Consider the following 123678-nt stretch of genomic DNA (forward strand, 5'->3'; position numbering starts at 1 on the left):
CTCAGACACAATCACCATTATGTGTTAGAAGCAATCTGTTTGATGTTGTATTCTCCTGTTCCAAGCAGCAAAGAGGAAGGAGAAACGCTGATGACGTGACATCTCCAGCTTTTGAAGGCAGCAGCAAAAAGAGAGGTGATGTGATCAGCGAGACGAGTGCCATGCAAGGCACTGTGCTGAGAATGCAGCTTGGGATCACAGTTCTGATTTCTCTTGCTCTGTGTTTGGCTGTGGAGGAGGCAACTGCTGATGAAGGAATCCCTTGCTCAAAGTACCAGCTAGCTTTCAACCGTTCATGCTATGAGTTTGTTAGACTCCAGCGTACCTTCGCAAGTGCCCAGACCTGGTGTGAGAGGAGAGGAGGGCACTTGGTCTTTATTGAAAATGAGGAAACCCAAGAGTTCTTGCAAAAACATATTGCCGAGGATCAGGAATGGTGGATAGGACTGACCTCAGACTCCTTGCTGAATGAAACTTCTGACGGTGGGTGGTTTGGAAATCATGTCTGCTTTAAAAACGTATGAGTGCTTGCTTCGCATGATGACAAATGCAATGGTAACAAATGCAAAACATTAGTCCCTCCGTAGGCACCTGCTGAAAAGCCACTGTCTCTTGTTTTTGTAACTTCAGATTTATATTAAGATGTTTTTAATTGCCTGCTTCACTTCCCAGTTGCATGTTGTCACCCTTTCCATTGGGTCTTGTGGTTGTATGAACACATGATGAATTAGATCAGTTTGCTGACTTAGTGAAAAAAATGTGCTGTGTTAGGTCTCTAGGGGAAGAACAAGCTGAGCCAATTTATCACATTAGGAAGTGCTGCAAGATCTGATGCAAGGGGAACGGTGAAATCTTGAGGCTGGGAGCACAGGGAGAAGTGGTGGTGGCTCCGGTAATGATTATGTCCGATTAACATCTAGTTGAAGATAACTACATATACTAAACTGCCTCTGTTTCAGCAGGAGCAGGGCTACAGACTCTGTAATTGTATTAAATGCGGAAATTGAACATTCAGGACATGCTTACTTTGTTCACAGGGTCAATGATTTGGCTGGACACTTCAGTTATAAGCTACAGTAATTGGTACAAGGATCAGCCATCTCCCTTCTCATCCACATGTGGGTACATCCTGAAGAATGCCAAGTATCAGTGGGGTGTGACTGAAAATTGCAGCCAGGAATTCGACTTCATTTGCGAGTTTGGTAAGATACACAGCAGCTGGATCTGAGAAGTGAACATGCCATGTTCCCAGCTATGCATAAATTGCCTTGTTGCTTTGAAAGTGGCTGCTCAATAACTAAAATCAAGCTTATCAAAAGTGAACAAGCACAAAGCCATGCAACCGCAGCAGGTGCTCTTTTTCCAGTGTGCTGATGTCAGATCTGATACAAAGCAAAGAACGGGGAGATGTAGGTGCTTGACAGCTAACCATTAAGGCCCAGGTTTCCAACAGAGGCTAGTAGAATAGAAACTGATTTGAGAGTGAATCTGAATGTGTACCAGTCTGTGTCTGCAGTGGACATAAGCTACCTAGTTTAAAGTCAGTCCGAGAGCAAGCTTTTCTTGTTTTTTCTCGGAGCCTTCCACCAGGTGAAGTCTAAGGGCTTTCGCAGGATAAGGAAGCGGGGAGGAACCGGTACTTCCTGGTGGCATTTTAGTGCTCAGGCAGAAAATCTGCAGACCTGGAACAAGCAGTCCTGGAAAGGAATGCCAGCAGTATCATCCCATTCAACATGTAGATACAAGGAAAATCAGTGCTCCTCACACTTTGCTCATAAGCCAAGCATTTTAAACTGTGACTAGAACTAAAGTCATAAGCACTGGAAGGACAATCTGGCTGTAGGTTCCCTCATATAAAAAGCCTTCAAATCTCATATGCAAATATAGGTTTCCACAAGCCCTAGAATTGCTACTGCTCTTGTCCAGTACTGTACTGCTTCCGACGCAATTAGCAAGTCTTTCCACAATCAGCAAAGTTAATAATGTTTGGTTTCCTGTCCTGACTTTCTGTTCTACATCCTCTCCCTCCCCTCCTCCTTCAGCACGTCCAGGTTATTCCCATATTCCCGGCATGTCCTGCCTCTACAAACACTTCTCACTCCCTCAGTTCCCTCCACACCAGTTCTGTGATTGCTCCAGAGCTCCAGCTATGTGTGCTGGCAGTTGAATCCCACGTTGTGGATTCAATAGACAATGGGCTATAATCTATTAGAAGCACTGATGTGACTCTTTCTGTTCTACCTAGCTGTCGATTTTTATGGAATTTTAGGGTGTTTTGAGGTTTATATCTGTAAGTCAAACTTGGCTGAAGATGACTAACATTAAAAATAATGGGGGAGAAGAAACTGGCAGACAGCACAATTCCTGAAGCTTATTTTCCTTGCAAAAACAGACTAGAATTGTTTTTCCATTACATCCATGGTAGACAACTATCTGTTTGTAAGGAAACTGTCATCTGTTACCATAGGATCTGACTTCAAGCCCATAAAATTCAAAGAGCGTTTGCGTTATTGAGCAACCATGTCCTACACTACATCCATCATTCCATTACCCAGGAAACCGAGAACAGAGTGAGGCAATTATAGCCTTGTTTTCAGTATCTACAGCACATGGCCATTCATACACCTACAGAATTTAATAACAGGGTAGACTCCTCTTTCACCAGCTCTGCATGCAGGGAATTAGATCAAATATCCCAAAGAAATGGGGACAATATTTCTGTTAGTTTCCCTAGGTGCTGAATGTATGGAAGTTCTGCAGACAGACAGTGATTCTTAACACCTTCACTCACAGCTACTGTGAAGCTTGGTTCACATTAACATTGAAACATCAAATGAAATGTATAGGTAGCTCCAAGTGGTACCACTGTTCGAATTCGATTTCTCTGGTTCCTGATAACTTATTGACTTGATCATCTGAGCTAGGTATGCGTGCAACCAACCAACCAGACAGCGTTGTCTTCACCTTTTCTTTGATCATATATCCTAGGACTATTTGTGCTACTCAATGCAAATAAAAACTTTTGTTATTATTATTTCTCACTATTTATTTTCTTCCATTTGGTGCTGTGTGGGTTAGCAATTTGTTGTAATAAAAATATACATATTGAACTAGGGTTTGTACTTAGGAACAGACTAAGTTCTATGCATTTTTCCATATAAAAGCTGTTAAGACAGCAAATACTATGAGAACACTACACAAAGCAAAGAACAAAAAAATGCTTGAGATGACAGCCTGTATGAGAATTGAACAGAAAATCACTTTTCAAGCTTATTTAGAAAGCTCTAATCTGTAAAATGATCATGTTGCTATAGTTACAGCCAGGCTTAGATTTAGCTTTTAAATAACAATAGCACACAATTACTGCAGTGTGCACACATCAGCACTGGTAATCAAGGTTCTTAAGAGGAATGATCACAACAGCAACTGCAGGACAATGTTTAAACCTGAGACAGCTGAAACAAAAACATTCTTTTGCAACGCTCTCATAGGAGAACAGCCTTTCCCATCCTCCTCTACAGGGTAGTAAGTATCCTGATTACTACAGGAAACTAAGAATTCTGAAAGACAATTAACTGTCCCAGATTAATCAAAGAATGAGGTGTATGCAATTAGAAATATGACCTTACTCTTTCGAGCAGGTGTGCTGAATGAAGTCAGTCAAATATCACACAGGAACAAAGATGTCTCTGTAGCAGAAATGGGATCATGTCCCACACTTAACATGCAAACTGTTCTCCAGAGCAATTCCCAGAATTGCCACAAGACTCTTTTGGAAGTAAAGAATAACTAAACCTTCCTTACTGCAGGTACCACAAGTCAAAAAAATGATAAATGTTTTCCACAAAACTATTATATTTTTTGGTTAAATATTTTTGTTTATTAAAAATGTTCTCTTTTTCGTTAAAAGCAGTAAAAAGCATAGATCTATTATGCTGGATTAAAAAAAAAAAATCTTATTCTTTGTTCTTTTCTTTTTATGATTTTCTTAATTGTTTAGCTTAAAGGGAGAAAAGGGAAAACAGGGAAACAAACAAAAAAAAATAGCATTTGCAGGAGAATTGTAGCAGGATTTTTCAGAAATTCAAAAGGTTAAATCTGATTTTTTTTTTCTCTTACTAGAATCTGGCCAGAGCATTGCTTGTGATAATTACAATGCCACTGTACAGTGTGGGTCAGGAGAAGTTATTCAAATTAGAGAGAGCTTCTATGGACGGAAGACCCCCCACTACTGTGTATCGGAGACTCCTCTCCAGTATGATACAGATGAAGACTGTAGTTGGATCAGTGTCAAAGATGAAGTAGCAGGTAGTATGTTATGGTATTGCTTGCCAGAAGCATAGCGTGAGTGCCAAAGTTCCTGGTCCATATAATACTTTATCTTGTAGTTCAGTAGAGTTAGTGAATGGGAAAGTAGATTATTCCTAAAATGAAGGGAATCACAGAGAACTTCTGAGATAGAGAAGGTTCTCACAGGAGGCTGGATAGAAAGGAGGGACTTTATGAGGAGCAAAGATACAGGGAAGGAGAAGGGGAGCAAATGGAGAACAAGGGTGGACGTGGTTCCTCTTACTGTGTGAAGAAAATATGTGGTCACACCAATTCACCGATGAACTCAGTGGGAGACCCTAGGTTTGGCAGAGATGGAAGAGAATATATTATAGAATCATACAATAGTTAGGGTTGGAAAGGACCTTAAGATCATTCAGTTCCAACCCCCCTGCCACAGGCAGGGACACCCCACACTAAACCATCCCACCCAAGGCTTCATCCAACCTGGCCTTGAACTCTGCCAGGGATGGAGCACTCACAACCCCCCTGGGCAACCCATTCCAGTGCCTCACCACTCTAACAGGAAAGAATTTCCTCCTTATATCCAATCTAAACTTCCCTTGTTTAAGTTTTAACCCGTTACCCCTTGTCCTGTCACTACAGTCCCCAATGAAGAGTCCCTCCCCAGCACCCCTATAGGCCCCCTTCAGTTACTGGAAGGCTGCTATGAGGTCCCCACGCAGCCTTCTCTTCTCCAGGCTGAACAGCCCCAACGTTCTCATCCTATCTTCATACGGGAGGTGCTCCAGTCCCTGATCATCCTCGTGGCCTCCTCTGGACTTGTTCCAGCAGTTCCATGTCCTTTTTATGTTGAGGACACCAGAACTGCACACAATGCTCCAGGTGAGGTCTCACGAGAGCAGAGCAGAGGGGCAGGATCACCTCCTTTTGATGCAGCCCAGGATACGGTTGGCTTTCTGGGCTGCGAGCGCACACTGAAGCCGGCTCATGTTCATTTTCTCATCGACCAGCACCCCCTGGTCCTTCTCTGCTCCAAACCAGGAGGGGTGAAAATGCTGGCACCCACAGAGACAAGAGGGCAGGAGGGATCTGATGCTGGGTACCCATGTGTTGGGTACATATGTGTTGGGTACTTTCAGCCAAAATTAAACAAAACATGTAACTTCTTTTACCCTCTCCAAAACCAGTAAAGTGGGATGGTGCTGAGAAATACCAGGCAATAAGGAACACACGAAACTCAAAGTGATACTGGGAGCTTGTCTAGAAACCAGTGCCATGGCATTGCTCCCCTGCCCCTTTTTGTTTCTGTAATCATCTGTCACCTGAGTTGTTTTGACAAAGACAAAACCCACTAGTTCATATAAAATGGTCCTTCTTTCCAGGCCAGTGTCACGGTCTTCAGGCCTGCCAGGTGGCAGCAGATGGCGCATTCTTTGGAGATCCTTGTCCAGCTTCCAGAAGCTATTTGTCCATTCAATACGACTGCAAGGAAGGTAAGTGGGAGGGAGCATTCAACCCCAAAAGCCTGTTCTGCTCTTTGCTGTAACAGTGTGACCAATGATACTTAAAAATGACTGCTCCATCCTCAAGGAAGAACCTGGAGAAGCAGTGACCACTAAAAATAGGCACAAAAATGTAGCTTCCCCATCCTAACTGAGGGGTTGTGATAGGATGCAAAGACAGGAAATTCAGTCACATAAAACACATTTAAAAGAAATTATGTTCAGAAAGAAGAATCTTGATCAGTAGGTATGGAAAAGAATGGGTTCCTTGTCACACCACTAATACAGTCAAATCAGCAGCAGCATCAACTCTGTTTTGAAGATGGCCTGCTCTCAAAAAATGAAAATGGATTAATTCTGTAAGAAATGTAGACAAACAATGGCATCGAATTTTTGCATTATGTATTGCAGGTCTGCAACTGGTTGTAACAGATACGTGCTTTGTCTTTGAAAATATCACAGTCAGTATGACCTGGCTGCTCTCTCCATACTCTGGCAACATTTCCTGCATCATTAGCACTGGAGATGGACACACCATTGATCCTTACTACCCTCTAACGTAAGATATATCCTTCCTGTATCATCAAACAACCAGTAAATTTTGCTGCTTGCATTTTATTGAACATTCCAAGTCTCTTACATAAGATGTCAAAAATTAAGTAGATTGATAATAGACCATACATCCAAGACATTTGGATTCTACAGAAACTTGTTTTGAAATTAACACAGAATTATATGTCAAGCTGCCAACCACAATCTTTCTTCTGCTTTTATTTTGACAAGTGATTCGTGTTTCTTACTAAGAGAATTTATTCCAGATCCTAAGACAAAAAACAACTGAAAACATGTGAGTAATTGCCAAAGAAACAAGAAATCATTGATTTCTTAAATTAAAAGAGTATTTTTTTCATAATATTTAAAATAATACAATGGCATTCTGGAGGGTGGTTTGTTTTTGACTGGTGGTTTTGGTTTTTTTTTTTTGTTCTAATTGCATAAAAATTGTGTCTTTAAAAGATCGAACATTTTTCTGCTGGATTTAAAAGTCAGATTTTGTCCTGGTACTATGAATAACAGAGAATGTCTCTAGAAATTAATTTATCTACTAATGAAATCCTAGTTGAGTCAACTAGAAAGGTAAGAGTAGAATGAAAACCAAAAGGTAGCAACATACTAGAAACAGGTAAAATAAACGTTCTGCCAAGCTACAGACAAGGGCTTGTAGCTGTAAAGAACTTGAAAAAAATCTTTGATAGTGAGCCTTTACATAAAATGCATTTACTAGCTGTAAGCAGAGGCTTGTTTTTTTTTATGGGAAGATATTTTACCTCACCTACTAGGTCACTCACAGTCATGCTTATCTGTTTCCTGTGTCCAGTCCGAAACTCGCTCTTAAAGTGTCTTTTCTGGTCTGATCTTGTCATTGGCATGCTCTAAAATGAAACTTTTGTCTTCATTCAAACAGCTAATGAAAAATACGCATTATCATCAATGATTATATGCCCTGATTTTTTTTTTTTTTTTTTTTGCATTTGCTAGTTGGTACCATGATAAGATGATAAAGAGTTCAGAGAAAATAGTGTCAGGTATAATATTTATTTGCCTTCCATGGTGTATGTCATTCGAGAAGGACATCCTTAGGTCCACTGCACTATCTCCCTAAGAGTTAGTAATAATAGCAGAGTTAGTAATAATAGCAGCTACCACAGACTTCATACCCATTCATCTCCTATTGCTATCATGACTTGAGCTGCACCAGACCCAGGAGTGAAGAGACATTTTTGCTGCCTCTTCATAGGCAAGTGTAGAAGTAGCTGCACATAAAAGAAATAAAAACCCAAGGGAGTGCTCTGACAACGTGCTGAGCAGCTTCCACTGATTTATCTAAGGGACAGCAAATAGCAAGTAAAACAAAGAATAGACAATTAAGAGCACTGTTACATGTCCTGATGTGCATAGTCACATGTCTGTGCTCAGAGCCAAAATCACAACCCAGATCTAATGGTGTGTGTCACTGAACTGTAATCTACCTACTTTACAGCACAGTCTACCTACCCTTATAGATATGCTTTGGGAATGACCACCCCAGTACACAACTTTAATGACTCTGTAGCTGGAACAAAGCAACATTCTTCAACCCTAAAAATTCTACATAAATAGATGAGGGATTACAGAGAGAATGCTGAGTCAGAAACCTGGGATCTGTGACTGCTGTTACCACTTAAGGCTAAGGGCCTCCCAGGACCGTATTTCACAACAAGCAGCTGTTCTCTTTCTATTCTAGACTGGTCAGCAATGTCACATACAGATACTCATCTCCTGGGGAGTTTACTGTCTTTGCAGAATGCACCACCAGCGAATGGCACGTGGTGGCACAGAAGCGGGTGACTGTTCAAGATAAGATGGATCGACTGAGCATTACTGGGTGCTATAGCCAGTATGAAACTGGGAACAGCTCTCACTGCCGTACGCTGTATGGGGAGTTGTTGTGGATTCAAGTTGAACTCGATGGAGGTGAGAGTAATTATCTGCATGATGTAAATGCCAGGATAAACATTACACCACCCATGGGATAGAAGCAGGATTTTCATTATGCAGAACAATGCTTCCTTTTAGTGAATGCTTTCCCTCTAATTGTTATATTCCTGCAACTGCATGCTCTCAGCTCCATTGGAGGGGTTCTTTCTCAGGGCTATTACACCACCTCAACCATAAGCATAAGACCTTTTTTCCCTCTACACAGAGCTGACAAAGCATGAGCATAACTTTAGTCACACACATGAAGCAAGTAAAGAGTATTTTCACGTTTCAAGATAGGAATCCATAGAATTGCTTCTCTCGGGGTATGAGGATTCCACACTGAGCTGATCACATTTGCTGGTGTACATTTAATTCCTGGAATCCACATATATATGCTTAAAAAATAAAATTCAGCAGTGTGTGCTTGAAGTCTTTTGACTGCCCTAACACTCCCAGCAGAAAACATGACGGAATTCAACAGGGAGTCTAAAGGGGCACAAAAGCACTTGAAGTGACTTTATTAAAAGTGGCTGCATTGCTGCAGTGCTCTTTGGACTCCTTTACAATACCTGAACGCTGCACAATCCAACAGCCTATTATGCAAACTGTGAGAAATCTGAACTGTCTTTTTGCAGGCAATGGAGTGACCTACACCGTACTGGCAGATAACATGACACTCACTGAATCCAGTGCAAAGGAAGGAATTGTCCCTCACAATCTGACACTTGACAGCACCTCTCAAGAGCTGCTAGGCCCCGGGAAACATCAGCTGGAAATCCGAGCATCCAGCAACACAACCGCATCAGAGATCTCTGAGAGCATTGCTATTCACCTGATTGAGCCAGTATCTGGTCTCCACGCTGCGTTAGTTTCTCACACTCTGCAGCTGGGGGAGGATTTGGAGGTGAATGTCTCTGTGTCTCATGGTGCCCCAGATAAGCTGAAGTTTGAGGTGATTGGATCTAATGAAACTCACGCTCACAAAGAAGATGGCCCTCACGGGGAACCTCGGATGTACATCATTCCCATGCCCTCTGAAGGTATGGCATGCTGACATCTGTATTTCCAAGACACTCACAGCTGAGCAGAGGAGTTCTCATAAACATCATCCTGGGGTAGGGAATTACAGTACAGCTGAATTCGGTAGCTTTTCTAACAGCTCAGACTTGGTCTGCAGAACAGTGTGAACAGCACAGTCTTACCCACTTGTGAGCAAATAAACTAAACTGGCAAATGGGTCTCCACACAGAGACCGAAATCAAGGCTTCACCTGCTTTTTGCACTAAAAATGCATGGTGCACCAGGGTTTCTTTTTTCATGACATGAGCTGATTTAAGTACAAATGATGACATTTTCCTCAATCACAAAGTGTTTTCCTCCTGTTTGTTCATATGTGTAACTTTTTGAGTCTACACAGCTCTACATTTTACACCGCAGTAAACAATAATCTGGGAGGTGTGAGTAAAGAAAAGGGGAGCTTTTCTCTGGGTCAGTCTCCAACACTTAGTTTCTGTTGGACTTATGAAAAAGCTTTCAGTAATTTTTTCTTTCCATTATTAAGAAATCAGTCTTTAAAATGTGAGATTAAGGAGATTGTCTGTAAGAGTTAATTCAGTGGCACACGATAAAAAAGTTTCCTCCTCTAATGAACTATTAAAAGTCCCATGCCAAAGCTGGAACACTAAAGCTAATCATCGTTTCATTTTATGTTTTAAAATTATTCAATATTGAAAGTGTTACTGGGTCTCCTTATACTCATCTGAACACCCCTTCTCTTCAGGCAGAAATTTTCAAACGAGACAGCTGCTCTCTCAAGATGCCTAAGCTCATTTGGACTGCAGTATTTGCACATCATTAGTCTCCTGTGTGGTAATATCATAGCCAGCTGACAAAGAATAGCATTGCAAGTCCTAGGACAAAAGCAGCTGAGGTATTAAAAAGCTGAGATAAAGAGGAATAACATTCCTTGAAAAGCCTTTCAGCAGAGGAAACTCATCACAGAACTCTCAAAGCTACTAACGGAAAATAATAGGATTTTATCCATGAATTGGATTTTATATCCTGAACATGATGGACTGGTCCCACTGCTATTCTTAACTGGCCGTTTGTCTTCTCTAGGTACTTTCCTAGTGAAAGCGGTGGCCATGAATGCCTTCTCAAACATGAGCGTGGATCTTGGGTTCATCACTGTGCTGGCAAACAGTTCTCATAAAAAAGGTAATTGCATTCATCTGGCAGTGCTGCTTTTGACCACATACGTGTCTTTTCGCAATCAGAACACTTCATGGAGTGTTTATGGTTTGCATCTAGTAATTGCTTTCCTTCCAGTAACAGTGCTGAAAACATATGTGGAGGCTTCTTTCTGATGAAGGCAGATTCTCTGGCTTTGAAGTAGTCATAAATTACCAACAGTCTGAAGATGTTACACATTGCACATTTGCTGGTTGTCCTAGAAATAATTAGTGAAGTTTACAGCTTGGGACATAGCTCTGAAACCAGGAAATATTTGCATCACAGCAGTCTCGTAAATTGCTGTCAGTAAATGCTTCTAGATGGCTCATCCTTACATTTGCAAAAGTGGATTATACCAGTAATATGGTGACTTTAGTACTAACCTCACTGATACTTTTCCTGTGTTTTCCCTCATTTTTTCTTTGTACATACATGAAACTCCATCATGTGAATTTATTTTGATTTGCACCATTACATTTGAAGAATCAGGATCATATTTTTTATAGTATGTGACTAGCTTGTTGTAATTGTATTGTACAATTGTACAATACAATTGTATTGTAACTAGGCTGCTTATCACAGTTCTAGAGTCTGATTCTTATAGCACATCTTTCAAACTGCAGGTCATCAAATCCTGTGTATTTAAGTCATATTCACTGAAGATGTCTGAAAGCTTTATGGGTACCACTAAAATATTTGGCTCTTTTTTGTATCAAACAGATTCTGTTAAGAAAGAAAGCATCTCTGAAACAAATACCCAAAGGACAACGGTAAGCATTATTTACAGATCTTTCTTGCAGATTGGAATGCTTAGAAATATCAGTAGAACTCTGCATAAGATAATGAAAAGAAGTATCTATAGTATACTCAATTATGAAATAGATTTTCTGTGCCCCATATGGTTTAACATAAAATCTACAATAAAAGCCTCTGAGACAAATGTGTTTACAGGCATTCAATCTACAATTCATAGGAGACTGCAAGTAACAATTACAAGATTAGAGAAAATGAACTCTTCACAATGATTCAGTTTCAGAAGTTGCGATGTGCTTAGATGAATTTCTTTAATTATCTACTCGACTAAAGCAAAGCTGTCTTAGAGGGGCTATACTTCAAGCAGAGTTTAATATATTAATATATTGTTTCTAAGTATTTTCTGCTTCTGTGTTGGAATGTTTAAGTCACTTTGCAAAGAAGAAACTTCCAGTTTATGGCAAACTGAGTAACTAATGATACACCAATTGCTAGCAGCTGCAAAACTTTAATAAAATTACTAAATAGAATATTTTTTTTCTCATAAAGGTCTAGCTTTTAAGTATAACACTAGCAGACAGATGTCAGCTACAGAAGACATGCTGCTTCACAAGATGGCATGATGCTTTACAGATTGCCTGTAATAATATATTGCATCAGGGAGATATAAATCTAACTCAGAACTAAGTTTATCACAGTTTGTTGCACAGAAAGACAAATTCAGCCACCTCATTCTTCTCTTTATAGCTGCAGTGTACCCAATTCAGGTAAAAAAGGAATGTACTAGAAGACGTACTAGAAGGCAAGTGATTGGCCAGGGGTTAAAAGTCTTGGTCCAGAAGTGGAAAATTGAGAGGAATTCGTTTCCCAAGTACCTGCATTAGTTTTGAAAATGGAGCTGGGCTCCTGAGCCACTTTGCATTTGGGAGTATTTTTCCACAGAAATTCTCTGTATCATCTGCTTTTATTCCCATAGCTTTTACGCCCGTTCTACATACAGGGAGATATCATTTAAACTGCAGATCTGCAGACAGTGATTTGGAGTTTAAACTTTAAGACCTTTTTCATTATAAAGAAGTAAGATATGTGTTTAGACATGCTCCTGTTCTAACTGATATTTACATATTATTTAGGATCACAAAAGAAAAAACAAAATATATATTAAACCAAGTCGTCATGTGGATCCTTTCACCACTGTTACACTTGGCTGGCCAGGCAACAATAGTTCCAGTTTCCTTTGGTCCTGCGGTATGTGCTTTTCCTAAACTTTACACATTGTCTTCTATTTGATGAGTAACAAGCTCACTATCATGTCAGATCATGTGGAAATCTGACTAAAGGATGGTTTATTCTCTGACTTTAATGTTTGCCACTCACTGTAAATGAATGTCCTTCTACTTTACCCTGGTTTTAACACTGAACTAATTATTCTATATAATATGGATTGATACTCATTGTCTTTTCCCAAAGGTTTCATTTTTCAAGAGCTAAGCCTTCACCCTCATAGCCAAGAACTAATCCCAAATGACTTACATAGTTAGGCGTTTGCAAGGTACATGTGTCTCAATAAACCAGCAAAAATTAGCATTAAACATGATGCAAAAACTTTTCTGGCTGAAAACTGATTGAGATTCGGGACATCTGTGTTCTGTCCCCGTATTTACCCCTTACCTCATGTATTACTTTGAAGAAGTCAGTCTGTGCTCTGAAATCTGATTACCCACTCTTTAAACTGCGTCTTGGAAACTTGTTTGCTCCGTAAATCTTTTTGAAACCTATGGCAGGGAAGTCCTTTATAAGGGACCTGGGATGTTATGCCTATTCTAATTACAAAGGAAATGTTTGTGCAGGAGCTTGCTGGCCTGCGTGGAATGAATGTGTGCAGCAACAGATAATCCTAACCAACCAAAGTGAGGTGCAAATCCCACCTTCCTGCCTCCCTCCTCCAAAATCAGCAGTGACTGTCACGGTTACAGTCCAAAACCACGGCAATGAAGAGGGGCAGGATGAGCAATGTCTCTATGTGACTGCAAAACGAGGACTGCAACTGGAAATCAGGTCTGTTTTAAAACTGAAGCATTCACTGCTTAATATTATTACTGCACAAAAATAGTGCAAGGTCACAGTTACCAATAATTGCAATAATAATAAAGTGATAATGTACTCATCATCATAGATGCATTTTAGGAATTATCATCATAGGAATTATAGATAAAATGGGTCTTGCTGCATCTTTCAGTTCATATCTCTGAACAAAATCTTTTTATAAACTGAATAACATTCTTCCCAAAACCATTTAGGGTTTTTGACCCCACTATATCCTTTCAATGTTGGATATTTCCATATGCAAACCCCAATGAAATAATGGGAATAAATGCCATAAGATATGTCAGATGTTTGTACTAGACACCCAGACACACATTACTGCCTTAAAAATATCTGTTCTTCAAGCCTGTTTCTCAAGAGTCTAGTGCCTTATTAAAGAACAGTGGCAGTTCAGTGATCTACTCATACAATCATGTAAGGAGCTTAAATAGAAGCAGGTTTCATTTGAGAGCCTGAATCAGTTTTGTGACATAGTTTGCGGGTTCTGGGCCACAGTCATGTTGAAAATGGAGATGAAGGTTCCTAAAACTTGCTTTAAAATCAAGTATTTTACCATTTTCTAGCCATGTTTCATTTGCCCTGTATGGCAGGGCTTTTGCAGAGTAAAACCAATCAGCATTGAAGCCTATGACATCTCACACAGTTAACCCCTGTAATACCATCTTACTTCCTTACAGGTGTGAGGCAAACTGCAAGCCAGTGAATGCTAGTGAGGACGTTGTTTTGAGTGTCTCTGGACAGAAGGACTCCCAGGCCATATATTATAACTGGTATTTAGATAACACATTCCAAACCAAGGTGAGAGCACCACATTCACCAGAAATACTGCACACATTAAAACAAACATCTATCCTGAGGGAAAGCCATAAGAGTGATATGTTGTCAGATGGATTCTCTGCAAATAACAGTGAAGACTGAGACAAGATGGTTTCTGGTTTGGGAGGGGTTATAACGATGGGCACCTACCACCCTGCTCCTGATACAGCACAACAGAAATCAGAGCAAAGTGTCTCTAGTGTCATGTTTTCTTTCCTCTCTGATTTTCCAGCCTATGACCCTCCCTCCAGCCTGTGGCCTGACTGGTTTCTGGCAGAACTCTTTGAATTTGCTTCAAAGCAACACATCCTTGTTGAGAATAAACGGCTCCTTCTTGCAGACACAGGGAGAAGCTTTTCAGATTAAAGTAACAGGTAAGGGCAAGCAGGGTTTTTCAGACTATCCTTGAGATAGTCTCTGCTGTTGTGACATCACACTGATGTTACACACACAGAGCCTTGCTGATAATATGAAGTTAAATTAGTCCACAAGTTGAAAGGTGTTACTTTATATGTGGGTTCTTTAAAATAATTAAGAGCTAAGTTTGTTCAGGGCTATTGCACAGCAGGACAAATTCCGTTTTCTTACTCCAAGCTGTTAACAACTTTGTAGAGGCCCATGTGGTAATGAAGCTATGCTGAATGCTTGAACAAATAATACAGCTTTGCTTCATAATGCAAACAAAACTATGTTTATAAGCAGGAAGTTCTTTACTGTGAGGGTCGTGAGGCACTGGCAGAGGTTGCCCAAATAAGTGGTAAATGCTCCATCGCTGGCAGCGCTCAAGGCCAGGCTGGACAGAGCCTTGGGTGACATGGTCTAGGGAGATATCCCTGCACATGGTAGGGGGTTGGAATTTGATGATCTTAAAGTCCTTTCCAACCCAAACCATCCTGTGATTCTATGCTGTTAATAGCTCTTTTCCTCTTATGGCTTATTCAGTAGCAGGATTTCATTTCTGATTAGGCCCACCCCGACGTTCCTGGTGCCTGCACAGACAGCATCGCTGCTAAGCAGGCTAGATTAATGTCTGAAGATCGGTGCTGCCGAGGCACGATCAATTGCTGACGCTCTGCTCCTTCCACTCCCAGCAATGACTCAGCGTGGCTACGGGGAGGAAACATACCTTGTCAGCACCGTGCCTCCGCCCCAGATCCCCACTTGTACTGTGTCTCCCAAGCAGGGATCAGTGCTCACCACGTTCACAGTCTCCTGCAGTGCTCCTTGCTTGGCAGGTTCATGCCAATCCAGTCACAACAGGCAGCTCACATACTGCTTCTACCTGAAACCAAGTAAGTCCTGAGGTGAACTGTTTGACTAACTGCTTCTCCCTGTTCCTAGCAAGCTGTTAACTGATGCAAACAAGAGCTCTGCTCCCAAGGAGACTAACAATGATTCAGTTGGGCCTGTATAGAGCATGTCCGGAGTCCCATGTTTAAAGACACATTTGGTTTTAAACAGGAGGCTGTTTAAAAGTATACCAACACGTGGTATCTGGTAGGTGACTCCTTCTTTCCTGTTTCAGATTCTCTCCTAGACTGTGGTCCGGATCCTGAACTCTTCCCAGTTTATCTTCCACTTGGAGAAGAGGAAAATGATTTCATTTTACATCTGACGATTACTGTTAGCAATGTCTTTGGAGATACAGTTCAAACTAATGCTTCAGTGAAGGTACACAGTAGAATTACTTTATTTCAAGACCTCTCAAGTAGATAGCTAACCCACAAATAAGCTTTTGGAGCTTATTCCTATTTTATACGTATCACTTCCTCCTTAATGTGCCACAATGACCATTTTCCTACCTAACAGAGACTATTCCCTGTGGACTCAAGGTAGTCAAAAGAACCTCCCACTGTCCTTTTTCTAGAATAAAATTTAAAAGATGATCTCTTTGGACATTGGGTAACATAAGCTGTATTTAGTGAGACTGGAGCTATCCTATGTAGACCCCAGAAAACTGGTTCTTCCCCAGTGCTCAAGTAAGGAGATCCTCATCAGACCACTGAAACTAAACCATTAAAAACTGGGGAACACAAATTTTCTGTCCCACTCCAGCTGTCAGTAAGACGATCATGAAAGGAGTTCAAAGATAATTATAACAGTGTTGGCAATGTTAAGAGCATATCTTATTTCTTCACAGGTTGGACATGCAGATATGATTGACGGGAACCTGACCCTGCAGGCTATTGTATCTGAGAAGGCAAACACCATCCTGAAAGACAGCAACAACAGCATGAGTCTTTTGCAGCTGTATAAGTCAGTGACCTCTGTCCTTAACCAGGAGAGCCAAGAGGAAAGCTTTAACATATCTTTACAGACAAACACACGAAAAGAGGTCAGCCAGACACTTGTTTTCTTGCAGTACAGTGCAATATAATGGACTCTTCATATCTTTTGAGAGCTCTTAAGTAATAAAAAGCTCATATATCGCCACCTGAAATCAATGGAGGTTTCAAGTTTCCAGCATCTGTCTCAGTGTTTGGCACAGGTTTCAGCTATTTTTCACTATTTGCCCACATAAATAATTTGGCTTATCATCCATCAGTAAAATAATTTATTCCCAATTCTTATTTCATTAATGTAAACTAATTTGGATGGTGTTTGAAAACTTAAAACCAACTTGATTTTCTACAAACAATTTAAATATTAATAAAGTGGCTTCTTCTGTGGGATAAATATCTAATTTTCCCCAAAAGTACTAGATGGCAGGTAGTTTTAGTTTATTCATTTAAGCTACCAGCTTATGCTTCAGTTACAAGCTTATTATTTGTATAGTGCTTTGAGTCCTTCAGATTAAAAGATCTAGAGAAATGCAATGTATCCTTCAGTTATGATTCATTACTGGAGTAACATCAGTCATGGCTCTGGTTTCTCTGGAAGTGGCATTTATAAAGTAATTCACATACATTAGTACAAATTCTCCCAAGTAAATCTCCTTGCTATTAATGGATGTTAAATATATAAATTCTCTGTACTGGAAAGTAACATAAATCTCATGATTACACAGTTACTAAGGCAAGTGGCATCTTGTCAGTAGACCTAATATCAGTTCAAATGATCCTTGTTGTGGAGTCTTACTCTACCACATAATTTACAGCAAGCCTAGCTGTCAATGTACAGCACTATTTGCACAGTCCTAATTAGCATCTTATTCCTTTGCCTAATTATGCCTTTTCATCCAAAGCTCCGAGGGCTGATGCTGACAACTCTCTCTGCTGTTAATGTTACATCAGTGCAGACTGCTCTTAAGATGTCAGAAGTATTGAAAGAAATCACTTACAGGAGTGAAGAGCTGTCTGTCTCAGCACAAGTAAGAAGCAATCTGTATTATATCTTCTCACACTAATACTATAAACTCTACTGCACCCCGCTGACCTTGGAAGAGTTTCAGTGCCTTACAATTATCTGTTCTTACCCATTTCTTCAAGTGCACCAGCATGGGTATTTTGACCACAAGGAAATATATTTTTGCAGTACAGAGCAAGTGAATTTATTCAGATATTTACTCAGATACTTATTCTACAATTCAGGGTATAAGCATCTTACATTTTAGGATACACTTTTAAGATATAAATCTTCGCTTTAGTCAGAGGCTTCTTAGAATGTATGTTTTATCTTGAAGAAAAACTGTCCAGCAGTGTTTATCTACAGTTTTCCAGATCCATTTGTCCCTGATCCATGCGCTGTCACAAAATGAATGTAGCAAGCTGTCAGTGAAGCAGGGACTTGTCAGCACTCAGGGGAACTGGGCACAAATGCTCAGATTAGCCTCATGAAAGTATTTCTTGAATGTCATGGCAACATGGCACTATCAGTAGATTATGCTGTTTATGCATAAGGAATGAGTGAGCACATGGGAGGACAGAACAAACTGTTACTAGGGAAGTTTCACAAATAGCTGGCAATAAAAGGAGCTGTCCTGATTTCTGATGTATTATACAGTTGCAGCCAGACAATGGCTTGGGAGCATTTCAGCAGTATGTGGTTAACTTTGGCAAGACAAGAGCATAGCTCAGATTCAGCACCCACCCTACAGTAAGGCTGCTAAGCACTTGCAGACTGTGGGAATGGCTATGTTCAAGCTAGCAATGAATTTTCTTGGCTCCCTCACCATCCTGGGCTGAAAGCTGGCCAGTGCTTTCACAATCACAAAGCAATCACTGGCTGCATTCAGGCACCAAATACAAACTGTAAAACTTATTCTCCCTTGGCACTCAGCACAGCATAAGGCCAAAGGTATTACTTGCTGTTAATCCAGTAGCGTTTGTGAAAACTGAGATTGAAACACACAGTCACTTGACATTATAGTGGTATTTTTTGGACATACCACTCAAGAATATAATCTAATTTACAACATTACTGTATATCTAAACTGTATCCTTGCCCAGTGTTTGACATACAAGCTTCATTCAGATGTTATTAATCCTGATTATGGAATAAACCTGTAGAAGCAGGCTGCATTTTTCACGTCTGTGTTATGTTTTAGTATACCATCTAGTATATCATCTTTATTGGTGTTTGAATATTACCCCAGCACAAGTAATTACAGTAAAAACAGCATTAGCCACAAATATAATGTGATTACCTATGTTGCAATGTTCAGTAAATGACACAAGTGTCACTTTTGTCATTTACAGCACCAACATATGTAAACTTTTCCCCTTGTTTCCCATGCAGGTGGAGGCGAGCAACATCCTAAAAGGTGTCAGTGCTTCCTTGCTCACTGTAAACACAGAGGACAGTAGAGATGATCAGAAGCTAAAATATACAGCTGATTACCTATTTAATGCAGTGAGCAATGTTCTTAAAGCTTCTGTAGGAGCCAGAGCTGTCAACACTTCAGTGCCAGAGGCAGAACAGGTAATTTTGCTTTGATTCATGTTGTAGTGCATTGTTTGTGTGAACCTTTGCTTGCTCTGGAGGGTTTGTAAGAGGTCTGCTGGCTCTCATACTTTTAAATTGGCACTGGGTAGGGTTCATGGTGTCACCATGATGGACTTGAACATCAGCCAAAACTCCGCAGTTAATTAGACCTGTTAGACTGAGGTCTGCTAACAAAGATGATAGAAGCCTCTTAAGATTTGTTACATTTGAGGCTGAACAAGACAGAGTACCAGGGAACACAGCAGCAGTGTAGGACCTCTAATGGATGACACACAGACGTTTTTCAGATCTTATTCTATACCCTCCTTTCCCCCCATAATTCAGGGAAGCCACAGGTATTCAATATTCCTGAGTGGCCCCACTGCTTCAAAGCTAGAATCAGCTCTAGTTGCTGCTTACACTTTTCCAGAAAGCCCACTCTGTTTTTCTACTCAGAATTATGCAACATGTTTGTTTTGTCCTATCCTTTCCTATCGAAACATGAATTGTCAGTTTCCTTTGTGTTACTGGACATACTTTAGGGTATGTCCAGTTTATTAATTTTCAGTTTATTAATTCTCATCACTGCAAGGGAGTAGGGCATGAAATAAATCTAACCTGAGAGAAAAGGTTATGAACTGTTCAGACTCCCCTGCAATAACACCCTAATAACACACAACGCATTCTTGCTTCTGCAAGTAACTAAACCCTAGAGTTTGCTGCTGAAGGGCACTAGTGTTCAGAAGAATATATTGAATTAAATTGATGTCATGTTTGTAGTGCTTCAAATTTCATTGTGTAGAGGTATAAATAATAGAACACAAAAGTAAAAGCTGTAAAATATTTATTTCCTGACTGCAATGTTTTAATAAGAATCACAGAAATTGAATTGCTGATTGATTGGAATAACTTTCTCTGAGTTTAAGTAGCACATCACCAAATTTGCCAGCTTTGTAAGACACTGAACATCAGTATTTACTCCTTAGAGGATGTAAAGGATGTAATGTGTCTTTTGATGATTCTGAAGAGCTCTGTTGCAAGTTTTACCCTCTAATCCTGTTCCAGAGTTCAGTGTCCCACCAGCTCCTGAATACGGTTGAAAATCTACAGAGTGGCCTTCTGTTTGGTAAAGAACCAGATGATGAACCAACAATCCTTACTACTCCCTCTGCCACAATGTATACACACAGGTAACAGTAACAGTGTCTCCCAACCAGGCTCCTCCCAGTTAATCAAATTTGCCCAAATATTCATTATCTTGCCCTTAAATGGAACCACCCAACTAAATATGTAGCATAATGACAACAGCATGTTTTTGTAGTTTATTTGACAAAAGTGCAAAGAGGCTGTCATTACTGATACTAATAACAGCTTGGACTCTGATTAGCTCCAATAAAATCACCCTAGAAATTCTCATGCTGTGTCTTGTTTGATCAGTAGAGAATTTACTACTACTTCCTGGATGAGGCAGTAGTCACTTACCTTTGAAATTATGCATAAAATTCATGTCATGTCAGTTAAGCTTTCTTTCTTTCTTTCCAAGTTTCCAATAATAACATGCTATACACAATTGTAACCAGCTTGGCAGAAGCAAATAAAAATCATAATAATAATAAAAAAAAAAAAAAGCATCTGACAAGCATTCTCCATTCCCTATAATCATCCCCAAATTGTTGCCCGAGAGCCTGGGTTTCATCCATCCACATTTAACTGTACATTTAAGTCAAGAGCATGTTCACAGAGAAACCAGGTACATCTTTCACAAAAGTACACATAGTTGGGTACAAGCTCCTCTCCAGATACACCAATTCCATCTTTTTTTCTTTTTTTTTACACTTCTGTGGTAGCACTGTGTGGAATACAGATCAATGTACAAAGCATTTACTGGCAGAGTTAGAAACAGTTCTGCAACTAAGTTATACTCATGGAGTTAGAAAGATTTTTCTCTAGATATGAAGTCCATGCTATTGACGTTCTTTTCTGTTGTTTGTTCCTTCCCTCTGCCTCCTCTTTCTTTTACTCTGTTTTGCTTGCCTCCAACCCCAACTGTACAGATTACTAACAGAAAACATGGATCGTACATCCATTAGTATCTCCAACTCCAGCTCTGCTAGCTTTACTCTCCCATCTGCTTCCTCTCTCAGTGTTTCGGGAGTTGATGATGAAACAGTGGATATAAGGGCAAGTAAACAGTTTTTCTCTGAATCAATATGATACACAACTTACATTTGTAATCCAGCAGTTTTAGAATCTTTTCCCCTTTTACAGTAAATACACAAACATACAAGTCATCCCTCCTGTCATGCCAAGAAAGTAATTTGAAATATTTTTGGCCAAGGAAGACTTCATTTAGTTTAATTGCATGAGGTTGGTTCAGCAAGCTAAGGAGAAAAGCTGAAGTTCCCCATTCCAGCAGCCCCTCGCATGCACCCATGATTCATACTTGCATGGCTAGACGAGGCAATTGAATGAATCAACACCTATAAACCTATTTGCTGTTTGTTTACATCTCATGCTCTGTGGAGGATACAACAGCTCAGAATCCATGTCACCATTAACACTAACCTATAGCAATCCTGTCTAGAAATAGGTGAGTTTAAGGGACTCAGATCCTACACAAGGCAAAAGTTCTGCAAGTATCCTGGTAATAACACATCTCCCATCTGACTTAGGAGATGGTGTTTTCCCTGTCAGAACAATAGACTTTATATTATTGTCGTATTTTTATAATACATTTTTAAAGACCTCTCTGGTCGACCTGACACTCTCAGGAAATGCCTGCAAAAAATTTTTTTTTACTGCAAGTTTTTTGGCTGTGCTAGCAAATGCCCAGAGCCCACTGAAACCAATGGAGCAACACATCCATTGACTTACCTGAGCACTAGAAGAGGCTCCTGAATTGTGGGATCAATGTTAACATACTCTCCTGTGTATTGCTATTACAGCAGATGCAGACTTCTGTTCCTAATTCCAAGAGGGGTGCCACAGCCTAGCTTTGGTGCAGTTAGTTCGAAAAAGGCTTATGCAATTGTGTTTTGATATCTGGTGTCTAAAAGGCAAAAGGGTGACAACGAATGGACAACAATAAACATTGTTGTACACATAGCACATTTCACAACCAAAATCACTTTCAAGGTTTGTGTTTAATCTACCTTAGAGATAAGGCAACTTCTTATTTAAATCCAGATGCAGGCCTCTTTTAGGTTAAGTCCTGTTTGGGTCTGAGCTCAAGCTTTCACTATTCTGCAATTAAAATTGTGAATATAAGAAATATGGACAACAGCTCAACTGATTGTTAATGTCTTCCTAACAGATGGTGAGCTTTGCCATGAATCCCTTTTTCTCCAGTGACACCAGTTTTGACACTAGTGGAACAGTGGCAGGTCTAAGTCTAACTAGTCTGGATGGCTTAATGATACCAGTCAGCAATCTCAAAGAGAACATTGAGGTAAATGCATTATTTCATATTCCTCTCCCTCTATTTTCATTTTTTCTTTTTTCTGTTAACGAACAGCCATTTGTGTTATCATCTTCTGTCAGATGACTGCAAATGGTGGTAGTGTTCATTACATCACATAACAGGATGTTGGTCTCTGCATTTGTGATAAGAGGATTTGTGTGATGTGACAAATGAAATAATAGGTATATATGTCTTTTCTTAAAGAGGAGGTATCTTATTCTTCATTTAAATGGATGTGAGAATGCTAATAGATGCAGAAAAAGAGTCCAGATTACAGTCATTCCAAAACGCAATGTAATGCCTTATTTCATCATCCAACAACTATGTGTTTATATTACTACTGTTTGGGTGTCTTAGCTGATGTATAAGCTGACATCCCAATCATTTGTACATGCACTTCATGTAGCCAGTGTTTCAGTCATAATCTCAGCTTTTAGCTGAGAAATGCACCACGGGTCATAGTTTTTGGGATGAGTCTACACAGGTTTCTAATGAACTTTTCAGAGGTTAGCTGAGAGTATTGAGAAAATTACTTTGAAGCTAGTATTTTTGCTGGCCATGCTGTCCCTATATTATGAAAAAAGATAATCTAGCATGCGGCTATATTGTGCTCACAGATAATAGAAGCAAGATGCTTTGCTGTATTTAAAGCTATGTCTTTCTGTTTTAAAACAGATAATGTTACCAAGGCTTTCAGCAACTCAGGAAGATAAGATTCTGTTAAATCTGGGCAATTTTAGCACTTTCCAAGTCAATGTTACCTCAGAAAACACCTCTATAGTCATCCACCTGGAATCTGAACGTGACATTCCACTAATACTCTACTTAGGGTATGCTTATCATCCAAATGAAACTAACTACGTTTTGAAAAATCATCTGTTCTGTAAGAAAACTGCTGGAGGTAAGATAACTTGTTAGTGACCCATGGACACTGTGCATTCTCGGCTCATATAAACAAAAGGCATTCACTACCAATAACAAGCCAGGTACAGACAGTATGGGGAGTGCTCATCCACAGCTTAACAGCACATGCATATATTTGCAGAACGAACCTTGACCATGAGTTCAGGCATCCGGCTGGAAAGAAACCTCTCAAAGGAGTTTCAACCTGTCATGCTTCAGGGTTCTAGTCTTTAGTATTATATTCTATTAGTGTTCACTAACAGAAGCAAAGGGTCGGATGCTTTGAACAATGAGTTGCTAAGAATTATTTCATCCCTGTTTCTTCAGTTTGTTTATTTGATTATATGCAATACAGCTGCATACTACTTCTTAGCATTTCTATACATATATCGAAACTAAAATATTTATGTTCAAGGTGAGACAAACACCTGGGTTCTTAGCCCAGAAGAACTCATTTTTGGAGAGGGAACCTACTATTTCATGGTTTTACAAGATATGGGAATGGATTCCACAGCCTATGACAGGCTAACTATAGCTGTCACTTGTTTTGCATCCCGCTGTGTGTTTTGGGATGAGGACCAGTGGAACTGGAACAGCTACGGATGTCATGTAAGTAGAGCCATATAAAACAATGTTTGTATTATACTCTTCAAAGCCAGCTATTATAAACACCATCTTGTAGTAAAATGATAGCACTGAACTCACACCATAAAAAAAGGTCATTCTGAGAAGTTTAAATAAACTGAAGAAGTTTCGTCATACTGGGCTAAACTCTAAATGACATTTCTATTTCAGTTTCTTGGGATGGGCTCTCATATAAGAAGAAATAGGACCATTCTGACAAGGCTGTATTATGATGCCTGCTTCTGGCTGACATTAGAACTAATATTCCTTATTGGAACTCAAGCAATTCTTTTCTGTATAGTAGTTCTTCACAGTAACTTACCAATCTCAGCACTGTCTTTTCATTTGCTTGGTAAGTTATCTAATACTTTGAAGTCAAATATTTTATCAGGATTTTTTTTCCTGTTTTTTAGGTAGGACCAAAAACAAATCCTAGAAGCACACAGTGCCTGTGTAACCATCTGACCTTCTTTGGGAGTTCCTTCTTTGTCATACCCAATGCTATAGATGTTAGCAAAACTGCAGAGCTTTTTGGTACATTTGTGGACAACCCTGTGGTGGTGACAACTGTGGGATGCATCTTTCTGATATACGTGCTTGTGGTTATTTGGGCTAGAAGGAAAGACATCCAGGATGATGCCAAAGTAAGTCTTCAGCTAATAAAGACTGAATGTATTTAGGCCAATTCCCACTTTGCCTAGCCTGTTTTAATAGGAAGTCTTCAACCAGTCCTACTCCCTTCCCTATAATTCTGTTTGCTACTAAGTATACGTATTGTTCACAAGATGACAAACTCCTATCCACAGCTTTAAGGAATTCATACTTACAGAACAGCTAACACACCACTTGTATTGTGTCACTCTGCAGGTGAAAATCACAGTACTGGAAGACAACGACCCCTTTGCTCAGTATCGTTATCTTGTGACAGTTTTTACAGGACACCGCCGTGGGGCAGCCACAACCTCTAAGGTATCAATGGCATTGGGCGGTAAGACAGTTTAGGCACTCATTTAGAGAACTGGATGAATAATGGAGCACCTGATGCTGTTAAATGGGGCAGCTCAAATGGAAGGTCTAATCCACAAAATCCTTAGATTTGATGAAAACAGGAAGAGCATGACAGAGGAATAAGCATACATAGAATCCAGATGTGCAAGTCCTCACTTTGCCATCTTATTCTCCAGGTGACTCTCACCCTCTATGGACTGGAAGGAGAGAGTGAGCCACACCATCTAACTGATCCTGATACACCAGTCTTTGAACGTGGAGGAGTGGATGTTTTCCTACTCCGTACCTTCTTCCCTCTTGGGGAACTACAGAGTATTAGACTGTGGCATGATAATTCAGGGGACAGTCCATCCTGGTAAGTGTTGATCTGGAGATCCTGGGAAGTAAAGATCTACAAGTATTTTTTATAATGATAACAGTTTTCCTTTTCTAGCACTTGATAATTATCCTTTCTACAGTTCTAGAAAGGAAAGAACTGTTAGTTTCTCCTTTTTCCAGGTCAAATCATAACCTAAACTGCAGGACCAGGAGTGCTTTCTGTATCCTGTGTCCAGACAGGATGGGATGTGTTCTGTGCCTTACAGTTTAGACACAGCCTTAGAAGACAAAGGCCAGAATTTGTCCTCCACAGTCCTGTTGAGTTCTGAATTTCACACAACTCAGTAACAGATAAGTGTGCCCTGTATGTTTTTTCCAACAGGTATGTGAATCGAGTATTGGTCCATGATCTGGCATGGGATCAGAAATGGTACTTCCTCTGTAACTCGTGGCTAGCTGTTGATATTGGTGAATGTGTCCTAGATAAAGTGTTCCCTGTAGCTACAGAACAGGACATGAAGCAGTTCAGGTACCTTCTATTTTATGTACATTTTTTTTACTCTTCATAGCAATCAGTCTAGAAAAGCAAGTATGGAAAAAAGATCACACTCTAGACAAAAATGAAAACAAGGGAGGTCTTTCCATTGCCCTCAAATTGCTCTGGACATGGAAAAGAGGAAGTATGGTTAAGTAAGTCTAATAGTAACCCTAACAGTAATACCACACTGGAAATGTTGGTGTTAAAGGATAGTCTGACAAGACCTATAAAAACCTAAACATCTTCTCTTATGTGTAATTTCCCTAACAATTTATATAGAAACTGCTCACAATTAGCTCACCCTCCATGGTGAGGCCAGAAGGAAAGGACATAAGTAGCTATGATCATTCAACACAAATTCAGTCATGATATTTGGTAATTTCTCATAGTTATTATTTCTTCTAATAATGTCTAGAAGCATGAACAGGTCAGGACTCTGAACTACTGCATTATTCTTCCCCCTCTTTTCTAAGTATCCATTTGATTTCCCTCTCCTCCTTCCCAGCAATCTGTTTTTCATGAAGACCTCCAAGGGTTTCCAAGATGGGCACATCTGGTACTCCATTTTCAGCCGCTCCCCACGCAGCTCCTTCACAAGAGCCCAACGCGTGTCATGTTGCTTCTCACTGCTTCTCTGCACCATGCTGACCAGCATCATGTTCTGGGGAGTGCCAAAGGATCCAGCTGAGCAGAAAATGGATTTGGGTAACACCCCTCACCATTGCTTGCCAGGGAAATAGAGGCAGCAGAATTTAAAGACAGAACAGTTGAATAAATTGGTCCTGAGGTTATTTTTACTCATCCCCTCCATTTGATCTTGGCAGGAAAGATCGAGTTCACATGGCAGGAAGTGATGATTGGCTTTGAGAGCTCCCTCCTCATGTTCCCCATCAACCTGCTCATTGTGCAGATCTTCAGGAACGTACGATCCCGGCCAGCCACACCAGGGAGAGAGAAGAAGACGGGAAAGAATGGACGAGTGTCCCCAAGCCTACCTCCCACCCCACAGGTCGCCCAGGCTGTCTCACTCACTCCAGAGGCTGTGATGAAGGCAAGTCACTGTAGCTGCTCCCTACTGAGTCCTGCACTGCCCTCTGCTGCCATGGACTACCCGATATCCCCAGTTTTACAGCAGAAATCTTCCATTAGATGCCTTCAGTTTGCCTGAAGCGAAAAGCCAATTATGCACTGGTGGTGCAAAGCACTCATTCACCCATCTACATGGAATCCCCAGCTTTGTTAAGATCTGCCTATTTACATTCCAGCCCTGACACAATTATTATATGCAACCAACACCATTGTATTCAGGAGTTAAAGCAAACATTAAGCAAGACAGGGGAGATAAAAGGTATCAGAGACTTCATTTTTCTCATCTTAGGTCCTCAGGCAGGTAAACTGTACTTCTGAATGCTGTCCTGAGGAACTCGTTGAAATCTGCCTGTCACATCCAGCTCTGTAGGATGTGCTATCGCTATCTGTTCTGGAGATTTGAGCAATTAGTGCAACTCCCAGGCAATGGTGCCTTCAGATCACACTAGCTTAAGTCACTGCAGCCAGAGTTACTGCTGTGTTGCTGTTGTCTTTTCTAGGACATAAGAAGAATTGCCAACTCACTCTGTAAAGCCCTGAAGACTCCATCTCTCACTTCAGTATCAGATCTTGGAAAATCAACTAACATCAACACACTTCTGGCATTGCTTGAGGACATCATCTGCCAGCAGAACAGAGCTGGGCAAGAGCTTTATGATGAGAGCAAGAAGGATGATCCTGTAATTGTCACATTAGGTGCTATGGATATACAAGGTAATCAACAAAATGCGACATGCTTACTGAAGCTTTTGTAGTGAAAACTGTCATCATAGAATCATAGAGTAGTTAGGGTTGGAAAGGACCTTAAGATCATCCAGTTCCAACCCCCCTGCCATGGGCATGGACACCTCACACTAAACCATCCCACCCAAGGCTCTGTCCAACCTGGCCTTGAACACCGCCACAGATGGAGCATTCACAGCTTCCCTGGGCAACCCATTCCAGTGCCTCACCACCCTCACAGTAAAGAACTTCTTCCTTATATCCAGTCTAAACTTCCCCTGTTCAAGTTTTAACCTGTCACCCCTTGTCCTACCACTGGATGTCGTGACCCAAGTTCTTCTTACATTCTGACTCAAAGACAAATATGGAATCACAGAGTAGTTGAGGTTGGAAGGATCTCTGGAGATCGTCTAGTCCATAATCCTGCTCAGAGCAGGGTCAGCTGGAGTAGGCTACCCAGTCAGATGTTCAATATCTCCACGGATGAAGACTTCACCAATTCTCTGAGCAACCTACTCCACTGTCCAACAGCCCTAACAATACGGAAGTTTTTCCTTATGCTTAGACAGAATTTCCTGTGTCTTAAGTTGTGCCCATTGCTTCTTGTCCTTTCACTGCACCAAAGTGCTCAACTGAGTAGACACTGTAATCTCCGTTCCTATGCTAAAGAATTAAATGTTAGGCATCATTCAGTTTGGGGAGCAGGATCAGTACCAAATAGCAAAAAAGACTCACAAGTATCAGTTGCTTCACAGCCCTTTTGTTCTATCCTTTATTTTCTATTTGGCCTTCTGCTGTTGTTCCTTTCAGTCTGACTCTTAACTTAGGCATTCATGTATTTTCAACTAAACAACAATATATGAGTAAACAATCCCACTGATTTCATTAAGACTCACATTTGGCTTTTCCAATGAGTGTAACAAGCTACTAATTGAACAGGTAAACTATGAACAAATTAACATTGATCTTATCTGACTTCTCTGTTAAGGTTTAGGATCTCTAACTAAATTGCCTTCTGGCAATGCTTCTGGCTCATTCCAGCAGAAAAGAATTAAGCTCTACTACTAAAGCTGCTTTTACATATCGCTTCAAATGTTACTCTTCACTTTGTCACATTCATAATCTTGAGCTCCAGTTCTGCTACTCTTTGTACTGAACAGTTATTTTAATCTAGGAATAGCTATGCTCATTTTCTTTTAATATAAAGAAATAATTTTTGGCCTGCAGAAAAAACAAGAAGCCCGACTCCAGAGAAGGGAATGTGTGAGCGACTGAAATCTAGTGATTACAATCGCTGCTTGTACATGCAACTCCAGCATGTACAGCTGGAGCTGGAATTAGTGGGGCCCCATAAATTTCAGATGCCTCAGAGTTACACACAAGCTGTTTGTCAGGTTCAGCACATGAAGAACCTCCTGGAGGACCAGATCTACTCATCAGCGTCCATCAGTGAGAGGTAACCTAGTTCTCGTTTCATTCTCAGAATAAGTGAATTCAGGTCGTAAATTCAAAAGTGGTCAGGATGACAGAGCCCAGACAATTACTGCTTAACAAGTGCTAGAAAACCATTTTTATAGTGGTAGAAACATATTTCACTATTGTACTATTGTAGGAGCAACAAAGAAATGTCAATGCACAGTGTACTGCACGCAAAAGCAATAATGACACATCATCACTCTTTGTCATATTTGCCACCAAAATGGAATGCTATGCTAAAATGCCACATGCTACTATAGGGCTGGGATAATCACTGAGCTCCAAAGTCTCAGTAGTCTCTTAAAAGGTCTGGATAAAGACAAATTAATAAGTAGACTGAAGTATTTCAGTGAAATACAATAATTAAGCTGGAAGTATTGAAAACAATAGCACTAATTATCTCTCTCTGGCCTTTATATGGTGATTACAAGAGATCTTGGCTTCTGTTCCACTGCAAACTGACTTTTTCCTCTTCTCGTTGACTCTCAAGGCTGTCCCTTACTCCAAGCTCCTCCAGTGATGGCAAGAAAAGTTCTTCTTCCAAAGGGCTGCCCTGGTGGTTTGTGTTCATTGCTTGGTTCCTTGTTGCAGCCACCAGTGGTGTATCTGGGTTCTTTACCATGCTCTATGGGCTGCATTACGGCAAGGAGAACTCCATCAAATGGTTGATCTCCATGGCCATCTCCTTCTTGGAAAGTCTTTTCATCACACAACCCTTAAAGGTGAGTTCCTCAGAAATACAACCATTGGCCATTCTATCTATCATTTCAGGAAGACAAGTGTTCTAAAGAACCACAGGATTTAACATGTAAAATGAGAAGTCTTTGCCCTTAAAACAAGAGCTAGCAGGAGGTTTAGAGGGGTCTGTTGTCTTTTGCTGATATTCACTCCATTAGTTTCATCTCCCTTGTTTTGTCAGAGTTTAAAAGGTGATGATGTTTCTGATCAGGGATGATGTATAATACGGCAAAGTCAGTTTAGCTGGATATGCACTGTGCACTTGTTCTCTGGTTTATCGGCTTCAACTGCATGAGTTCAACAAAGGCAAAGCACACTTGTCCTCCTGCAGTGCCTGGATCCAAAGAGATCCAGGTCAAAAACTGAGCTTCTTCATATGAAACGGGCATATGGTGAGTCTATAGCTAATTCTTTCCAGGTGCTGGGATTTGCTGCTTTCTTTGCTCTGGTTCTGAAGAAGGTGGAACATGAAGATGAAGAAAACACAGCTGTTGATGGGCCTTTAGCTGCACCAGGTAACTGCCTATAAAGTGAGAAATTATTAAAGGGAGTGTTCTGCAAGCTTTTGGGGTACCTTATGCACAAATACGTGACTCAGTTCAACTGAGAACTTTACCATTTGTCTTTATATACCTGAATCTTAGCTAGTAAGGTTAGCAGAAATCACTAAATCCACAAGAGCTGTGATTTCTATGTGCCTACCTATTAGCGTTCCCAAGTTCAACATGGAAGTGGAAACAAACTTACATAACTAGTTTTATGCCAGTTGAAGAACATACAAAGAACATACCCCTACCATTGTACGCTGAATAAATCTTGCAGAACGCTCCATGGAAGAGACCAAAAGGTGAAAAAGATTAACTAAAAGAAGTCCTGGATCAAAAGAATAATATCTCCTTGTTTATACTTTTACTGCTGCAAATGCATATAGACATGCACAATCTCCCCTAGCCCTGTTGTGAGATTTTCCCTGTTACTAGAGGACACGCTTGCTGATAGGATACCCAGCTCCTTCCTTCCCTACATCCCTGGCTTCCTTGTCAGGAAAAGAATATTCTCCTATATTAATTCAAACTAGATCAAGAATTGTACAAGAGCTGTAAATCACTTTTCAGAACTTACAAGAATTGTAAATTCTTGTACAAGAATCACTTGCAAGAATTGTAAATCACTTTTTGTGACAGATTGATCTGTCAATGTTCAAGTAACACCTAAAAAAGAAAATAATAAAATGTGACAAACTGACTGAAGCCACTATAATAAAATGAAGGAATCAGTGCTATTAGTATGTAGTAACCATGCTTAAGTATTTTACTCTTACATCAGATGTAAGAAAAAACATATGCAAGGAGGCTTGGTTTAGTTCTGTACAGACATCTCAGCATTCATGTCTGTAACTATTCCACAACCTAGTGAAAACAGACGTGATGCTGCACGTAATACACTCTTCAACTAGACTGGTAGATCTTTATCTGGCAAGCATATCTAGAACTTCCTCTCAGGGAAATTTCCCACCTCCTTTAAGTCTTTCATGAAAGTTCTCAGTTCACATACTTTTCCACAACCACAATTATCTGTATTACTCCATTTAATCAGTGGATTCTGCAATCACAATCATGTCTAAAAAAAGCTGACACCAGCAGACAGGAGTCCTAGGGCACAGCAAAGAATCCTGATATATAGCTTCCACCCTGATCAGCCTCAGGCTCTGGATACATCATCTTCTGAGATGCTCAGCCTAGAGACAGACTGGACTACACCTGCTCCTAAACCTAACACACTGTGTTTGTGAGCTCCTTTCCTCTTGATTGCCTTACTATACTAAGTGTTTAAATCACATTCCCTGCCTTCATAAGGGAAAGCATTAACGAGAAATGTTAACTTACAATGTTCTTTTAAGAAACAAAAAGCAGGACATAGACAGTGTTGAGTAATTCCAGGGTTACTGCTCTGACCCACAGGGGATTCACACCCTCTCTTTGGAGCCCGACGGGACAGTAGAAGTAATATCTACCTGCCGCCTCCTGTGGCTGATGTGGAGAAAATGAAAATCAGCTGCATGAAGGAGCAGAAAGCATTTGCCCTCATCAGAGAAATCCTAGGTATTATCCATTTTAGATTATCTTGATGTATTCAGTAGTATTCATTGGTACTTTTATCAGTGAAAATATTGTTCTCTTGGGTGAAAAAGTTTTGGCATACCTTTAGCTTTCATCCAGCCATTACAGTGTAGAGACAGCTTTTCAGTGGTAGCTGGAGCTGAAGGGAGGTGGGAATATTAGCTGGGTAGCTGGAGATAAAAATGTAGCTAAGACTTGATTTTATGATAAAGAAACCGATTACATGTGAGCTTACAGAAGAGTTAGAAAGAGGAGAATGAGGTCAACATGATAAGAAGTTGAAATAAAAAAAATAAACAGAGGCCATCTTTCTAAAAGCAGAGAGTATCTACAGATAATTATTTAAATCCCAGTTTTACTTCCTCTAAAAACAATGGAAAAAGATTACTTCAACTTTACTTGGAACAAAGACTACTCATTTTATTTACAGTTGTCATTCCAAATGTGATATGCTTGTAGCTTGTGTAAATTCATTAGTACTGATCAGTCAGAGCCTAGCAAAGCATCTCCTTAACCTAGTAAGTTATGATAATAAGCAGTAACCATCCATGCAATCTCTTCTGAACAGCAGTATTAATCTGAGCTCACATGCATTGTCTCTTCTTGTTTTTTTCCAGCCTATCTGGGTTTTTTATGGATGCTGCTACTTGTTGCCTATGGGCAGAGAGATCCCAATTCTTACTACCTAAACAAACACATTGAGAACAGCTTTACAGATGGATTCCACAATGTCTACAGTTATCAGGATTTTTTCACATGGGCAAACACAACCTTGGTCAAAAATCTTTATGGATCATATAAAGGTGCAGAGTCACATTGTTTCACTTCAGCTTGCCAGATTCTGAAACATTATCTTCTGTACATATCCCTTACTTGCACATGCATGTTTGACTGGAGAAGGATTGTATAAGGCTAGTATGTGATTGTATAAGGCTAGTATGGATTCTTGTAATATGAATATTCGTGAATTACAAAAACCCTACAGCTTGATGCCAAGTTTAATGTGCTCTGATATTTTTTTATATTTAATATAAACTGAAAGTTCTGCACTATAACTTTTTACACACTTTTTTCAGATATTCATATATATGCCTCAATTTTACATTAGTTTCTTCCCGTAATTCAAAAAAAGAATGGCAGACAGGTGGCCCTATAAGGCTTTTCCTCAGGAGAGCTCTGTTTGCATCATGGCTTCACTGTGAAGGCTAATTATGCAATATCCCTGTGTTTCCTTAGGCATACCCAGTAATAAATATGGCCCATTTTCCTGCTCACATTTAAGAGTAAATACTGAAATACATTAGCAGAGCTGTTAATTGGACATGACAGGCACTGAGCAGCTGTGGCCAAATGAACACTGCATACAGCTACCCTGCTGTGTGATTCGAAGCAAGTCCCTTTTCCTCTCCAGGCCTCACTTTCCTTCTGTATAAAACACAGGTAGTGATACTGACCTCTGTTACATATGGTTGTAATCTAAGAACTCAGTTCAAATCAACACAAGGGATTAATTTTCATAACTATTTTGCTTACAGTGTTTCTCAGTAAAGAATCTATAGCAAAATATTAATGTGTCAGTGAATTATGAATGAAATTAAGAAATATTAGTAATTCTGTCATATTGCCAGTGCTGCTCTTTTCCATCTCCTGTTTAGGATTCATTACAGATGGCAATTCCAAGCTGGTGGGTAGTGCTCGAATTCGACAAGTAAGAGTGAAAGGAGATACCTGCCCTATTTCTCCCAGACTCCAGCATGTAATTCAGGAATGCCATGCTCCATATTCCACAAAAACAGAAGATACAGCAGTTTATGGGGAGCGCTGGAACACTTCAGTTGTTGATAATTCCTCTGACTTGAGCTCAGCATGGCAGTATCAGAGTCAGTCCAAACTGAGAGGGCAGCCCACCTGGGGCAAACTTGCCATCTACAGAGGAGGGGGATATGTGATTCACCTGGGAACTGATCCTAAGAATGCCTCTAGGTACCACTTGTATTCTTGTAAATTATTGGTGTATCTGCTGTGGTGTCAGTGATGCTCTTTACCCTAGTTAAGATTCATTTCAGATTGCATCCTGAGTTTTTCTGCTATGCATTGTGCTGAATATTGTAGATATTACTGTGATGCCATCATTGCAGTTTATGATCCTGTCATCTTGCTCCATGGTAGATAACAACCAGAATCCCAAATCAGAACCTTTTCCACCTAACCAATATGAGGTAAATGGTTGGATACCTGAGGCATCTCAGGTTTAGCACTGGCCAATATCCGGTACCTGTTTCTCCAGAAGAGCCAAAAAGAAACCTACACTAATAGTAAAAATATCCCCTATACCCAGACTTGACAGACCAGATGTCCTCTTGAAAATCTTACCTCTGTTTTTCTCTGTGAGTATATCCAAAAACCCCTATCCTCCACGTGATACTATGTATTTTAATGCAGAATTCTCCAGTACCTTTTCAACAACGTCTGGCTAGACACCTTCACAAGAGCAGTGTTTGTTGAATTCACAGTCTACAATGCCAATGTGAACCTGTTCTGCATTGTATCCCTGATGTTTGAAACCAATGCTTTAGGTGAGAACCTTCTGTAAGTTACACATTTCTGAACACAACAAGCAATGCACCTACAGAGGGTAGATTCACATGTTCTCACTGTTTACCTACTTTATTCAGTAAACAGAAGTGTTTTAATAAGTCTACTAGTAACAGAATCAATACAAAATTTACAAGCCACTTAGGAAAATGTAGTATCACATTAATACAGACCATAATGGAATATCTTATGTTTGCTTATGCTTGCTTATGCCTTGGGTGGGATGGTTTAGTGTGAGGTGTCCCTGCCCATGGCAGGGGGATTGGAACTGGATGCTCTTGAGGTCCTTTCCAACCCTGACTATTCTATGACTCTATGACTCTATGCTGTGGTCATCTGCTGAGAAGGAAAACATATTGAAACTTAATTTCCAGAATTTACACAACAGGAACAAGAAAAATTATGTTTACCAATATTTCAGCTAATCAATACAAAATTAAGACAAAAAAGTACAAATAACAGTCTGTCTTTTTTGTTCCAGAAGACTTCTAATATATAGCTGTGTAATCATATAATACATAACCTGGATACAACAAAGGCAATAGTGAAACTAGATTCTGGTTTGAAGGCATAGTAAAGCATTTAATCTGAGCAGTAGCCCCTTCCACTACTGCAAAATGCCCAAACCAGGCCTCAAAACTGAGCACAGTTTCTTTTGAGAATGAGATTCAGATTTACATCTCCACGTCTCCTCACTTCTGCATTTGTAGTCCAATTCAAATTCAGCCCTGCTGAGATTGCTGTCATACAAGAAAGACTAGCACTCTAAAAGCCATTGACTGAAATTCTTATTCAAGGAGAATTTCAAAGAACACTTACAAGGCTACTCACATAATCAAGTATAAATCTAAGTTTAGTAATTGGATTCAGTCTCACACTGATGTGAATGTGAGTATAGAAGTCTTACGGATGAACTGAGTTGTTTGAATGAAAACAGAAAGATGTAATTAACAGAGCACCAAGGTGAATGTTGCTTGTTTTTTAGGGGCCTTCTTCACAAGCGCAGAGCTGCAAAGTGTCCAGCTTTACCCATACACCAGCAGTCTCCACATCTTTGTGGTTGCAGCAGAAGTAATTTATTTCCTCTTTATTGTGTACTACATGGTCATACAGGTGAGACCCAATAGAAAGGTCAGTTGACAGCAACATCTCATGTCTGGTTTTGATTTCACTTACAAAAACTTTAAGACTTGATTTAAGAATTGATTGCAGGAGTGCTGCTCTTGTTTCAGTGGAGGTGAAGTCTTGACTTCAGTGGAAGACTGAATCAGATACTATATCTGTATTAAATAATAGGAAGGCAACTTTATTTGGATGGAATGCTTCTTTTGAGAAAGATAATGAAAAGATGGTGTAAAATGTAGCTTTATTGATGTGCAGCAGTCTGCTTTATTGCAGAGGGGACAGACCCACAAAGATGTCTTGTATGATATGATATATATACAGACACAAGACTGAAATAGCACAGCTGTTCTTTTCACAGGGAAAACTGATGAAGTCTCAGAGATGGAGATACTGCCAGAGCAAGTGGAATCTCCTGGAGATGACCATCATACTGATTAGCTGGAGTGCTCTGTCAGTGTTTGTGAAGCGGACAATCCTTGGGACCAGAGACATCAGCTACTACCAGGAACACAAAGAGGAGTAAGTACTAATGCTATTCAGTGCAATATTTGTTAGTGCTACTTATGAAGAAACAGTTCAATTTTTCATCTTCCCAGACAGCAGCTTGTCTGAGCTAGGTAATACTACCCCATATGGCTATGTTCATGAAGCATGTAAGTATTTCTGGGCTTAGACGAGTGTCAGCAACAGGATTTTCTTCTGATACTGTTCAAATAAAATCCAGCAGACTTGAGCACCAAGTCCCTATCTTAGCTGCTAGTTTCCCATCTATCTATCTGCATCGCACTCTTCTCAATCAGCAATTGCTTAGAAGACAGTAATGGACTATTAAATACAGACTGGAAAATGGTAACATCTGTTAAAAAATGTTCAACACAGGAAATAGATGACAGAATCACAGGATAATTTAGGAAGGAAAAGACCTCTGGGAGTCACTGCTCCAACCCCCTCCTGTGGAATTAGATCAGGTTGCTCAGGGCATTTTTGAATTTTGAGTATCTCCAAGGACAGAGGTTCCACAGCCTCCCTGGACCCCTATTCCAGTGCTGAACTATTCTCACTATGGGAAATAACAAAACATGTTTTTTGTTCATGTCCAGATGGAACTCCTCTTGCTGTAGTTTGTGGCTGTTGTCTCTCATCCATTCATTGTGCCTCCTCTCTATAAACACTGACTAGGTATTTACAGACTGTAGCTAGAGGCCTTACTTAGCTTTCTTTTCTCCACGCTGATCAGACCCAGCTCTGACATCCTTCTCTTGTCCTATACCCTGACTCCCAACCATGCCAGTGGCACTTTAATGGACTCTATGTCCTCCTTGCACTGGGGAGCCCAAAACTGGACTCAATATTCCATATGCCGCCTCACAAGTGCTGAATGAAAGAACAAACACTTCCCTTAACCTGACAGCTGCATTCTTGCCAGTGCAGCATGCATAGATCATCTAGGTATAGGTCATGTCCTGTATTAGCATACAACAGTTATAAAATCTGTGGTCACCTCTGTTGTAAACAAAATTGTAAGCACAATGTGCTACCTTTATAAAGGGTAAGTAAGTATTACCAAGTTTTTTTCCAGCTAACACAAATTCAGTCACAGATCACAGTTCTGACCTTCAGTCTTTTACTTCTTACCTTACAGTAGCTTCTCACACAACTGGTTGGAAATTGGCTACTCCTGTCACACCTAGTGCATCCTGCTAGCTGCACAGCACCATCCTCTCGACTACACACACACAGAAGAACCTATCTTTCTAAAAGTCAGAATTTTGATAGTAAGTTTGCATTAGCTGCCTTTAAGCTGTGACTTGCTAAAACTGAGCAGTACTTGGGCTACAGCCTAAACCCTTTCTCAGCTCTAGCTAACACTGACAAAAAGCTCTGCCATGTGTAACTGAAATTTTTGTGTGCACGCAGCAGGAGGTACAGATGGGAACACTGAAGCAGGAACTCAAGTTAGCTCGCCACTGGAAACAAGGACAGAGTGATTGGATTTTCCAGCATACTCATTCATGCACTTAATGACTTCTGTATGCAGGGTCTACTACGTCTTTTCTTTTTTCTTACCAGCTGTGTCAGCTTTAATGAAACAGCAAGAGCGGATGCAGTTCTTGGCTACCTGATTGCATTCCTAGTGCTTCTCTCCACAGTGAAACTGTGGCACCTCCTGAGGCTCAATCCTAAAATAAACATGATCACTTCAACCCTAAGGAGGGCGTGGGGTGATATCTCTGGATTCATCACTGTTATTGCAATCATGTTCCTCGCTTATTCCATTGCTGTGAGTATCACTGTGGTTTCTGTTGTCTGCAGTCTGTATCCACGTACTGTCAAGTTAAATTTATTATTTCTGAATGGTGAAAGCAACATAGCTTTGAAATTTAAAACTGAATAAAGCTGCCTATCTACATCTTAGGTTAGCAGCTTGGAGCCCAATTCTTTAGTACAAAAACCAAACATGGAGATGAAAAAATGGATTCTCTCAGTGTAATAAGTGTGACAAAAAAAGAAACTATAGAAAATTTTTCTGGATAAAGCCTAAATTCGGGAGAGTGCAGCAAGCGTCATTTTCTATTTGGCTAGTTTTTAAGTGGGAAATAATTATTTTTCTGCCTGTTTCAGGAATACTTATGCAAGTAAAATGGTATTTTAATTCTATCAAGATTAAAGAATTATTGGACTGCAACTGTTTATGTATATTTACTGGTTTAGCTGAAATGTTTTATGTAAATGTTCTGGCAGAGTGATGGAGGACATTCAGCACGTCTCAATAGCAAAATCTCTGGAAGTGTGGAAATCATTTGAGCTAAATCCAAATTGTCCTATAAAGGGCAGTCCTGTGACAAATGGGACCCGCTGCACTCTCACACTGCCTGACTTCACATTCCTCATGCCTTCCTCCACCATTGACACTTTAGCAACTGAGTAGCTTTAGGCACTGGTGTACCCACAGGCAAAGTAAGTGATCAGATCAGCTCCACAGCAAAGCCTGTTGTCACATCATGCAAATGATGAAGCTGTAAAAGAAAGCTGCAGAGGGATGGAGAAAAGGTGAGAATGCAGCAGCCCCCATTTAAAATCAGACACAGTAGGCCCACAAAGTAAGAAAACAGCATCTTGGTTACTGAGGGCAAACAAGAAGGTTGCCTATTTGGAATGATCTGTGCAAAGGTACGTGTTTGTGACTATGATTAATTTGGTTAATTATGCAGGGATAAATCTGCTTCATGAAGGTAGGCTAAAATACGACGTTTTGTCATGTATCTGCATATTTTTTACATATATAGTGGGTGAGCAGATATAAGACATTCTCATAGCCACAATAAAAGGTCATACAGCTAAACACAGTTCAGGAAGTGTAAACCCAGTTCTTAGTTCTAAGTTAGTCTTCTGTGACCTTATCTGGTGTTTACCCTCTTTGTAAACAAACAAAAAAACCCCGAACTGCAGAAAAAGCTTCATGGCTCTGATAACAAGGTGGGAGGGCTTCCTCTGCATACAGCAGTCATTAGCTGATTTTGCAGCAAGGACTTGGATTGTGACACAAGATATGTCTTCCTCCTTCTGCAGACAAACCTGATATTCGGCTGGAAGCTCTCCTCTTACAAAACTCTCTTTAATTCAGCAGAGACTATGGTCAGCCTTCAGCTGGGAATCTTCAACTATGAGGAGGTATCACCTCTAATTTTCAACGTTTATCACTGTATAACTGGCATCTCAGCTATCCAATGTGCTTTGACCCAGCAAATAGAAAGACTTTCAGTTAGTGCTAGAAATTAATCTAATTTTGGAAGCTCCGCAGCTTCCTAAAGCTTTTCTCATCAAGAAAAAGACCCCAGGCAAGATGTATCTCACATCCCATTTTGAGCATCAGTCTCAGATGCAGAATGAACCTTGCATTGACAGAAGTGCTCACATTTTAGCTAGATATGTTACTTATTGATTACAGAAACTTCTCAGTAATTTCCTTAGAAAGCTAGAGACAGAAATGAACACACACTCATCAGCTTCCCAAGAAAGGCAAGGCCTTCCACAAGGGAACTTTACATTTGTTTTTATTATTCTTGAACTTTCCATTAAGTTTTCAAATATTACAATGTCTTTCGAACAGCTCTTTGTGGATTAAGCCAGTTCACAGACATCTCTGACTCTGAAGTCCTCCTTGGCAGATGCTTTTATACCACAGAAAAACCAGGGTATGGGTAGCTTTGAAGATCAGTAACTGCACACAAATTTTTTCACGTTCGTCCCACTGATGTTGTTAATAATCAAATCATATTCCTAGGATATAGCTTACATGCAAATTATAGGGTTTTATTTTTACACTACGCTTAGTTTATGTCTGTGACAATCTGACTGGGCTTCTCTGTAAAGCATGTAAGAAAATAAGAGCATGTAGAGATTTCATCTATACTTTGAAAGCTGAAAAATGATGGAGCTGTTCTGTGCATAAACATGCCTCCAGGCTTGTCAACCCTTCACATGAAGCTTTCGTACTAACACAATCAAATGCAAATACTTAAAAAACCCCAAAGATTACCCATATTCATATATCATAGATACAAAATATTCTATCAGCATAGGAAAGTGACTAGAGAAGAAAATGCATATACATAACACATATAATTTATTAGCCACAAGGATTTTCAAAGAGACAAACTCCTTACTGTGTCTTAACTGTTTGTATGTATGCTTTTTTGTTTCTTTTTACAATCAATATACAAAGTTTTACATTATTAATACTACAGGTCTTGGACTACAATCCAATTTTAGGCTCCTTCTTGATTGGATCCTGCATAATTTTCATGACATTTGTGGTACTGAATCTGTTCATTTCAGTGATTCTGGTTGCTTTCAGTGATGAGCAGAAGCACCACCAGGTATGCTCATCTATGCTCTCCCTTTGTATTTAACATTTATTGCTCAGTGCTTACTCATGATTTAGGTATTCCACCATTGGATGAAACCCTTGTAAACTCAGTCCAACTCTTAAGAAGTTACTCCTTTACTTATAAATCACACGTCAGATTTTCCAGATTTACACTGTCCATTCCTGTTCAGACAAATCCCTGCTCAGATTCAGCACAAGATCTGATTTGTAGCCTTCTGTTCACTTATTAAATCCAGCAAAAGTCTTAAGACTTGTGCCTGGCTCCACTGAAATCAGTGCCAAAACAGACATCAAAGTCCATGAGGACTTTACCGCTCCTTTTAAAAGTGTCACTCTGTCTGACCCATTTACGCTATTGACAGCACGGAGCAAAATCCAGGTTAGTACTCCAGCACTGTCCAAAATTCCATGTTCTAAATAAAGTCAAGCGAGATGAAAACAAAGTACATGGTCAATAGAAAACAAGACTTTTTTTACTTTTTCTCATTTACTTCATCTAGAAACGCTGGGTGGCTCACACCACTAGCTGTATGGTAGCCACCAAGGGAACTCCAGGCTCTTATAACCAGATTTCCATGGGATTTGGCAGAGCCCAAACTTCCTCACCCAGGTTCATAGAATCCCACAACAGGAGGTTGGAAAGGACCTCAAGGCTCACCTGGTCCATCTGGGACTTTTGTCTTGATAAAAATACTGGCGATGTTCTGCTTTGGCAGTTACTCATAGTCGTGGTTTAACTCTTGCTTTGCTGGAGTGAAAGCTTCTCTCACCTCAAATAGTGATCTCTTATGGCATTTTCCTGCTTCAGCAGAGGCTGTATCCACTTCTGGTCTGTGCATCCAAGTAATTTCTCACTGTTATTTCAGGCTTCAGAAGAAGAGGAGATTGTCGACCTAATGCTATTGAAACTTTTCAGTTTCTTCGGGATTAAATGCAAGAAGGAAGAGACACCCGTCACCAACGACCACCTGGAACAACCTGCCAACGCCTAAATAATAATCACACCGAAAAGTCACTTTTGGGGTGGAAGATTTACTTTTTAACTACCAGCTGAAGTTGCTTGGCTTAGGTTACCATAGCTTCTGACTGAAACGTGGCGGTATCCAACCAATAAACCATAGCGGACATGTTATTTAGGAGCATTAGCTAAGAAGCAGCGCTAACCCTAAGACGAAGCGTCGTGCGTGCGCGTCCTGTAGACCTGTATTTAATAAACACTGACCGTTTACCGCACGGTTTGCGTTAAAAACACTCTTTCCACCGAGCAAGCGCGAACGGAGAACGCCGACCCCCGGCCCCGCTGCCCTGAGGGGAGCCGGAACGGCCGCCCCCGGCGCGCCCCCGCGAGGCGGGCGCTGTGCGCGGCCCCGCCCGTCGCCGCTGTGAAGATGGCGTTGCGAGCGCTGCGGCGGGTCGGGCCGCGCCTGGCGCCGCGCTGCCCGCGCCTCTCGCCGCCGCCGCGGGTGCCCGCCCCGAGGAGGCTGGCTACCAGCGCGCTGCTGCTGTCCGGTGAGCTGCATGGGGAGCCGGCGGTCCCGGAACGGGAGGGTGGGCTGCGGCCGCGGCCGCGCCGGCCTTGTGGGGGGAGCGGGGCCACAGCCGGCCGGGGCTGAGGCGAGCCCCCCGCTCGGTGCGCGGAGCAGCCGCGGAGGTCGCTCTCCGCCTGCGCGGCCCCGGCAGCACGGGTGCTCCGTGTGCGGCGTGCGCGGAGCCTGCGAGGAGCGGGGCGCGGCATCTCCCCCGGGCTGCGGCCGCACATCTGCGCCCCGGGTGCCCGTGTGGGGACCGGGAGGGCCCCGCAAGATGGCTGAAGGCCGGCGAGGGCTTGTAGCCGCAGGGGGCAATGAGAGCGCGGTTTCACCTGCCCCTGGTGCGGACACCCGCCCGGGGCCTCCTCCCCGGAGGAGCCGGTTCGCCTCCGTTAGTCGGCAGGAAACTTTTAACCTCCTCCCCGTGCTGCAGCATCAAGCCAAGTGTCCCTGTCCCTTTCCAGCTACAGCCGGGGTGCAGAGCGGGGCGAACATGGAGAGCGTGAACTTGACAAAGGAAGTGGTAGCTTGTCAAGCGGGATCCTTGTCTGCGGAGCATCAGTAGCAGGACCGGAAAGGGGCATAGCCGGGAGGAGGGAAGCCGGCAGCAGTTAGTTTAGGCGGGGTGACAAGGAACCTAAACCAGGGCTCTGGGGCTGTTTGAGCTGAAGTTTGGCTCTGCCTCAGCAGCTCCTGTGCAGCACAGCTACAGAAGCGGTAAGGCAGGAGATGGGGTTGCACGCTGGTGCTTGGTGTGATTTTCCACGTAAAGTAGTTAATTCTGAAGGGATCTGCTGCTGTCAAAGCTCCCTTTGAATGGAAGTCTGAAAAATAGTGATACCCCAGCAAACAAATTTTGAAAAGGTAAAGAGGACAATATGCTATAAAAGAAATGATTGCCACTAAGAAAAGGTCATAAATTTCCTTCCAGATAGCTTGGAAGACTATCTTTTTAACTGTCTTCTGCACCAAGTGAGAGAAAATTTGTCATTAGTTGCAATTTGAGTAAAAATCTAAGCTTTTTTTTTTGCTATTCTTATTGTTTAATGTACCCATTGTTTTTCTATAGCTGTAAGTTGAAGCAAAACCATAAACTATACTTTTGTTTTAGGCAGAGAGGAAAAATGTTGTATGCCTCTTTGTGGAGGTGTGAGTTTTCCTTCACTCTTCAGATACATATATATGAAATACATAATAGGGGCAGGCTAAGTTAAATGAGGGTCTGAATTCAGAATGTGCTGGTTAAACTGATACCAAGGTCCTGCTGAAATGAATGGAGCTAGAGTAAATTTTGCTGCTTTCCTGGAAAAGAGTGCTCACAGAAGAGACATGGTGTGCTTTGACAGTTCGTATTTGTTTAATTTGATTTATTTAGTGAGCTGATTACATAAGATCAAAGGTCAGATTTTGAGATTACTTATTAACTCTTTAATTTGACCTTTATTTACAGTGGTTTTGTTGTGTGCTTAGAATTGTTCAAGTCTAACTTTTTAATTTGTCCTTCAACAAACTTCAGCGCTCTTCCAACTGTTAAGAAAGTTTTACTGCTCTGTTCTGAACTGATCGTGGAAGTCTTCTGGGTTTCTTTTTATTATTTTTTTATAACCTTGACTTATAAACTAATCATATGCTATATTGTTATCCAGCATTAAAAAAAGACAGTGGTCGGCTTCTTTGTGACATGCAGTGTCACAGATGTTCAGCTTGGGTTTGAGATTGTGTCATTCTCCATTCTTATGGTTCGTTACTCATTTCCAAAGAAATTCCTGTGGGTTTAATGTCTTGACCTAAAATGATTTAAGACTTTTGTTTTCTTCTGTTTATTAGAACGTGTCCTGGGGGATTTTTGTAGGTAGAAATAGTGCTACCTGAAATTCTCCAGGGTTTTGGAGTGAGGATTCATTGGAAAATACTCAATATTTGCATTTTACTCTAATTTTTTGTGTAGTATACTTGCAAAAACATTTATTGCTCTACTGAGGTCTGTAAAACTTGGATCATCTTCAAAGATAAACCATTTTACTTGAGACTTACTTCCCTTAAACATGTTCAGACATAAAGGAGATCACTACAACTGAAACAGCTCAAAATATGACTGACTTAGGAAAGATTGTAGCAGGTCTACAGTGAGAACTTATGTTTTCCTTCATGTTTAGACAATGCAGAAGGATTTGCACAAGTGTAGTTTCTCCAGCCAGCATAAGGAGTCCAGCCTAGAGGAGGAGCCTGAGGGGAGAATTTGGAACTCAAGAGGACCAGCTGTGCTATTCTGGTGCTCATCACACAGGGATCTCTGTTTAAGAAGTTGAATTCTCCAGCTTCTAGCACATCCCTTGCCTGGTTGGATAGGTGCTACGAGTGAAAATTAAAAATAAGTTAATAAAAATACGGGGAAGTTCCATGTGAAAACCATGGAACTGAGAAAGCAGATGAACCAGGCTGAAAATGCTGAGTAAGAAAAGTTCCAGGTAAAATGTCAGTGAGAAAAATGTCACCTATTTCAATTAATTCTTTTGAAGTTTCTCCGTATGACTTTATAGGAAGAAATTCTAATAATAAAAGCTGGTACAAGCTGCCCCAAATGTTATAGATCTAAAATATACGTAGAGTTGCCAGATTGCTGTGAGAAGACTGAACAGGGTCTTAATTATACTGATTTTAAAACTATACAAATTAACCGTGGTGTTCTCACGGTAACAGTGGTAACAGCAAGCGCATTTTCTTAAGTAAGTTGTCTGGATGAGTGGCTTTGTTAATCTGGTCTGTATCAATTTGCCTTAATTTTACATAGATCTGTGACAACATTAAACTGGGAGAAATAGACTCTATAGGAAATGTCAGGGGAGGGAAGGGAATCAGCCCCTTTTGCTAGGCTGCAAAGCTAGGCTGCTACTTTTTTACTTCATGGTTCTGTAAGTACTTTGAATTAGATGCTGTAGTGCTGACAGTTTCTAATGCGTCATTAACACTGGCCTTCCCTGGAATAATAAAGTGGTTGTCAGAAACAAGCAGTAAATGTCATGATGCCATCATAGGAATGAGTACGCATATGCTTCAGACTTAGACTTTTGTTTGAAGTAGAACTCCTTTCGCTCCTGTGTTTTATCAGTCTCTAGATGATTGCGTGTCATAGAATACTCTCAGCAGAACGCCTAGTGAGCTTCTACTGCATCACTAAGAATGTCACGAGCAGAACAAAATGCTTCTGTAACTTTTGTATCATGTTTTCCAAGAAAAACTAACAAAACTGACCTCACTAAAAAAACAAGCACAGTTTGATAGTGTAAATATGTTACTGTATCTAAGTGAGCAATGTCACTTATTTCTGAAATACCAAGTTTGTTTCATTTTAGCCCGCAAATTCACAGACAAGCATGAATGGATATCTGTTGAAAATGGCATTGGAACAGTAGGAATCAGCAATTTTGCACAGGTATCGATCCCTCCCCCTTTACCCAAGTCTGCAATATTTATTTATGCATACCTGCTCTTGTCCTTGCTCCTTGGGCAGTTTTTTTACTGTTTTTTTACTGTTCTAACTGCATATGCTCTCTGCTAGGCATGATTTTTGGACTTGGATCTGTCACGTTTTTGTGAAGTGAATGTTGCTTCAGCATCCTGATAAATTCTTAAATCATTTCAGATTGAGCCTATGGAGAGCTGGACTTGATGAGAAACTCAGTGGTTCAGCAGAATTCAAAACCTCTGTTATTACCTGAGTTCTTCCAGGTCTGAGGAGTTTGTAGCTACATAGAGGATATTGTGCACTTTTTACGTCATATTTCCCTTGAACAGGAATATGGTGCAGTCCCTCTGATTAAAGAACAATAGTGAATATTAGTACAACATGGCATGTATTTATTACTCTAGGTTAGGAATTCCTCTGGGTTGTTTTGTACTGGTGCAAGTACTTGATTTGGAATGGTCACAGGCAAATTCAGGTTAAGATTCACTGTATGTGAAACTTCAGGAAATGTTATGTGAGAAGCTATCAGTGAAGTGGAATTAATGCTTTGTAGGACAAGCAGCATTTCCCATGATCTCTGTTTTTTCTAAGTAACACTAATAAGCTGTAAGATCTCTAGTCTTTTGTGAGATAGGGTACATTTGTCAGTGAACAGGCAGGCGCCTGTTCTGGTTGAGCTGATTATTGTGGTGATAAGGCTCCTCATTAAGTCTGTCAGGACAAACTGTCCAGCTGGCCATGTCTCTGGAGAGAAAACACTGCATTTTCTTTCAAACTGCACTGGAAGTAACAAAAAGGGTATTCCCTCCAATCACTGGGAATGTTGTCCTTTAAAACAGTTGTTACTCTAACTGATGTGAAGATGAGCTGATGTATATATGCCTTGTATCTCAGCCTGTGGGTTATTAACACTGTAATAGATGAATAATAATTGGGCATTTCGGTCATGGTAACAAAACATTATTTTCCAAGTTAAATGTTTAAAAAGAAAAAGTGGAAAAATATGTATTCCTAAAAGAATGAGAACTAAATTTAGAGCCAGAGATTACTTACATACACATTCCAGAGTTACTGTATCAGGTCTCTCCTACGTATAGTTTCTTTAATGAACGCTTTGATGCTTTTGTTTTTCTTTTAAGGAGGCATTAGGAGATGTTGTTTACTGTAGTCTTCCAGAAATTGGGACAAAATTGAGTAAACACGGTAAGTTTTGGCTCTAATTTCTAATAAAGTATTCTAGTCATCCCACTCAGTCTTTGCAGAGATTAATATTATAAAGTAATCTTTATGTTCATTAATACCATTACAAATCATCTGGATGCAAAACAAATCCATGTTACTTCTACAAGAGAGCTTTATTTCAAATTCTCGCTGTTGGACCATGTGTGGTAGCAGAAAATACCTGCTTATGAAACTGTGAAGAAATTATTTTAAAAATACTTGAGGTTTTTTGGTAATGATTTTACCTATGTTCTGGCTTTAAAATATTTATGCTTTAATTTGGACTTGCTAATGTGCAGGCTGGCTTATTTGTGATTCTGCATTTGGGCACTTCATGAGTTGTACAATGTGAAGCATCTAACTGATATCAAGCTCTAATTTTTCTATTAACATACTCAGTAATTTTGGGGTATCAGCTGTAATCATAGGTTTTTGCTGATTAGTGATGTACAAATTGTTACATTTTTAATCATTCAGTTGTGTAGTTTTCTACATTAAAAGAGGGTGGGTAGTACCACTAACTAGTACTACTAACAGGTAGAAAATAAAAGCCTATTCCTGTATTTACAGAGAGCTCTTTCACTAGTATATGAAGAAAAGGTGGTAATTAGCTTTAGAGGTTGCAGAAAAAAGAAAATAGAGTTACTGTGGTAAAGTATCAGGCCTCTCTTTTGCCATCCTACTTGTGGAATAGGTTCATATGGAACTGTTTTGGCCAAAGCTAGTACATCACGTTGAATGGTGAAACCCTAAACAAAAGGTCTTTTTGTTTAGGGCTTTAATTAACCAACTTGTAGTTTTATCTGAAGGAATTTCATTTCCATTTAGTTCTTTTCTACTTACTCTGGCTTTAGTCTAATTCCAAGCTTTCTCAGAACATGTTGTTCTCTGATTCCTCTTGCTCATTCCTATCTACTCTTGTGACAGTTCTGTGTTCCTCCAGCCTCTGTCTTGTTTGCTTGTGGCTTGGAGTTACTCAGGACTAACACTGATCCAGGCATTGTTTCTGTAACTGACTACAAAACGAAAAAAAAAAGGGGGGGAACAGCAGCTGGGTGATTCCATCATGGTGCTTGTGAATGCTAATGTGTGCTTTCTGAGTGCAAACGTAGCACTCGATAGTGTTTCTGAAACAAAACTGGCATTTCTCAAATAGTGGCTGTGTCTATCTTGTAACCGAATTATATATAAAAAGGTTTGAACTGTAGTTAGAGGTCTCTTGCCCCAAAGGCTGGAGGTGGTTCCTTCTAACCTGATATCAAACCATACGCTGCAGGGCTTTAGCCAAAGGATCAGACTACGTGTAAGAAATTTCCATCCCTTCTGTAGTAGCCAGCTAGTTACTAGCGTGAATATCAAATTTAATAACTGCTAATTTTTGTCAGAAAGTTGGTGACTTCAGTCTCTGGGAGTTTTCCTTGCTCAAGATCCAGACATTGTTCAATGGCTAGGTCATCACCAGAACGTCTGACTAAAAAAAACTAAAGTGCTTTGAATTTTCCTTTAAAAAATGTTCCACCATATTCTGTGTTTCAGATGAGTTTGGAGCTTTGGAAAGTGTGAAAGCTGCTAGTGAACTCTACTCTCCTCTCTCGGGAGAAGTGACTGCCATTAATGATGCCCTTGCAGATAATCCAGGGCTCGTCAATAAATCCTGTTATCAAGATGGTAAGATGTCATTTTTATCTCTGGATAATGAATACCACCTGGGTTCTTGCTAGCAAAAATGGCTCTTCAGTTCCTAGTTCTTTCCATTTAACGGTGTGGAGATTTAAATGGAATATATTGAATACAGTTCAAATGCAATAGAATTTAACATGAAAGCATTAGTGTAGTCTGGTCTTTGCTGGCACCTGTTTTTTACACCATGTTCTTTTCAGACACAGACTGTGGTTGCATTTAAATCTGTTTCCCTTCATCACATTTCTTGTCTGCTCTTGTAGCAGCTCATGATTCCAAGAGGTCAGGCTCTCTTTTTGTCTCCTTGATGCCACTATCAGCAGTACTAAACTAGACAGCTGGTCTGGCTCAGAGGCCATTTCTTATGACAGGTTGGTTGTTCATTTTATGAAAGTATTAAAACATTGTTTTGTGTGCACAAGAAATCCTGTTGACTGTACCAGTATTGGAGGGCTTGTAGCCTACTGGAGGCACTTTTCTAACGCAGAGACATGAGTGAATCTTGTAGGGTATTACCAACTGTTTTTCATTTCCTAACTTCAGGTTGGCTTATCAAGATGACTGTGGAAAACCCTGCTGAACTTGATGAACTGATGAATGAAGATGCCTATGAGAAGTACATAAAATCCATTGAGGACTGAGCTGGAATAATGAAATAAATCCGTGTAAAATATTTCAGTGTAGTTTGTCATCAATCAGTGAAGTACAGAATATCCAGTTTTGGCAACCTGAAAAATCCCACTTATGGTCCCACACGTATACAGTGCCATAAATAATTACAGTGGTAAAAATGTTTATTCTGTCTGAGTTATGTAACTTCAGGATATTCTCTATAATATATTGGGAAACAAAATTTTTGCTAAAATACATACTTTCCAAGAATGATTTGACAATCAAGTTTATTAACAACAGCCTTAATATGGTAATAAGTGGACACATGACTGTTCGCATAACCTGGACTAGAGCTTTCATTGAAATATTTTTCTAATGCTTCCAAGATACTGAAAAGGGGTGTCTGCCTAACCTCCTAATATTTTTCCTAATTATAGTTGCAGAGATAATACCAAAAAAGAAGCCATATCAGCTACCTCTTTGCATGACTATTACTTCTTTAGAGAATTTATTAATCCTTTGTTTTCCTTTTTCACTGTACTATATAGTCAAATAGTTCTGCCTTAGAGGCAGAAGGTGTCGTCCTTGTCTTCTGATTTATATGCTTCCTTAGTACACAAAACTCATGTGATGATAGTTTGTCAGTGTTCTAAAGTGGATTGTTCAGGCTGTATCTTTTTTGTCTAGTGAATGGTAAACACTACCTGTGTCACAAGTAATTAAGGAATTCTACATTATTTTTTTCCTAGCAACTGGTGATTTCAGAAGGGTAGATATTTGTGAAAATTGTGTGATCAGTCATAGTTTGGCAAGTAACGGCAGACACATGTAATGTGTCTGTCTGATCCAGTCGTCACACTGCTGTAAGGACATTACGGGCACACAACTAAAACTTTCACTTGGCAAACCATTAAACTGAAGCAGCTGACCCCATTAGATGTAATAGTTAATGAATCCACAAATGTGCATTCAAAGTTGTTGTGACACCTAAGGCTAAGGTTGAGTTGTACAGACCTGCACTCCAGGGAAACATAATAGTACAGCACAGTTTTGGTCTAAAATTTTTGTTCACAATTTTAAAGTAATGATTAGAAGCAAAGCACAAAATGGGGATGAAAGCCAAATTATCTGTAAGTTGATCTAAGAGGAAGGAAGGGAATGTTTAATCCATATAAGATAACAAAGGCAAAATTCACATTCCTTTGGAAGTTCTGTTCAAAAGCACAGCTCTTCTAAAGGGCAGAAATACACTGCAGGTTATACAGAAACCTTTCTAATATGTAAAAATGTAGGGCTTTATTATGATCTGAGGGGATGTCAAAGTGATTGGTGGTTTTTTGACATCTGAGGAGCTGACTTTTCCTACTGAAGTCACAGATAAAAGCCCTGCCAAGAGATGCTCCACTGCGTATTTAAGATCAAGCTATTTTCTCCATAGGAGTTAAACTGCAAAGTACCTTAAAGGAGAGAGTGGGTTCCGCTGTGCCACAGGAGTCCTGGCTTGGCAGTGTTGGATAAACAAAAGGCCCCAGTAAACCTGGTGTAAATGCTTTAAAAACTGCCAGTACTTATCCATTATTCACAGCATCATGCACTATTTATTCTAACAGGCTGAGAGAGCTGGGAGCTTGATCCCGGCCTCTTTACAGGCTCCCTGTGTAAGCTTGGATCTTCGACCTCTCTGTGCACTTTCCGAAGGGAAAGGGAAAGTTTGTTTCTAATTAGGCTGAGTGCAGACAGATGGAGGTGGGAATGCATGAAAATGTTTCTGTTTGATACTGTTTCTTCTACCTTACTGTTTCCAACTTCACTAAAGAAATAGGCCCTTCAATCATTGCCATGTAATGTATGAGACTTGTGGATCTCCCTTTAAAGGTTAGTCCAGAGCATTCTAATACATCTTAATACATCTTTTTTTCCTTTAAAGTGTTTTTATTTCCTTTTGATGAATTAAATGTGGAATAATAATTTCTGTACTCCCCTAAAGAACCTGGGAAATAGTAAAAACTTGCAAATCTGATCTCTTCCTCAGGCTTCGTCCTCATCTGTATATTAGCAGTGTTTATGAGAATCGTGATCAGTCATAGTCTGACATGTAATGTACCCATGTGTCTGTCAGATCCAGCAGGCACACTGCTCTAAGGACATCACAGGAATGAAACTGAAACTTTCACTTGGCAAACCATTAAACAGAAGCAGCTGATCCCATTAGACTTAATGGTTAATGAATCCACAAATGTGCACCCAAAGTTGATGTCACATCTGAGGGTCAGGTTGACCTACACACCAGTGTGGCTAAATGACAACTTCCCAGAGAAACCACCTGAAACAGAATTAATTCAGCCTTTCCTTCCTGGTGCACAGTTGGAGAATGGACATTGATTTGCTTAAAGAGAAGGACCAGGAGGGTCTCTATCCCTACTACTTTTAGGGTTCTTATATGACCTTAAAGTGATTTATTAAATTTCCCAATTCCTCTTAAAATGGGAACAATAATACACAGGTGCTTTTCTTGTGTGGTTTATGCCGAGAGTTCGGGTGTTCTGCAGTTATTTAGGCTGAAGAATGTCTGTTGGAGCAAATATTTGTATCTCTTTCTACAATTCACTCAAACTGAGTTACGCTGCCAAAAGAATGTGTCTGTTCTTGTTTGATGTATGCTACTCAAGCAGAACGCCTAGCTGCCAAACAATCCCATAGCCTCACCACACTCTGCAGCAGCAGGAAGCCTCAGGTAGGCTACCATCCGCTGCATGGAGCCAGACTCTGCAAGGGCATGAATGCAAACTTGCCAGCGTGAATCTGTAGTGAATGCCTTTCCTCGAAGTGAAAAGACAGAGTGAATGTGCATTAGCTTTGGTCTGTGACACAGTTTGAAATGCTTTTCTATAGATCATAGGGGAGAAAATCAAAGTTGTTCACCAGTATGCACTCCTACAGACAATGAATGAAGGAGATGAGTTTTACAAAATTGCCTTTTATCTGTGACCTCTTAAGTCTTCATCCTGAATTTAAGAACTTAACAGTCACAACTACTGGATGCTAAACGTTGCAGACTCAGTAGATTGGTTTTATGGGAAATTATGTTTTACTTACTTCTCCTACAGCCAATAATTATGTCTCTGTATCCCCTAGGGGTTAATTATATCATCACCTTTCTTTGTGCCAGCACTTCCTTTCTGTACCACAATTACCAACCCCTTCATCTCTCAATGTATCTAGCTGAATAATATAAACTAAACTTGTTTGTGTTTTTTTTTTTTTGTATATTTATTCTATTTTCTATTTTATCTATATTTAGTTTTCTAAGACTTTATCAACATCGGTTCTGGAAAAGATTGCATACCTAAGATTTGGTCTGGTTCTCAGTCAGTGGAGTGCTGCCTCTCCTTGTGAATCTTGACCTATCATGTGTATAAATACATATCATGTAATTGTTACTGCTCACCAGAGGGGAAAGAATCAATGGTATAAAACTAGAGCAGCAGAAGTACATAAATAATAACACTTGGTGGTGTTTTAATGAGCATAAAATAAGTGCAATGACAACTTCACTTATGAAATTAGCAGTAAGACAATTACCGCAGCAGCTCTGGTGATTGGTTTAGAAGTGCAGCAGATCTCAGTTTCTACTGCTCCCCTTCAGATGTCTCCAGTTGATGTCCTATGGATGAGGATCCTCTTTTTCTTCACACTGATAGACTGGGAATTCACAATGTTACTGTAGTAATGGCTCCCATCACAGTGTTCTAATACACCAAACAGACACATAAGGGACATGACATCTATCTTTGCATCAGCTTAGTCGTGAATAAACAAGAGTGCCTGTAATCAATAATGATCCTCAGCTCCTCAATGGAACGCGTGAGGCCTTTCTGTTGTGATGCTGGGAGACATCACCCAGAGAGAGGTAAAGAAGATGTGCCACCTGCACTGCGTGTGTTGGAGAAGGAAACGAAACGCTAAGAACAGCACGATTCCTTAACAACACGCGTTCAGCAGTGGGTGGAAGCTCCCGATTGTCAAACAAACAGTGACGTGCCGATTTATTGTGTTAAAAAGACGTTATTGCACAATTTCTCCACACGGTGGCACTCAGAACGTTGAAGACGGGAACGGGAGGGAAGGGCGGGTATCGGTGCCTGGTTCACTGCTCGGTCGCTGATAAAGGGCAGTTCAGCTCCAGCGGCAGATAGCTCCGTGCGTCAGCTTCAAGATCAGAACCAGTACTAACCACATCCTGCTTCACGGAGGATGCTTAAGACCCTCTCCTCAGAGCGCCACATGTAACAAAGGAATTAGCTCGAACCTCATTTTATTGCCTATCACGTTAGCATCACTCTCCTCCCTTAGGCTGCCCTTACTCCTTCTTGCAGCACATCTAAAACCTGGCCCGGTGCAGAAGGGGTGTCCATAGCAGGCTAAAATGTTACCAAGTTCCAAACATGATGCCAGCCATTAAATCAGTAGGAGCCTTTCAATAACAGAGCAGAGATTGACTGAGAGCTTAGGGGAAAACCAGTTTTCCACCAAAGTCAAAAGGGAAACTGCTTTAACATCGATGAAGCTGCATCAAGCATAGGGAGACTACAAAAACCATCTGGATGACACAGTGCCATTTCTGCAGGCAAATGTATTTTAGTGTGGTGAAATGGGACTGGACTAATTGAACACTGAACACCTCTGGGTAAGCCATTTCCAGGGAATATGACCTCATGGCTTTAAAACAGTGTTGGGAGACTCCTGAGCAATGTCCATCAGCGTGAATTATCAGCATGGTATGCAGCAGATGGCCCAGACAGGCTTTGAGAGTATCCGCAATGTAACCTTCTCCACTTTCCCCACACTGCCTGGGACACAGTCTTAGAGGAACAGTCCTTGGCAGGAGAATTTAACCTGCGGTATCTGGACTGGCTAGAGTGTGCCCCACGATATTGATATCCCTCTCTTCCTGACAAAGCGTAATTGAGCCACTTGATCTATTTTAATGCAGTACAAGCATCCTACATCCTCTGCTATTAGGATGTTTTATTTGTCGTTTGTTTATAACGTTAAATTATTTATGCTATTGAATGCATTTTTCTGAAGAGATGTATTTTAATGGAGGTACTTGTACCTTTCTCTAACCATTAAAATCAATCCACAGGATAGGATGAGTCTGCACTTCTCAGGATTCAAGAGCACTTCTGGTTTTCAGCCATCACGCGTCTCTCCTCTTCACTGCTTAAGTGTTCTTGGCCACTCCTGTCTGTTCTGACAACCCCACTTGTGCCACAGCTGGCAAGGCAATGCCAGTGATAAAGCTGTGCAGGACCACCATTGCACAGCTCTTTTCTTTCGGCAATGTATCATCCTCATTTACAACTGAAGCATGTTTTTGTCTATTTCCCATACCTTCCATAGGTGTAACAAGTAACTGAAGGACACTGTGGTCCTTTAATGCATGCCTCTGCTTCTGTGATCTAAAGCAGTATTTGTAAAGGGCTGCTCTTTAGAGGAAGCACAGAACCCCCCCATTTCTCCTTTCAACCAGTCCCTGTATACATGGAGGGGTGCAAGGAAGAAGAGACTGCCATCCTCAGGCCAAAGAAAAAGGTTGGGGACCATGGCAACAACTAGGTCCTGCAATGAGGCTGCATGAGAACCTGAGCTGCCCATGGCAGGGGGTTGGAACTGGATGATGAGTTCCTTCCCAACCCAAACCGTTCTTTGATTCTACGATCTCACAGTGCCTGCTGTGGAAAGACCAGGCTCTCGCTCTCTCCCCTCCCCTTTGCCCTCTCCCTTCTCTCTGTACCTGACCCTCCTCACTCCTGCTGCCTCTGCCTATCGCAGGGCTCCCCATCATGAGATGGCCATGGCATTCAGTCATGGCCTAGTCCCTCAGCCAATTCAACTCATCAGTCAGACCAAAAGGTGTTGGTAGAAAGCACCCAGAGAGGGGCACTAAGAAACAGGGGCTATTATTAGCATTGTAAGTGGCACTACTATATGAATAGTTCGTACATTTTAACACTTGTTATTAGTAAGGTTCTTTCATCTACTCTAATTCTGATTAGTAGTTAGATGAACTACTGCAGCAATATTTAGCCCCGTGTGTGAGTAAAAAAGTAGAGAAAAATTAATCCAAGATGAAAGAACAATTTAAAACTATTCTTGGGGTTTTTTTTTATATTAGAGCACCATGACTTCATTATGATCTTCACACAGAACTGTAATCTCTTTATCTCAGGATCACTCAAGCATAACAGCAGTTCTAAATTCAAACCATATGCCTCACCAAAAAGAAAAGTGAAATTAGATTGTATTATACTAATCATCAGTATAATATTTATATAATGGCACCTTCAGAAAACAGTTCTGGATTCTGTAATTTATGTGAGTTAAGAGCTCATTTTTACTTGAATAAAAAGATTAGATGTTAAATCAGGAAATATTCCCTCGGGGGGGGGGGGGGGGTGGAATTTAAATCTCAGGCTACATTTTAATTACTCTGTCCTTCTAAAGAAACACATGAAAATATTATTACTATTAATAGTAATAATGAGAAAGCTAAGCAGATGTTTCTGAAAAAGTATAGAAAAACAAAGTTGTACTAATTGCATAAGAACAAATATGGAACATTCCTTCTCCTTATGGCTATATGGCTTTTATCTGTGTTTCAAAAAAGGCTTTAAAAGTGTTGTTCAAGAAAAGCTTGAAACTGTTCTGGCCATTGTAAGGTAAGATGCTGTCTACAGTGAAAGACTACGAAAACTAGCACATTATAACAATGCAAGAAGCAAATAACGTCGAACCCAGCAATTAGCAGAGAAAGAATATTTGGAAGAGTATTTACAGTTCACTCAGCCAACACCTAGATAGCCCCTATTCTGCCTCACCACTGGAGGAAGACAAGCTCATTAAAGACACTGCTGCATATACATGGGGCTTAGAAACCTTTCTCATAGTCCTTCAGCACCAAAAAGGACTGGATTTGGAGAAGGCTGAGGTTCTGAATGACTTCTTTGCCTCAGTCTTCACTGGCAAAGGCTCTGACCGCACCACCCAAGTCTTGGAAGGCAAATGCAGGGGCTGTGAGAATGAAGACCTTGGGCCCACTGTAGGAGAGGATCTGGTTCGAGACCGTCTTAAAAATCTGAACGTGCACAAGTCCATGGGACCTGATGGAATCCATCCGCGGGTCCTGAAGGAGCTGGCGAATGAAGTTGCTGAGCCACTGGCCATCATATTTGAAAAATCATGGCAGTCAGGTGAAGTTCCTGACAACTGGAAAAAGGGAAATATAACCCCCATTTTCAAGAAGGGGAAAATGGAAGACCCGGGGAATTACAGAGCAGTCAGTCTCACCTCTGTGCCTGGCAAAATCTTGGAGCACATTCTCCTGGAAGGCATGCTAAGGCACATGAATAACAACAAGGTGCTTGGTGACAGCCAGCACGGCTTCACTAAGGGGAAATCCTTCCTGACCAATGTGGTGGCCTTCTATGATGGGGCTACAGAATTGATGGACAGGGGCAGAGCAGCTGATGTTATCTACCTGGACTTGTGCAAAGCGTTTGACACTGTCCCACACAATATCCTTGTCTCTCAATTGGAGAGACATCAATTTGATGGATGGACCACTCGGTGGATAAAGAACTGGCTGGATGGCCAGGACACGGAACTGTTGGAACAACTCCAGAGGAGGCCACGAGGATGATCAGGGGACTGGAGCACCTCCCATATGAAGACAGGCTGAGGAAGTTGGGGCTGTTCAGCCTGGAGAAGAGAAGGCTGCGTGGAGACCTCATAGCAGCCTTCCAGTACCTGAAGGGGGCCTATAGGGATGCTGGGGATGGACTCTTCATTAGCGACTGTAGTGATAGGACAAGGGGTAATGGGTTAAAACTTAAACAGGGGAAGTTCAGATTGGATATAAGGAAGAAGTTCTTTACTGTGAGGGTGGTGAGGCACTGGAATGGGTTGCCCAGGGAAGCTGTGAATGCTCCATCCCTGGCGGTGTTCAAGGCCAGGCGGGACAGAGCCTTGGATGACATGGTCTAGTGTGAGGTGCCCCTGCCCATGGCAGAGGGGTTGGAACTTGATGATCTTAAGGTCCTTTCCAACCCTAACTGTTCCATGATTCTATGATTCTATGAAAAACTGTTATTTTTTAAAATATACAGATCACAGTCATTTTCACATATCCCACGTCTTCCCTCACACTTATCCCTCCCTCCTCTGATGTTTCTGTACATTCTAGCACCTAGCACAGGCTTTTGGCAGCTAGATGTTAAACTGCACTTGAGAACGTTTCAACTGTTACTAGTGACCATCAGGACACAAAGCTGCGAAGGAGTAAAGCCACAACCAGCTGAAGTACAGTCAACCCTTCCTGAACTAGACTGTTAAACCATGCCTGAAAAGGTGTTAAGGATACACGACTATAAAGACAATTCCATGCATCTACACTCACCAATAATCTCATTCCATCTCCTTGAAAGATGGTTACCATTCAAAGACCAGACTACCACCATAGCTCATCATACTGCACCTTCCACAGAGAACACTCTTCAATGGAGAAGGCCTGAAATCAGTTGGCTGGAAAATCAGGCCCAAATATTGGATATTTTTCCACAGAAATACGGATACATTACATGTAATCAAATATGCACTACGGATGAATAGAACACAATTGTTCCAGATCCTCAAAACATAGGTCTTGTGGTTTGTCAGTTAAAAAAAAGGTTTATATTCACCACATGCTCACAATTTTTATCATTAATCTTTAATGACAGCTCGAATCTACAGGCTTATAAATATATATTTTCATAATTGTGACAACCAGTGACTAGATGTGGTTTTGGTGGAAAATCATCTGAAATACTGTAAGGCTAGGTAAATTACAAGGCATTATTATAAAACACTGATGTTGAATTTTTGGTGATATTACATTACTTTTACAAACATTAGAAACAAACATTACTCAGTGAAATACAAACATTGCAGAAGAAACTACAACCAAAAGTAATTTACCAGTTAAATACACAGTTAGAAACAACTTTCATTTTTAAACAAAGTCAAGGTAAATCAAAGAAACAGTAATAAAAACTGTCTTCAACAGACAGCATCTCCCTTACAGAGAGAAATAGTTTGTGTAACACTGTAAGGGAGGAGATGGGTTTCTTTAAATCCTTCCAAGAACAGTAATTTTCTGTCACAGCAGTCATTTTTCCCCATTACAACATGGATTCATGTCCAGATGTAGGCAGGTTTAGCACCCAGGTAGAGATCATTTTGTATCAGCCTTAAAATGCATGAAGTTCACATCAGGGTGCACCTCCATGAAACCAGTTGCAAGAATGTACATGTATGTTTGTTATACCAGAGCTTAGAAACTGGATTTTGAGTAACCCCAACTGACTTTAGTTTTAATATTTTTCATCAGCTTCAAAGACAAATCTTAGCTTTTTGAGTTTAAAAGTATAATACAATTTGGCTTATTTTAAAGACACAAATACAAAAAAAATTATAACTCACAACAGTAACACAACTTTTTGTCCTAAAAGTGATAAAGAGTGAAGTATAATGTGTGAGACTTCATTACCCAATTTTATGAAATATTATCTTCTTACTGTCATTCAAAGGACTATGATTATGATCCAGTGAAGTCAGATTGGACAAGAAAGAGCCTAACAATATAACACTATTTGAGACATACAGTTTCCTTAACGACACTTTAAACAGACTATTTTACAGACAACACACCAATACATCAACTATACCAGTCAAGTTAGTTAATTTCTAAAAAACCAGGTGCACCATAATATTGCATAGAAAGAAATCCCCAGCATTAATACACTTGCACTGAAGACTAGGAGTTTCTCCCTGCCCTACTAAATCAAAGCACATACGTCTTATTAAAGCACATCTCACATTTGCCATTTTTCTTAGCTATATTCTTTGGAATCGCTAGTGTATATTATTTCAAGCACATTTTTATTCTGCATGCTGTTGTTTAATATTAAAAAACTAAAATTGAAAGGAAAATGGTCTTCTTGTCTTATCCCCTTAAAAATGTAATGTAAAATAATCTTCCTATGTCACATAAAAATAAAATCAGACCTTTCTCAATTACAGAAAGCTCAAACAAAACCCAGGATAGCTGAATGAGGTGGATATTCATACACAATATGTATGAAATCCAGGGTCAAAAATCCTCTCTGTAGAACAATTTAAAAGACGTATTTATAAATTGGCTAAACCAATAGCCCGTGGTTTTATAGCTCAGTACTCATTTTGATTATGGAAGACATACATTCAAGTCCATACACTGATTTAGGAAGTACTCTGACCACTTAACTATTTTAGGGCAATTCTCTCATATAAGCTGAACCTGAGAAAACCTTCCTATTGACACAGGTATGTTTCCCTGAACATGTTTCATTTTAGATATGTCACCATCTTCCATTTTAGAAAAACACTGATCAGCTCTGCATAAGGCTAGGGTTCTGTATTTTACAGCACAAACTTCTATCTTTACACCCTACCTTAAACTACCGGTTTGAAAAACCTTACTATCAGTGCTCAAAAATGTTTTCATTTCAGTAAGCAATCCTTTCATGTATTCAGAATAGGTACACGTGAAGTGCATACAGGAAACAGAATTAGTTTATGAAGATTTGCCAAAAAAGCCATGCAGTATAACTGGAAGGTAAAAGCCATTTTCTTCAGATATCCCTTACAGCGAGCACTTTTATCTCATGTTATAAACTGTGCAGGCAGATTAAATCCATCCAAAAGTTTTTATGGTACGCACTATGCAGCATCAGATAAATAGCAGTAAAAGCTGAACAGTCCATGTCTCCACAAATAGAGTTCATAAAAAACTAGAACTTCTGATTTCAGATAGAATATATATTCATAATATCTGTGCAAGAGGTTAATATATACAATAAATATATTTTGTTATATTAACTATAGTCACAGTTTTGGGGTATTTTACTTAACTACATAACTGTAGAGGTGTACCAGGAAGACAGATTTCTGACTGTAATTTCTTTCACTGTAAGACAGGAAAATATTAGCAAATCCTTCTGGCTGTTACAGATACAGGATTTCTGGCACAGCTGAAAATGCATCATGAATTAGAATTGATTATTATATTTTTAGTACAAATTTCATTTTAATGACAAAAGCATTATTGGACTTTTGGAGAGAGAACTAGGGAACCCATGAGATTTCTTCCTAGGAAATGTTGAAAGGCACATAAAAATTTCAATATGTATTTGATATTATGTTAAAAAGCAGGTTCTAAGTATTTCTGTAGGTTACATTAAAATATAGGATTAGAAGATGTTTGCGTGTTGACACTATGGAAAAGCATTTCATGTCTCTGTAAAGAGATCATGTGTACGCATGAACAGACATTTGTTCATTCAAGTGATACATTTTCCCTTCACATATGCTGAAACAACAAAAAGTGTGCACTGATTTTCTTGTTTACTGAGGCACACATATCCGCATCAAAAAGTTACCTGCTAATGGTAAAATGAGAAAAATATATTTTACCTGAAAGTATGTGCATTTATTGAAAATGGGTGTAACAGTTTCAATAACTGATTTTATGCTAATAAATAATAATATGCTTAGCTAGCTGAAATTCTATTTACAGTCACTTAATTGTTCTGATTCCTTTTAGGATTTCTAACAATACAGGTAAAAGTCAAAAATACTGCCATGAAAGGCATAGAATCCCATGCAAAATATCTACCAGTTTTGGAGTGAAGCAGCAAACATCAATGTGTATCAGACATACAGTACAATTTGACCCACTGTATAAAATATCTTCATAGTGCACATAAAACACCGTGGCACATCTCGTAGAGCTACAACTTTGCACAATTAATGACAGACACATTTTTACATCCGCAGAGACATAAGCAATGAATAACTCACTTAAAAGTGAAGTACACGACCTAAGGATTATTTCCTTGCCTAAACAATTCTAGTATCACTTGGAAAGGAAGGTGGCACAGACTCTATTCATGCATGTAAAAATACAAAGAGCTGACATATCCTCCAGAAAAAGGTTGGCTTGAAAATTTTCACATATTTTGCTTTGCCTGTGACAGTGCATTTTGTGGAACTATATCCTTTAGAAATGTGATATTAAAAAGTTGGTTTGCTCCAGCTCCTATTAAAATGATTGTTGTCCCACCAACTTGAAAACTATCCTCTCCAGGCTTTTCTCCTCAGAGTCATCATTTATGTAAATATTATATAATTATTCTTTTGAATTCTTATTTCATCTCCACTGATCACAATGCTTCTAGCAAGCCACACATGGATAACGTTAGGTTGAAGTCTAAAGGACTGGAAACTGCACGTGCATGCTGCCAGCAGAAAAAACAATCATGGTCATTGCAACTGAACACTGAATAAGTGTTTGGAAATCTGAATAAATCTCACATGGAAATAGATTACTATGATAGAAGTGAAAAATACATAATCAAAGGAGTGCCGCTTTGACACATACCTGACAAATTTCTATTGAAACACCGCAAACTTCTTCCACAGACTACATCAATAACATTCTCCAGTCAAAGCTGACCAGACACCACCTTACCTTTCCAGACTTTAAAAAGCAGGTGTTTATAAATGCTTCCAGGAGGCCATGTCTTTTACAGGACTTGCACATATCGGTAATCTGTGATCATGTTCAAATCCACATCGTTACTCACAAAATTTTGTGACAAGGACAGGCTTAACTGCTTGACATTCTGTTTTGCAAAACGCTGCTCTGGTACTCTGCATTATAGAGCAACAATCCCTGAACAGAATTACAAAGCCATAGCTCAATTCTGCCTAGAATGTTTCAACAGAGACCAAGATTAATTTCACCTAAGCCATGATGAAAAGCAGGGTAACTCAACAACTTGCTAGTGTACTTGATGCATATACACCCATGTAGGTACTCCAGATTCAAAGAGTTTAAGCCACAGTTGCTATACGGAGATTTTTAAATGCTTACATACCTGCAGATGCTGCACAAATCAAACTGACAATGAAAACTGCCATCCACTGGAAGATAATTTTGAAGTTCTAGAATTAGAGTTACTGTTAAAAATGGTTTTAGCACCATTTGTATTTCTAAAGCCATTAAAACAGTAGAAAAGACATCTTGTTAAATCTTCATCTAAAATGCATAGAAACTCTTTGTTTCTCCAAGTGTTTTCATCAATTTGCATAACAGTTGTTGGTTCACTTCTGGGGTAAAAAGGCCAAGCAAAACATGTTTTGGAAAGCTACAACACTAAATAAAAAGATGTTCTGCTCTATTTCCGCCAGATTTCAAAGTGCTTTCAAACGGAAAGAAGTCTTTTTCCTTCTCTCCAGTATTAAGGCTCTTGTAAAAAAATTAGGTTTGACTAAAAGACACTTGGCTTTCTTTATCAAATACACCACTTAATATGCTTTAATCATGAACATTTTGAAACCCTAGTTCTGCAATTTTAGCTTTATAAATGTGTACTAGCAATATATAGGATTACTTTATCATGAGAGTGGGGCCTTAATATTCTAAACTATTAAATACTCAGTAGATGTTTACTGCACATTTGGTTTATATTCTATATTAAAAAAGCTGGGTTTAGAAAACTGACTGGGGATTTAAAACCAAGTTAATAATACCACAGAAAGTAGTTCTGCTATTATTTCTGTTAAATCAGAACTTAGAAACATAAATGAAACACTCTTTTCCCATCAAGTTTCCAGACCTTCTTTTCCCCCCAGAATTTATTAGGGTAATTATTCTAACCAAACCAGACCCTCAGGAGACCGAAGTGCTTCTCAATTCCCACTGAAGTCAAAAGGTCCTATGAGAATGTGACATTACTCAAGATGTCTGGGACACATAACCCTTTTGCAGAACACAAAAATGTAGTTAAAACCCACATTTAATTCCTAAACAATCTACAAAAGATCCAAGACTTTACAGGCCTGATCTGACAGCCCTTCTTAATCAGAAGATCACAATGACATTGGTTTCACCACTCTCAGATGTTGTATTTGTAGAGGTCCCTCTCCTGCAAAAACATGCACTCAGATTTGGCAGCAGCACAACCTGTGTTCAGCTAAACTCCTGAAAAAGCAAGTTTAAAAAGGAAAATACTGTTTACTGCTGATGAAATGCTAACTTCAAATATACCTTTGAAGGCAGAAGTCAGCATGCTCTGTAATTTTTATTGACATATTTTTTATATGGCAAGCTATGGCTTTCCTTCATTTGAATGACTAGATTTAGGCAGTTTTGTGAAATCTGCAACTTACTCTAATTGTTATGAAACATTTGAAGCATTTGCTTTTCAGAAAGTAGGCTACTGCGCTAATGCTGTGGCACATGAAATTCAACTAAACTGTTAACAGGAATAGAATGGAAAGTCTTTCTTGGGATGTAGCCTGGAATTACGACTTCAGCTCTTGCAATCTCTAGTTCCTTTGGTGCAATTCCACACCCTTCCCACTGACCTGAGCTCAAGCATCTTCATGGAATCGATCTTACCGAAACAAACAGATCCTGACAAACCTTTATGACAACATACCAAGTGAATTTAAAATAGAACACTTGCTTTTTAAAATCCCTCAGTGCGTTGCATTTCAGTTAGTGTGTGACGTTTATTTTGCTTTTCTAAATAAGTTTAAAAGCATGAAACTGGGTTCAAAATAAGAAAAAAAAGTAATATAATTAATCCCATCAACCACTTTTACAGCATGATGTAACACAGCTAGACCTGGGGGCATCCGTACTCATGTGTCTTTGGGTTCAAAACTGCAATCTGACCCTTAACCCTGCCCTATGAGGCCCACGCCACACGGGTGGGTCAGGGAGGCTTTGAATACTGATCCAACCGCTCGCTGGAGCCGGGCTTTGCTTAAGCAGGATTAGGAAAGGAAAGCGGCTGGGCGATGCCCTCCGACACTGCCCTGCGCGTTACACAGCCTGACCCTGCTGAGGGGGCTGCGACCACTGCTGACCGGCAGCGTGTGTCTGCACCCGCGGATCCTGGTCCTGACCAGGGAATTCTGCCAGTGCCCTGCGGCCCTCCCTGACCTTCCTCCCCTCTCTGGAGAGAGCCGCGGCGCATCGGGAGACCGTGGAGGAAACCGGCTCCCGCCTGGAGCCGCTGCGGCAGCCCGGAGGGCATCCCCTCGGGCATTCATCCCCTCGGCATTGCTGGCGGGATAGAGGATATAAATTATCCGTCTGTAAACAGAATTCAGGAAGGTACCTCCCGGCGACTTACAGAGAAGCGGCTGGAAGCGGGGCCTGCTCTGGGCCGCGGACCCCGGGTGGGCAGAGAGCCGGCCGGGCCGGAGAGGCGCCGAGCGCTCCCGTGAGGGGAGCCCGCCGTGCCTCAGCCGTCCGCGATACCGGCCAGCCGGCCCCCCGGGGCTGCGCGCTCCCTCCGCACCTCAGATGAAGTGGATCCAGGCGGAGCTGTCGGGGTCCTGCGGAGGGCCGGTGGCGGGCGGGCCGCGCTGCCGACCCCGCAGCCGGTAGTTCTTGCCCTCGTTGTTGTCCCAGTACTCAGCGCCGGCGACGCGGTAGCGGACGGCGAACTCCAGCACTGCCTCGGCGGCGGCGGCGGCAGCGCCCAGGGGCAGGAGGAAGGTGAAGCGGTCGGTGATGCCGTCCGCCGGGCCGGGTGCCTGGTAGACAGCGGGCACCTCGGCGCAGCTGGCCCAGCTGTTGAGCGTGTAGCGCACCGTCACGGCCTTCTCGTAGGCGAGGTTGAGGACGCGCACGGCGCCGCGCAGCCCCGCCGGCTCGGCCCGCACCCACTCCAGCCTCACCTTGTGCTGCCGCACCCGCTCCGTGAAGCCGGGGCTGGAGCCGGGCTGCGGCGGGAAGAGCGGTTCCAGCACCGGCGGCGGCGGCCCGAACAGCACCGGCTCCAAGTCGCCCAGCGCCGGTGGCTTCCTCGTCTTGAAGAGGTCTGCGGTGCGCGGCGGCGCGGGCAGCGGCACCTGCGGCAGGTCGGCCTCGCAGAAGTGGCGCACGGAGGTGAGCTCCAGGCCAAGGGAGTCGGCGAACCGCACCGTCTTGCGGCGGGACGGGCTCTGCTGCAGCGCCGGGCGCAGGCTGCGGTCGCCGGGCGTGGGCAGTGACTTGGCGCGGCGGCGCTGCGTGGGGCTGGGCGGCACGGCGGGCAGAGCGGGCTCCCTGCCGCGGGGCTGTGGCTTCGGCTTCTCGCCCGCCGCTTCCCGCACCACGGGCGGGGGCACAGCGTCGCCGTCGGGGCTGCAGCCCGCCCTGCACTGCTCGGCCAGGCTGCCATAGAGGCAGGCGCTGCAGCTGAAGTTGCGAGGCAGGTAGAGCCGAGGAGGCGGTGTGGGCACCGAGGTGTGCAGTGAGCCCGCCTTATCCATGGGGGAGCCGGTGGGAGCGGCGGCTGTGCCGGCGGCTGGCTTAGGACCCGGGGCCCACCGCCCGGCAGGGGCTCCTCCTCTCGGGCCGCTGCTTGCGGATGGCGAGGCGGTCTAGAGCCCGGGCCGCGGGCTCTGCCTCTCGCCTAGACCCGCTGTCAGTGGGATGACCTCGGCGTTGTCCCCGTCGCTGCCGGCCCCCGGTGCTGCCGGCGGGTGCATGTGTCCACTGGAGGCGGCGGGACCGCGGCGTTCCGGCGGCTGCCGCTGCTGACGTGCAGCGGTCAGGCAGCGAAATACGCCCCGAGTCATCCTTCTTCCTCCCCCATCGCGCTGCTCTCCCCAGCCGCTCCTCTGCCCGCCTCGGGGTCGTCCTCGCCACCTTCCTTAATTGCACTCCGCCGGCGGCAAGGCCCCTCTCTCCCGGCGGCTCTCACTGCCCGCTCTCCCCAGTACCGCGGCTACACCGTCCCCCTCCTCCTCCTTCTCGCTGTGTTCTGGGTCTTTCCTCGAGGAACTCATACAGAAAGAGGAGGCGGGAGGGATTCCCCCGTGGAAGCATTAAAATTCATCACGGCGCTGTCGCTAGTCCGATCTGTTACAGAAATAGCCGCTGGAGGAGGACGCCGAGCCGGGCTCTGGAAGGTTACACGGGCCGGTAAGAAAGAGCTGGCTCGTAAGCTGGACCTCGCAGTGTACATTTAAAGGAAGAAATCCAGCTAATCTGCTGTAATGCGTTTACAGTACATCTGCTGAATAAAATATGCCTGCCGCAGCCCTGCTATAGATCTACATCTGCAGTCGAAGTGGCTGCAGCCTAAACACGGAGGGCGGTTCTGCTCTTTTCAAAAGAGTATTTGATAGTTGCCAAGTGATATTCAAGTGAATTAAAGCTTAATGAAAAGCAGACTCTGATGCAGCCAGTTCGAGGAGCTAAACACTATTTTAGTAAGCCGCTTCATTCCAGACTTCCCATAATCTGGTACTCATTTTTAATTAGTAAATTGCATTAAAAACAATGATCCTACCATCCTGCCAGAGACTGAGCCTGACCTGTGTTGACGTCTGATGCTGATTTAGCTTCTGGGCAGGAGCTTTTACACCTTCATCATTTTATCTGCAGCACTTGGTGTTCCTTTGAAAGTCTAGGCAGAGGAAATGAAGCTGATGAGATTAAGAATGGAACAAGTAAACCCGATAGGTCCTGACAGGGGCCAAGAGTTAAAGAAGGAAAGTCACTAGAACACAAGGAAAATCTCCCTACTGGTTCATATTAGAACTATCAGCTTCAATTCCCTTATTAAGTAGAAAACAATTCCTAGGTTATTGCTGCTGGGTTCCAAATCATTTTAATAACAGATGGTTCCTAAGCAGCGAATGACAAATGATGCCCTGCAGTGGTAAACTTGACATCATTACGCTTCCCAGTGATTTGTCATGTCATTGTCTCACATTCATAGGATGATCATAGGTTTTGAAAAATCAGGTAAGAATGACATAAAGAATTACATCTGAATTTGTTAGCCCAGGATCTTAAAATTGCCTCATTTGCCTTTTAATGCACACTACCGGAAAGATTCATTATTCCTCTTTCCTATGCTTCCCTCCCAGAAACGAGTATTTCAGGAAAAAAAACATGATGGTTTTTGTCTACTCATACTGATCTGGGGGAGAAAAAGAACAGACCCAGAGAATTGTTCAAACAGGCTTTGATGCTACATATTTTGAGCTATTTTTTAGTAATTTCCACCTGTCATAATGAAAATTTTCTAACAAATTAACACTTGGTTTTGCTGATGCTAATTTCACTTTAAAACCAGGAAACAGTAAGAAAATGCAAAGTCTTTGCATTTTTAAACTGTTGTGAAACTAACTGAACTAACAACCTAAATCAGCTTAAACCTGATTACGCGTTCAGTCAGTTTTGAATACGTGCAGATGGGGAACATGAATTTGGAATAGTTTAACTTCTGTTACAGTTATACTTTACACAACTGGGGTGCCTTAGCAAAGGTTGACTTCCCTTCTAGTAATTTCAGTTGCCCAACTTCTCCGTATCATAAACTTGTGTAATACTCCTGGTTTTTGTCTTTTCCAGACCTTTTCTCCCAAAATCTGGGTAATATTTAATGGAACAAAAAAGAAAAAGCAGCTCCTTTCTTCACTAGTGATTGTAGGTGATGTACATCATAATTGAGTTGAAAATGCAGATTCCCCAAAGTTAGTCATCCAAAAAGTTGAATAAAAAAAAAATGAGAAAATCCTGTGATAAGTAAAACTAAACAAACCATCACACTTAGCTTTGGATCAGCCAGGTCAAGGCAAAATGAGATGCAGATGAACACCCATATAAACTGATTGACTTGATGAAAAGACAGAAATTTCAATTAAGTTCAACTCTTGTCATCTTGAGGTAAAACCTGATGGTTCTTTGGCATTGCAAGAGAATGAATATACTGTATGGGCATGTGGATAGTAGAGAAAAGGATAGAAAGAAACTTGATATAAATGCATACCCACTGTACATAATTCCACAGGAGATCCTTGTGGAGTAGAGTGGAAGAAAGCCACTTACAAGCTTTCAAAAGATCAGAATGAAACGGTATTTAAATCCAAACATCAATTCACCAGCTAATCATGGAGGAGCTCAAAATTTCACCTGCAATTTCCCCCTGACACCTCAAATTCTGGCACACACAGGGGCACCTCAGCCTTGTCTCTGTGGAGCACTGTCCCCATGTAAACTCCACCAGAATCCATAGCAAAAGCATTTCTCTCTGTTTTTTTTTTTTTTTTCCTCTTGATCTGAACATTCCCAGCTTGTCTCACTGAATTTACGAATGGGAGGTATGCTGCTTTCTTTTACTCTCTTGCTTACTTGCCAAGGGTGAAGCTGTGGGAACTCTTCCCCACACCTGCCACTAATGAGGGTGTCCTTATTACTAGGCTGGTCTTCTGCCTCTGATGAATTTAAGATATAGGAAATGAAAGTTTCTAGCACTGAAATTTAACAAACATACATACAGACATTCTCTCAAATAGGCTGCAGCCTTGTGAATCCTTCTGTGATACAGCTGTGCTACAAGTTCAAAATGGGAAGCATCTGACACAATTTGTAAAAGGAAGTACTTTTGGTTTTGCCTACTGTAAATATTTGTACACAGCAAATGTTTAAACCCTTCAAAGCAAGGAAGGACTACCAGAAATACAGAAACCATGGCTTAATATATGCAGCAGTATGCATTCATCCACAGCCCCTCCTCCTCCCCCCCCAGCTTAATTTAGTTCACAAAATTTGGGACATGTAAGTTTACAAATTTAATCCATCTGTTCATTTATAGTGCTCCACTAAGATAATTATCCAAGGTTGTTTTCTAAAGAATACTGTAAATATCCAAGCTGACAAAGAAATTGCTAGTACTGACCTAGAAGAAATTTGAAGAAATACCTATTTTGAAGAAATACCTATTGTCTTTTCACTGGGAAATAATATTTTTATGACAGGATAATTCTGAAGGTTGCAGGAGGAATAGAGCAGTGGTAATGTAAATTCTAGAGCTATACAGTGTTGCTGTGTTACAGGGCAAGAAAACCAGGAGGTCTTACATCACAAATAGTGTCAACAGACATCAGAACTGGCACTCAGGCATTGTTTTCATTCCTTCAGAGTCCTCTCCTTTTGGAGATTTAACTAGCACAGTCATAGGATAAAAGTTTGCTGTAATAACATTGTCCTAACAACATTTTGTTGACCTGTCTGAATCTTCCCAGTGACATCAAGAATTTTAGAGACAGCCTCTTGTTCTGCGTATGTAGCACTGAATGACCCTGACATTTCTGCTGTGCCAGACTGCATTTGAAATCCGCCTGATACCTGAGAATTTACAGCTAGTTGAACAAAGATGTATGGTTCACTCTTAAGGTTTAAAAGATTCACAAAGGCAAAACCAATGCAGGCAATGAACTGGGAGCTTTCTTCTGTGGAATTCATCAATCGTCTGGATTCCACATACTCTAGGAGAAAGCAGATGCTAGTGCTGGGGAGCATTAAGCAGAACAACAATGGAACCATTAATAGGGAGGCTTGTCTGAGTGCTGGGGCTTATCCAAAGTGGCCACTGTCACATGTCCACTTTAACTTTCCAGAACAGGTTTATTTTTAGTAACGAGAATTGTAGGAAGATAAAATGGATGTAAAGGAGAAGTGCATTACAATTATGTCAGCTCTCGGGATGCAGTTGTGACTCAGTGTGCGAATTGGAAAGGTCAGCTCCTACTCTCATTTGTATCTGCACAGCTCTTCCAAAGCTGATGAACTATGTAGGTGTTACACCAGAGTTTCACCCGAGAGTTTAATAATACTACATGACTACATGAATCTGACAATTGTATTTACACTGACAGTTTGTAAGCCTTGCGTGAGACACTCTTTCTGCATGCTTACACTTTAAAATACCTTCCCACACCATTTCACATTAACAATTAACCCAGACTTCATTTATTTCCCCAGGAAAATTTCTTAGTCACATCTCAGAGAAGTGCCACATTAGAACTAGGTAATATGCCTAATGCATATACGAAAAAAAAAATAATTAAGTATTCAGTTAAAGAAAAATGGTATTGATCTTCTCTACCAAATATCATCTTCACCTAACCAGGATGCACAGTCTTTAGCAAGATGAAAGTTGCATGATTCACAGACTTGTATCAAGGACATTCGACGTGAAAGACGAGTGAATAATTTCCAAAGGGCTGCAAGTTCTGCTGAACAGAGATGTGACATTTGGGAAGGTGCTTTGTGGTTGCATTTTGGCTTGTGGCTTTTTTGGTTTGTTTTAAATACAGGGATCCAAGTGAAGATGCAATATTAACAAGAAAATAGAACTGTAAGAGTTTACCTCAGTTCATGACCTTGTGAATCTGCCTTACTGTATGAGGAAGCTCACACAATTTTATTAGTTAAGCATTAACCATGTCTGTTGACACTAAGTGATTGGCTTAAGACTTCTGGACAGACCATAAGCTAAAAAAAGCCCTAATTAAGACTACAGTGGAAAACTAAAAAGAACAACCAAACAGATGTATCTCATTATGTGGAGAAAATTACGAAGAGAATTTAAAGTATTTTTCTCATATAAATAGTTCTGCTGTCTTTAAAAGGAAGGAATGTTTTTAACAAGGTTTAAGCAACAACCAGCAGGACGGGGACTTTCTCAGTCCTAGAACTTTTAACAGATTTTCATGCAAATATTTGAGTAAATGCACTTCAGGATGTCCCCGAATCCCATCTTCTGGTAAGAGCGCTTGTGACTCAGTCTTCACGCCATGTTGTAAAATACCCACAGGACTTCCTAGCAACTGCAGATGACCTCAGTAGTGCTAGTTAATGATTTTAGGCATGGAAATATGCTCATTGTATGCCTGATTTTAATTTTCACGTATTTTTTTCGTATTTAAACATCTACTGGTCAGGCAGTGATTCACTGGTTATTTAGATCTTAAGGTCCTTCCAACCCTAACTAGTCAATGATTCTATTATTCCTTATATTGTAAGATAATTTTGTCTCCTCGTATTTTATTTGTTCTTCAGCTTCCTCACAGTTTTTCTTCCCCTTTCCCCCACATTTCGTCATTTCACATCCATTTTTCTCATATGCATTACTCTCAGTCACATTTTCAACCTCTGTACAGGCTCTCTCCTTCCTTCTGCTCTTTCCAGCATTATTCCCGGTTTTTTTTTGCCCAAAGCCTCCCGATTGTGTCATTTCTCCCGCTTGCCGTTCTCGGGCTGGTGGTTCCCGAACGCCTGTCATTAACCTCCAGAGTCCTTCTCCACTCTCCCCCTCAGGACAGCGACTGGAAACGAAGCTCTGTCACTTCCACGCAAACCACAGGGTCCCCAGGATAATGAATGCGGGCTCGGGAGGGCGCTGAGGAGCTGCCCACCGACCGGGCACGTCCACCGCGCCATGACGGCGCTCCCGGTCACCGGAGGCCTCAGGGCGGACCCGCCATTTCCGCACAGCCCGCCGCGTTGCCGGGGTAACGGCTGGGAGCGGGAGGGCGCCCCCCGCCGCCTCAGGCGGGGAACGGAGCGGCCCCCCGGCTTTAAATCACTTTGGAATAGACATTCGGGGGCTTTCTACACACAACTTTTACATCCACGGTGAAGGAGAGATGCGAACGCAACCGCCCTCTGAGGTACTGAGGGAGGGAGCATGGCTCACCCGTCACAAATGCCCGCATCAGAGGGCTGATGAACCTGTTATCTCCCGGGGTAAAACTGAGGGACCACCAAACGCCTTCTTCCCGTTCAGGAGGCTATGCAAGGTTATCAAATAGGACTGGTGAGGAATTAGTTACTTATTAGTTTTTACTTAGAAGAAAACACAAAGAGCATTAGTGTTCAGATGCATCAGCAAAGACTATTGCTTCTTACGGTGCTTTAGCTTGTCTTAGGTTTAACACATTTTCGCCATTACCAGGTGCAAGGCTGGGGTAGAACTGACCTGCTTGCCTGCTTCCAGGTGCAAGAACCAGCCAAGGCAAATGAACTTCCCACAGTTGCCATTTGGGTTAGACATGTTGCAGTCATGACAACAAGAAGCTGAAACTACAAGAAATTAACCAAAACGGGAAGACCAGACAAGTGTAGGTGCCACAGCTGATACAGTTTCAGAATAGATTTTAACCCCTTGTAGTAAGTCTGTTGCCCTACAGCATAGGGCATTAAAATGGAAATACTTAAAAAGTTACACTAGTCAAACATTCCAAGGTGAAATGAAGAACCTGCCAATAAAAAGAACATATATATGAAACCTGAAAGATAAGAAAAATCCTGAAGCTGTGAGGCATTAATAGATTAATGTGCTTAGTCCAAACAGCTCTTTGGCTTTAGGTCTTCACAAGTACTTCCACCTATGAAAGATGCCACTGCTGGAGGATACTGCAAACCCTTCTTGGAAGACTATAAAAGCCATTGTCTCTTAGAAGATGCTCACAGGCACTTTGGCTGAGATTACTTCCTGTAATCGGGAGGCCAGAGGCCAAAAAATAGGAATCCATGAATCGTCATTTACCTCATGCCATATAAAGGTCTCAGTCCTGAGCAATTACACTGGCGCTGCTCTTGCATAAAAGCATTGCAACTGCTTCTAATCCTATCGCTTTTAGAAAGAACAGCTGTCATGCCTGTATGCAGATACCACGTAGAAACCAATATATACAAAACAAAATACACAAACCATGATGACATCCAGGGCTCTCACTGGTAACCCCTGGCAGTGTTCAAGGCCAGGTTGGACAGGACTGTGGGCAACATGGTCTAGTGTGAGCAACCCTGCCCATGGCAGGGGGGGTTGGAACTGGATGATCTTAAGGTCCTTTCCAACCCAAACCATTCCATGATTCTATGATTCTACAATGTCAGGAGCAGGTATGCTGAGGTCAAGGCAGAAAATGAATAAAAAAAGCAGGAGATTCCACTGCTTTCTGGACTACCTTCCTTAACAGTAAGGCATGCTGCGGAAGCTGTGTCTAGACAGACCTAACATTTTTATGTTGTAATTTCATGCTTTTTAAAGAACTTGTTAGACTGTGAGGAAAAAAAAAAAAAAAATCCTTGTGAGCAACATGGATATTTGTAGGCTTCGTAGACACTACTAATAGAATTACAAGCTAATGAATGCTGATTACTTTCATGTAGGTTTAGCTTCTTCCTGATAGATTCATTAGAGATATAAATAACTTATTCTGGGGATGAGAGCACAGCCTCTTCACTTAGATTCTCTCTGAATGACTATGGTAGCCTAGCACAATAATTCGGCATTTGACGTGGCTGAGTATTGAAGCAATGCCTGACTTTAGAAGCATTCTTAAATTCATGCCTACTCTGCAGGGAATTTAATAATATTCTAATCTAAACAGTGCTAAATCCTATTGAGCCTCACACACATATGCATACCTTCCTTCCTAATTTGGCACCCAAAAGAAATGGAAAATGACCTGGAAAACAGACAGTGGTGGGACTGAGAGTTATCTACTATTATTTTTTTTCTTACTCATTGTAAGTATACTAATTTTTTAATCCTATTAATGTGGTCTTGTTTCTGTTTAATATGTATTCTGTGCATTCTAATATTCACTTACCCTTGTTTCATCTTATACTAAATGAGGGAAATTCTGGTCAAGTTCTCTTTTGCTTTTGTGTTAAACAAAAAAACCCAAACAACCCAAAGCAAAACAGCAGCCTTATCATAGATACATAGGTAACTGCAATTCCATTCACCATTCAGAATAGAGATTCACTATAACTTACCCTTCCCCTCTTTGATGCTTTTGATAAAAATTTGGAATAGGGAAAGATAATACCAGGGCAAAGCCCCCAGTAGCAAATGGTTTCCATTTTTAAAGAGAGGGAAGAATTCAATGTCTTTTTAGATTAATTTTTATTTTTTACTAATAAACATGCATAAGCATAGTTTTTAGTTTTCTGGCATCGATTTGCTAATTATGTTTATCTTCAGGTATCTCAACACCAGAGCTAAAGAATTACCAGCTTTAGATGCACAATTTCAGTAAAACAGGTGTTCTGTATTCTATGTACCTAAAGAATAATGTGTTTATTCCTTTAAAAAATAGAAGGATGACATGTCTTCATCACTTCACCCAATACTCACACCATGACCTCCGGAGAACAATGCAGGAGCTGGGTGCTAGTGTTAAATAACACTCCAAGCAGTCTGCTTTGTCTCCTAACACAAATTTGCCTGGGAATTGCTTTGGGAAATCTGGAAATCTTGTAGAACACTAATTTGTATAGAAAGTGTTACAATTCTTTAAGAAGGGTATCATAAGGTGAAGTGGCATATCAGGTTGAGGTGCAGACCATGACAGTTGTGGCAGTGGAAGTGGGAACAGGGCCCACTGGTTTCCTGGCAGCAAATGGGACCTTCCAAGCGGCAATACCTCTGCTCCAGAGGGAGCTGTGCCACCTACTAAGCAGCCAACACACCAGCACCCACATCAGAAGCTGCACAGATGTGTTGAAAAACAGGTCTATGGTGATCTGTATGCATCTTTTACCTCTTTCAATACCCGGATATCTGAAAACTTCAGCCAATGATTAACTGGAATAAAGCTTTGTCCTGGTTATTAATTTCCAGGAAACACAGGGTTTTTGTTGTGGTAACGTGTTCCAGATGACATTCAATTATGGTGCCACAGTTACACAAGTGCAGCATCATTCTGTCAGAACAGAGACATCCTCTAACACACACCATTTTCTTCCTCTCTTCATTCCCTTCCCGATGTATTTTCTAATCCTGTTTAGACCTAAAATGCAAGCTCTACAAAAGCATCCTTCACAAACAGCCCCAAGATAAATACATCCAGATATACTTGCTTCAGTCCCATTTTTTGCTAAATAGAAAATTCAAACATACATGCATATGTGAAGCAAGTAACATTTTCCATAGCCCAGAAGGAAATAAGATAGTCTCTCCCATTCAGACAACTGAAAATAGGGCTGCTTCAGTGATAAAACTGAACTAACTACATTGCCAATTAACAGTAAAGGCAAACATATTTCTTATAATAAGTTTCAGCCACTGCAGACAGGTAATAAATTCTTTAGCATTACAGAAATAGAATGTTTAAAGTTGCAGAGAAAGCCATAACCTTTATTTCCACGTTTTCCAGTGTTTCATGCCAGATAAGGTATTTGCTGAGGTTTCCCAAACTGTCAAATCAGTTAGTACAACTTGATACAAGGTAATATTCTAAGGACCACACTTGCAGATTATTGCTGTAACACCAGACCACAAAAGGTACTTACTAACTAAAGGCCTAGAACATAAAGAAACGGTAACACAGCACTTAAGCTATCCTAAGCTTCATTAAGTTGTGTCCTTAAATACACTGTATTCCTCTAGCACAGGAAAACAGCAGCTTCTTGTTTATGTGCAAATTCTCTCAAAAATAAAGCCATTCCTGTTCAAAGAAAGGAAATAAACTTTAGCGCTCAATCAGCTAGAAATGCTTCCTGTATTCAAGGTGCCAAATCAAAACAAGCCAAAAGGGAATTGCTGGCAACAATGTAAAAATACAATGACAGAACATCTGAAAGTTAGATCAACATTTTCCCCTTTTGTTTCAGGTCCAAGCTTCAAAAGGGCTGCTTCCAGAGGCCTCCCTGACAAATCCTGGAGCCAGAAGGCAAATCATTTCCAGTTGCATTGTTTTGACAGAAAACAATCAGCTTGTGAGCATGCCATTTCTTGAAGTGAAGGAAATTCAGGAACTAAACACAAACTGGTCAGTGATGCTTTCACTGCTAGAGGAAGAAATAAGTGTTTTCAACAAAAGCAAACAAGAAAGTAGTTCAAAACTGCAGAAAGCTTCCCTGGTCTCTAAGGAGCCATTTTCATCTCAGTCTGTCTTCAATCAAGAGTTAAAGCTTGTCCTGCCTTTTACACTGCCTGCCATTTCTGCAAGTTTCATAAGGACCAGTCTGTCACAGTATCTGACTTTTGCTCATGAGCCAGATCTGTTCTGAGTAACTAAAAGCCTGAAATAACAGCCTAAACTAAGTGGAATCATCTTTATGATAGGAATAGGGCTGTTATTCCTAAATGGAGCGTCAGCATCTTGTATGTTTCTTGTATGTATCACATTTTCAAGTGCTTTTAAAGTTTTAATTAAACAGGAATTTGTTTTCTGGACACTTAAGACATACTCCCCTCTGGAAATACTTCCCTATTTTGCTACCACTAGGGCTGAACACAGCCTTGTGCAACTGAAACCTGCAGCCCACTACACATCAGAAAATGCTTCGTTCATGACTGCAGATGATGTAATGGTACAGATGAAATTTTAGTTCACCTACTCTGAGTTACATCTGTAAGATACACAGGTAACGGTAGAAACCACCATTTAATATCCTCCAATTAACAGAAAATGGTGGGACCACTACTAAAGATGGGAACTGTACAGGAAGAAAAGGGAGAAAGTATGATCCATACGCCAAACCAAACTACTCTAGCTTCCTGCTTTTCTAAAATACTTGTAGTGGCCATTATTTTCTCAGTTACATAAAATACATTGCAAAACAATATAAGCTGTTAAAAAGGATTGTAATTTTCTAGTAGGACACTTTGAAAACCACTCATAATGCAGTTGAATTTGTACTTGATGCAACTTACAACTCTAGAGATCTTGAAAACTACAGAAGGGGTGGATGACAAGGGAGAAGAATGCAAAATAATCCTTCTGTCTTGCGATCTATTGTAGACGAAACACATTTATCTGTCAGTGAGCTGAAACTGAAAAGGAATTCCACTGTACATACAAGATAATTTAAGACTTAATTTTGTACTCACTGCCAAGAGGTTTGAGAGGGAGCACTACTGCAGGCAACATGGATGCTGCTGGCTTTGAAGAATCTAGCCCTCGCTGTATGCATCAGATCCCACACAGAAGTCTATGCCTAGGTTCACCTATAGCAGAGAACCTCTCGAATAATTTATTTCCAGTTTATGAAATGCAGCATCTTGACATTATGATTACATTTGTGTTGTGAGTTTGAACTTCCTAAGATTAATGGAGGACTACAAAGGAAAACTTTTTACACCTCTGCAGATCAAGGACTGACACTATAATTTTTTAACTTAAAAACCATAATGTTTTAATTTACAAAATCTCTACCAATTCCAAAGACACTTAGCTTTCAAAAGGTAAGACGTAAAGGAGCAACGGGTGGTACTTACCAACAGGCACTGAATACCTCACCCAATGCCTCTGTAGGCAAACTGTAGCCATTAAAACAGAAGCCAAAAAACTGATTCAAGTTAACTTTATTCCAAAATATGTATAACTTACAGGACTAAGTGCTTCATTTGTGAACAAAATGTTTCAATACTTGTGAATAACTTACTAGTAGCTTTGTGTAACACTTCAGTTTCCGATAGAGGGAAAAATGAAACAGTATTTTGGCACAAGGTTTTCTCTGCATGCATTAATATACTCAAAAGTTTCACAATTACTAGGACAACATTCCTTCTTTGGGATTGTCACTTGTAAAATAGGCCTAAGAAATGAAGGTTTGCTTTTGTTCAGTGGAAGTTTTCTGGCTTAAATAGGAAGAATTAAACACGGACATCCTTTGAAAACTAAGTTTGTCCACTAGATCAAAATCTCACTAGTGAAGAGAAGAGAAACATTTTAAGGACAGTTCTCAGCCTTGCTGAGATTAACTCACACATTCTTTGGGAAAGACTCACCCATGAGATTTACTACTCATCCATTCCAAATAATAATAAGTTAAAATTAGATCGCAATCAGGTGTTGAATTCTGTAAATGGAAAAAATATATATATATATATGGCTGTCTTTCATATCTAGCTTTATCATAGCTGCACTTGCAAATACTTGTAGACAGATGTACTGCCAATCTTGCTCTGCATGCAAGTGCCTCAAGCATGAATGTAATGTATTAGGTGGTGTGAAACGTACACTTTACGTTATCCCGAGTCATCTATTATACTCCACTGCTAGTTATGTTGCAGATGTTGCTGTAAAGCCAGTATATGAAAAAGAATCAGAAGCAAAGGACTTGGGTTATTTAACTCAGCAGTTCCTTCAGGATTTTCTGTGGTTTCAGGCTGTCCAGCTCCATTTTTGGTGAAGTGGAAGAGTCACCCGCACGAATACAAATGTACCCTCAACCTGACTGCAAGACAGAGTTGAACCATGTCGTTCCTTGATCCTGTTAATTGTATAGCAATGGCATTTTAAACAAGAAAATTCAGTCACATCCTAAGCAGCAAATCCTTCTAGCACACGTTTAGGTTCATATCAAATGTTAAAAAACAGCAACAAAAGAAACAAGAGACGCATGTTCACACCATGAATTGAAGCTTGCTTTGATTAAACAGCCCTATCCCCAGTGTTCACGTCAAGGATTAATAGAAGTCTGTTTACATTAGGCCTGTTCTACCAGGAACACACTCATAGCAGCACCTTAAACCCAATGTGAACAAAAAAGCTTGCAAGCCCCAGAACATTAACAACATTTTGGTGTGAATATATTTGGAACCGTGAACTGTACATTAAGATCACATATAAAAAAACCCTAACACATCAGAAATATATTAAAGCACAGGAAGCCATACACCCTTAATAATAAAGGCAAGTACATTTGGTTCACCTCTGAGCTGTCATTTCAGCAGCATATTCTTTTCCAAGTTGAGCACTCCATGTTGATTCAGTGTTAGTTCTACTGACTTACCCTGTATTTGAAAGGTTATTAAAAAAAAAAGCTAATGCCTTAAGATCGCATTCCTGCCAACACTTACACCTCTACCCAGCCTCACCAAAACATAAAATCAGTTCAGATCTGACTAAGCATGTGAGCAGGTATTAGAAGGAGAAAGATTTACAACAGTGGAAGGCAGTCACCTTTCTTTCTTCTGTTGCCTCTTCTGTTGCCTGCACACAATCAAGGTACATATAACTTATCAGGGAAATTCAGCCTTTTGTTTTCAACAGAAAGAAATGACTGTGTCATTTATTCCACATATTCATGTGGAATAAAAATTTGTGAGGAGTGTCAGGTACATAAACTGAGTTACAGACATTGACCTCATAACTGGATGAGGTCTCAAAAGGCTTGTATTACAGCTTGTATTACAGCTGTTTAATGTATAGCTGCAAGTATATATATATCAAGATTTCATATCCTTTGGAAGTTAGAATTTTCTAGACACAAGCAGCTCTGCACAGCTAAGAATATGCAGCATTAGCAAACTCTGACTTTAAACTACTGATTTCTCTAGGCTGACATGAAGTGTGGGGAGAGGATTCCTTCCTTACTGAAAGCAGAAATCAGTATTTACAAGTATATTAGAAGAAAAAGAGGCAAATATAGCAAAAAGCAGAAGAAACACAGATTTACTGTCTTTACAAACCTTTAGGACTGTGACAAATAAACATGGAAGGCAACAAACCAGACCTCTAATTTTTCAGCTGTTTTGTGCTTATGTTCTCATAGAATCCCAAATTTGCTGTGTTTCATTTGTTCATTTTTTCCTACATGCTTAAGAAAAGCTCACGTGAAAATACAAAACTACCAATTCAATTTTAGAGTAGCATTACCCAGGCATCCAGATCCAGATCCAGTAATCACAGCCTAGCAGAATTAAGCAGGGAATGCAAACAGTAGGTAAAAGTAGCATTAGTATCACTTCCAGACAAGTATTTGTGCTAAGAGGCTATGGAGAATCTGATGCTACTTCCTTCATAGCAGTTCAAATGGCAATAGAGGATACAAAAGAGAATAAGCGAAGTAGTAAGTTACTGCTGACCAATACTTGCAACACAGTGCCTTGAAAAATCAAACCAGAGACAAACTGCAAAAAAAGGGAGTCAAGTATCATTTAGGACTACCAAGTAATAGTTTTAACTGAAGTTTACTTTTAAAACAATGGCCAAAATAGTAAATTAGCCGCCTTAAAGAACTTGTTCAAATGTGAAAAATATTCAGCAACAGTATTGCAGATAATGTTTCATTAGATTTACTGTGAGATTCAGCAAACTGTGAAGTCTGGTTGCAGCCTTCACGAAAATACTTAATAAATGCAAACTGAGCAACATATGCCAGTGACACAGGATCTAAACCGGTTTCTGACTTCCATGAATGATTTATGAAGAACCAAGTTTGTGAAGAAAAAAGTTAATTTTGGTCAGAATGAGCCACGTCCTTTGGACCATAAAGACACATGAAATAATGTCTTAATAGTTTTAATAAATAATTTCATGTTGTGGTACAGTGTTCACCTAATTAAGTTCAAGCTATTTTAAATCCATAGGATGAGGGAAGGGAATGGTATTTGCATGTTCCAATAAAATACACAAAGGTTATCAACACATTCAATTACAAATTAAAACATATGAGTAATGATTACACTGCATGACTGCATTCACACAAACCTTAGTTATTTTTGTGATAGTCACTCCAGTTAAGAGCTTTGGCTTCCACCATAAGAACGTGGCAATTCTCATTCTGATTTGTAAATTAGTTTCAAAGTTCTTTAAACGCTAGCTGGTCTCTCACGTGGCTCAGTTCAAAGCCTTTCACCATTCTGCTCCTCATCACCTAAGATTCCCTCTCTCATAGAAAAAAGACTGGCTTTCTAAATTCAGAGGTCATGGGCCTTCTTCCTTCTACAGCTGTGGAAAATGCTGTTTTCTCCAATCAGATTTATAGTAGCTGCTTCTCTTCCATGTGTCAGTGCAACTCGCACATGGGGAACAGAAGCCTATGTATGAAGAATTCTCTAGTATTCCAGTCAGAGGGAAGAAAGAAGGAAAACCACTAAAAATGTGAAGATGCAACATTACTACAAAAATACTGCAATAGAATAAACTAACCTAACGTTGTTATCTTATTTCCCCAATTTCAAAGCAGGCAAATAAATGTGAATCAGTCATATTTTCAGAAGACACAGCAACAAGCAATCCCTGCCTGTTTTTAATACATCCCACCTTTAAGATGAGAACTTTAGTCACTGTGAAGCCCGGTGCGGGGCCTTCCTCAAAGCAGAATTACTGTACTCCTGGGGGGAAATTACAAGATTTCTTTTTGCAGTTTCTTCAGCCAAAAACTGGAAGACTCTGAAATTGCACCAGAAATGCTGAAAAATTAAAGAGGCAACACAGCTGCGTTTTCAGTTTTTCAGGAGGAAAACATGACCTTCAGGGTTAATATAAAGATATTACTTCCAGTAAAAGTATACACTTACCACATTAGTGTAGTGTGAACCATGGCAATTCAAAGGGTGTCAGGAAGAGACAAAAAGAAAGGTATTGCTCATTTCCAACAAAACAAGCTAGCTGCAGCGGATGAGTAACATAACTCCCACACCCCTGAGCTGAGGATAGGAAGCACAAAGCATAGTGAGCCTTCAAAAACTAAGGCTTGGGCATATGTTTATTGGTGGGCTGCCCAGTAAATACATAGCCAACACCGCTCCTCTCACAATGGAGGACTAAAGTCTGTCAGAGGCCCAGGAACTTGACACGAAGAGGTTTCTCTTTTCACTTAAGGTAACCGAAACTAAAGCCTGTCCAGGACAAAACTAGAGGCCTACATTTTGTAGGTATCATAGTAAGATACAAAAATTAGTTAAGGCTGAATTCCACCATACATTCACAGCTTCATTTCTTTTTCATGCACATTAAAAGTACTGCAAACAATGACATACGGGGCAAGCTGAATATTGAAAATAAAAATAAAAATCCAAAAGGTCACGTTTTATTTCTCTGGCAAAAAAAGGGAAAAAAAAAAGTCAGTTTGTTTGAATTTGGCTACACTCAGAAAAATTCTCTATCAGCTGTAGGAACTGAGGGGCTGCAGATGCATAAAAGCAAGGTACAGCTGTTCTGAAAGGGCTTTTGTGAGGTGATCTCCCAGCTCTGCTGTAAGGATTCCAGTTGGTTTTGGAAGTGGGAAGTCCAAAACCAGGAGTCCAGATAAGTAACTCAGAGAATTTAAATTCCCATTTGTAAAGATTTCTGTTAAGGTAATAGAGGTATAAACCACTGTAACACTTCTCAACTTGTATCTTAATAAAGCTAAGAGAATTTCAACAAAAACAAATTATTCCAGTCTTTGAGGCACACACATTGTAACATTAACATCTTAGAGACAGAAATAATTTAAGCAAATCCCTCCTGAAGACTCTAGAAATGTTAGTCCCGTTTATTACACTACCTAAAAGGACAACACACTAACTTCTCCTACAGTTGCGAATTCAAAGTTCTTTTTCTATACTTCAAAGGACATCTGTGCCACTTAGGGAAAAATATAAAAAAAATTACTGTTTTCTACATGTTTCGTAATAAATATATTCAACAATCCAGGAGTCTCTATGTCTCTAGTGTTTGGAAAATACCAGCTTATGCAGGAGAATGAGCTGTGAAGGCATAAAGAAAAAGACAACAATACGGCTTATTATGTTCATGCCAGATTTAAAATACAAGCTACTACAAAAAAGGAAATAGAAGTAGCTTACACTAATAGAATCCTCCCCCAAGAAGTTCAGGGAAGCATCTGAACTGGACAACTTAGGGTTTTGGTCCAGCACATTGGAACCTTGTATGTAAGCCAGGAGTAGATAAAGATACATACGTACACAGAGCAACTTCAAAAGTTGTTCTGTTTAAATGAAAGCAGTATCACCTCCCTAAAGGAGTTTCAGGAAAAAACATAGGCACCATGAATTCTTTTTTAAGGTTCAAATGTACATTAACATGTTACAGCTTCCCCTTCCCCTCCATTCACACACACAGTTTATGGCAAGTTATACATATTTGATAGAGTACCTTCAGCACGAGAAGTCTCTTAGGTCAACTCGTCACAATAACTACATTCAATAAAGCAAAGTGGATGACTTGGTCAAGCCACTTCTCCCACCCCAATAACTTAATTTCAGACCACAGGAAATGGTTATATTAAGTAGCACTCAATGGCTGGGCTTGTCAGAGCTCTGAAACAAGGAGCACAGCTCTTCACAGGTCTGTGTTTCTACTGAACTGAACTGAGATTCCATTGTGTTCCAGGCCAAGTCAGCCAGAAGAAAGTCATCCATTGCTGTCTGTGTCTCGTTACTGGTAAGGAATAAACTTCCTAGATTCTCAAAGCAGCTATCCATAGTCTGTGTTTCAGCACTACTGAGCTGGACTTTGCTTTCAATATTCTGTGTAGGTGTATTTTTAATAGCCTGGTATACTTCTGTCTGGGTTTCTGTATCAGATGAGTCAGTACTCATGGAGAAAGTAGACTGCTTCAGAATACTCCCTAAAGGCAGATGGGTATTACTGTCCAAGAAGAAATTCAAGTCTGTCTGTGTCTGTGTATCAAACATCTCCAAACCTAAGAAGTTAGAATTTCCTCGGCAGCTATACGATTGAGTTGCACTATCTGAAAATAAAAAATCAGTCTGAGTTTCTATGTCCAGTGACTCCAAAACCGGCTCAGGGTTCAGAGTACCAAGATCACTCTCTTCAGTCTGAGTTTGAATATTGGATGCTGAAAAGAACTCTTCAATGTCAAAGTCTATTCCTGTGCTCTGTGATGGACCAGACGGCAGATGCGTGTCAGCATTAGAACTCGTCTCAGACAAAAGGCTACGATTATCCAGTGTCTGGCCAGGCATGTTTCCTGAAAAGATGTTTTCCAGATCGCTTAGCAAGTCCATTGTCTGGGTTTGATTATCCATTGTATTTTGAGGTGGAAGTATATTAGGCTGTGTACTGAAGTTGATAAGGGATTCAGACTTCACCGTATCTTGATTCAGGCTCTTGCAATTACTTCTTTGCAGCAAGGTTTGATCTATATTTGCAGGCATTAAGTTGTTTTCTGGAAGTTCAATGTGAGTAGAAACATATGATGAATCAACATTGTCAAAGATCTCACTGCACATGACAGCCTGGTCCATCTGTACCCTTCCATCAATAGAGTCCTGTGTCGTACTGGTTTGAGTCTCTCTAGAAATGCCACATGATGGAAAACAAGCCTGACTAAAAGCATCAGTCTGGGCAGCTATGGATGAAGTCAGTTTGGAAGCTGGCAGTAGTGTCTGTGTTTGTACACTGATGGGCAGCGAAACCTGTGAACTGAATGACAGATCTGTCTGAGAGCAAGAGGATACGGAAGAACTGGGAGTCCAGGTTGCAGCTGGTACAAAGTTCTGTGAAATATAAGATAAGTCAGTCTGTATATTAATTGAAGAGATTTTATTCTTGTGACAAACATTCCCCATCTCCTGCCCTGTGTTACTCAATGTAACCTTATCCAACTCAACTTGTAAACCAGTACTTACGGGTTCACGATCACCAGAATTTGTCACTTTTGAAACAGGCATACTGTCTTTAAACACAAGTGTTTCTGCCTCCAGTGCAGGAATCAGAATTCCTATTGACTGAGGCAATAAATGAACAGTACTTACAAGTGAACCTTGATTATCAACAGCCACTACAGCAGGTTTCACAGAAGAGTCTGTTGCAGATACATATACAGGCAAGTGAGCAAGCTGCATCACTGGAAGTTTAACCAAAGCCACCTTAGGCTTTGGTAAGAGCATCTTCGGCATACATTTTGGCTGCATTTGGTTCGTGAGGTTAGAATTGCAGGAGCCTTCAAGAGAGGCTGCTAGTTTCACTTCAGAGGACTCCAGTTCCTGAGTGCCAGGATTATTATTGTGTGTGTTGATGAATGCTTCATTCGCTTTCTCTGCCAACTGCTGATTATGTACAGAGGTTTCCATTTTCCTTTTCTTACTAGGAGGATCCCTGTGAACACGAGATCAATAATTTATACTCCTTTCAAGCACAAAACATCTGCTTGCCATTCTTTTGAGTCACTGCATTGAAAATATAAACTGAAGTTGCCGATGCGGTTGAGTATACAGAAGGCATCTAACCCTGATTAAACATAAAAAGACTCCATGAACTTCAGTTGTGTCAGATTTCATTCCTCACTCTCCCATTTAAAAAAGAAAAAAAGGTTACCCCTTCTATGGAGACTTATTTCTAAATGGAAGTGGAAGTTTAGACAGTTTCTTCCCCCTTGTACATTAACTACTATAATTAAAGACAAGTTTAATTTCTAACTTTGATGCTAACTCAGACTGAGCATTGAAGGAACAGAGCTTTTAAAACGAGTGTATAGGCAAAGGCCTCTTGCGGAAACCAAAGATACAGTTAGCATTCCTTCACATAAAACTTGATTTTGCAGCAGTTTTATTTCCAAATCAGTCAGGTTAGGCCTCAGGAAACAGACTACCCTTTATAAAACATATGTACATATTAAGACAAATTTAAATCTACACACGCATATACAGCAATTAAAAAGAAAAGAAACCTCCACCAAAACTTGCAAAACCGACTATACAAGAAAAGCCAAACTGCATTCCACATCAGTTACCACCCATAAACATTTCCATATAATCTCTACTTTTACAGAACTGTAAAAGCAGATAGAACAGTAACTACCAGCATTTACACCATGCAGTGCAGTGTCATCAGTACTTCTTGGACTGTAAGTGGGGACACCTTATCTTATTGATTAGACAATCGTCCTTGCCTTCAACAAAACAGAAACTACCAAAGGCAACAGAACAAAGAAACTGCAAACTGCTGTACAGCTAAAACAATGTGAGCTTAGTTACAATTTAATCAACAGAAAGAGATAGAAAGCCAAGTCAGAGAACTTGGTTATGAACATGAGTATCATTACTTAACTTCTTCATTTTTACCTGTGTTCTGCAGGAATTTCATGGCCAGTTCTGTAAATATGCGACAGTAATGCTGTTCTGCTGGCATAAGGGCACCCACAAGTACACTGGAAAGTCTTGCCACAGACCTCTATATGTCGTTTCAAATACCACTCTGTACCATAGGAGTTACTACATTTATCACATTTGTGCTTCTTTTCAGCATGCATTTTCATAAAGTGCTAGAATACACAATGAGAAGCAAACATTAGCTTTGAGCTAAGCTAAGAAAAAGGAAAATCACGTTTAGGGGAGACAATATTTGCATTTTTTAGCTGTTAAATAGCATCAAATCATAGAATTAATTTGTTTTTAAAGTCTCTTTAGGAATAAGTTACAAGCTTTAACAAATCAACAGAAAGAATTTAAAGTGTGCAAGTCTGCTTGTGCTATGTATATCTTACAACACAGATAAAGATATATGTGTCCTAATGCTATTGGAGGTTTCCTGTGGACATTAACAAGGTTCATTCATACATTTATTAAAGAATGTAGTTAAGTATATGTTGCAACACATGCACATTCCTGAAGATCTTACAACTGAGCAAATACTTGCAAGTCAAACAGGTCAACTTCAGAGCAAACACCAGAACTTCTCCTTTTCATTCACTGCACCAAGTGCCAGCCGCTCCATCTCCTACAGTCTCCCCAGGTTATCCTGGGTAACCAATAGCAGAAGAGCTCTTTCCATTCATTCATTCAGAAACAAGTCTTACATGTTTTCTTAAGCAGGTAACTAGTAAACAACTGCATTTTGACACTAAAACAGAGAAAAACTCTTATCTCTTGACCACTTACAAAAAGCAGTTTAAACTAACTACTTAAAATGGTAATTTTAAACCATTATTGGTTGCTACTGTGATTCTCCCTCTCCCTGCCTTTGATCTTTCTCCGTATTTTTAATTGGCTGAGAGGTACTGTCTTCTAGTTTAGCAAAACATACTGGCATCTGCCTCACCAAAAGGTTCAAGCCTTCTGATATCAAAACGCAAACATGCAAATTCCTTAACCATACGCCCACACTGAGTTTCTAAACACAATTCTCCAACTTGAGGACATACGCTCAGAGGCTTTGCTCACATCTGAAGGCACAAGTGTACACTCTGTAGGAGACACAGTCAGGACTAAATCAGCATGAAAATAACAGTTTAGGAAATAGGAATACCTGTTTGACCAGAGAAAATTGGGAAAATGGTCTGTTTGGTCCTCTAGGGCAGCCTTCAATAGGACAGCAGTAGAATTTCTGAGATGTTTTCAAACTCTTCCTTATTGGTGCATTAAGTTTTCCATCCTGAAAAAGAAGCAGTAGAGAAGTTGACAATTTTACAAATTTGTGTATGAAAGCCACAACATTCAGAATACACATCAACTCTGACTCACTGCGTTTACACCCCTCATCAATGAGCTGAAGGCACTTTCCTAAGTAATTTGAAAGCTCAAATGGAGTTTTCACCTAGGTAGATGCTACTTTGCAAACGTACCATCAAACTGTGAAGTGAAATCACAACCTCGACATAGTGGTACTGTACTATTTATTTCTAGCAAGATACTTGCTGCCCCACACCAATTATAATTGCCTTTTGTGTTATCTGAGCCAAAAAGCTTTCCCTACAGATACTACACTGCCAAATCAGTGTGGTTTTAACTTGTTAGTAGCACAGTCTGCTTGAAGATCCATTAAAATTAGTCACACACGGTGTAACCCAACTCTCCCCTGACATTAGAATTCTGTTGGCACTATTTAGAGTTTACTGGTAATAAAATGAAAAATGCCAAGTACATTCTGCCACTTGATTCAGAGCATAAATAAAATCTCACTGAAGTCACTGTTAACTCTGAACTTCCAAATGTTTAGTGGTTCCTATATTCAAGCTTCCTGTGTGATCTGCCTCACTGACCATCACACGTACACTGTAGAAGAAAGCAGCATAACTTGCTCAAAGAGGACCTCAAAAATGCACACTGAAAATTAGAGAAATTGTCTGGATTGTTCAACCACATAAAACCTGCTACCACTGACACAACCATGGAAACCAGAGAAGCCATATCCTTGTAATCATATCCTATCTGAAAGGGTCTCAGTGGAAACATCATGCATTTATGTCTAAGCAAGAAAAAACAAGTGAACTATTAAAAACCTGATGTGCAGAGTAGCTGTGAGTGTCTGCGTCCTGGGACAGAGTAGGGGGCCAACCAAACCCCCAGAGCCAGTCACAGTCATCCACAATGGCATCCCCAAGGTGGTTATTCAGAAAAATTTGGAGCATGCCTTGTCTCAGCTCTGCTCCCAACTTCCCAGTGACAGTAGCAGCAGAATGGTGATTTTACATCAGTCACTCCCTACCATCTTCAGGCAGATCTCCAGCTGCTTCATGTTTACACAGGTTGGAGCAGACAAGGAATCCACAAAGCACAACAGTCATCCTATGTGAAGCAAAGCAAGTATGTGCCACAGCTGCCAGAATACAGAGGGTTTCCCTGTTTCTTCCCTAGCTGCTGCTAGTCACAACCTAACAGTTCTGTGTGCTGAGCTACCCCTGCCTTGCTTGTGAAGTGCTTTCATTTGCACTTCAGGAACACTATGAAGCAGATGAGTGGGACATTTCAATGACTTTGGTTTTCTTCAAACCCCTCTCTCAATCTAAAGTAATCTGTGTAAAAGGTAATCCCTTAAAGCAACATTTTGGCTACATTTCCACAAGCTCAACACTGCTACTTGCTGACACCGCAGCAAGCTCATTTTTATTAACGACATACCATACTCAAAAAAGCAAAGCCTCTCAACCAAAGTGATCTGCTGCCATTTCATCAAGAAAACCTGGAATAAATCTTTCAAAAGGGAGTTTTCATGTAAAGTTTTAACCTTCTAAGCACCTTCATATACAGCAGTTTTTGCCATGGACAAACCATTCATAAACAGGCCTGCTTCATCTCTGCTGAATAATCACTGTGATTGTTTTTGCACTTCCCAGAGCCACTGCCCAAACCAGGAACATGACTCAAAAGAATCTAGTTGTTCCAGCCCCACTACCCCAATTACATTTTTTAACCCTAAGTTTACCCAGAAACACTTGGATGCCAGTCTCAAAGCCTTCAGGAGAAAAGATCTGCCTTCAAGTCAAAACTATGCTTGGTCTCTCATACTGCAGACGAAATAAATATATTTAGTAAGTGGCAAGTGGAGTTATTCATTCCTAAATAAGAAGTTATTCCAAATGTGTTATCGTTAATGTCGCAACCCAACACACTTCATGTCAGTCTGTTCAGGCACTTAACAGGTAAACCACAGTCAGGGTACTTAAAACTACTTACGCACTACGGTATAGGATAACACCAAGTGTTTTAAAGCAACATAAACATGAGATGAGCAAGAGGTTCTTTCAACGGCTGAACACAGACTTTTGAGGCATAGACCACCATAAATTTGCTGATGCAAGTTGAGAGATACTCTACCCAGACAGTAATCCTGGTTTGACCACCGTCAAAGCCCTCCTGGCTCTAAATGGTTAATCCCACACCTTCTCAAAACCCCATCTGGCTGCTCACATGTCAGACCTTCTCTTCTCACAAGTCCTGTCCTTGTGCAGCTGATTTCACTTCCCACGTTTCTACAATATCCACCCACCGCTATTATTGGTCGGTATTTGTTCAATAACTTCTCACAACCAGACCCCTGTATTTGTAAGGAATACTGATGTGCAGACAGGGCTTGTGGCAACAACACGGAAAATGCAAAGGAGACAATTCTGTGTATTCCTGCGATAGCAGGGAGGCTGTAGTCAGTGCTGAACTGAAAAGGGGAGCTTACCCTTGGCATGGTTTAGACAAATGCAAGTATCACATTACCACAATAGTTTTTATAATAAGAATAAATGCACTTCTTTTCATGTTATTTCGTAAAGAAATGTATGATCATCTGCTGAAAAAAAAAACTGGTTTAGTAACTGGCTACAGTCTAGTCTAACTTACTGTTTTAAATTAATTCTTTGGAGTAAGCCTTTCTATTGCAGAAGGGCAAAATGTTACCAAGTTCACCTTGACTACACCATGAGCAAGGACTGTTCCTTGCTGTTTTCCACATTGTTGCTACAAGCCCTGTGGCCTAGTAAAGCTAAGGAGACAGCTAGAAGACAAACATTGCTATCGTTAGCACTTTATCATGTCTTCTTTTGTTAGACCAAACAAGCCAAATTCTCCTCATTTCTCTTTGTCAGACACAATTGCTGTTCATCATCCTTAATAGCCCTTTTCTACACCTCTTCTGGGTTCATTTTAGCTCATTTGAAGTGGGTTCCTACCCTACACCAGTGACCAAGAATACCCTCCTGACATATTTTAGGCTTGCCCCTCTCACAGCAGCATTACCCTAACGGCACACTGTATGACCAAACAGCTTTTGTAAGCATTTGCCATCTCAGTTTTCTGTTACAAACCACGACTGATCAAATTTTTGGTATCACTCCACAAGACTATAACCTTGTACTAGCTTGACACAGTTTTTACAAGGTAATCTTGCTTTCCTATGTAAATGTCCTTCCTCTGCAACAATACTTCTGGTGTTGGCATCAAAAGATCCTACTGGTGCTACTTTTATAAAGAAAACTAACCAAGTCAACCTCCCTTCTCTTCAGCACTCCTAAGTTCTCTCCTTCCTGAAAGGCTTCTTACCATCTCATTTGCAAAGCTGCTTCATCACTAAGTCCTCATTTTTCACTAACAAATGCAATCTACTAAACTTTTTTTCTCTGGGGATACAGTTATCTCTTAAAATGAAATACTAAAACTAAAATACTAGGGCAAGTTCATCTCCTTCTGCAGGAACAGAGAAACACACACCTAGGTTTGCACCTGTTTGACTTCATATCCTTAGCCTTTCATCCAAGGTGCATTCTTGAGCCATGCATAATGCACATTACAGAAAACCTAGCCTCCCTTAAGCCTCAAGATCTTACTCTCAATTACAGCACCCCTGGAATAAGCCTGATGTTCCTGAAGACCTGCATCCATCCATGTTTCAGTATTCATCCCAGCTGTCACAAGGTTTGGTAATGAGGTGTATGACATGTTATAATTCTGCAAAGCACCGACAGTAGCTACGTAGGCGACTGGTGAGCGAGCCGCGCTTCCTCACCCATGAGCTGTAACCCACAGCTCTGCTCGTTGCTGGCTGCTGCATACATTCAGAGCATGATCCGAGATGACTGTCTGCTGAACCTGAATGAGCGTTTTCAACTTCTGCTGTACCTCCACTCCTACACACGTGAGATACAATGCAGCACACGCACTAAAGCTGTAGCGCGTATTAGGAAATGAAATAATACAGACGGGAGATATCAAGTATACTTGAGAGTACTTCCTTGTGCTCATCACCCATGACCATCTGTAACACAGATCAGATCCTGGAATTAGTCATTTCACAAAACAAGTATCTTTACTGCACACCGGGGCTGCGTTTTCAGAATGCAGGTATGAATGCTGTGCTTCAAGTTTTATAGGAATCAGATTTGCCTTCACACACTCCGTGTTATGGTTTTGAGAACAGTACAGGATATGCTTCTGAAAGGCCCACACAGCACTGACATGCTAGCAGAACTGCGGCCCTCCTCCCCCCGCAGTGTGTGCTGTTTTGTCACGAGTACTATGGCAATGAGAGCTTGTTTCCAAAACGGCATCCAGCTAGCGTTTTTGGGTTTTGGCTCACAGACATTTTAAAACACAAACAACTCCCCCCGCCCCCAGCATAACAGCACTCGGCGTTTGGATGTTGGTGCATTGCCAACTGCCAAGGGTAGGAAACAGTGTGTTTGCACAGCACCTCTCAAGTGGGGCTGTAACTTACTGCAGAAAGAGAAGCGACAGGCAAGTGAGATACCAGAAACTGAGCCCCAAAGAACTTTTCACCGCCTTTGTTATGTTTAACGCCAGTACAAAACTGGCTTTTTTTCCCCTATAAGTAGTCTCACTGGTATTCTCCCTACGACGGGTCAGACTGCGCACACACTCTCGTGTATTACAGACGTACGCGCATACTTTTCACGTGGAGGGATTGAAGCAGACAAGAAACACTCCCCCGTCCTCTCCGGACCACCCCACCCACACCACTACGCGCCCCAAGAACATCCCCACAGAGCCCCCCGTACAGACCAGAGAAGCGAACCCCCTCATCCGCGGCACGGCGGTTCCGGAACCCAGCAGGGTCCGCGGTGGTCCCGGGGATACGGCCCAGAGAGGAGGAATAAGCCGCACCATTAAAGAGCCCCACAGACCGAGCCCCTCGGGGCTCAGCAAGACGGAAGCGCCTGGCGGGCCCGGCTCAGGGCGGTGACGGTACCTGGACCGGGTGGGCCTTGCTGAGGTGCATGTTGAGAGCCGGGCTGTTGGGCAGGACCTTGCCGCAGCCGGGCACGGTGCACAGGATGTTGGTCCTCACTTGGGACAGCTCTGTCACCGAGGGCCGCACCAGCTCGCCGGCGGGCGGCAGGTCCCCCACCGGCAAGGACACAGGCACAGGAGCCGGCGGCCGCCCCAGCGCCCCACCGCGCCGCCCGGCCGCCGCCGCCATTTTGCTGTCAGCTGCTCGCTCCCCGCTTCCGGGCGCGGCCGCCAATGCCCGCCGCGAAGAGTGAATATTCAGCAGGAGCGGCGGGCGGCCCCGCCCCCTGCGTCAGCGGGCGGGGCGCCGGGGGGAGGAGGAGCCATTACTGCGGCGGGGCGCGGGGGGGCGGAGCAGCCGTCACTGCGGCGGGGTGCTAACGGGAGGAGGGGGAGCCGTTAGGGCGGTTGGGAGCCGAGGGGAGGAGGAGAGGAGCCATTACTGTGGCGGGGCGTTAAGGGGAGGAGGAGGAGGAGCCATTAGGGCGGCTGGGAGCTGAAGGGAGGAGGAGAGGAGCTATTGCTGTGGCGGGCCGTTAAGGCGAGGAGGAGGAGGTATTAGGGCGGTGGGGCGCTGAGGGGAGGAGGAGCCATTACTGAGGCGGGGCGTTGGAGGGAGGAGGAGCCATTACTGTGGCGGGGCGCTAAGGGGAGGAGGAGCAGCTATGAGGGCGGCCGCAAAGCAGGGGCTGTGGAAGCGTCTCCACAACGGAGAATAATGGTGGGGATGTGCTCGGAGCTGGGGCTTTTTCCACAGGGAGAGCGCCTGTGGCAGCCTCAGCCCCGTCACCCTCCCGTCGTGGGGGTAAGTAGGCCTGTCTCACGTCCGTTTGTGCTGTTCCTGTAACGTTCATTACAAGAAGTTAGAGGTACGAGTGTACATCAGAGACACCTACTTCGCAGTTGGGGAGATGGAGGCTGCCTTTCCCAGAAGGACGAGTCAGAAACAGGCCATAGGCTAGGGTAACCCACACCGTTCTAAGGGGTATTGCAGAACTTTACCTTTGCTGTAGTTAATTAAATGCCTGAAGTAAGTAATTTAGGAGAAAGCATTTGGAAGAAGTTGCAGAGGCAGATGCATGGGGGAATGTTAATGGTCTGGGTCCTGGAAGGCTCTCCGAGGGTGCAAGCTGGCAAGAGACAACCCTATGTGTCCTGTATGGTCTCTGTGTTAGGAAACCTGGCATTGTTTGAGCCAGGTTGGATGAAGTCTTGGGTGACATGGTCTATTGTGAGGTTGGAACCAGATGATCTTAAGGTCCATTCCAACGCTAACTACTGTATGAGTCTGTGATTAATCATACCATTATGTTAAGTGTTTTCACAAACTAACATTTAAATCCAGAGAGGGAAGTCCTACAAATACAGCACTAGCCTGTAGTCCTCAACTAACTTTTTATGGGTGAGATATACAGAGATGCAGAAAACCAGAACAGACCAAAAATCAGTCTATGTTAAGTCATGTTTCTGAGTCAGGCAAAACAAGCCTCTCCTGAGAAGGCAATTTACACATTTATTTACAGTTTCAGAAGAAAGATATTTCCATACAGCCTCTGAAAATATTTACACTGTGCTGTGAAATTATGAAGACTCTGCACACTGAGGTATCAAAAGTGTACCAGAAACTCCCTACACACAAAGTAGCTGCATGAAGTTTCCAGGTAACAGAATTAAAGGTAACACTTCTAAAAACCTGCCTCTTCAGATCACATTCATGTCAAATTACAAATGATGCAGTAAATTACATGGAAATAGCTATCTAATTACTAACTAAAATTTACCAACCCTACAGAATTCCAGTGCAATGCTGCTGTTTGCAGTGGTGAATGTTTCCATCTCAAGTTTGCAACCTTCATGTCTCCAAGAACCACAAACTGGGAATGTGCAAGGATTGCAGAAGGATCAAAGCTTAATGGGAATATACTAAACCGTGGACTTACACAAAATTAAAATTACTGCTTGTTTCATTGTATTTCTCTAGGAGGAAATTTCATTAAAAAATATCTATTTGTATCAATGTCTTATTTGCAGTATTTGTTACGTGCTGTTGCCCTTGGTGAGCAAAACCTCTGCATTAACATCAACTCAAGATGGATAGAAACCTCTTCCTACCACCTATATGACAAGAGCCCACAATCTGTTTAAATTTCACAGCTGGTTTTTTTTTTTCTTGGTTATTTAAGGAAAGGGCTAACCCTTCTGCTGAAAGACAAATGTGTAAAACTGATTCAGAGAAGAAATAGTTTGGAAAAAATATTATAGAAATTAAAGTTATTTTAAAACATACTTTAAAATTTACAGTGGTTTAGATTAATACCAGTAATAAATGAATTGTATATTCCTCTGTGAATCGGTCTTAAATTAGGGACTTAGAAAGCCTCCTGGAAATTAATCAGTTTTCTCTTTAATTCTGAAATGATTCCTAGGTTTGTGTGATATAGAGGTAAGCAGTGGTGAAAGCGGTGCATCAACCATACCTGGAGAGAAAGGCAGATAATTAGAGCTTAACCCAAAGAATGTTTACCTTTCATAACTGTTCTAAAACTAAACCACAGCTTGAATACGCATGTACAAACTAGTAATTCTAAGAACAAACTTGTATGTTTTTTGACAAAAGTTTTTAGACTGGTAATGTTTTTATTCTACTAGACTTCTATGTATTTCTAAACAAACTGCAAAGGTTCTCCCTTATGCAATACAGAAGCAGAACGTAAGATGATGAATACGTAACTGTGGATTTTTCCTCCATTTTATAGAATTAGAACACTTACTTGTTGCTGCCAGGGATTTCACTGATTCTAAGAGATCTGGACTAGAAAACTTCACCAGACATCTGAACGGTTCTTTTTGATGCAAAACATCCTGTTTAGGATCACTTTTAAACATCGTCTGAAGCTGTTAATACAAAATTTAACCAGGGAGTATAAACAAGAAATACTTTACATATTATTACAATAAAATGATAAAAAAAGCCCTGAATTTTTGCATTTTTTACCTTATATTGTGCATATTCAAGTTTTGGTAGGGGATCATCACCAAAAACCTGCCGATTCATTCTCCGTATTTTTTCTTTAGTTTTTCTGTTTTCTTGAACTAACCTTGAATCTGCAGGGAAAAAGAGTAGGGAAGGGAAAAACAGAAAGACAACTTTGTCAGCTGATACAATACTGCTTTTCTCACCAGATTAGTGAAAATCTGAAAATAATAATTTTAACTAGCTTAGCAAAAAAGGACACTGATGAATTCTGTCTCCATCATTTATATTTTCATTCCTTGCCAAAAGAAAAACCCAAACTAATGAATCTCATTTCATAAGCCAGCAGAAACGGCATTGAAACTGCAGTTAAATTTAAAATATACATACCACTTTCTGATTCTACACTGCGTTCCTTTAGAGGTTCAGAATAAGAAGTTTGGATGTTCTAAACAGACAAAGGGAAAAAAAAAAGGTTTAGTTCATTTCCACTTTTAGAGGCTGTAGCTGAAAAGATTTCCATGTTTTGCTTCATTCTGAAAGTGAGCATCCTTCCAATTCGTGACAGCTACTACAAGTCAGAAAGCCCAGCTTTAGTTTGACATAAGAACACCTGTCCTATGATATTTGTGAGCATTTCCGACACCACCCAAGTCTTGGAAGGCAGACACAGGGACTGTGAAAATGAAGACCTTAGGCCCACTGTAGGAGAGGATGTGGTTCAAGACCATCTTAAGAACCTGAATATGCACAAGTCCATGGGACCTGATGAAATCCATCCACGGGTCCTGAAGGAGCTGGTGAATGAAGTTGCTAAGCCACTGGCCATCATATTTGAAAGATCATGGCAGTCAGGTGAAGTTCCGATGACTGGAAAAAAGGAAATATAACTCCCATTTTCAAGGAGAAAATCGACAACCCAGGGAACTACAGACCAGTCAGTCTCACCTCTGTGCCTGGAAACATCTTGGAGCACATTTCTCCTGGAAGGCATGCTAAGGCACATGAAAAACAAGGTGCTTGGTGACAGCCAGCACGGCTTCACTAAGGGGAAATCCTGCCTGACCAATGTGGTGGCCTTCTATGATGGGGCTACAGAACTGATGGACAGGGGCAGAGCAGCTGACGTCATCTTCCTGGACTTGTGCAAAGCGTTTGACACTGTCCCACACGACATCCTTGTCTCTAAATTGGAGACATCAATTTGATGGATGGAGCACTCAGTGGATAAAGAACTGGTTGGATGGCTGCATGCACAGAGTTGTGGTCAATGGCTCAATGTCCGGCTGGAGACCAGTAACGAGTGGTGTCCCTCAGGGATTGGTTTGGGACTAGTCCTGTTCAACATCTTCGTCGCTGACATGGACAGTGGGATTGAGTGCGCCCTCAGCAAGTTTGCTGATGACACCAAGCTGTGTGGTTCGGTTGATACGCTGCAGGGAAGGGATGCCATCCAGAGGGACCTTGACACGCTTGTGAGGTGGGCTGATGCCAAGCTCAGGAAGTTCAACTGTGACAAGTGCAAGGTCCTACACCTGAGTCAGAGCAATCCCAGGCACAGCTACAGGTTGAAGAAGCTACAGAGAAGAGATTCAGAGCGGCCCTGCAGAGAAGGACTTGGGGGTGCTGGTCGATGAGAAAATGAACATGAGCTGGCTTCAGTGTGCGCTTGCAGCCCAGAAAGCCAACCGTATCCTGGGCTGCACCAAAAGGAGTGTGACCAGCAGGTCGAAGGAGGTGATCCTGCCCCTCTACTCTGCTCTTGTGAGACCTCACCTGGAGCATTGTGTGCAGTTCTGGTGTCCTCAACATAAAAAGGACATGGAACTGCTGGAACAAGTCCAGAGGAGGCCACGAGGATGATCAAGGGACTGGAGCACCTCCCGTATGAAGACAGGCTGAGAAAGTTGGGGCTGTTCAGCCTGGAGAAGAAAAGGGTGCATGGAGACCTCATAGCAGCCTTCCAGTATCTGAAGGGGGCCTGTAAGGTTGCTGGGGAGGGACTATTCATTAGGGACAGTAGTGATAGGACAAGGGGTAACGGGTTAAAACTTAAACAGGGAAGTTCAGATATAAGGAAGAAGTTTTTTAAGGGTGGTGAGGCACTGGAATGGGCTGCCCATGGAAGTTGTGAATGCTCCATCCCTGGCGGTTTTCAAGGCCAGGCTGGACAGAGCCTTGGGTGACATGGTTTAGCGTGACATGTCCCTGCCCATGGCAGGGGGGTTGGAACTAGATGATCTTAAGGTCCTTTCCAACCCTAACTATTGTATGATTCTGTGTGCAAGTTTTACATGGATGAGCAGAGTAAGCGCCTATTCCAATAGCCTTCAACTTATTGCTCTTGGAAGCCTAGTTAATGATTCCAAGAAATCTTAGGACTGGATGGTTCATACAAATTTTAGATTGAGTTTAACCATCAGAAATAGCAACAATAAAGCGTAGGTGGGATGCCAAGTAATTACATCAGTACTGTAATGTTACCTTAATAAAAAGAGCTTGTCCACCTCAGTAGTTCAATGTTATTTTAACTTGATGGCATCTTGTAAAAGGCAAATTTTCCCCCTTGCTTGGGGTTGAGAAATAGGCTGAAAACAAAAAGTAAGATTTATCTTAGGATGTATTTGTGAAGTGGCTCACCTGGTTAGATCTCTTAAACACACTGTCTTTAAGGGAGTTTAAACAATGACCTTGAAGCTCCATTGCACAGATGTCATGGGAATCGGAAGCAGCAACCAGGGCCTTCAAATAAAAATGTAAATTGTTTTAACATCAGCCTTAATTATCATTATGTTTATAATAAATAAATAAATAAATAAAATACAGTGTTTCTGGACTTGGTGGTGGTTTTAGTACAAGGTAAGCAGCTGTGTGCAACTAGCAAAATTCTCATGTCTGAAGAAGTGTTGAACAGGCTGTTACTAAGCTTAGGTTAATATTGAAAAGCATTCACAGGATTAACAAGATAAGCTCTAGAGCTTTATCAAGCTGAAAAAACAGATAAATAATTAAATTACTAGCACGAAAGTCTACTAAACGGGGAAAAAAAACCCCAAAATTAAAAACAAACAAACAAACAAACTACTAGTGCTGTTCACTATACATTGGCAGAAAATGTCTTTTAAAACTACTTAATAGCATTCCCCAATGAGCTCATATATTCAGTTCTTGAAGTAAACTGTTAATGTGATAGTCTTCAGCTTCATGAGGCAATTTAACTGCTGCCTAACACTCAGTTGAGAAATTAGAACAATTGAAGGTCAGCAAAAATCCCATTAAAATGACTTTATTCATGATGCAGCATTCCAAAGGTTGCAAAGATTCATTTTTGCCCCATTTTTACTTGAGCTAAGGGAGAAAAAAAAAACAACCCAACAACTATGTAAACGAGTAAGTTACATTAAGTGACAAATCTTTACGCATCCTCTTACAAGCTAACACAGTTACAGCTCTACATTGACTGTGGCGAAGTCAGGGTCTACACAGTTTTATTTCATACCTGACAGAGCAGAGGCAAGTTGCTCCTATATTGTGAGAGAGAAATAAAGACATAAGGAGTGTGTGAATGGTATACAACGTAGCTGGCTCTGTATTGGTTTGGCTCCCTATATGGTGTTCCCCAGGCAATTCTAATCCAGATTGCATTATCCTCATATTCTCTAAAGTTGATGGTGACCTAACACAGAAAGAAAAGCTTTGATTTACCAGTACAGTCAGGTGTCTGTAAAGATTTTGTTCTCTCTTAACCCTGTATTCACACGACCCAAACATAATTTAGTACACCATTGCTTGAATAAGAAACAAATCCCACTAGTGTGGTGAGAGTTGTACTTAATCAAATTACCAAAGAACAATAACCTCACAAACGGGAAGAAAAAACAAAAACAGAACAAAAATAGCTATTTCAGACTCATAATGAGAGTTTCCTTCCTGTTGATACACACTTTCTTCTGAAGAGCGAAAATAGAAATAGCTTATTATAAAAACCTTGATTTCTCTAGAGAAAACGACATCACAAGAAAAAGGTGTCTATTTAGATGGAGGGCTAATGGCAGTATTTTCATTATGCCTAATTCCTGAGAAACCAAACTTTTGATCAACTTGTGATTTTTAGACATGTATGTAATATTTATCACTGCTTAAGAGTATACAATCAGAAATTTGAAGAAGATTCCCTTTCCTGTTTTTGTAGATTCACTCCTTGGTTACTTCTTTTTACCTTGACTCACTCTCAGTGACTTAAAGAGTGGAAAAATGTCCTTAAAATGCCCAGTCAACCGACCCTCCTTTTGACTGACGTACATGTAGCCAAGCTTTCAGTCCAGCTAATTCATAAACTGCTCAGATTACTGAACCAACATAAGTTCTCAAAGTTTTTGTGCATTTTAAATATGTAATGTTTAACATAAAATATTGCAAAACTTTATTGTACTAGATCTGTAAGAACTGCTGCTTATATCTGTTAGTCTGAATTGCATTTGTTGCCCTCTACTGGTGACACTGGGAATCCTTCGTGTGTCAAGCAGTGACACAGCAACTAGCCAGAGGCAATTTCTGTTAACCTTGCTTAAATGAAACTGGTGAGCTAAAGCAAGAAAAGGCTTCTGCACATTGCTTAGTAAGAAAGTGAAGTGATAGTATCTGCTTTCGACTCATTTCTGTAGTCTAGAAACTGCTCCTTGTTATTGAGAGTGACTTTTCAGCCATTATAATGTAATTAAATACCAGGGCCTAGTTCTCACAGCCATCAAAATCATTTCAGAACAAGAACTAAAAAGAAACATATAACTGTGCTACAATTGTTGTTACTGGGTAATGGGACAAAGCAATATAAGCTCACCTAGGCAATGTGTACACTCAAACAGGGCAAAGATTTGATGGAAAACATAAATGTGCCACCTTTCCTGAGGCCAGTCGTATTTTAACACAATTTTATGTTTTATTTCACTCCAGCATAATTGTAAAGTTGCAAGAACTTTAGATAAAGATAAGAAACTATTGTCTATTTCACATGCAGTTCCTACCATTCCTAAATGATTCTTGGTCTGCATCAAGAATTAATCGAAAAATACCCTCAAACCAACCCACGAAATACCTTGCTAAAGTTATGAAAACAATCTATTGACAATAGAGCTGTGTAACACATTTAGAATGAATTTATTCTTACGTTTCCCAAGGCTGAACGAAGTTTTCTTTTAAATTTTTTTTTGAAATCTCTTACGTCAAAATACACAGTTTCTTTCTCTGCTACAGAAGAAAAAAAAGAAACAAGACTTGTGTTTACAAGAGCTAGGTCAGACATGTCTTTAGCTTTCCTGATATAAAACTAAGCAGAAAAAGCATAAGTTGCATAGCCTTATACAAAAATCTGTATATTAAATTTGAGCCCCTGTACTGCTCTATAGTTTATTATATAATTAGTAGTTCCTAACTTCTAATAATTGCTTGAGAATTTAATAGAATATATTTAGTATTTTTAGAATACATGTCCATTGAAAAATCTATGCTAGACTATAGTTAAATGTTGAAGATATCTACTGAAAAAACCCAGTGGACTATATTTGGGTTTAAAATGTATGATATAGGGTAGCACTGCAGTAAGTTGCAAGGAACTGTGACATTACAGCAAGGAAAGACATCTTACCTGTTGTGAGAAGCTGGTATGCTTTCCATGTTCTCTTATGTGCATAGGCATGGGTGTCTAAGAAAAATGGGAATTGTTCAATAACATAATGTATTACCAAATGGTAATTAAAGGAACAATAATTTTACAGTACTTATGACCAAGTTATTAAAAATAAATCAGTTCTGATAATGCAATATAATTTATTCAGCATTCTTAAAACTACTACGCATAGCAAATATAAACGCAAAATATTTTTTTATTAAACAAGATGGGGAGATCTGTTGTAATTCAGTTAAGCGACTAATAAAAGGTATCCCTGAGGTTCAGTGTTTGAAGAAAAATCTTACCTATAACTACCAAAACTCAGTCTAAACTCAAACTAAGAAGTGTAGACTGATATGTGGCTTACCACAGTCTACATCTATTCAGACTTCAGAAGAGGCAAATGTGCTTTTGTTGATTTTCAGCTTTAGATTTTACTATTCTTCTTTTTAGAAAAGGTCAGATCCAGTAAGATTCATCTAAAATGCAATCTGCAGCAAATTAATCTGTACCTCTCCGGGGCAATTGCTACATAATTAAGGGTGTTATCAACTTATTCAGAAAAAAATACAAAACCGGTATTTTCAATCTTTTATTTTTTTTTTTAACTTACAAATCATGTCTAGGACAGCTGCTTCCTTTATGTCTCCAGGTATTTCCTAGAAAGAAGAGTAACATAGTACAGTTAAATGCAGGTCCAGAACATTCTATCATAATGCTTAGTAAGTGAAAATTCTTAGTACTGGAAATTCAAATGACACTGCACTGATGTCCTCAGCATGTACATTCTGCTCAAAGACACCATAGCTGCTCCCAATATGAACACAACATTCTCGAGAAATCAATAAAGCTATTCCATCAAGGTTCAAGTGTTCCTCTGCAGAGACAGCAATATTGCCCTTATGCTATAATGTACAAGCTATTAGAAACTAAAATGAGCAGGTCTTCATGACATGATACAACACTGATTAGTATTCCACTGTCTGGTATTCTAACATGATTGGTTTCTCCTTATGTAACCTTTACAGCATGAAAACTTTATTCTTTATTAAGAAACTTTAGGACAGCACTTGTTACAGGTCAATTTCAGAAACAAATGCCATTTTTAAATATTATATTTGCTATCTTACAAAAGCAACTCAACAATTTCTTGCCTGCAGTTTGAGGTCAACTCCACATGACTAACCTTCACGTATGAAATTCAGAGCAAATGATACAAAAAGCTACAGAATATAAGATAACAGTAATAACTCTATCTAGGTTATGATTCTGTATATGAAGACACATACAAAGATTCCTGGTACACCAAAATCAGAGTAGGTCACTCAGGTATAAGAAAGCTTTTTTTGCTTACCAGGACACAGAACAGACATAACTCTGGCAAGCACATGTTTCCAAAGTTTCTATAAAATATATAAATGAGTGCTGTCATTACCCACACTAGATTTAAATTAGTTCTGTGTAATGACTAGATAGCAATCAATGCCTTTATATTAGAATTTAGACACGTAGCCATTTTTTAACGGCTTACAACACAGAGATTTTCTCTAGCTGGTGCAACTTGCAGCTCATAACAAGTATTCCCTATTCAGTAAGGTCAAACCTGCAGTCCTATCACAGACAAAACTGGTGCCGTCACCAGCTCAGTTTTACATTTTTCACACTACAGACTGACATTTGATGCTATGTTGTGACCAAACAAAATAATTTATTCATAAGAATTTGTTTTTGACAGTGCTTCAATGTGTGTCCTGTATGCTACTGAGAAGCAGCTGCCAAAGGACAGGATTACCTCACACAGCTGAAAAATATCGCCAGCAATGCTGTCCTTTATCTGATGGAAGTTTATGGCTTGCAGCTGCTTCTCAGACAGAAAGCCCCATTTCTGTAGCATTGTCTTGATTTCATTTCGTGGGATTTTTTGTACAGTTGTTCGGATATACTCGGCAACAGTTTCGTCCATGACTAAGCCACCTGGAAAGCTGAAACGTGGAAGAAGGTGAGAACCAAGGCACAGGCAGGCTCCCGGAGTTAAGGCATACAAAGCTGTACTTAACACGACTAACAGAACGTTGGCATCAGCCTCAGGCGCGGCACTACCAGCTTTCGGCGGACACCAACAACAGCAAGTTAAACAGCTTCCCGTAGTTGATACAGGGTTAATGAAATGTACAATGTATATCAAAATCACTTTGTAAATCGGTAGAAAGAACATGGATAGCTCTGTCATAAATAATATAGTAAAAGAATTTACTTACTTTATAGAAAAGGGGGGATTGATACAGGGTTAATGAAATGTACAAAGGAAAATACAGGGGATTGTATAAGAGAGTTAGAAGAATCCCTTGCTTAAACAAAAGTATTGTCTGCTGTAAACACCTATCATACTTACCAAGCGAACAAGGCACAGACTACTGATAAGGGGAGGAAATAGAGACCTGATTCTACTGATAAGCAACTATTGACAAGGAAATGCGAATGGGTCTATTGATAAGGGGGAGAAGCTGATGATTTATGGATGAGGTACCGACTAAGCCCTAAAGCCATGCTCGAAGATTAAAAGGTGAAAAGTTTAAGAAGAGGAAGACTCATTTACTTCATCTTGAGGACCCCTGCCCACAGGAGGAAGACTCATTTACTTCATCTTGAGACCCCTGCCCATGACCAGAGGGGGCACTGCGCAGGCGCAGAGGACCTTCTAGCTCATTATAATACGAAGCGGGGACAGATACTAAATATGTGTAGGCGTATCAGTAATCTAATGCATATGTATGCCTTAAGGGAATAAATGTAAAGGAAAAACGACCCTGGGTGTGCATACTTTGGAGGAACGATCCCCATGCACCTCAGCGCTGAACAAAGCATACCTACTTTACAACTTTAACGAGTTGTGGAGTCAATCCGCGTATCATAGTAACTTTTCCCCACGTCCTCGGACGTTTACCTCACTGATACCTGGTGTGAGCTTCTGGAGAGCGATGGGGCGCTGGCACTCACCCGTTACTGCAGTCCGGAATAGCTCAGGCAGCCCGCACAGACACGAAGAGACCGGCGTAACCGAGGGGAACACGGCAGCCCCTGCAGAACCGCCACCGCCACCACACACCGCGGCAGAGCGCCTGCACCTCAGGCAGCCCAGCCTCCGCCAGCCCGCCAACTGCCGGGCACCGCCCACTTTTCGAAGCTCCCAATCGGACTGCGCATGGTGACGGAGCGGACCAATGACAAGGCAGCTCGTCTCCCGCCCCGCCCGGCGCCGGCGCCGTGAGGGCTGTCCTCCCGTCTGCCCGGCGCGGGGGGCGGGTTTCCGGTTGGGTCTGTCCCCGGCGGCCGTGCCTCGGCCTGTCCGTGCGCCGGGGGCGCGTCCGTGGTGCCTGCGTGCGCTCGTCCTCTGAGGGCTGGAGTAAGTGTGAGGGTGGCTGAGAGGGAGGCGTTGGCCGGGCCCGATCGGGAGGTGTTGTTCCTTCCGAGGCCTAAAGGAAAAGAGGAGTACGTGGGGAAGCTCCATCCCCACTCACCTTCTTTCCTCCGGCCACACACCTGGCTGCGGGGAGCCGTGACGTGCCCTGCTTCGGCTTGGGACCGGCTCCTGAGGCCGGCTTCTGGGACCCTCTGCTCCCGTCCTCCCTAAGGACTCGAGCAGGGCTTTCAGGAGGGCCGTTCTGAGTGGGAACGTGAGGCTGTATTGCAGCCGTCGTAAGCTTGGTTTTCCCTCTGTGTGTGCATACCCCATCACCAGTCTGAGGACTTGTGGGAGCACTGAGAAACTACAGAAGGAAGACAGTGAGGGCTCTTAAGCGGGCCTCTCTGCTTCTGCCATAACTGTTGAGAACAGTAGGTGCAGCAGCTCCTTTCACCTGATAGCTGTGTTACGCTAGCAGTATACCGGCTTCTGCCAAGTGCCATGTGCCTTCCTCCAGGGGCTGCTCAAGGAAAGAGACACTGGCTTTTCCGACTGGGGAGCATGAACCTTTTGATCCTCTATGGAGATGGTTGTTGTGTGAATACAGCCTTAAATAACCGCCAGGAGGCAAAAATGCCTTACTGTACTTCCCTTGATCATTTATTTTAGCCAGAAATAGAACTTACTTGATGTTCAAGTTGGCCTTCAGCTTGCTTTAGTCATTAGGATAACACCTTGATTTGGTTTGCGAAGTACAAAATCAGGTATGATGTATTTTTATGAGTTACAAGTAGCAGGTAAGCACACATTCAGCTCCTGTAAAGGATGTTGAATTGTTGGCAGAAAGTGGTCATGTAAAAAATTAAAATTGGTATGAATCTTATTAAAGTTTGGTGGGTTTTTTTATTTTTTTTATTCTTTAGGTTCAGGGAAAGTAAATGCAATCTACATAATGTAAAACATTTTAAAGTGGGCATAATTTACCCCCTTTTGCATATCCTTACTATTTACAAGTCTTCATAACACATATACATGTATCTAGATTGTTTCCCATTGTCATATGTAATACTGAAAAACTCCTGCACAGTTTTGTAGACTGATACTCAAGGGGTTATGACAAATATTTGAAAGACTTAGCTAAACTTAGTTTATTAGGGTGAATTTCTAAGTTTCTTGAAAGTGGTGGAAAGTTGAGGGTCTTTCTTGATGTGCCTAATCACAACCTTAAGGACAGCTGCATACATTAATATCCTAGTTGGGGAGACATTATCCGTATTATTGAAAGCTAGAAGCAGAGTCTTTACTTCAGAGTTCCCTAGGTTTTTGAAATGGTGTTCATCAACTGTGACTTCTCATTTCACTGAATTGATCTGAGCATTCGAAGCTATTACTATCAAGAATATTTATAAACTGTATATGAAAGATAATTCTGCTGAAGTGAGGTGAATGATACCTTTAGGTAACACTAACCAATTTAGGTGTGGAGCTGAATCTTTTTTTATGCTAAAACTTTGTATAATCTTACAGAAACCACTAATGATTTGAGTAAACGAAGAGCTGTTTAGATCAAAAGTATTTTTCTCCAAAGCCAAACAGAACAATACTATGTAAATAAGAGCTTAATACTTCAAATAACTTGTGTTACTCAGGTTGGACAGTGAAATGAAGTGTGAAAGTAAATGTTACACATTGTTAGTAGAGTGGCTATATAGCAATGTGGAGAGCTGGATGTGGTCTCCTTTGCGTGGTGATGCTGCCAGCTCGTGCTGTTACTTAAGTGGTTGGAGCAAATGTGTGTGTTCTGTAATGCTGTGCAAAGGGAGCTCTGATTTTGGGTAAGAAGCTTCATTACTAGCAATGAACATGCTCTGATGCAATTTTTTAATTTCAGGGTTAGTAAACAAAGATTTTCATTTTGGTTTAAGAAGTCATTTTTTTCTAAGCAGTATGTGAACTCATCTGGTGGTGTTTTTTTTTTTTTTTTTACCATCGACATTTGAAACTTGGGAAAAAAAAAAACCAACAACCCAGAGTTTTATGGGCAGCTTTTAAAATGGGAAAATTAACAAAACTTTGTTAAAAAAAGTCTCTTTGTTTAAAAAAAGTCTCTTTGTTTAAAAAAGTCTCCTATAATGCCATATGGAAAAAGCATCTTAGGAAAGCAGTTATCTAGATTTAAACCTTTCTTTCATTGTTGTCCCCCACATATGGAAATATTAAGCATGAGGTTGATCAGTGAGACTAAAGCAACCTAATGGAGTTCTTTATCCAGAATTTCTGTTAGTAGTTTTATCAGAGTAATACATATTGCTTATTCCCAGTGTTTTATTTGTTTGTTTGTTTTTTGGGATTCACATCTCTTTCCCCCCAAGCTTTTTCATACTTGCGTTCTTTATGAGCTACCAAAATTCCATCCATGTGGACTTAAATTCTGGTAAGATGGCAACTGCTGTCTTCATTTTAGATTAGAACACTATAAAAAAGAAATTAAGGAAACAATAGTTTATGCCATCTTTTTTCATGCATGTTTTTGTTACTCTTGAAACTCATTAATCTGTCAGAGTCAGTCCCCTCCAGCAAAAATATTTTAGCCTTTTCTGATCATTCATTGATCACTGTCTAATATGAAACTCCTAAACGTAAATGTAATATTGAGCACTGATAACACTGTTCAGTCATGAACTTCAAAGTACTTAAGAGGCTTCAGTTAAACCTTCCATGACCACTGTAAGAACTTTTGTTACTTTACTCCTTTGGTGCCTACATGAACTGAGTACCATATCTGGTGATTGAAAGAGTTTAATATTGAATGTTATTTGAAACCTAATTTCAGGAGTACTTGGCTAAGAACTAGTGTGACAGCACCTCTGATTTGTAGCATCTATCCTGCAAAATATGCCATTGGAAAAACTAATCTGAATTGTTAGAAGGCTCTTAATTGATGAAATGCACTGTCACCTATCTGTTTGTGGCATTGATAGCTTTCATCCACTTTATGTGAGAGTAATTCTGTAAATAATGGCAGTGATTACTAATCTTAGTTTAGAAATAGTGACTCTTTCATTGAAATGCTCCCTTTGACTTTCTGGCCTATGCTGATGTGCATGCTACCCGTTTCACTATGGCACTGGTCTTGCTTTCTCCTTCTGAGATAGCCAGCTCAGATGGCAGTGTTAGGAAGAGCAGTTGGAGGCTTAATGATGGAGAAATTTAATAATCATCCAGGTTCACACATGTTAAAGTAATGCACAGTCCCTGAGCAGGTCACCCTCTCCAGGAAATGCTAACGCTGGTGCTATCAAAAAAATCCACTGATAAATTTAAAACATACTGACTTTGTGTGGCATGCAATCAAAAGCTGGTGGCAATAATACAGTAGGGTTCTTAATCACTTTACTCTTACTGTTGTGCTCCTGCTGTCATATTTCTAGAGGTTCATTTGCAAATTTGTTGAACAGAATGCTTAAGCAACTTGTATTGTTTCCAACTTCTTCTGTACTAAGAGTATATGTAGTGTAATATTATTAGACTCCCAGATAGTAAGGGGGAGGATTGAAAAAATTTACTACATGTTTTTGCAGCGCCATGTGGAACATATCCTCATGGATGTCAAGAGGCTTTTAAATCTGTTTGGGTTTTTAAAATTTAGTTTGCTTGTGGGAATGTAACTCTTGTTAAGCTGAACACGATAGGAAACACTGGGTAAATTAGGGAACATACCTTCTCAAGTAGAATAGATTACTTAAATACTCTAGGAATAACAGTGTAGAGTAGAGCTGCCAGCACTGCAGCTCAGTATTGGGATTCTGCAACTGTAAAATCTGACCAGTAGCTACTAGTGTCTAGCTGGAATGTTAAACCAGTGGTGGCTGCTTAGTTTAAGTTATAGTGGTGGTTGCCTGATGCACTGCAGCTAGAAAGGTCATATCGGGGCGGGCGGTGTGTGTGTGATGTGGGGAGGGAAATGATAGAATATTAAGTAAACAAAAGGCATCTTTTTAATTCAGTGTAGAATTTTGTCAGAATTTTGTATGAACTGGAATTTTCTTCTTCCCTCTCTGGTGAAGTGATCTTCCACAACAAAAGTGTCATTTCAGCTGCTGTCATATGACGCTTTCATCCGTTTCAACAGAAGATCTTGGAAATTAAAATTACGTGGAGTTTTCGTTTTGTTCACATGGGAGGTAACATAAAAATGTACTTCCAGAATGAAGTTTGCTCAAGCTCACAGAACCCTGCAGAAAACGACTGCAGAAAAGGGTTGTGGTTGACGTGAAGTTAGAACACGGTTTAGCAGTGCACCCTTGTGGCAACAAAGGCTAACGGCACACTGGGCTGTGTTAGAAGGGTAGCCAGGAGGAAGTTAGTAGTATTCCCCTCTCCTAGGTAGTCTTGGAGATACATCTGAAATACTTTGTTCATCTTTGGGTCCCACAGTCTGACAGAAGTGGTTAAGAACCGAGTCCAGCAAAGGGGAAACGAAGAAGATCAGGAGGGTGGAACAGCTGGCCTATGCAGCAAGGTTATGGGAGGTAGGCTGCTTTAGTATTCAAATGGGAAGACTCAAGGGAAACCTAAATGCTGTCTTCCACAGCTGGAAGGTGTAGGGGCTTCCTGCAGAAGGCAGATCCAGATGCTTTTCAGAGGAACATGGTGAAAGGGCAAGAGGGAACAGTGTGAAGTTGCAAGAAGGGCCATTCCAGCTGGACATAACTTTAACAAATCATTACTGTTTTGACTGAGTGATTAAGTGCTGTTTTTAAAAGCATCTTCAAAGCTTTGCGTCAGGATTTTCAAAAAGTGCATAGATAATTAAAAAGATGCCAGTTCTTAGAGTGCTGCAATGAAATGTCGTTGTGCTTCGTGTTCTGATCCATCTTTGCAGAAGGGAGAAAGAAAATTACCTATGTTTAACTTTTTTTTTTTTTTTAACTAGAAAGAAGACAACTCAGGAAAGTGAAAAGGAAGTTCAAGAAAGATTAATGATGCTAGGCAGTCCCTTAAAATTAAAATCCCAAATGCATGCTTATGTTCATAATAGCAAGGAATATAATCTTCCAGTTAAGTGCTAATATTTGGGCTGTGTAGAAGAGCAGGCATGTGCTGGTTTTAATTACTTTAAACTGTGTAATAGAAATCATATGTATTAAGCTGCATCTTGATCTAAAATATATTTTGTTAAAATAGTTGTGTGATAATACCCTAACTGGTTAACTCAAACTTTCTGGTTATACTTTCATATTTTAATGTTGGCAGGTGGAAGTTTTCCTCAGATTCTTGTCTTTGTGCTACTAAAATTATCCCTTTCTAAAGATGCATCCAGACCTGTCTCCTCATCTGCACACTGAGGAATGTAACCTAGTTATCAGTCTGCTCAAGAAGTGTCATAAGGAGGTAAGGAGTTTTGAGCAGAGAGAAGAGTGGGTGGGTTGGGGAAATGAGTGTCAGATAAATTAGTGAGAATATTATATGATCATAGAGAGAAAAACCCCCTCTAGGCAGAACAGCCATGAAATATAGCTAGTATGTTTTCACTGACAACTGTGTAAAATTTTGGTAGTGATTTCTGTAGGAACTAAAACATGCCTTAAAATTCCCTGTGCTACAGCTTGACAAGTCTGTCTTAAGAAACGAAATCACTTCTGCACCTTTTAGTTCTCTGTGCCTCTCAAAAAACAATAATACACCAACTTGAAATGCCCTCATTTTGTATGCTCCAATGTTTCCATATTTCAGCTGTCAACTGGGCAGATGCTTCAATCTGTTTATAAGCAGATATATTGATGGGGATCTGGACATGCAGCAATGCCTTACATTCAGTGCTTGGACAGCTAAATGAGAATTACTGTTTGACTTACATCTTTGTAATAAGCACCTACCCAAGGACGTAAAATGCCAAATTGTGTTCAAGCTTCTCAAGGCTCGTTATTGCTTCAAGAAGATAAAGATGGAATCTTCATTTCACTTATTTAAAAGTCTTTTTTCTAATTTGCTCTGTAGTAAACCTCTAGATGTAGCAGAGTCAGCTGTATTAAGTCTATGAGTTCACTTTTCCTCTAAGTACTAAAATTTCAGTTTGCCTAAAAATGGTTTAGGTCATTTGAGAGACTGCAGAGACTGTCTTTTTTCCTTTTTGTTTTTTTTTTTTTTGTTTGCATTAACTACTGTAATATTAAAAGGATTGCCAAGTAAAATGACTATCAGTTGTAAGGAAACTAAAACCTCTATAGGCAATATAAAATTAAAATATTGGCATTAATTTTTCATAATTGTGAAACAAACCCAATCAGGAAAGAAAATACACTCAGATTTGTCTTGCTTTTTGGTACATACATAGTTGGCCTTGCTATGTTTTGATTAGAGAATCTAGAAATATACTACTTGAAAATAATGATTGAGTGTTGTTTGTTTTTTAACAAGGAATGCTAATATGCAAGTATAGGCGTTTTATATAATGTAGCTTATTGGTCTGCCTTGAGTTTGACAGGACACTAGAACTAAATGGTGTATCTGAATTCCTTGGCAGCAAGTGATTCAAAGGCATCTACTGCCAGTTTGACTTCTGAAGTCAAATTGCTGGACCAGGACCAGCAATAACAGAGTCATACACAGGATTGTATTCTTTCAGTCTTGTTTGTGGTTAATCTTTACATGAAGAGGAATTACATTTGTCAGTCTTATGCTCAGCTATAAGAGAGTCTTTGTGCTAGCAGTCTCGGAACAGAAAGAGAAGGCTTCTTTCACACTGACTGGAAAGGAAGAGATACCTTTTTGTTTAAAATTCAAGGGGAATGTACTGAAATATTCTTTTAAAACTGAAGTCACTGAAATCTGAAGTCAGTGAATGTAGTTAGTTCAGTGACTGCAACCTATTTTGTTATCATGCCAGCATGTCCTAAAAACCTTCATCTGCAATTTAAATTAATATTCCTGAGAGATGAAAAGGTTTATTTTTTAATTGGGTGTCCTGTGTGCGCATTTTCATAACAGTCGTTTTGATTTATTTCTGATCTAGAACCTGCTCATTATATCAAGTTTTGCATCTACTGAGGAGAGGTTGATGGGATTCCTATTTGATGTCATTATTTTGATTTGTTTGGTTGGTTTAATAATTCTCTCTTGTATGAAGTGCACACTTTAAAGAGACTTATTTTCATAGGTGGCTAGTGAGAGAAATCCTTATTGTCTTGCAATCATATCACTGGATTGGCATAATAATTACTTTTGAGAAACTTATTATTTTTCCTCGTAATCCCAGCTAGAAAGTTGACAGTTTAGGAATCTGACTAAATAAGCATAGAATCATAGAATGGTTTGGGTTGGAAAGGACCTTAAAATCATCTAGTTCCACCCGCCCTGCCATGGGCAGGGACACCTCACACTAGACCAGGTTACTCCAAGGCCCATACAAATGGGCCTTGAACACTGCCAGGGATGGAGCATTCACAGCTTACTCGGGCAACCTGTACCAGCACCTCACCACCCTGACAGTAAAGAATTTCTTTCTTATAGCTCACCTCAACACCCTCAAGTCCTTCTTTGCAGGGCCGCTCTGAATCACTTCTCCACTCAGCCTGTAGCTGTGCCTGGGATTGCTCCGAATCACAGGCAGGATCATGCACTTGGCTTGGTTGAACTTCATAAGGCTGGCATTGGCCACCTCACAAGCGTGTCAAGGTCCCTCTGGATGGCATCCCTTCCCTCCAGCGTATCAACCGAACCACACAGCTTGGTGTCATCAGCAAACTTGCTGAGGGCGCACTCAATCCCACTGTCTATGTCACCGACGAAGATGTTGAACAGGACCAGTCCCAAACCAATCCCTGAGGGACACCACTCGTTACTGGTCTCCAGCCAAACACTGAGCCATTGACCACAACTCTTTACATGGGGCCATCCAGCCAGTTCTTTATCCACCGAGTGGTTCACCTATCAAATTGATGTCTCTCCAGTTTAGAGACAAGGATGTCACGTGGGACAGTATCGAACATTTTGCACAAGTCCAGGTAGATGACGTCAACTGCTCTGGCCCTGTATCTGTTCTGTAGCCCCATCATAGAAGGCCACCAAATTGGTCAGGGAGGATTTGCCCTCAGTGAAGCCATGCTGGCTGTCACAAGCCACCTCGTTTTTCATGTGCATTAGCATGCTCTTCAGGAGAATTTGTTCCATGATCCTGCAAGGCACAGAGGTGAGACTGACTGGTCTGTAATTCTCTGGGTCATCCATTTTCCCCTTCTTGAAAATGGGGGTTGTATTTCCCTTTTTCCAGTCATCGGGATCTTACTCAGAACTGACTTCCTATTTATATATCCCATCTGTAGGTATGTCAAGTGGACAGAGCAAACCTTCCCCCAGGGTGGAAAGGAGAGTAATCTGGCAGTAATACTGGAAAGGGCAGTGGAAGCTCTCAATGAACAGAAGCGATGCTACAAAGATCCCCGTCATCATAACCTCTGGCTCAAGTTTGTGAGTGGTTGGAAACTTCACCTGACCATCATGATTTTTCAAGCATGATGGATAGTGGCTTAGCAGCTTCATTCACCAGCTCCTTCAGGGCCCTTCAGGACGGATGGATTTCATCAGGTCCCATGGACTTGCGCATGTTCAGGTTCCTAAGATGATCTCAAACCTGATCCTCTCCTACAGTGGGCCTAAAGTCTTCATTCTCATAGTGTCTGCGTCTGCCTTCCAAGACTTGGGTGGTGTAGTGAGAGCATTTGCCAGTGAAGACTGAGGCAAAGAAGTCATCGAGAACCTCAGCCTTCTCTAAATCCAGGATAGGCAGTTCTCCCTTTTCCTTGTGGAGACAGCCCACATCTCTAGTCTGTCTGTTGTTTGCTACATACTTATAGAAGCCTTTCCTGTTATCTGTGACATCCCTACTAATAATTTGTTATTAGTCTATTATTAATCTATTACTCCTGTTATCTGTGACATCCCTATTATTAATTCTAACTGGGCCTTAGCTTTCCTGACCTGTTCCCTAGCTTCCCAGACAATGTTCCTGTATTCTTCCCAGGCTGCCTGTCCTTGCTTCCACCTTCTATAAACTTCCTTTTTCCTTCTAAGTTTTCTTAGCAGTTGCTTATCTATCCATGGAGGCCTCCTGGCCCTCCTGCTGCATTCCCTTCTAGTCAGGATGCAACACTCCTGAGCTTGGAGCAGGTGATCCTTGAACATCAACCAACAGTCTTAGGCCCCCTTGCCCTCTAGGGCTTTATCCCATGGAACCTTATTGAGCAGGTTCCTAAAGAGGCCAAAATCTGCTCTCTTGAAGTCCAGGGCAGTGAACTTGCTGCATGCCCTTCTCACAGTCCTGAGGATCTTGAACTCCAAAACACAGATTCCAAAACATATATTCCAGAACATACATTCCACCCACTGTATGCACTAATAAGAGTGGAGTTAGTTTGAAATACAAACATTCACCTTGAAATGTAACGTGCAGACACGGGAACAGAATACAAAATGATATCTGTATTAGCTAAAATGAAAATGCAGTAAAAGCAAGATCAGCTTGCGGTAAAGTGACCATTTGTCACATGCAACTGCTTCAGAGTATCATCTGATGCCATTTATACAGCAGAGAGGTATAAACAAGCTAATTATAGCACTGCTACAGTTAAGTGTTTGTCATAATCTATTAATCAGATCCTACTTTCAATCATGTTCTATTCGATGAAATCTTGTCCACTGTTTGAATTCTTAACAGTGTTCCTGTATTGCTTGTGTAAATCCATCTAGCTGCTCATCAACTAGATGTGTGTACGTTTCCCTCCTAAATACAGAAGCAACTTCTTTCTCATCTGTTTTGTTCTTCATGGCCTTTCCTCCCACTCCCCCAAATTCATTAGCTCTTTAAAAGGTTGGTTGATTCTCTATTGATTGTGCAGCTGCAAATACCTACTAAAACCTCCACTCCTACAGGTCTTCTGAATTGCTTGGATGAATGGCTCTGCTACCAGATTCTGCTATGACGTACTGTGGTATGGTAGCAAGCGTCACTCTGAGAAAGTATTCCTTTTGGAAGACTGCATTCTGAGGGTGATTTGATGGCTGGTAATACGAAATTGCTCCAGGGAGTCCTGGCGAAGAGGACAGATTTTTATGGTGGATATCAAGTTAGGGTGGAATGTCTTCATGAGGATATGCCTGCAGTTTTTCAGAAACTAAGTAACACTTAAGTATGCGTAAGGCCTACAGTTGAACTGTGTCAGAAAGATGATAAATGCATCTTATTTATTAACCTTAAGATCTGGAGAAATTTAATCCCCCATTTTTAATACTAGTTTTAACATTTCAGTCATTTAAGCCTAGTACCTGCATCTTCTGAACTAACACTACATTCTCTGTGTGGATGGGATGATGGAGCATCAAGTCTCTTGCTTCTTTAGGTTATGAAGAAATAATGAAAACTCAAGCACAGAGGGCACTGCCTCCAGGATGCCTGTAGATACAGATGGTTTTGTGTCACAGACTGGAGTTCAGAATATTTATTTTTTTATATGTTACTCAAGTTAGTGTGTGCAAAAGTTCTAAGACTGATTCCTAGATCAATAAAATATATGTTCAACATTTAGGCTTCCTAGCTTCAGTTTAGGTATCCTGTTTTAGTCTGATTGTACAGCATGGTGAGTACCTTCAACTTTCAGCAGTGGGGGGGTGACACACATGAGTTTCAGGAGTAACTCCAACTTCTAGCTACTGAAGTGACAAAGCATCACTTTTTACAAAAGGAGAAAATGTGACTTCTAAGAAATTTAGAGCTTCAGAGGAAGGAATCTTTGAATTGTAAATGTTTTATTTTTTTTTTTCTCTTACCAGCACAACATTCTGAAATTTTTTGGCCACTGCAATGATATCGACCGTGAGATGCGGAAGTGCTTAAAGAAAGAGGTAGGAAACACATCTACCAGTTAAATGCTTAATAAAAAACCAAAGTCCATGGTGTAGACGTAGAGTTGATTTTTACTAAGTAGTACAGTCAATAAATGTAAGCGCATACTGGAGTGGGCATCTGAGACTAAATTTAAACTGTCTCTGTTAAATTTGTCAGGTAAAATCTGGCTTTAACAAATGGCATGGTCTGGTTTTGCATAGACAAAAATAGGCAAACACATTTTAACTGGCACTTGACAGGCTGCTTCTGAATTCTATTTTTTTAGTAGTAGTATTTGCACAGAACAGAATATAAAGCAATAATGGTCCCTTCTGCATAAGTAACACTTGTTACTGAAATCAGTTATACTGACTGAAACTACCTGATGAGTTGCTGATTAAGGCTCTAAGTGAAAATATTGCTGCTTAGTACCTACTTATTGCTGTACTACATCTACAGATACAAAGGAATGGAAGACTTTAGGACTTTAGATTCACTTAATGGGCACATTTTCAGAAGAGTATCAACCGGTTTTTGTATTCGTGGTTGTCATGCGTACGTGACAAAACGCATACATTAACTTTTCACACACCTTTTAACTTCAAATACTAACTGATTTTGACATAAATTTCACAGTTGTACCTAAAAAGGGAAACGTCAAGTGAATGATAGTCAGAACAGTTTGGGCCCCTCTTTTCCCTCTGTCAGTCTACGGGAATTAATTTCATCTGCTTGTGCCAAATACCTTTTTATTTCCCCTGTAGCACAGATACGGACAATAAGTTTCTTCCCATGTAATCTTATTTTTCATCGTCCCATTGAAGCCTTCACATTAAAAGAAGTTCTTGATGTCACCTATATCTGTCTGTAAACTATAAATTGATTTGCCATTAGTAGGAAGCCCCTGAAAAGCTGTTTATAAGTTTAGAATAGGTACAGATTTAGCTTTTAAATATCCATTGTTCTCATTCTATGTAAAAAGATGGATGGGTTATTAAAAAATTAAATATTGGCATGGGAAAAAGTTTAGCATTCTTTTAATGTTAAGTAATGTTTCAAGCCATTATTTCAGTTATAAACCAATCAGTATAATGGGTGAAAAATTGCAAATCATTTCTAGAGTTAATCTCCTTAGTAGTATATTACGTTATATAGAGCGTACTGAGTATTTGTGGGTTACTTGGGCTTTATTCTTGATACCAGTTAATAAAAAGCTGAAAAAAATGCGTAGTTTAACTTAAGGCCAAGAATAACTTGCTTCTCATGAAATATATCTATCAGATCATGCACTGATTTTTAATTCTTCATTTCTTTTAGCCATGAAGAAGTCTCCTTTTTGGCTGTAGTGAAAGAAAGTTGGGCTTTCGGTCTTCAGGCTTTTGCTAGTGCAGGGGCATACCTGAAAGTACTGTTGTCTTAAATACGTATCTAAACTGTGAAGGCCCTGATTCCGTTTTACACTGGAGTCCTGTCTCTGTTGTGTTTCTTTTTTAAGCCATAAAATGAGCCCCTGAAATGTCTTACCCTCATTCAACCCAAATGTGTCTTTCTTCTTTTCATCTTGATATAATACTTCATCTGTGCATATAACTAATGACCAGGATCAAAAATAGGCCAAGTCTGTGATGACAGATTCATGTTTCAGAAGGCAGACGAGCTAACCGGTATCTTTTAAAAGCGAAAGAGGCTGACCTGTGTTCTGGAATAGCAGCAATATTAACTTTTTTCCTAGTTCATGTGTGAAATGTAGCTGTCATACATAAAATGTCTGTCTACGTTCCTCCATAAGATTAAGTGGATCTTCTTTATTGGAGCGTTCTAATCTCTTTAGTTTAACAATTTTAGAGACATGTTTTTTAATCAAATAAACATTAATTTCAAAGTGAAAATGAACTAATATATAGATATTAATTAGAACTGCATTTCTAGTCCATCAAAGATATTGTTTCTGTTTGTGAGTAATAAACTCTCTACACTTTTAAATTGTCTGCTTAATAATAACAGCTGATCTATTAATTTCCTTGTCTGTCTTCCAGTATGAAGAAAACAGGGCCAGGAACCGTGCGAAGCGACGGAGTATAATTAATGCTCGGAAAAACCTGGAGAAGTGAGTGGTTCTGTAGCTGGACAGCTGCACCTCAATAGGGATGCTCAGTTGGAAGTTGACAGAATACTTCCTTCCCACCACCAATGCTCAGCCTTCAGTTTGTGAAAAAATAAGCACACCTGATACATAGTCATTCCCAGCAAGGCAGACAATGTGGAAAAAATAAATATAATAAAAGATCTCTTGCAGCTTAATTTTTGATGTCTAGAGGAAAATGTTGTGGCAAGTCTTTGTTCTGGCACAGTTTTGTTACAATCGTTAAGCAAGGAGGAATCGGTGTGTGTGGAGTATTTATGTATTCAGTGCTGCTATATTCCCTCCATTGTGCTGAGTTGTATTTATTTCTTTGTGTTTAGCAGTTTCTTTTGCTTATCTTGTTTTTTGGTTTTGGTTTTTGTTTTTTTTTCCCCTTGCAAAACACTGAATTACTTTTTTCATCATTCTTTTTAGTGTTGTGATAACACTTCTTAAATGAATTAGTAAAAAGACATTTTAAACAGATGTGGCTTGAAATTGCAAATTGCCTATCAAGTAATAATTGGAGTGTTAGTATTTTTATTTGAGTTCAAATGATGAAACTACTATCTTCCAACTGAGAAGACTAAAAATCCTTCCTGCCAACCGTATGTACATTGTACGCTGTTGTAAGACAATTTGTTCATCATACCAAAAGCAAGCAGCTTCAGAAATTCATAATGGAACATTTCCAGGGATTTACAAAGCTTTGCCTTAATTTTTGTTAAGTACAGTCAATGTGTGCTGAGTGGTTTTCAAAGACGAGTGCTGCCAAAAATATAAGCTGAATAGTTCTTCCACATACTCTGGTACAAAGGTGAATTCCTTTGCCATTGAACGAAAACACACTGAAGTGAAAGGAAGTGTATCTTGCCATTTAGCTGGGCAAGTCAATAAGTACTGTGTTAACCAAGGTGCCTCATTAGCTTACAAGAGCTGTTTATTTCCCATCAAACTACAGAAAGCCCTCAACAAGTCTCTGAATTCTGAAGATTTGGTATTAAAACGTATGCTGGGTTATGCAGCAATGGAGCTGCTTCTCTGGGTGTCTGCTGGGTTCACCTTATTTTTAAATTACTTTTCTGTTCCACCTAGCAGCAAAAGAATGTTTAAAAGAGAAAAAAACCCAACAACTTTTATAGAGCCAAATATACCAAAAAAAAAAAGGTGCCTATTCTACAATGAATTCTATGGTTTGTTGCAAGAACCATTGTTGACACTGTCTTGAAATTAGTACATGCACCGCTTTTTGGAAGAAAGCTGTATTTTGTGACCTATTTTGAGAGATTAATTAGAATAATTTTGCTTATTTTTTCAATAGCCGGATGAAACCAGTTAAATTGGTAAAACTTAACCACAAATATCAGTGAAAGCTCTTTAAGAAAAACTGAAGCAGTTGTTTCTGCGTCCTTTCATGTGCTGCTTTCTTAGAACAAGTAAACAGTGCATTATTTGAATTAAATACTTTAGTGGCTGGAAGTGGATCAGTCTTTGTATTGGTAGTCTTCAAAATACTTTTGAAGCGCATTTTATAGTGAAGTTCCCTAGCTGCCAACTCTGCATCCTCGATCCTTCCATTTGGATGACAAAATCTATTTCAGGCAAGCTCTTAAATAGGATTTGGTTGTGCTTGTAATCTTTAAGTAAATAAATAGAGAATTGTCCTAGAGGTTGGGTTGAAAAGCTGATACCTGAGTGCAGAAGCACTGAAGATTTTCTTTCTTTCATCAGCTTCTGTGAGTCCAGGTCTTTCACTAGAATAGCAACAAAATAAGTATTCAAGAGCCACTTAACACAGCTCATTAGTCAGAATCATGTTTTCAGAGATCAATGCACTTAATGAATGAAAGCCCAAATGGCATGCACAATTTCTATTGCTACTTTGAACTATGTTTAGCAATAAACCTATTTTACAGATGAACTCTGTTTACCTAGTAAAAGTATTACCATGTTCATCCTCCTGCTTCTTTGCTAATTGCCTACCAGTAGTGTAGTATGAGATTGCTCATTGATTCCTGGGCTTTTGTTCCTTTTCTTTTTGAGAGGGGAAGTTATGTTGCTAATTTGATCTTGAAGTTGAGACACAGTAGTGTAATAATGCTTACAATTTACTTGAGCGAGAATGAAGATAAGTGTGAAATGCAAAATGCAGTTTATGTTGTCCTAAAGTAAGCTGAGTGATGAGTAGGGGATGTGTTGGATGAAGTAAACCTTATCTGTAATGACTTTGAAGCCACTTTATTGCAATGTCATTTGAGTATAGAAGCATTTTACCCATTGTGCCTTCTGAAAGAGCAAGTTTGAGAGAGAAGAAAAAAAAGAAATTCAATGGCATTTTGTGTTGTGTCGTGTATGAGGAGCTCCTGGGCACTTCACATGGGAAAGTGGAGATGGGGGAAATACAAATAGAGTGGGCAAATGACAGCTGTAAAACAGACCTGGCCACAGCAGTGAGGTTTTTCCATGTTCAAATGCTGCAAAAGTATAGAATAATACATGGACAAGAGGAATACAGAGCAAGGGAGTGATAACTACCCAGCAAAATTTCTCCAGCTCTATCAGAAACACTTGGTAACACTACTGGTGTATATTTTCTCTTGCTAGAAAATGAAATGCTGGCATCTTGTTTTTCTTCAGAAGCAAAGATACTCTGCTCAACAGCAGCAGCATAATGTAAGTACAGCAGGGCTAGTTCTTGCTCTGGTGTTTAAGTCTGCCTGCAAAGATCACTGTCCTGGTGCTCAATTCGGCTAGGAATAGCTTGAAACATTAGTTGTCTGTCAGGGGAAATTAATGTGAGAGATACTTCAGTGAGTGCTCAGTGGCTTGCCATGAATTAACCGAGGACACCCATCACTGGCAGTGAGCACCCTGGTGCAGCGCAGCTGTACTTCACCAGCACAATACAGAGCGTAGGCAGCACCTATTGCGTGTGTGACATCCCACGCTGACAGGGAGACAAGAACTCAGCACATTACCATCTTTAAATAATTATCCATCTTTATCCTTCAGCTGTGATTTCTTGACATTAATAAATTGATAAAAAGCTGTAACACTGGCTTTCGTGTATTATTTCTTTATACCATTTCACATCTCATCTCATGTATGGCTTGTATCTCTTTCGCCTTGTTTTGGGCTTTTTGGTATCAAGTGGCTCAAACATGCCATACTTGCATGGTTCTTTGTACAGCAGGATTTTAATCCAGTTTGACTCTTAAGCTGCAGCACTGAGTGTTAATATATCATGAATATACTGTTTGTCTTCCCATTTCACTCTAGTTAGTATCACCCTCAAGGAATTATGGCAGAGGGAGTTGGGGTAATTGCACACAAACAGAGGGATGAGCTGATGGTGAATTTCATAGACGTGCGTAACCTCCTGAGTATCACGGTGTACTCAGAAAACTCCTGTAAGAAATGTAGTCTGGGTACACCACAGGAATGATTCATGTGATTAGCTATTACTAAAATACGCAGTGGGAGAGTTAGTTGTGCCTAGTGTAATTGTGAATTATTGTAATGAGTATTTCCAATGTGTTGTTCACTTTGCTAGAGGTCTGCATCTCATGAATACAGTGTCTTCAACAGTCAGGAATCTCTTGGTGTTGGTTGCATGAGATCTAATAGAAGATTTTTGTATAAATGAAAACCCATTTCTGTGGAATACCTAAAATAATATGAACAACAGGAAAACTGCAATATCTAAATCTGACATCTTAATTAAAAATTAATTATTAACACTTGTGCTTAAGCAAAGGGGATTCTCATCCTGGGCAACATAATGGATTTTACTAAATCCATTAAAGCCATTTGGGCTTTCATTCATTAATGTACACTAAAGTTACTAATTTGATTTTATTAGCATTGACTAAAATAGAGTATCATAGCAAATCTTAGTGGTCCCTTTAGATTTTAGCTTTATTTTACAGAGCCTTTCACTGGTAATTTGCTAATTCTAATTCTGCCTGGCATTGCAGGAGGAACCTGATGAAGTTAATAGCCTGTCCTCTTTCTAGAGGTGTTCTCATCACTCAGGGTAAATAGGTGTTGGTGTAACTGAGGCCCAGTGGTAGCCGTGCTGCTCATCAACAGAATCTGCTTCATGGGAAATGATCCACTAATAAAATCTTCTGAGTGAATTTACATCAGGGTCCCCGAACCTGTTTAAATTGCCGTGTACCAAAAAATACATCAATGGGAACATATATATTCAGCCTAAAAATGGTTCTTGTGAACTGTCATGCTTTAAAATTATTCTTTTTGGGCCATCTGATGACATTGTAAAGGCTGTGAGCTGTGAAATGGAGCGATCACTTTAACCACTTTTCTTATGCAGACCCCTAGATGAAGCAAGCCACATCTGCGCAGAGAGATCTTTGGGGCATTCATCCCCTGGAAAAGATCTTTCCGATGGCTTGGCAAAACTCATCCCCCGCACAGACATCGGCCATCCAGATCTCTGCACAACCTGGGACTAAAAACTGCTCCTGACCTTTGCTGCCAGCAGCTTAGGGCAAGACTGGGAGTAAACACATGACATTTAAGCTGGTTTCTCCTACAGCGCTCGGCTGAAAGGGTTGCTCGCCGCACCCAGATACCTGTGCTCTGTTTTATCTTGCGCGAGCTGTTTCTGAAGTTAGCGAGTACCGAGGTGATGTTCTGTCCTGCGAGCGCTGCACTTCCCGCAGGCGGCCTCTGAACCCTTCCTCCACAGCCCGCAGGGCACAGCGCGGGGAGCTTCCACGCGTTTCCCTCGCGCCGCTGCCCGCTGCCTCACGCTACCCGTCCCAGGACGCAGCCGTTCCAGGCCAGCCGCAGCGGCGGGACGGCGGCCGGCACCGAGCTCCACGGGGCGGCCCTCGATGCCGCCTGCGCCAGCCTCCGGCCGAGCCGCCGCTGCCCGGCGCTGCTCGCTCCCCCCGGCCTCCGCCGCCGGGCAGCCGCGGCCCCGCTGCCCAGCCCGGCCCCCAGAGGCCCCGCCGCCCGCTCCCCGCGCCGCCGCCCCCACCAGCGCCGCCCAGTGGCCGCGCGGTGCGGCCGGGAGCCAGCGGCTCGGGGAGGGGGTCGGGGTGGCCGCGCCGCCATCTTGGAGGGGTCGTGGGCGGCGGTCGCTGCCGGCCGCCGGGGCTGGCCGGTGGCCGCGGTCCGAGGGGGTGCGCGGGGAGCGGCTGCAGCGGTCAGCGGGGGGGTGCCCGCTGCCGGCCTGCGTGCCCGCTGCCGGGGACTGTGCGGTCCCGCCGAGGGCTGCCGCGATAGCGGTTGTCACCCGCTCCCCTCAGTGCGGCCTTCAGGCCCGCGGCTTGCACAGGCCGCGCGGTGCCCTGAGGGACTCAAGCTATTGATCGCTTGTTGATGCCAAATTCTCTTGCACAATCCTACGCTGTTTCTTGTTTATAATGGTGTGCTCAGAGCAGCGCTGTTGAAACCAGCAACCTTGGTTGGGCTTTGCTGTGCTGAGCATGTGTGCTCACGCACCGCGGCAGGAATGACACGGATACCATCGGGCACCCTGTATTTCTGGGTAGGGTTAGAAGGCTGCACCTCGCTGTTTCCCAGCCCACGGGATGTGCAGTGGTTACAGCCACACTTGGTGTTTGACAACAGCAGTGATGTGCCCCGGTGCAGGCACTCCTGTTCTCCAAAGCTCCGCAGGATATTTGCGCCTGGCTCTGGAAGCAGCCAGGACTATAAGGTCATCCTCAAAGACAGTTGGTGTTGTTGCAATTTACTTCATTCATGGTTCCTTTGGGGTAGTGTGGTGCTTGGTTTGGCATTTGCTGTGTGTGTATTCTGTAATATTGCAATGACTGATGCAGGGGCACCTTAGACTGTGCGTGTGATCCACGTGACGATCCATCTAAACTGTCTGCGAATTCCACCTTTTAATTCCTACACTTTTCCCTAGCTCTCAGAGCTAAATATTTCTCTAGATGATTTTGCTGTATTTTGGGTTGCTTCTAACACTCCTGGTAGTGAATATAGAAAGTACTTTGTGCTTAAGTGGTGTTAGTTAGACAGCTGCAGTTACAAGCAGCCCACATAATCTTATTAAATCAGTATTAAATTTGTGCTACTGAATAGTTGTCCTTGGGATGTCGACGATCCCAGTTTAATTTAAACTTCATCCCACTAGTGCTTCCAAAAAAACCTCAGAGGAAAACAAATCAGAAATCAAATCCCCAAATGGGTAATTCCAAATGGAGTAGCAGATCCTTCATAATTGGTCTACAGTGGCTTCATTTAGGTGGATATGCAAGTATGTGGTATGTGACAGCAAACAGCCCAAAACTTGTTCTCTGTTTGCTGTCATACAGCT

General features: G+C 40.9%; 6 protein-coding genes and 1 long non-coding RNA gene across 10 annotated transcripts; 4 read left to right on the top strand and 3 right to left on the bottom strand.

Moving 5' to 3' along the window:
• The first annotated feature begins 401 nt into the window (after window positions 1-401).
• On the top strand, window positions 402-41919 carry LOC136005490 (polycystin-1-like protein 2). The gene is given in 43 exon segments (XM_065663026.1): window positions 402-483; window positions 1038-1202; window positions 4123-4308; window positions 5676-5786; window positions 6207-6354; window positions 8080-8309; window positions 8951-9355; window positions 10434-10532; window positions 11268-11317; window positions 12434-12548; window positions 13151-13358; window positions 14084-14204; window positions 14455-14596; window positions 15314-15514; window positions 15748-15893; window positions 16363-16557; window positions 17407-17532; window positions 18900-19082; window positions 20151-20275; window positions 21140-21266; window positions 22399-22533; window positions 23221-23446; window positions 23864-24057; window positions 24486-24716; window positions 24940-25041; window positions 25257-25435; window positions 25781-25927; window positions 26442-26713; window positions 26716-26987; window positions 27526-27739; window positions 28976-29204; window positions 29715-29946; window positions 30381-30477; window positions 31924-32064; window positions 32700-32885; window positions 33738-34065; window positions 34525-34658; window positions 35663-35790; window positions 36161-36321; window positions 37873-38083; window positions 39373-39474; window positions 40551-40682; window positions 41560-41919. Coding segments are annotated over 42 exon segments (7257 nt in total). The 5' UTR covers window positions 402-483; window positions 1038-1042; the 3' UTR covers window positions 41686-41919.
• Window positions 41920-42049: 130 nt separating this feature from the next.
• GCSH (glycine cleavage system protein H) lies at window positions 42050-49262 on the top strand. The gene is made up of 5 exons (XM_065662621.1): window positions 42050-42202; window positions 45576-45655; window positions 46828-46891; window positions 48446-48577; window positions 49133-49262. The coding sequence occupies exons 1-5, from the start codon at window positions 42082-42084 to the stop codon at window positions 49228-49230; spliced, it is 495 nt and encodes a 164-aa protein (XP_065518693.1). The 5' UTR covers window positions 42050-42081; the 3' UTR covers window positions 49231-49262.
• Window positions 49263-57949: 8687 nt separating this feature from the next.
• LOC136004555 (protein phosphatase 1 regulatory subunit 3E-like) lies at window positions 57950-66399 on the bottom strand. Its single transcript, XM_065661108.1, has one exon. The coding sequence runs from the start codon at window positions 65612-65614 to the stop codon at window positions 64658-64660; it is 957 nt and encodes a 318-aa protein (XP_065517180.1). The 5' UTR covers window positions 65615-66399; the 3' UTR covers window positions 57950-64657.
• Window positions 66400-77446: 11047 nt separating this feature from the next.
• On the bottom strand, window positions 77447-92525 carry ATMIN (ATM interactor). Of its 3 annotated transcripts, XM_065661107.1 has the most exons (5): window positions 92273-92525; window positions 87107-87232; window positions 85924-86123; window positions 84616-84958; window positions 77447-84357 (listed from the first exon to the last, which is right to left on the bottom strand). In XM_065661107.1, exons 1-5 carry the CDS (start codon window positions 92501-92503, stop codon window positions 83131-83133), a joined length of 2127 nt encoding a protein of 708 aa, XP_065517179.1. In that variant the 5' UTR covers window positions 92504-92525; the 3' UTR covers window positions 77447-83130. The 3 variants fall into 3 exon arrangements, with proteins under 3 accessions (XP_065517179.1, XP_065517177.1, XP_065517178.1); XM_065661105.1 differs by having other exon boundaries at window positions 77447-84958; XM_065661106.1 differs by lacking the exon at window positions 92273-92525 and adding an exon at window positions 92188-92206 and having other exon boundaries at window positions 77447-84958.
• A 420-nt stretch (window positions 92526-92945) lies between these two features.
• LOC136005515 (uncharacterized) lies at window positions 92946-94326 on the top strand. Its single transcript, XR_010608795.1, has 3 exons — window positions 92946-93118; window positions 93837-93974; window positions 94106-94326. It is a non-coding gene; the product is annotated as an uncharacterized LOC136005515 (long non-coding RNA).
• CENPN (centromere protein N) lies at window positions 93804-104103 on the bottom strand. Its single transcript, XM_065663066.1, has 11 exons — window positions 103953-104103; window positions 102748-102937; window positions 101569-101614; window positions 100932-100988; window positions 100455-100534; window positions 98787-98963; window positions 97928-98029; window positions 95678-95735; window positions 95309-95418; window positions 95085-95208; window positions 93804-94790 (listed from the first exon to the last, which is right to left on the bottom strand). The coding sequence occupies exons 2-11, from the start codon at window positions 102916-102918 to the stop codon at window positions 94702-94704; spliced, it is 1014 nt and encodes a 337-aa protein (XP_065519138.1). The 5' UTR covers window positions 102919-102937; window positions 103953-104103; the 3' UTR covers window positions 93804-94701.
• A 124-nt stretch (window positions 104104-104227) lies between these two features.
• Window positions 104228-120415, top strand: CMC2 (C-X9-C motif containing 2). Of its 2 annotated transcripts, XM_065663030.1 has the most exons (5): window positions 104228-104358; window positions 108796-108890; window positions 109615-109752; window positions 115186-115257; window positions 117277-120415. In XM_065663030.1, exons 3-5 carry the CDS (start codon window positions 109672-109674, stop codon window positions 117349-117351), a joined length of 228 nt encoding a protein of 75 aa, XP_065519102.1. In that variant the 5' UTR covers window positions 104228-104358; window positions 108796-108890; window positions 109615-109671; the 3' UTR covers window positions 117352-120415. The 2 variants fall into 2 exon arrangements, with proteins under 2 accessions (XP_065519102.1, XP_065519101.1); XM_065663029.1 differs by lacking the exon at window positions 108796-108890 and having other exon boundaries at window positions 104230-104358.
• The last annotated feature ends 3263 nt before the right edge of the window (window positions 120416-123678 follow it).

This window comes from Lathamus discolor, chromosome Z (genome assembly GCF_037157495.1).
Source record: "Lathamus discolor isolate bLatDis1 chromosome Z, bLatDis1.hap1, whole genome shotgun sequence".
Lineage (NCBI taxonomy): Eukaryota > Metazoa > Chordata > Aves > Psittaciformes > Psittacidae > Lathamus > Lathamus discolor.

Coding starts and splice junctions, on each gene's coding strand:
- GCSH (XM_065662621.1), top strand. CDS start 42,082: ATGGCGTTGCGAGCGCTGCGGCGGGTCGGGCCGCGCCTGGCGCCGCGC. Junction 42,203..45,575: donor CAGCGCGCTGCTGCTGTCCG/GTGAGCTGCATG, acceptor GTTTCATTTTAG/CCCGCAAATTCACAGACAAG. Junction 45,656..46,827: donor GAATCAGCAATTTTGCACAG/GTATCGATCCCT, acceptor TTTTCTTTTAAG/GAGGCATTAGGAGATGTTGT.
- LOC136004555 (XM_065661108.1), bottom strand. CDS start 65,614: ATGGATAAGGCGGGCTCACTGCACACCTCGGTGCCCACACCGCCTCCT.
- ATMIN (XM_065661105.1), bottom strand. CDS start 92,503: ATGGCGGCGGCGGCCGGGCGGCGCGGTGGGGCGCTGGGGCGGCCGCCG. Junction 87,233..92,272: donor GCAAGGCCCACCCGGTCCAG/GTACCGTCACCG, acceptor CTTCTTTTTCAG/GATGGAAAACTTAATGCACC. Junction 84,959..85,923: donor GAAATTCCTGCAGAACACAG/GTAAAAATGAAG, acceptor TCGTGTTCACAG/GGATCCTCCTAGTAAGAAAA.
- CENPN (XM_065663066.1), bottom strand. CDS start 102,918: ATGGACGAAACTGTTGCCGAGTATATCCGAACAACTGTACAAAAAATC. Junction 98,030..98,786: donor ACTTGCCTCTGCTCTGTCAG/GTATGAAATAAA, acceptor TTTTATTTGAAG/GCCCTGGTTGCTGCTTCCGA. Junction 95,419..95,677: donor CAGTGTAGAATCAGAAAGTG/GTATGTATATTT, acceptor TTTTCCCTGCAG/ATTCAAGGTTAGTTCAAGAA.
- CMC2 (XM_065663030.1), top strand. CDS start 109,672: ATGCATCCAGACCTGTCTCCTCATCTGCACACTGAGGAATGTAACCTA. Junction 109,753..115,185: donor TCAAGAAGTGTCATAAGGAG/GTAAGGAGTTTT, acceptor TTCTCTTACCAG/CACAACATTCTGAAATTTTT. Junction 115,258..117,276: donor GGAAGTGCTTAAAGAAAGAG/GTAGGAAACACA, acceptor TCTGTCTTCCAG/TATGAAGAAAACAGGGCCAG.